Source organism: Amblyomma mixtum, chromosome 3, assembly GCF_055824585.1.
Source record: "Amblyomma mixtum isolate Tamu chromosome 3, ASM5582458v1, whole genome shotgun sequence".
NCBI lineage: Eukaryota > Metazoa > Arthropoda > Arachnida > Ixodida > Ixodidae > Amblyomma > Amblyomma mixtum.
The window spans coordinates 399,669,901-399,814,079 of record NC_143014.1 but is presented as its reverse complement, the minus strand read 5'-3'; the positions used below and the strand labels follow the sequence as shown (position 1 = coordinate 399,814,079).

At 45.9% G+C, this 144,179-nt stretch overlaps 1 protein-coding gene and 4 pseudogenes across 1 annotated transcript; 4 read left to right on the top strand and 1 right to left on the bottom strand.

The window, feature by feature from the left end:
• The first annotated feature begins 28,385 nt into the window (after positions 1-28,385).
• Positions 28,386-105,358, top strand: LOC149357340 (uncharacterized). Its single transcript, XM_089576567.1, has 10 exons — positions 28,386-28,508; positions 58,246-58,453; positions 66,574-66,680; positions 69,642-69,844; positions 74,943-75,114; positions 81,356-81,527; positions 82,160-82,260; positions 83,482-83,623; positions 100,978-101,247; positions 105,207-105,358. The coding sequence occupies exons 1-10, from the start codon at positions 28,386-28,388 to the stop codon at positions 105,356-105,358; spliced, it is 1,650 nt and encodes a 549-aa protein (XP_089432693.1).
• Positions 105,359-118,278: 12,920 nt separating this feature from the next.
• Positions 118,279-121,018, top strand: LOC149357339 (uncharacterized; annotated as a pseudogene).
• A 104-nt stretch (positions 121,019-121,122) lies between these two features.
• On the top strand, positions 121,123-121,695 carry LOC149357338 (uncharacterized; annotated as a pseudogene).
• A 2,355-nt stretch (positions 121,696-124,050) lies between these two features.
• LOC149357337 (uncharacterized) lies at positions 124,051-125,463 on the bottom strand (annotated as a pseudogene).
• A 437-nt stretch (positions 125,464-125,900) lies between these two features.
• On the top strand, positions 125,901-136,857 carry LOC149357336 (uncharacterized; annotated as a pseudogene).
• Positions 136,858-144,179: the final 7,322 nt, after the last annotated feature.

Here is a 144,179-nt window from a genome sequence, read left to right as displayed (position 1 = left end):
AAAGTATTGTGCCCATCCCCCCTTGATCCGATTGTTCTGCACAGACCGTGCTCGCCTGCCACTCCAAGCCGCTTCCTTCGCTGCGTTGGCCCCATCGTCCCCCATTCCCGATAGAGCTTAACTGCCTCGTTACGCGCGTTACTCATCTCCTGCTGACCCGGCACGTTGCACTTCAGCCACGTTGCTGCGTGTGACCTTTGGTTTGTCAGCCGAAGTGATTCAGGCTGGCATGTGTGTGGCTACACAGTACCCCCTCACTCCGCGCCAAGTCGCTGCATTGGACGCCACCCCTGTTCGCGACCCAGCAGCCATCGCCAAGCTCACCCTCTTACGACGGACATCTTCATGCGAACGATGGCCACCGATCGCAGTTCCGTCCAACGCACAACTTCGCGACCTTCTGAATTTTCTCGGATACTTTTTAAATAATAACATTGCGTTGAGCCAAGCTGTCGCGGTGGCGTGCAGCATCGACAGAGGGGATGCTTTTCCAATCTGCCTTCGCCCATGCCGTGTCTCCAATGCTGAGCGACAGGTTATCAGTGCCGATGCTACCGGAATGCTCCCTAAGTCCTCGGGCATCGCCAGTCTTCCTCGTGAAGAAAATGTACGGCATCTGGCTTTGTTGTGTCGCCTATCGTCGCCCGAACAAGGTCAATAAAAAGGACGTGTACCCCTTGCTGCAAATCGACGAAGCCTTTCATTATCTTTTTGTGGTGCGAAATTCTTATCAATAGATCTTCGTTTCGGCTACTGGCAAATTGCAGTGGATGACCACTCTTAGCAAAAAGAGGATGTGCAAAAACTGCATTTCGAAAATATTATATTGACTCGATTTTAATTTTGTGTTATTTTGTCCCTATGCTTAAGTACCGAAATTAATGCGGTTTAAGTATGCGAAATGTAAAACTTTGACGTTCTTACAGTTATGTCAAAAATACTTCTACCCGCTTCCTTTATTTCTGACATATTAAATATATACTAAATTCAGTTCGGCTTAAAAAAAGGGTGAAAGTGGGCTTTACCGCATGAGGATTTATGTTGTTTTACAGTAGAACGAATCACTGACACGGCGACGCCATAGTTTGGTTCAAGCCCCTCTTAGTCTTATAAGTATTACAGAGCCCCACCCGTAAAAAAAAACGTGTTCCCGTATTGGTGAAAAAGGTGAGGACGTCATAAGGTCACGTTTTCCGTCACCAAACCGGAAAAACGTCATCATGACGCAAGTGTCGACCTCAAGTGATGTAAGTAAACTGGAAGTGTGCGGGCACGCGCAATATCTGCCTTGCCTTATATACATCACGTGAGAGGACGCATCGCCTTGCACGGTGTGGCGTTTCTGGCGCAAGGACTGCGTGTCCCCAAATTGTCGCACAAGTACAGGACAGCTTGCGTTCGAATCTGCGTACGATCTAGAGCCGAACTGGTGGTCGCATCTTGTGTTAGGACTTGGTCAGGAGTCGAACTGTCAACCAACACATACATAGGTGCCTATGGGAGCCGGCCCTGCCAGTAGGGACCCTTTTCGTAGGCAAGTTCGGGCCCGGAGGTGCCCAACACCCACTTGTCGGTCTAATGGTATTGCTTCTCCGCACGTAATGTAATCAAGTAGTGGTTGTCTCCCTGTTAGAAATTATGATAAATGAAAGGAAAATGGAAACTTAAGTGTTTTCACTGTCTCCCGAAAAACGGTTTCCAGCACTAGATTGGTCTACAGGAGCTTGAAGTGCGCTGCAACTATATTTTCGAGGACTGCCCACTTGTTAAAACTAAAGGATGCATTGGAAGAATTAATTGAATATTTACGAACGTGCATTTTTAATTCATTGCGTACATGCTAAATCCGGGTGTGCAATTTTTCACGCAGTTGAAACGTGCTAGAAGTATGCTTTCAGGTGAGTTTTTTTTTTCAAAAATTTAAAGAATATATTTAGAATACCGAAAAAAAGATATCTGACGAGCTTATTTCCTAAATATTTTAGCTCATTCATGAATGCGAAGTACTTTTAAAGTACAATATAAATATCCCACCGTGTATTCAATATGTATTAACTTTCGCTATGGGCAGGAACGTGAGATAACCACCTTTGTGACACCTGACAGGCTTTACCAATCTAAGGTTATGCCCTTCGGCTTCTGGAGCACGCGCGCTACCCTGACACGTCGTTCATCTTGAGTATCTGGATGGATACATCGATGCTAAGATGAAGTTAATGTTAAAGGTTTTTGAGCGCGCACCTATTTATTTAAAAAGAGAACCTAGATGTGAAGAACAAATCGCATTAGAATTCCAGAAAAGGCCGTCGACCGTTTATAACTTCCTAATATCCCAGGAAATTTATAGCCAGCTCGTAAAAAGGGGAAATTTACGGGCAGGTGGAGCACATCCTGGGAAGTGATAAAAATTAGTCTGAAGATGAGACACCTGATCAAAACATAAATGCAGGGAATATACAAATAAAAAGCAAATTTAAACGACGAACAAATAGCGCTAATACTAGCAAGCGTCAGGAGGCAATAGAAAACTGTCTATGGAATACTGAGAATATAATCAGAACTGCTCAACCGTACGAAAAAAAAAATCAGTAAAAGTGGCAAACCGCAGTAAAGGAAAGAGGAAGACCGGAAGTTCGTGAAATAAGGAAATTAAGGAGGTCATCGAACAACGACGGGTGACTCGGAGAGAACATAGGCAAAGACACCCCCAACAATTCTGTACAAAAGCATTTTTGTGCGGAAAAAGTTTGAGTGCAATTTTTCATATACTGTAAGTTTTCACTATAACAATATATGTATCCGGAGATCTCCCGTCGGCAGGCTTGAATTTTTTTGCTGTTAAGGTTTTTTCAATTATAACAAGCTTTCCACATTGCTCTTCTATGGCAGCCTTAACTGTTCGATGCGAGTGATAGAAACACTAGAGAGAGAGAGAGATTTTGCTACATATCGGAAAAATGGACCGTTACCTTCAGTATTACCATAACAGTAACTTACAATTTTTCAATTTTCAAAATTTTTGTCCACGTGTTTTGGACATGAGGCGCAGCTTTCTCTAGGTGAAATGGGCATATAATGGGAAGCTTGTCAGAAAAAAAATTAAGTACTTATCAGAGTTCAAGATTAAATAAAGCACTCCATTGATCACTGGATCGCTGAAGTTCGCGTTGCAACAAAAAGTGGGCCAAGAAAATTTTCGAGCTATACAAGCTGTTTCAGTGAAATTGGCAGTGGTTTCACTCTGGTTAAATCTGGAGGATTGCGAAAGCAATGAGGAGAGAGATAGAGGCGATGGAGAGCGCGCGGCAACGGCGGCGGCCCCGGGACGCTAGCTATGCACCGCTATTGCGCATGCGCAACTGGCGAGCGCGGCGGCGGCACATCTGATTCCCCCGCGCAGCGACGGCGGCGACGCGCCAGCTGTGCGCCGTGTGACGTCACTGCTCCTCGCGCATGCGCAGTATGGCCTTTCCAGAGCTGCACAAGTAAGCTAAACTGGGGAGCTAGCGCTCGTGTCCTGTCTTCACCTTACCTGTGTCTTGTGTTTCGCGCTACGTTTTTCGAAGATGCCTTTCCAGAGCTCTGCGAAATGGCTCGAAGACTCGCGCAGTGTTGCTTTCACGACACAAAAAAAATAAAGCAGGATTCGATTCTAGGTACTGAGGGAAGCTGTTTATAAGGGTACGACACTGTGAAATGCGCTACAGACGAAGTACTTTTGTCCAAACGCTGGCAAGCATCCTGAGGCTTTCCCCTCCTTTGTTCACTTTGTGTTTAGTTATAACTAAGTCATTTAGGAGGGACGATGGGTTAATCTCCCTGAATGGAGAAGCAGCACGGGGCAGCATAGCTGAGAGGAGCTAAGAATTAAGCAATCTTCACTGGAGAAAGGAAAGAGTAAGTATTACTGAATGAACCACCGCAGGGATAGACGAAATTCCATTGAAGCTATATTAAGCTTGGTCCAAGGAGAAACGAAACATTGTTAAAAGGACTGGAAGCAGTCATAAGCAGGGTAGAAAGAATTTCACCTATAAATGAAAAGGAGATAGACGCAACATAAAATACTACAGACCGATTACGAAAGCTTCGGATACATACAGGCTGGCAACGCCGACAATGAAATTAAAAATAGAACAATGGGTTCAGATAATAATTGGTAGATATTATGGGAGATATGATAATGGGAGAGCTTCAGGAGGATTTTAAAAGTGGTCCGCGCTTAGATGACAGCTTGTTCGTGCTTACCCAATGTACCGAAATAGCTAGGGCCAAAAAAAAAGTTTTCTGGATATAAGCTTTTCTGGACATGAGCGGTGCGTATCACGACCTAAATCAGGAGCTACTGTGCAGCTTACTGAGTGATGAAGGTATCGGTCATGAGATAATAGAACTGCTGGAGGAAAAAGCCGAGCAAATAAAGTTGATATTGCTTACGAGGGGATAAGAAGTGCGGGAAAAGTTGAGGTACAGAAAGGACTAAGGCAGGGTTGTCCGTTATCACCACTGCCGTTCATGTATTATATGTTAAACATGGAAAGAAGGCAACAAGAATGTAATCTAGGTTATAATAATAAAATAAATAATTAAAATAATTATAAATAATAATAATAATAATAATAATAATAATAATAATAATAATAATAAATAATCTCTTGCGAAAATTGGACGAAATGATCGTATAGCAGAAGCCTCCAGGTTCAATCTGTGCGTACGATATAGTACTATTAGCTGCTAGCCAGCAATATTTAGGCTCTGGTTGATACTCGTGGAGAAAAAGGAGACGCTGTAGGCTTTATGGCCAATATTCCACTGATGAGGTGTCTGCAGTGCAAGGCCATAAGATACCCAAATCTGGAGCAACACGAATATCTCGGGGCGTAGATAAAAGACGGACAAATGCTCGAAGAGACTATTAGGGCGAAAGGACGAAGAGATGCCGCGATAAATAAGCATAGAGCATTGCGGTGCGTTCACTTGTATGAAGTACTGAGATGTATCTGGAAAACAAAAAGACTCAAGCTAGGACACTTAATTTTATTGTGTGTTGGCCAGGGATAACATTCACAGCTGTTGATGTCTTTGGTGGAAGTGATTGGTAAGGCTTGCGAGATCCAGGTTTCTCTTCCCAAGCTTGTCTCGTGCGCCACCTTCCACGGTTGGCAGATGGGGACTACACACAGGCGAACCTGGCGTCACTGCTTGTCTGGCGACGGGGAGAGAACATGGCGTTGAGTCTGACGCTGAATATGAAGCGAGCTTTTTTAATCTTTCAGTCCACATAGCACGCAGCGTGGCGCATGCTAAAGGAATTGGTGCGTCGCGAGCGGAGGCATGCCGTGCAGGCCTTCGAAGGCTGTCGAGTGGCTTAAGATGCAGTTACTAGAGGCAGCGCGCAGCATGGTGTGAGTTATGCTGGCAGACACAACACAGAGATACCGCAAATACGACTCCGTGCCGTGTTCATCCACGTGCACTGGATGTGCTACCAAACAAAAAAAAAGGAAACTTCTCCAAAATTAATTTTATCAAGTGTCATTGCACTCACAGGGCATCGTCTAAACACAGCCGGCTGTTCGTGTGTGCGCGCGTGGCTGTGTTTGTGTGTATGCGCGTTTACGATCCGAAGTGACATGTGGACATGTGGGCCGTAGTAGTGACGGGCTGTGGATGACTTTAGACCCACTCAGAAGTTCGGTAACGTGCTTTGATGTCGTACAAGGCACCGATGTTTTTGGATTTAGCCTCCATCGAAGTGCGGCTGCAACAGCTGGAATGAGCCAGGGCAGTCAGCCTCGTTAATTGGATCGACGACGATTGACATGTTTTGTTCTCGTGTTTCCAGGCGCTGTCCTGACACATACCTCTTTTAGGCCTAGAGTACCGCAGAACGTCGCAACTGCTGGCCTCCTTGAAGTCCACTTTGCTCACCTGGTAGACAACCAGTAAGTTCCATAAATGGCGCTTATTTATTTCATTAATCTTGTTTGGTTTCAGCTTCGACTAGGGGTGATAAATAAATTTGGTCATAGCAAGTATTAAATTACTGACCGCGCAGTGCTTACCCTTGAGGTAGCTCGGAAACAGCGATGTTTTTAAGCCTAGACAGTACTCAGAGATGCGGTGGTTTACGCCTGTAGCTGAGGCTATTTGCGACGTTATTCCCCTAGAACAAAATGCCGAGAAAGCACAGGAAGCTTTCTTGAATATCCTGAGACCAATTTATACTGCCTGTTTAATAAATACTGTGAAAAAAAAACACGGCGCAGCCGCAAGACTTACATTAGAAATAACCGTGAAACTAAAATAAAATTAAACAAAAAGGTGTATCATAAGTTTATCAAAAGAGATGAACTGAATGTTTTAAAGCCTGTAGAAACTGTAACGTAGATAACGGATATAACGACTGCACAAGTACAATAGTTCTCCATAAATCAACAATAAAATTCCAATAAGGAAAGGTGTCAGGCAGGGAGACACGATCTCGCCTATCCTATTCACCGCCTGTTTGCAGGAGTTATTCCTGGCCTGAAATGGGAACAGTTGAAAATAAGAGTTAACAGAGAATACCTAAGTAATCTGCGATTAGCTGATGACATTACCTTGCTAAGTCACTCAGAACCCGTACTGCAAAGCATAATGAATTAGTTAGACAAGCAGAGCAGAACGGTGGGCTAAAAATTAACACGCAGAAAACCGACGCAATATTCAACCGTGTAGAAAGAGAACAGCAGTTCGCGATTGATGGATAGGTGGCGGAAGTAGTAAGAGAATATGTCTACTTAGGGCAGGTAGTGACCGCTGATCCGGATCATGTGAGGGAAATAACTAGAAGAATGACAATGGGGTGGGGCGCATATGGCAGGTTCTCGCAGATCATGAATGGCAGTTTACCAATATCCCTCAAGAGAAAAGTATAACACAGCTGTATCTTACCGGCACACACCTATGGGGCAGGAACGTGGAGGCTAACAAAGAGGGTTCAGCTTAAGTTAAGAACAACGCAGCGAGCTATGGAAAGAAAAATGATAGGTGTAACGTTAAGAGATGAGAAGTGGGCGGAGTGGGTGAGGGAACAAACGCGTGTTAATGACATCCTAGTTGAAACCAAGAGAAAGAAGTGGGCTTGGGCAGGGCATATAATGTGAAGGCAAGATAACCGCTGGTCCTTAAAGGTGCACTGAAGAGGATTCTGAACTTGTCTTTTTGCCGCGGGAACTCGATCTACACGTTCCGAGCATTCTTAGAAACTGCGACTTATAGCCCTCTGTGGCCGATTTCCCTAATTAAATGGAATTAACGTCCGGCTCCCGCCTTTACTTTTTTTAATTCTCCGCGTACGGTGGGCGGAGTCGACCAACTCGTGAAGTGCCTTTCAGCCAGCTCCGTGGAGGCTTTGCTTTCACTTTATTTTGTTTTTTAGGTTTTCATGAATAAATGGTTTCATTCTCAGATAATATAGCCGCAAAATAAGCCCGCAGAAATAAAAATACGCGCGGACTATTTGCTACTACGGACTACTACGTATTACTCCGCCGATGGCAGAGCGGCAAGCCGCCATGGGACTGGATGAAAGGCGCTCACGCGTTGGTCAACTCCGCCCACCGTACGCGGGAGAATTAAAAAAAAAAAGGCGGGAGCCGGACGTTAATTCGATTTAATTACGGAAATCAGCCACACAGGGCAATAAAGCGAAGTTTCTAAGAAAGCTAGGAACGTGTAGATCGAGTTCCCGCGGCAAAAAGACAAGTTCAGATTCCTCTTCAGTGCACCTTTAAGGGTAACGGAGTGGATTCCAAGAAAAGGCAAGCGTAGCAGGGGGCGGTAGAAAGTTAGGTGGGCGGGTGAGATTAAGAAATTTGAGGGAATTCGGTGGCAGCAACTGGCGAAGGACAGGGTTAATGGCAGAGACTTGGGAGAGGCCTTTGCCCTGCAGTGGGCGTAGTCAGGCTGGTGGTGGTGATGATGATGATGAGAAACCGTGTAGATGAAGAACTAAAAAAGACCAGGAAAGAATCCATATCAGTGAGTTGGAATCAGCATTTGGCCACGCAGACATCATGTTCACGAACCTGAACGACTGAGTACCCTAAAAAAAGAAGATAAATTTGCTGCTCTATACTTAAGTGGAACATATTTAACAGACCTACAATTAGAGGTAAGCTTTATAAATTTTTTAAGAATGCTTGCAGTAATACGAATACAAAAACAACCTTAACCATGTTACTCATGTACACGATACTACGTGTTAGCCCAGTTGATGATCTCATGATAATGACCTTTCACAGAACGTAATAATATAGCGGTAGGCGACATAGATGGTTTAAAAATGAAGCCAACTGATTATGTAATTGACTTACTATTACCCTGCGTTTCATGTGTTATGAATCTTTGCGTCTCTGCTTTTGTGTTCCCACGTCGTATGCAAGTTGCGCGTGTGTCTGTGCTTTCTAAGAAAGGCTACAAGAATAATTTTCCTTGCTATAGGGAATATCAATTCCGCCAATATTTCTAAGTCACTAGAATAGGTTATTCTTAGATGATTAGTTTTCTTCGATAAAGAACCTGGAATTTTAACTGATACACAGTTTGATTTTCGAAAGTACTTGTGAATACAACTTAATTTACTAGAACAGAAATACATGCAGCTTGAAAAAAAAAACATGATAGTCATTGATATCCTCAAAGATTTGAGCAAAGCATGCGACATGATAAAACGTGATTTACTCATCCGTAAACGTGATTGTCATGGTGCACCTCGGTAAGCTGCATCGCTCTTGAAGTCATATCTGCAGCATCCCAAACTAGCGGTGTAAACGGTTTCCCCTCTGAAACACCATCCACCTCCAGCGGTGTTCCGCAAAGACGTATATACGTCCGTTTCTTTCAACATTTACATCGCCCATATTGCACCAATTGTGAAGATCATAACTTACACAGACTCGACGCAACAGATTACATTGATGTTTAAAATATTTAGTCAATCACACAGTATCACTATTGTAGCCCTGAACTGAAAAAAAGAGTGCCGGAGTGACGACAAACTTCGCCCTCACTCTCGCGCGGGTGCTTATTATGCTTTATAAATTTCTAGTGCGGCGTTCGGCTACTCTGCTGTTGACGGCCCCGACCAACGTTTTTAGAAGGGGCAGTTGGAAAACAGCGCTAGCGCACCCAGGGACTCTGGTCGCTTCATTGGGGAGTGAGGGGGTATTATGGCTCTATCTTCTTCTGCCCTCTGCGGGGATCACTGCTCAGAGCCAGGGTATGGGGGTGAGAGGGGAGGGAGGGGAGGGGGGGGGGCGTTTATGAACGGGGGCCCACGAACGGGGGGGGTCACTATGACACTGTACACTCTCACGAGAAGAAGCCAGTCGGCACTGTCAGTTCGCACAGAAAATGAAGTCCAATGGCACCCTTGTAACCAGTACGTGTGATGAAATCTGAGTGTTAACTATTATATGGCGCTGTTCAGTGGCGCTCGTGGTACTCATAATTCGGACCTACTAGCTAACTTCATATAACACTTTTGTCAGCTGACAACTGTGCTATTATCAATGACCGCGTCACGCCGGAAGAAAAAGAAGAAGCAAATGACCAATTACCTCTCCTCAACACACCTGGTCCTGATGGCACCTCATGCGAGTCTTATAAAGCTCTTAATTCTAAGCTGAGATGGTTTTCCTGCTCGGACTGCGCAACCTGTGGAAAGCGCGCATGTTGGACCGGCATGCTGAGCCTGTCGTCTCCTCCAGCACATGTTTCAGGCAGATGGTGCGCCAGATGAAAAAAAAAACGCAGACAGTGACTATCAACCGGACTGGTTCTCGTCATTGATCTCGTCTTTCCTTGCCACCGTTTTGAGTCAAGCTGTGTTAGGACGTGTGTTTTGGTTGTGTGGTGTTGTGTTTCTATTGAAGTTGCTCGGCTACTGGCTGATTAATTTGTAACGATGCATATAGGTCTTTCCTGCATATAAACATGCGTAATAAATGTCATGCTTCAAAGGAAAAAAAAACCTTCTTGGCGTATGCGTTGCGTGCCCGCATGACACAAAGAGGGCACGGCTTTGACCCGCAATGCCGCTGAACTTCTTTTCTTTTTATTGCGAAGCAATACTACTTTAGCTACCACCTCAGCCCGTCAAAACGCGAGGCGGTGGTAGGCACGGTTGACCTTCAGCATGACGTCTGGTGTGACGTCACACCATCTGTGTAAAAACGGGGGCGGGGCTCGAGCCGTCGCAGTGCGAGGCGGTAGGCACGGAGCGGCGGCCTAACTCCCTCTCCTCTCACCAGGGGCGCCGCGTTCGGAGTGACGTCACACCGTCTCTGCAAAAACGGGGCCCCATCTCACGCCGTCGCGATGCGAGGCGGTAGGCACGGAGCGGCGGCCTAACTCCCGCTCCTCTCACCAGGGGCGCCGCGTTCGGAGCGAGGTCATACTATCTGTGTAAAAACGGGGCCCCATCTCACGCCGTCGCTTTGCGAGGCGGTAGGCACGGAGCGGCGGCCTAACTCCCGCTCCTCTCACCAGGGCGCCGCGTTCGGAGTGACGTCACACCATTTCATTTCATTTTCATTTCTCTCTTTATTTCCTTTCCTTTCGAAAAGGTAGGAGCCGGGACTAAAAGCTGTAAAAACAGCTTGACAGGGGCCCCGGCCCCCTACATGGTGGCACTGCAGCGTGTCGGAAACAACATCACCATAACAAAGGAAAAATAAATACAGATACATATTACAGAGGCAATATAGTTCAAGAGCAACAAATAAATACAAATTCAACATTGCAAGGCAAACAACAGTTTGTAACGCTTCAAACACAGAAAAAAAAGAAAACAAAGAAAAAAATAGATGAAGTACAATGTTTTGGACATTCTGGACATAGTATGTAACGAATTGAAGCGACAGTAAATTTCTACAAGGGACATGGGTACAATAATTACAGCGCAGAAAATGTCTCACATTACAAGATCTAAGACAACTATAATAATTTGTGCCGACAGAACAGACTAATGGTATGTTTAGGTTCGTATGCTGGATCGAAATTCGACGACTCTAAACTATTGAGTAATGTGGGAGTAATATATTTCAAAGATTGCGTATGGTATGAGGTGCGAGGTGTAGGTACAAGCCATTTTTCCTTGTGCCTCGTAAGGCGAGGTCTGGCGTTTTCTTGTAGTTGGGCTAATGATATTAAAAAATTACTTTTTTCTTTCACAAAAGATTTATATATTAGCATTAACCTATAGTTATATAGGCAAAACACAGGGAGAACATTATATTTCTCAAAAAGGGGGGCCGAGTGGTGCAAAAAAGACACATTAGCGATATACCGAACTGCTTTTTTTTGAAGTAAGTGCAGTTTTTTTAAGTCAGTCATACCAGTCGTGCCCCAGACAATAATACAGTACTGAAGAAGAGATAATACTAGGGAATTATAGAGAATAATTTTAACCTTGGTAGGCAAAATTTCTCTCAGTCTCGCAATAACACCAACAGCACTGGATATTTTCGATTGAAGGTACTCAACGTGTTTGTTCCAAGTTAAATGCTTTGAGAAATGAACACCAAGTATTTTCACTGTATCGACTATTTGGATGCGATCTGTACCTAGACGTAGATTCAATGAAGTCAGCTGATGTTTTCCTTTTGGTGAATATAAAATTGCTTGTGTTTTAGACGGGTTTATCCTTAAACAGTTTGCGTTAACCCATTGGTGTAAATCGCCAAGCGCTTTATTCGACAGCAATTCAATGTCTGCTTCTGTCTTGCCCTTAACAAAAAGCGTCGTATCATCTGCGTACGAGACAAACTGAGCGCTGTCTGTGCATCGAACAATGTCATTGACATAGATGATGAATAACAGTGGCCCAAGTATGCTTCCTTGCGGGACTCCAGTTGATACAGCCAGCACGGAAGATTTACTGCCATTTATGTCAACGTACTGAGTTCTATTTCCAAGGTATGACTTAAGCAGTGTGTGAGCAATGCCGCGGACTCCGTATCTATGTAGCTTGGAAAGAAGGATGAAATGATTTACAAGATCAAACGCTTTCGTAAAGTCGATATAGATGCCTGCTATAATCTCTCTTTTGCTAAAAGCTTCTAAAATGATCTCTTTTTGTGCTACAAGGGCCGTCTCTGTTGATCGGTGCCGTCTGAAACCATGCTGAAAGTCAGAATACAAACTGTGTTGCGAAAAAAATGAAGAAATTCTTATGTGTAATATTTTTTCGATTCCCTTTGAGAAAATAGGTAATATGGAAATTGGACGGTAATTGCTTAGTGTACCTTTATCCCCATGTTTAAATATGGGTATTACACGAGCGACCTGCATTTCTTCAGGAAATATGCCTGTAGATAAAATTAGGTTATAAATATGAGTGATAACTGGACAGATTAGGTCAAGAACGTACTTTACCGGGATCACCTGCATGCCATTTGAGTCTTGAGCTTTACTGTTTTTTATAGCATTCATGGAAGAATAAACTTCTGAGCAGTTTGTGGGTGCAAGAAATAGTGACTGACTGCTGTACATTTCCGGCAGATACCGGTCAAAATTGTCCATACTATTATTACTACAAACCTTAATCTGATTAGATTGTTGAATGAAAAGAGTATTGAAAGCGTCGGCTAGTTCCTTGCCAGAAATGCACACTCCATGGTGCTGGAAATTATCAGGAAAAGCCTGAGCCATCAGCTGAGAGCAGGGGTTTCAGTTTTCGCCAGACTACATCTGACCGCAGAGTAGTCTCGTTCCAGAAAATGTTAAGAAAATAAAAATTCTTCGCTGCCTTTAACTTTGAGTTTAGGCTATTTCTATATGCCTTAAAAACAGAAAAATCATCGCCACTTTTGTTCTTTATGAATCGAGCATATAATGCATTCTTGCGTTTAATAATGCTCAACAATTCATGCGTAAGCCACGGCTTGCGCGCTTTCGATGGTTTTTTTACACGACACAAAGGAAAGTGGGCATCATATATGAATCTGAACACAGCTATGAAATTAGAGTATGCAACATCGCTACTTGTTGCTTTGTAAACGGTGTTCCAGTTTTCTTGACTAATCGCAAAACGGAAAGATTCAAGATTGGTGGGAGTGATGATCTGAACAAGATTGTTTTCTTTACATTTTTTTCTTTAAAAAAGGGGTGCCCCATCTCACGCCGTCGCGATGCGAGGCGATAGGCACGGAGCGGCGGCCTAACTGCCGCTCCTCTCACCAGGGGCGCCGCGCTAGGAGTGACTTCACACCATCTGTGTAAAAACGGGGGCCCGGCTCGAGCCGTCGCAGTGCGAGGCGGTAGGCACCGACTCAGATGCCGCCTCAAGCAAGCCAGACACTTCGGCAGAATGCAAAGAGGAAGCATCAGCGAGCTACGGAGACGGCAGAAGAACGAGAAGAACGACTTTCCAAGCGGCGTGCTCAATATGCAGCCCGACGAAAACGGTCAACGTCTTCGGTAGAAACAACGTCAGAACCTATCGTATTGCTTCGCAATTACCAGGCTTAACCAAGCTAAGCCACCACCAATTTTTTTAATGGATTTTCGCGCAGACACGCTTTGCTCACGCGCTCTGCCGACACGCTCTGATGATAGGTCCTGTACACGCCACTCATAAGACAAGAAATGCTTTCGCATTAAAAACGGTGATCCCGACGAAGAGGAGCGCGCATCGCAGTGTCCATAACACGGCGCTGTCGCGCAGCAGCAGAGCAAGCAGTAAGTAACGCGGCGCCAAACCATTGTGCTCCGGAGTGGTAAAAGCCGGTTTGACTTTAGATGCACGGATGTTTCGCATTTTTTTCTGCAGTGAAGAAGGAGTGGTTTGTTTTTACCTTGAGCTGCGGATTCGTCTGCACAATGTTTTTGAGCCCTAACGTATCTAATAGGGTATTACTTCTTGCTTTCTTGCTCCACGAACAGGCAAGCGCCTTTCAAAGGGTGATTTGGATTCCCATTCTCCGGTCTGATTGACTACCGAGAGAAGTCTCGACATATTTTGTGTTCCTTTGTTTGCTCTCCTTCGTTGCGACTGTCAGCAGCAGAGTAGCCGAACGCTTAGAAATCTATAAAGCTTGATAAGCACCGGTGCGAGAGCGAGGGCGAAATTTGTGCTTTCTCGGGGTACTCTTGCAGCGAGCTTGCTGCGCTACGCGGCGCGAGATAAGCAGCTCTGTGGTGCGGCCCCACAGCACTTCTGCCGCTGTAGCCGTGGTCCGTGCACTGTTATGGCAAAATCACTCACACGTTCAACAACACCTACCAAGAATCTTGCCCGTGCCATCTTGTGCCCACACATAGCAACAGCGACGCCATGTCAAGTTCAGCCGTCGCGGTAGCTCATTGGTTATGGCACTCGGCTGCTGACCGAAAAGACGCGGGTTCGATCCCGGCCGTGGCGATCGCGTTTGGATGAAGGCAGCTCGTGTGCTGTGTGATGTCAGTGGACGTTAAAGAACCCCAGATGGTTGAAATTTCCGGAGCCCTGCACTACGGCGTCCCTCATAGCCTGAGTTGCTTTGGGACGTTGAACCCCATAAACCAAGCCATGTTAAGTAAAAAAGCATACTGCATAGGTACCTCCAAATTTGACCCGGGCCATCACCGAAATTTTACCTGCACCGATTTGCACCGAAAGTGATACGCATTCATAATCTACCGTGCCCAAGACGATGGTGAACTCCATATTTGGCGTGGGCTATTTTCAAAATTTGACCCAGGCCAGCTCCAAAATTTCAATTTGGCCTATTTGTCCCAAAATTAATGTCCAGCCATAATTTACCCTTCTTAACACGATGGTGAGCTCCAAAATATGGGCCAGGCCTCTCCCAAAATTGCTCGTGACCGCCCCCGAAATTTGTCCTTAGCCGAATTGTCCCAGAAAACCAGTGCTTCCGCACTATAATCGGTTAATTAAGTTAAATGCCTGACAATTTTTGCTCACGCCTATACATAGTGTTGGCATATATAGTTATTATTGTAGCAAATTTCGGTGGGCTGCGATACCTTGCATGCCACTGATTTTTCAGTTTCCGATTGATCGAAAATTGTAAAAATGGTTTAGAAAAGCACAGAATTAGAGCGTACAGCCCACTCTGAAAAATTCAGCCAAATAATACACGCTTCACAGAGTGCCGAAGTGGATGAAAGATGAAAGAGCTAGTGGAAGAAAATTTTCCCGCTCCATTCCTGTATTTCAGTGAAAGAGCGCTTTTCAATTTGCTAAAACAACAGCGGGGTTTTTACAGAATGAAAGCGAAAAGTATATTTCTCATTAATTAGTTTGTTGAACCGGAGCACGTGTCGACAGCTCCTAAAACGACAGCCGCTTGGCAGCCTTGACAGATGTTTTCATAACACCATCTGCCGGGCTAGTTCGTTGTGATCCATATGTATCAGCAGCGCGAACACAAAACAGTAAAGGCGCGTCCACACTAGGCCGACGATCGGCCGATTTCGGTCTGGCGATGGTCGGCGGCAGCGATTTTCGTGCCGTCGGCGCGCCTGTCACACTGCGCAGACGCCGATCGAGCGCCGATCGTCGCCCGACGAGCGCATCGCCGTCGCGTCGGCGACATAGCAGCCGTCGGCCGACCCGCGTGTCACACTCTGCCGACAACAGCGCCGACCTCACGCCGACGTTGTCCTATCCCGACAGCTCGACGCTGCTGCTTCGTGCGCGCGGCCCGTCTGCTAGCTCTGTTGCTGAAGGCGTCGTGGAAATCGAACATATCTTTTATTATGGGACGAGTTGGCAGTAAAGCGATGTGAATAGTAGGCCTTTTATTGCAGCACAGGCGACTTCCGAAGCGCCGTCAGCTGCGGAGTCGATACGAAACCACCTAGGCCTAGCGACGACTAAGGCAGCCTGGGACCAGCGCACAGTTCGTCGCCCGGCGTTGCCGCAGGCGGTGTCGTTGCCGAAAGATCCACTTTTGCACAGGCACATTATCGTTGCTCTAATCTAGGATGCATCCTTTCTGGTTCACGGCTGTTTCGTATTTTCTTGTGCGAACGTGCAGTACATGTTTACGCCGAGCATGCCGGCCGGCCGGCCAGCCTGGATCCCGTCTGCCGGCGTCATAAAAACGAGCTGAAGAGTGTTCTTCACGTAAATATTAAACCCTGTGATAATAAATGTGAAAAATGTTTCATTTCTGAGGATCGCTGACCAATACTGAGCTGTTGGCAAAGGTAACGACTGTGATACGAGCAAACTTCTTCCCACAACCGCCTCGCAGCTGCCGCTGGCCTGACGTTCGGGTCCGGCTCGCCTTGCGCCCGCTCGCTTCGTTGCTGAAGACGTCGCGGAAATTTACCATACTATTATTTTATTGTGAGATGATGCTGTTGACAGTAAAGCGATGTGTAGAGTAAGCCTTTTTATTATAGCTCAGGCGACTTCCGAAGCGCCGGCCGCTGCGACTCCGATGCGAAAGAGGCTATAGGCCTAGCGACGACCACGGCAGCCAGGCAACAGCAGAGCTCGTCGCCCGGAGCGCCCGCGAGCGGTGCCGTTGCCGAAAGCTCGAAACATAAGCAGGCATGCTTTATCGCTGCTCGAGCAGTCTTTCTGACGACAAGGCGATCTTGCCTTTTCTTGTGACATTTGTACACCATCCCAAGCAGCGCACAGGCACTGCTGCACGGCGGCGAAGTGCGACACCGATTGTGGGCGGAGCTTGGGTACAGCGGCGCAGCGATGTTCACCGCTCCGTGTGTCCCTACTTGCAGTGGGGCGGCAGTTCGCAAGCGACGATCGGTGCTGCGCGTCGGCCAAGTAGTCATATGGCGTGATGAATGTTGCTGCGCGTGCATTATTTGTCTACATAATGATTGCACTTCGCGCTGTGAGCTCGGTACTCGCTTTTGGTCGGCGAATGTTTTCGCTCGGCCACCGATCTGCCCAAGACACGTCGGCCGACGGGTCTCGTCGGCATCTTTGGTCGGCGACGTTGTCACACTAGGACGACGCTTGAACGTTGGGGGCGTCGTCGTCGTCGTCGGTGCAGTGGGACTGGCTGGTCGGGGAAGGACCAGGTTGGCCGACGCGACCGCCGATCGTCGGCGTCGCCGTCGCGTCGGCATCGGGGTCTCGTCGGCCTAGTGTGAACGCGCCTTAAGGAGGAGAATATAGTACAGAGAGCTTAACTTCCAACTTTTATTTTAACAAAAACTGAACCCGCACTTATATACACACACCGGGTAAAAGCCCACCATGGGGAGAAATCAAGGCATCGTAAAGTGTGATTCTTTTTCTCTTTTGATGCCCTAGACATCGTGTGGGTCCCAGTTTGATCGCGCGCCTTGATTTCTCCCGCTGGTGGGCTTTTACCCGGTGTGTGTATGTAAGTGCGGGTACAGTTTTTGTTCAAATAAAAGTTGGAGTTCAGTGCTCTGTACTGTCTTCTTTTCCTGTTTTGTATTCGCGCTGCTGATACATATGGATGTTTTCATGACGTTCGGTGCCAGATCCGGGGCGCCCCTGTAACAGGTGCGTCGGAGCTTCACCACACAGCGCCTGGTACTATCGCTCACTTCTCCAGTCTCGTGACTTCGAATCTGTCGCATGCAGCTCTCTGACCTGCGCAGCGAAGCGGGATTCCGAGGTACTGAGCGGATCAAGGCTGTACCAACAGTGCGTTCCGCAGAGACTTACCGTGTGTGCCTCTGTCACACTTTTCCTGAAGAGACCAAGCTCCCAAAGGTATGAATCCGTGCGGTGCAGCCGCTACGACCGGCATCAACTCTTCGGAGCGCGATTTAGACTGTTCGTATAGTTAAAACTTGCCCTGTTTAGTGAAAATCCGTGTGTGTGTGTGTGTGTGTGTGTGTGTGTGTGTGTGTGTGTGTGTGTGTGTGTGTGTGTGTGTGTGTGTGTGTGTGTGTGTGTGTGTGTGTGTGTGTGTGTGTGTGCGTGCGCGCGCGCGTGCGCGAGCGTGCGAGCGTGCGTGTGTGCGTGCGCGCGTGTGTGCGTGCGCGCGTGTGTGCGTGCGGTGACGCGGTATGGTTCTCATAAAAGATGGCGCCCACGTGCAACCTGGAGTGGTCGCGCGAGTTTTCTCGGGAAGAGGAACCTCGATCGCGCAGAATCCTCCGGTGGCAGCGCCTGCCATCCCAGCGCAGATGCGCACCACTTGCAGGAGTGGTATGAGGAGTCTAAGGGATCTATGAATGTTATGTAAAGAAAGAACAGTTCTGCATATATATGCATTAGCCCATTACCTATCGCGTCATACACTTAAGGCGGATCAGCCCGCGTATCAGAAGGGGTGCGGCAGCGTCGCAGCGGCGGCTACGTACAGCCGTGCGGAGGTAGAATTGCAGCTGGGTTGGACGTGGTTCCATCACGCAGCAGCGCGCGGAGACTGCGCTCACAAAGTGAGCAAGCGAGCTTCGCCTTCTCACAGGTAAGCAGTCTTATGTCTCTGCCGACTTCTGCTTGGCTGTGATTACGAGACCAGTTTCGCATTCTTCCGAAGCTTACGCATACCATTGAGGAGATCGCGACTCGGATGTGCCGTTGTGCTGTCCGTGTTCTCAGGGAAGCGCGAGCAAGAAAGGATCGGCTTTGTGTTTGAGAAGAGAGACGGAGAGACGTGCACGTTATTTAATCACTTAGGGGCGGAAAAGCAAACGAACTGGGAACAGGTCTTGATTTCTCTGCCATAAGAATCGCTGGAAGTGCACGGGCCGCGGTTTTGAGCGCGCTGTACATACAGCTACCGTTCCGAGATTCCGAGCTGCATACTTCGTTCTTGTGTGGGCGGCTGCTTACCCGGTAAGGGGTAGGAAGGGCACAAACGTGATAAACCAAACTGGTTTAACTTTACTTTTTATGTATGTTCACTTCTCTGATAGAATTTGGTATGAAGGAATGGACAGGAACAAACATTTTCTGCAAATAAAATCATTATTTTTTTCTCGTTCCGTTTAAGCTGAAATGCGCTGCCTACATTTACGTGCGTCGAATGGCGCCGGGAGATACAGGTATGCATGTGTACTTTCGACATACTTCTCGTCTCTTGGCACAGATGATTTCAGACCGACGATTCATTTAGGGATGAAGATCATAGAGCAGCTGTTGCAAGACTACATGATGCAAGCCATGGAGGCAAGAACAGAGCCTGCATTTGTGCAACAGTTTTTTCTGCTGGCGTGCACAAATGGAGCGATATTTGAGCTTCTTCCGCTTTTTGCTTGGCTATGGTTTCCACTTCCCCGTGCAATTCACGCTGTTCAAAGCAGTGCGGGAAGCAATGCTTCAATTATTATTGCTCAATTCCAGTATGTCCAAATTCAGCCAGTATAGCTGGAGCAATGTGTGCACTCTCATACACGGATATAGATAGAAAAGTTTTTTATTACAACACAATATGAAGCGTCGAGGATGCCCTGACCCAGGGCCATTAGAGCAAACTGGTACATCAGCTGGTCCCAGGCTTGCCAAGTCCGCCATGTTTGAAGGGATGCATACCCAGCAATTGTGGACAAAAGCATTTTTCAGCGGGAAAAAGATTATGAACTGAAATTTTTCATATATTGTAAGATTTCACTCTGGCAATGATTATAGTTGGAGACCTCCCGTAGGCAGGCTTGCATTTTTTTGCTACTCTCAAAAAAGATCCCCGTTAGCTTCCTATCGCAGTTTTAATCGCTCGATGCGAGCGACGGAAAAACTTTAAAAGAAAGTTTTTGCTCCGCATGGGAATAACGGACCATTATCTTCAATATTTCTACAACAGTACATACAATATTCAAAATTTTTGTCCAAGAATACTGGATATGTGTGGCACCGGAGCGAGAGAAAAGGGACTGCGGGAAGGGAGTGTTCTAAATTAGCATAGTATTCAGTACAACAGGGGCATGCAGAGGAGTCCCGGATATAGTAGAAAAATAACGGGCAGCAGTAAGGCGTGTATTTCGGTGCATGCGTCGAATAATGCGCAGTTGCGTTGCTGATGAGAGATATCTCAGGTACATGAAGTGTACAAACAGTTCCTGTAATGTTTTCGCAGAGAATATTTATTTCCTTTTTGTTGTGGTGGACAGTAGTGTCCCACGTGTGTGAATAAGGCCAGGGAATCCCAGGCGCCAGATGTTGAAGCTCCGCATTGCCCAGGATTCTAGCATGAGCGGGATCCCGCGTTAATGTGAGTCTCGGAACGTAGTTTTGTTGAAAGCTTCTTCTAGATGATGCCGTCGCTGTACAAGAATCTCACATGTATGTGTTGTGCGTACGGCCTATATTGAACCGGTGTGTATGGGAAATCCTGGGCGGTTAAGGGGTGCTATGCAGAAGTCCTGGAGAGGTCCTGAATACTGGTGATTACTAGAGCGTTTTTAGGGTCGCTGTAAAAAGGGGATGAGTGTGATGATTGAGGGTGCCTGTCACTACCTGGCTGCCACTCGCCACTGAATAAGTAGGCACCTGGACGTTAGCTCTTGATGCGTCTGTGTAGATACTAACCGAATCAATAGGATAAGCATGACTGGCGAATTGAGCAGCGAGCACCTGCCTGTGCTGGTATCCGTTGCCACGGTTTTTAGATTACAGGCGATTCAGCGGTTATCGGGGAAAGAGGGGTAACCATAGGGAGATTAATGGGTTTGAAACCAACTTGTTGAAAAATCTAGAATCAAATCGCTTTACGGAGGATGTTTTGAGCACTTGCAGGAGATTTTCTCAAAGTGCATTAAGTTAAATTCCGCTCTCTGCAGAATAAATCGTTTCTTTTCTCCCTATAGCATTTTTTTCACCGTATTTTATGCCACTGCGCTTCCTTTCCCTTTAGTTTCGTTCTCTGCCATTGATAGGTGCATTCGGTGACGTAGGTTGGTTGCATGCAACGACATCAGGTTGGCTGCGGCAGAAACCCAGATGATGCAACTTACATAGCCTCTGATGCCACACTGGTGGACTGACGTCGAGCCAGACAAATGATGGGGCACAACGACTCGTCTCAATGCTTGACGATGTTTTTAGGCGCTTCTTCCGTCTCATCATGAGAGGGAAATAGCTAGAAGAATAAGAATGGGGTGGAGCACATTTGGCAGGTTCTCTCAGGTAATGAATGGCAATTTACCAATACACCTGTATCTTACCGATACTCACCTATGGGGCAGAAACATGGAGGCTAGCAAAGAGGGTTCTGCTTAAGTTAAGGACAACGCAGCGAGCTACGGAAAGGAAAATTATGGGTGTAACGTTAAGAGATCGGAAGCGGACGGAGTGGGCGAGAGAACAAACGCGGGTTAACAGCATCGTAGTCGAAACCAGGAGGAAGAAATGGGCTTGGGCAAGGCATGTAATGCAAAGGCAAGATTGAATTGAATTGTTTCTCCACTCGGCGTATTCGACCTAGTTGTCCTGATCGGAAAGCGTGGAGCCGGTTTTTCTGCTCTCTCGTTGACTGCCTTGCGTGGGAGCGGACGTCCCTTAGAGAAGCCATCAGGTCGCGAAGAGATGCAAAAAACATTTTTTTCCTCCTTTCTTATTTCTGCGCAGTTCCATTTCACCTGCCACGAGCAGATTGCTTAGCCACGGCGCCCGCCCGCATTGCTTCGCGCAGGATGTCTTCCTTCTCGACTGTCAGTATTCTAGGAAACCAGAAAAACGGTTACCTGCACTTTGCATTCCCCGCGGACAACACGACAATCTGCGAAACAAACAATGTCTGCTCAACATCCGTTGAAAGGACTACTCCCCGGCGAAAACAGGTCGTTTGTTTGGGATACTGTACATTTCTTGTTGATTTTGTGCGCTGCGCGCCGCGCTGTTGAAATTTAAGTAGCCTGATGTTTGCTGAGATTTCCCACGGTTTAATCGTAACACTTGAAGAGAACTTCATGCCCACTGTTATATCTTAAAATAGTTATCAATGTTAGTGACTCCAATGAACGAGGAGTGTTTTACTGATTGTTGATGGTTTTGCTTTACACGCTTTATAAAGGAGGGGCCTCATAGTTTTGAACTAAATTTTTAGGCATATTTTTCTTTCCGACCTCTCTGCTGCTTTGTAACGCGCCGTCGTATCGGTTAAACTTTTCACTGCATGCCGTAGATCATTGCTGTAACTCCCTATTTCAATTTTTCGTGCTTAACTGTGCGCTATTAGTTCTGTATTATGCATCCACCCACCCCCTGGCATAAAATGATCAAAGCGATTTGGAATGATTGTTGGGAAAGTCCGAGCACAGATCCGTTACAAATGAAGCTTCTCAAATACCTCAGATAACAAACAATAAGTGGGGATAGAAAACCATTGGTATACACACGCGAGTATCTACAATTCGATGTCAGCAAGCATACATTATTGCATTCACTTTGATGATAATCGTTGTGAAGTTTCTTGTCAGAGACTGTGCCTCTTGTAAAAACCTATACTTGTAGACGTTACCAAAGCTTTATTAAAGACCCTGTTTAGTGTGAGTGGCTATCACGAAAAAATGTTCTTTTTGTGGTAAAATGAAGTCTTTATTTCACATTCTGCTTCTGCTTAAGGTGTGAGCTTACGTCCGCCATGTTCTTGCTAATCACCAGTCAGGAAGAAACCTCGCGAAACTAGGCGCATTTTCTTCATAGATTGACCAAATGGAATTTTATAATGAGTCTCTTTATCCTCGATGCACGGTGATTCAAAACATTTCTAAAGTTATTGTCGCTCCTCGATTAATGTCTTCCGTCCGTTGCCAAAGAATGATGACGCCACAATTTTTTGCACAGCTTTGTTTTCCACTCCCAGTGCTTTAGTGTGCCTTAGAGTGATGCGGAAACGCCTTTCAGAGCGTGTCTGCTGGCTCGTAGCTTTGTTTTTGCCAACGATGTTCACCGCTAAACCTGATGTCACATTTTAAAAATCTATATAATATCTGCATAGAAACGTGTTCAAGAGAATAATTTGAAAAGATTAAACAAAAATTCCTGTCATTGAATCTCCTTTGTCCAGCTGGTGGGAGACCACCTGAGAACCTGAGAACTTAGGGGGAAAGCAGCGTAAGGGAGGAGATGGTCGCGAATTAAACGACCAGAGGACTTTAGTAATAGGGCCTGAACTCGCTCTATGCTGGCTGTATTTTGCCATGGAACTGCATAAGTGTACTGCGTGTGTAAAGAATAATTCATGCGTGAGCCGATTAGTGGCCATTTTTGGCGGTTAAGCATCGCCAGCCTGTCAGACCGATTGACGGCGATGCTCCCCGCAGTGCGGCGGGGAGCGCAAGCTGAGCGTCAACACTGCTTTTGCTTTCATCTAGGTTTTATTCGCACCAGGCGACGGCATTATCAGCCCTACTGTTACCACATCATCGCTAGCCTGACGTCACCGGATCCGGATGCTTCCGGAAGAAGACAATGGCGAAACGTCACCATGCGCATCACCAATCGCGACAGGCCACCCGGCTCAACTGTGCTTAAAAAGGAGTACCTGCTCGTCAACAGCTGTAGTACGGCGGAGAGCGCAAGCCGAGCGTGAACACTTCTTTTCCTTTCATCCAGGTGAGCCTATCTGCTAGTAGCTTTTAAGGCCGTTTTGCTCCGCCTGCCTGCAACCAGCTTAGTTAGAAATGGCAGATAGTGACTGCATCGCGTGCATGAAACCGTTTCCAACTGAGCCACTTCCTTAAGTGCCGTGAATGCGGAAATTGTTACCGCATAGGCAACAAATACTCTGGAATTTCTACGACGCCAGAAAACGAAGAGGCATTTTTGTGCTCTACCTGCACTAAAAGCAAATCGCGGCTTTCGCATGGGCACACAGGCAGTGGCTCTTAGGCGGAAGGATCAAAAAACGAAATACCTAAACCTTCTCTGAAGGACATTTAATGAAATTGATCCTTGTTTTGCATCGCCTCGATGCACTTCAGAAAAAAAAACAGGAAGAACAGTTAGCAAAGCTTACCGATACGAATGGAACACTGCAAAGTCAAAATAAAAAAAAATCCAGATAATGGAGTCCGCTCTTCAGCTGTACTCAAGTAAATACGACGAATGCCTATCTTCATGGAAAGTCAGGGACAGGAAATAAAACAACTACAGAAGAAGGCAAACAAGCTCGAAGAACAATTGTTCGAAAGAGATGAAAGGCTTGTTCGCCTAAAAATAGAAGCTGATCGACTTGAGAACTATTTGCGTAGGAATAACATGGAGATTCATGGCATAAAGTCCACTGAGTTTGAGAACATTGAAGTAATAGTTCAGTCAACTACCGAAAAGCTACAGCATCCTGTCCCTGGTAAAGAAGACATAGTGGCAACACAGGATAAAAGGAGGGTTAAACACTCCCTCTCTGATCCTTGTGTGGTTCGCAAGAAGAGAAACCACACATGAATGGATTGAGAAGTAAAGTGCACTAAAAGCGGAGGACATACACATCAATGAAAATTGAACACACAATACAAAAAGGCTTCTGTGGCAGACTAAGAAACGAGAGAAGGAAAACGAGTACCGCTATGAGTGGGTTCGTGGAGGGAAACTGTTCGTGAGGAAACTAACGGGTGCTTCTGCTATTCGAATCGAAAGTGAAGAAGATTTGAGCAAAATATCCTAAACGGCCAATATTGACTCATAAGCCTGAATAACTACGTTACCCCCCCCCCCCCCCCCCCAGAAGCAAGGCGCAAAGAATATATTTTCTGTTTTTAATCTGAACGCAAAAAGCATTCGTAACAGAATGCGTAATTACTCAATGAGTAATTACTCCCTTATTACAAATCTACTCCACCTTGGGGGATTCCCCTAAAAATATTTGGTCAACACTGTTCCCACTTCGAGTTATAGATCAATTCGCTCTCGCCCTACCATAAGCTTGCCGTCCCGGTTAGCTCAATTGGTAGAGCGACTGCTCCGGTGTGGCGGTGGTTCCGGGTTCGAACCCCGGACCAGGACGAATTTTTCTTTAACTACGAAGTTTCTGTGAAAGCTGTATAGCTTTCCTTTGTGGCCGTATGGCTGCGCTCGGGTGGACGTCAATGAGTAATTACTCCCTTATTAGAAGCAAAGAAGCTTGCTTCTTTCCTTAACGACCATCAATTCCAGTATGATGTTCTAGTGTTCACAGAAACTTCGTACACAGACCACAGTGAGGCACATGAATTTGAGAGCGACAGAAGCCGATCCTTGACAAGAAGGCATAAACGAGGGGGCGGTGTTTTTCTTTATGCCAAAAAAGGAGATGCCTATTACCAGATATCTGAATTATGTGCTATGAATGGGGGATGCAGAAATTCTAGCTATATCTTGTGACAATCGTGTCATTGTTGTAGTACATAGGCCACGATCGGGCTCATTGAGCAAATTCTACAGTCACCATGAACAGCTGTTTGATTAGATTTCTTTGAACAACTTGAAACCTATTACAGTAGGCTATATAAACATCAATATGTTAACTAACAACATGTCTACAAAAGAGTTGTGCGACATCATATGTAGCCATAGATTTGAAAACATAATAACATCTCCTACGAAGGTGACTGATCAAACGGAATGTCATATTGACATCTGTTTTTCTAACACTGCTCCAGGAAACAATTTCGCCAGCAGTTTGGCCGTTTGGTGTAAGCGATCATATGCCAATATTTTGCTTTCTCTCCCGCGACGACAAAAAGAACTAGTACGAATAAAGTATGCAGAACCTATCATGTGATGGATGATAACAGCTTAGCTTATTTTCGCCAGATAGCTCACAGCACAAACTGAATGAAGTTGTCAGAGAGGATGACCCAAGCAGATCGTTCGGTAGATTCAAGTCCATCCTGCAGAAAACCTACGGCGTGGCTTTTCCAAAATGTGACTGCAAGAAATTTTAAACGTCTATAAAATCATTCATTTCAAAAGAGATATACAAGCTAATGAAAAAAAATCGCCTTATTTCACAATTTATTCAAACAAAAAAAATTCAAGTCGTTCGAGAATTCAAAAAGATTAGAAATAAGTTAGTAGTGACATAAAGAAAGCACAAATGGAATATTACGAAAAGAAGTTTTCGACAGCTATTAGCCCTCGGGAGACATGGGAAGTATTCGGCAATCTGCTGGGTCAAAGAAAACAATATTCCGCCTACCTTCCGAATCGATGGAAAAATCTACGGTGGAACCGCGGTAGCAAACAAATTTAATGACCACTTTTTAAACGCTTGTTCTCCGATGCAAAGAAATAATGTATACGCTGACCCGGTAAGCTGTTTTAAGAACCACTACATAAATTCAATGTTTTTCAACCCTAGCAGAGAAAGCGAAGTAATCGATACAATTAAATTAATTCTTTTCGAAACAACAGTGCTCTTTGTGCTAATGGTATATCAATGAAGCCAATTAAATTGATTGCTGATATCACAGCTCGTCCATTAAATCGTATTATAAACCAAACATTGAACACAGGTCACTTCCCTGAAGAAATGAAGGTTGCTCGTGTCAGCGTCCTTCACAAAGTGGGCTATTATAACGACTTAAACAACTACAGACTAATTTCAGTTATATCAACGTTTGCCAGAGTAGCAGAGCACGCAATAATGAAGCGATTATACCAATATGTTGATCGAATAAGAATAATTACACTTTGGCCGTTCGGCTTTCAGAAAAACAAAACCACTTAATTTGCCTTAGTAGAAATCAAGAAAAAAATTGTCAAATAACATTGAAAATAAGCTTGTAACTGCTGGAACCTTCTTGAACTTGCGCAAAGTATTTGATTCGGTAGCGCATAATATAATGGTCCGAAAACTGAGCCACTGTGAAATCAGAGGAACCTCGTCAGGTCTGATAACAAGCTATCTCAGCAGCCGACACCAATACACTGTGCTAAATAGGATAAAATCATATAGTGGTACTATCTGAACAGGTGTTTCAGTAGGCTCGGTTTTAGGTCCCATCCTATTTCTGTTGTCCATAAATGGTATAGTTAATTTATGCAAGACTAATGACATTGTAATATATGCGGACGGCACGAATCTATTTTTTTTTTCTCGTTACACCATTCGTGAGATACAGGCAGTCGCAAATTTCTGGTTATCCGAGCTGTCTACCTGGCTCAATTCATATCAACTTCAGTTGAATGTTACCAAAACAAAATTTGTGCTTGTCAGAGCAAAAAACAAAGACCTCGAAGCTGACCTTGCGCTGTCATTTGAAGGTGATAATCTTGCTCGAGAACGCACAATGGAGTTCCTTGGTGTCATTTTTGAGGAACCCATGTTATGGACAGACCACACTGATTACATCTGCAACAAGATAGCTCGTTTCATTATTATTCTTACCAAATTTCGAACAATCCTTCCAGTCCGGGTAAAAATTCGCGTACACTACACTTTAGTTGATTCTCACTTGTACTACAGTTTACTCGTATCGGGTTTTATCACTGAAACAAAGAAAACAAAATTTTTACATCTGCAAAAAAGAACTTCCCGTGCTATTCAAAACATTCCAATTTCTGTAAGCGCTTCTGAATATTTTGTAAAACATAATCTGCTCATTGTTGATCTGCTGCACAGAAAGAAACTACCGATTCTGATCTTGAAGCTTGCAGAGACAAACAAACGCGAATTTGAGCAAACTTACCTGACTCATATCGGTTACAGTTTTCGGCATATCAAATATAACATCTGAAGAGCTCGAGCTAATAATGGATTTCAGAAATTGACATACCTCATACCGCACCTGCTTGTGACTTGCCCCGCTATCAAAAATTAATCACAAGAAAACCTCGCTCCAGAAATATTTAAAAAGCGTATCCGATATATATTTCTTTGTTTATGACAGAAAAATCAAAACACCATTGTGATGTTATTCCTTGTTTACAGAATACTGTTTCCTGATTTTTTGTCTGTTCCCACATCAGTGTGTTTGAAGTTTTGTGCTTTGTTTATCTGTTGTAAAATTACATGCTGTATTTGTAATCTGAAGTATGTTCTATATACAATTGTCGTTCATGCAATGCTAGAATGGCGAATTCTCGTTTTGTCCTCTCTTCCTGTACTAACCACAATGTATTCGCCCTAATGCATGCGATACAGTGTTTAGGTATGTTTGATTGTTCTGAGAGAGCAGGCCATTGTCAGGTGGAAACCCACCTTTTGCTTGCTTATCCTTGATTTACGCAATGTAAATCAGAAATATCGAAATAAAAATGTTTCTCCTGTACTTTGCGGGTGTGTGTAATAGTGAATTACATTGCTCGCAGGGCATGCTAGAGAACCCACTGTGGTGGTGGTGGTAAACATGTATTGACGTTTTTGGGCACCTCGCTGCCTCGTTATTTCATTTAGAGCTATTGTTGGTCGTAAGAGACCTTTTTCTGCGTAACTCACGGTTTCCATCAACATTTCTTGCAGAAGGCTTCGAGGTGGTTCTGTAACGAAACTCAAGAAACCGAGTTGGCCGTCATGTCCGTCATTATTGAAAATAATATCGTCAAGTCCTGTATACAAAGCTCCATCATTCCCGACGCCCATTTTGTGGCGTTCTTCGCAGAAGTCTGCAAGAAGCATGAAGATGAAACGGCGCTGGTAAGCTGAGAATTCTTTTCGTTTCAGAACTTTGTTCCCTTATGCAATAAGAGGGAATAATTTTGTATCTGGTTGTACAGTTGGTTGGTTGGCCATTTTATTTTAGGCCAACCAACCAACCGACCATTGTAGAAAAAGAATAATTCCTCCCTGCACCACGAACGCATGCTTGCAGATGATAAGCAAAAGCCCCCTAGAATAAAGTGCAAAGTTGTGCATCACGCACATTATAAAATTACGAAGCATAACGACATATCAACCAACTTAACCTGTCTGAAAGTTATACATCATCAGCGCCGACGCACTATATTTGAAGAAATGTAAGGTTTGACGACATCTCAAGAGCTCAGCGAGGTTCATGTCGAAAGGAAAAATTGGCAGTGCCTTAGCTCAGCTATGCCAGGATATACATAACAAGAGGTATGGTATATCTCTGGTTACTTGATTTGAAGAAAATAGCGCCAGAGCATGCAAACCACGAAAAGACAAGGACGAGACACAAAGCGCTAACTCGCAACTAATTTTACTGAAACCAGGCAGCGCCTTTATATGGCGAAGTTTCACTGAAAAAGAAGGAGGAGGGCAGGAAAGGTATAGATATCGAAGCGACCATCACAGCGAGCACACATGAGCAAGCGGTAACCAAAACAAAAACAAAAAAGCTAACAAAGATTATTTAAGGGCGGCATCTAAGAATTCGAACTCGGATGAAAAAAGTGAAACAGATGGGGTGCTGACACACCTACATGTATTGCCAAGTTCCCTTATGTGAAAAGCCTCCAGACGTTCACGTGCCTTCTTATCTGCGCTTTTGCCAAGAATCTTAGTCTGATTTGGCAAAAGCGCAGATAAGAAGGCACGTGAATGTCTGGAGGCTTTTCACATAAGGAAACTTGGCAATAGGTGTGTCAGCACCCCCCTCTGTTTCACTTTTTTCATCCGAGTTCGAATTCTTAGATGCCACCCTTAAATAATCTTTGTTAGCATTTTTGTTTTTGTTTTGGTTACCGCTTGCTCATGTGTGCTCGCTGTGATGGTCGCTTCGATATCTTTACCTTTCCTGCCCTCCTCCTTCTTTTTCAGTGAAACTTCGCCATATAAAGGCGCTGCCTGGTTTCAATAAAATTAGTTGTGAGTTAGCGCTTTGTGTCTCGTCCTTGTCTTTTCGTGGTTTGCATGCTCTGGCGCTATTTTCTTCAAATCAAGTATGCACCAACTCGCCCAAGAAGAAGTGTTAATCTCTGGTTACGTCTAGTTGTACTGCTTGTTGCCATGGCTACGTGTTAGACATTAAAGATAGGACATGTGGTGAAGGCGGCACGTGTTATTCAACTTTATTGAGTGCCAGAAAGACGGCCCCGTGATACGCAAAGTAACACGCGGCCGTCTCGATGGCCTTTCGGTCGGAGGCGAGCGGCGTCTGCAAGCGGCGCCGGCAGGTGTGACGTCACTAGGCGGCTCCTCTCGATCGGAGGTGAGCGACGCGGCGCGCGGCGCACCAGCTGCGCGGCTGTGACGTCACTCCCCTCCTCACGCGTGCGTACAAGTGGCGCCGAAGGCCCATAGCGAAACGGCGAGGCTGCGGGTAATGTAGCTCTCGCTACAAAAGAACGCCTACGTCCAACATTATTAAGAACAATCTTTGGTCGTCAACATTCATTTTCCGTTCGACTATACGAGGGTGTACCCAAAAGAAACCGGACTAAATTTTTGGGTCGGCAAAGCTTCTGTGGTACCGCGTTTTGCCACTAGGAGCGCATAGAACGAACATTCCAGAGTCAGTAAGCCGAGTGCCGTCGTTGAAGGAGGTCAGACTAGTTTAGGCAGATTTTTAGAGTGACGACTGTTTTGTGTGAATGTCGTTTTTGCAATGGCTGATTTTCGTGAACAGCGTGCGCCGGTGAAATTCTGAGTTTTGCTCGGAAAAAGTTGAATGGAAACTCTTGAAATATTAAGAAAGACGTACAAGGACGATGCTATGGGGACAACTCAAGTGTTCCTGAAACGAATCCTGAATCAAAGCAACAATCGTGCCAATGGAAAACTTCAAATTCACCTCGCCTCAAGAAAGCTCGTCAGGTGAAACCAAACCTCAAATTAATGCTGATTTGTTTTTTCGACGTGAGAGGAGTCGTCCATTGAGAATTTGTTCCGCAGGGTGGATGTTTTGAAAAGATTGGGCAACAGTGTGCGGTGGAAGCGGCCAGATTTGTGGCGGTCGGGTGACTGGTTTTTCCATCAGGGCAATGCCCCTGCTCACACAGCCCTGTCTCTACGACAATTTTGGACCAAAAATGGCATGACCCCTATTCCTCAACCCTCATACTCTCCCGACCTTGCCCCGTGCTACTTTCTTTGTTTCCTAGAATGAAAAAATAGGTGAATGGAAAGCGTTTCGCTGATGTTGCTGAAGTGAAGAAAAAAACGACGGAGGCACTGTCAAGCATCACAAAAGATGAATTTAAACAATGTTTTGAAAAATGGAATGAAAGATTCGACAAGCGTATCATTGCAAGTGGGGAATACTTTGAAGGAGATTGAAGGTCTGTGCTTAAAATGTGAACAAATAAGTTCAAACAAAAATAAGTCCGGTTTCTTTTGGGTACCCCCTCGTACAGGGTGTGTCACCTAAGATTTTGCACATTTTTTTTTTAAATAGGCTTTTTGAGTTAGAAGTGCGCTTTTTCGGCATAGCATTGTGAACGTGTAGTGCATTAGATTACACCCAAGACGCGCCACCTAGAAGGCTGGTTACCTAATAATAAATAGTTTAAATTTCAACTATTATTGTTAGGCACCTAAATAATAGAGAGACGTGTAGCCCATCGTAAGTAATATCCATCTCAGTGTTCAGACTTGACAAAAAGCTGTTTCCCTTGCGCTGCGGCCCAACAAATTTTGGCTACATCGCGGCAAAATATATGTGTTTTCGAGAAGCTTACAGGCAAAGCAACCTCCGCAGTGCACGTAACTCGTCGAAACAGCCAGAATTTGTTGGGCCACAGCTTCGAGGGTTACCATATTTTCGAAATTATGAAACTGATATTGATATTACTCAGAGAGGGCTACGGGCATCTCAGTAATTAAGGAGCCTAGCGGTAATAGTCAAAAAGATAACTATTCATTATTAGTTGACCAACATGCTACACAGCACGTCTTATCTGTATTCTGACATACTATACCGCAGACAGTGCTATGGCGAGAAAAGCGCTGTTCTAACTCAAAAAGCATAATTTCAGAAAAAGTGTGCAGTCTTAGGGGAAACACCTCGTATTTGAAGTGCTGAGAAGTATTATGAATTAACTAAGCGCCTGTATCGAGAGGAATGCCCAAGGTGCATTCACTTCGAGAGGTCGTGAACAAACCGCTAAATATGCGCTTTTGTTTTATGTAAAGTGATAAGATCACCAGTAAGTAATTCGCCAGCGCGTCAGCTTCCCTACGAGGACAAAACGGGAAGTCCGAGGATCAGCTTCATGCGAATTAAAGCCCTAGCATAAATGCAATCTTTTTAAGGACTTTATATAAATCTTGGAAAACAGTGTTCTCATCACGCCATGGGTAAATCCGGCATTTTTTCTACCTCCTCTGTATTTTGCTGAAGTTTTCACGGTGCGTTCACCGCTGTTTTCTGGTCCTTTGTATTGAGATACGCATAGCGGTGGTGTTTTCTTGCCGCACAAATCAATTTTAAAATCTTTCCGATTCGTGACCGCAGTCGAGGAGACTTCTACGCATAATCGGCGTGTGTGACGTCATGACTTATAGCCGTAGATATTCGCCGTGTGTTTGCGGAAGAACAAAATTCCGAGCTGGTTTTCGTTCATTTCAGATAAGCAATGACACAAGGCCTCACTTACAGTCGCCAGTTTAGCCAATCAACACTCACATTATATGTTTTGTGACAATATCCGTGTCGTCATAGTACGGTCTGCAGTGACATCATCGTTTGGTAGAAACCGAGTTTCAGTTTCAGCTTCGTGGTTTTTGATCTCTTTAAGTGCTTCTACTTGGTATTTCGAACAGCGATTTTTGGTACCGGAGTGAGGGCAATCTAAGGAATGTGACGTGATTATCAAATGAAAATATTCTAAAAACACTCGGAGTAGGCCTTTAACTAAGCTCTCAAGTCAAGCAGTTGAAGATACCTTCCAGAAAAAATTGAGTCAAGATTAAGAAGACTATACAGTGTTTTCCTTACCGTGTGGCAACAGTAAGATATTGTTCCCTTTGTTACCAAAATGAAAACATAGCGTATCACTTGCGTACAATTTTAGCGCTACAGAGTTAGAGCGAACATTCGGCGAAGATCTGGGGGGCACAATGAAATCCCTCATTGCTCTGCTGGGTCGTGACGTCATTTTGCGTATTGACGCCATTTCCTGCAGCGTATATTGTTGCATCGTTGCTCGAAGAACTACTGCCGTCAATGTGTAACATCGGTGACTGTGTGTGCAATTATATCGCTCGTCGAACATTAATAGAATGATAGAAGGTGGTTCCATGTCGCGTGTTCTCTCGCGCTCCGATATATCGCTTTTTCACGCTAGTCTTTCAGCGGGGCGCAAATACACCGCGGTCTAAGCCTGCCTAGAATATAAAAGGCCTCACAGTTTCCCTCGGTACATTTCGACTACGTCAAAGAGGTAGCCAAAGTTTCCGTCGGAGGCCCGGCATCGTGCCGAGCGTCAGAGCGCGAACAAATCGCTTGCCGCTCCGCGATTGTCGCGTCTTATCAGCCAACTCGAAAGGTTAGTAGCGAGGCGAATTTTAGCAGCGATCGCCGGAACAGCGATATGGTGAACCACTGCTGCATTATGCGGTGTCGCGCTGACTACCTCGACAGCCCGAAACTAGCGATTTTCTACTTTATGGGTGATTAGGGATGTCAAGAGAAGTGACTGAAGGCCATTCCTCGGTCTGTATACCTCCAAGTGGTCGAAGGTGAGTGCTAAGCGTTTACAGTCACCAATCGCATATCATCCGAAAGCGTGTAAGACAGCTGTTTGTCCTACCCGTGAAAATCTAGAAAGCAGTAATTTCTGAACAAGTTCTGTGCGCAGGGATATTTTTCCTTGTTCGTTAGCTGCAGTGTTTTTTCAGGTTCAGAACCACAATGTTTTAGAGCCGAGTGCTCTCCTAAATATTTTGTACTCTGGGATACCAATGTTTCATAACGTCAATAACTGAGATTGTTGGACCAGTTGGTGAAATATTTCAAGGAAAAATTCGGAAAATTTTCAAAAGGTACAGAGACAACACGTGTTTTCTTTATGGAGGTTTAAGGCCCCAAGGCAACTCACGCTATGAGGGAGGGTGTAGTGGAGTGCTCCGGATAATTTCGACCACCTCGGGTTCTTAAACGTGCACTGGCATCACACAGTACATGGGCCTCCAGCGTTTCGCCTCAATCGAAATGCGACTGCCGTGACCGGGATCGAACCCGCGTCTTTTCGTGTGAGCGGCTGAACACCATAAGCACTGAGCCACCGCTGTGGCTTAGACACCGCATGTGTCTTCTCCCTTGTCCTTTTCTATCTGAAACCTTAAAAAAAAACGAGTGTGACCTGTGCTGCGAGTCACGAAATACTATAATTTACCATCAATGGCTGTAACAATGAGGCAGTCTGCATTTAACAATTACATCATGATGTTTCCCAAAATAGGAAAGAGAAACAACGGTAGGAGAGGAACGCATATATTCCAACCCCGCCGCGATGGCTCAGTGGTTACGACGCTCGGCTGCTGGCCCGAAAGACGTGGGTTCGATCCCGGCCGCGGCGGCTGAATTTCGATGGAGGCGAAATTCTAGAGGCCCGTGTACTGTGCGATGTCAGTGCACGTTAAAGAACCCAGGTGGTCGAAATTTGCGGATCCCTTAACTACGGCTTCCCTCATAGCCTGAGTCGCTTTGGGACGTTAAACCCCAATAAACCAATAAACCAAGCCATGAATTCCAGTTCTTAAGGAATCAATCAAAGCAATCTCTGGGGCCCAGTGATCTCTGGGAAACCATTTTAGAACTCCTGATGTAGCTTAATTCACATCATGCGCTGCACATAAGAGAAAAGCCGCCTTTACGGGCGAAATAGTGTATCTTCATTTTCATATTACATTAGGAGTCGTTGCACAAAGCAGCTCAGAGAGCACTACAGTGCATATAAACAACGATATGCAGTGGCATAAAGGCATGCTTGTACAGCAGCGCACATTCTGTGCTGTACCTGTGAACCACAATTATTTCCCTTAGTGACATGAAATGCAGACAAGCCGTTTGATGCAAATCTATTAATGCACGCAATCTGCTAAGAAGTGAACCAGTGAATTGTTTTCATTTGATTTTGCTGCATTCGTATTGTTGTCTAACATCTATGATGATTCTAATGTATACTCTCATCATGAACCGATGTTCAAACGTGAATTAAATTTGCCTTCGCACATGAATCTTTGGATAATATTATTAGCTATTATAACTGCTGAATTAGGCTTCGTACACTAATGCAGGGTAGTTATCAGTTGTGATCCTGTGATGATTCAATACAGTTATTTTGTTTTTCTTTTTCCCATGTTACTGAATGCCTCATTACTCACTAATACTGTGAACTGACCATACTACACGAGGACCACAAGGTGGGGCAAGTGAGCAAAATTGAGGGGTCCATTAGTCGGCACAAAGGTTGTGCAGTTCCGTCAATTATTCCTGAATCCTCACCGTATAGTTCCAGACAATATTTAACACGGCAAGAGCCCGAAAAGAAAACATCCCGGAGAGGGCTGTAATTGAAAAAAAGTAGTTCAGACCTCATTGTAGATAACTGACAAAGGAAGTACATGACAGCGGCTAAATATGTCAGATAAACTTCTAGCCATACTACCACTCATGGACGTGTCAGTTCTGTTCCGAGCACAAGTGGCGACAGCACTCCAACGCTTCAGGACGCAGTAGTGATAAAACCAGTCCACACTGAGATATTGGAGCACAACCCCATCTAGGCTAATAACTTAATTGGTAAGCCCCATTCATGGAACACTTAGAAGTGTACTGTTGCAGTCAAGCATCATGAATGTGTACTATAATACGCATTCATATATGTACTATAGTACTCATATAGAAGTGCACTGTAGCAGATCATGTATGGCAGTTTACCAATATCCCTCAAGAGAAGAGTATACAACAGCTTTGCCTTACTGGTACTCCGCTTTGGGGCAGAAACGTGAAAGCAAACGAAAAGGGTTCAACTTAGGTTAAGGAGAGCGGAGCGAGCTTTGGAAAAGAAAACTGATAGGTGTCACTTAAGAGACAAGAAGACGGCAGAATGAGACAGGAATCAAAAACGTGTTAATGACATCCTATTCGAAATCAAGAGCAAAGAATGTGTTTGGACACGGCATGTAATGCGAAGGCAAGAAACAGATGTGCCTTAACGGTAACAGACTGAATTCCAAGGGAAGTGACGAGCAACAGGGGGCGGCAGAAAGTTAGGTGGGTGGATGATATTAAGAAATTCGCGGGGATACGGTGGCCGCAACTGGTAAAGGACAGGCTTAATTGGAGAGACATGGGAGAGGCCTTTGTCCTGTAATGGGCGTAGACAGGCTGATGAAGACGATGGTGATGACGATCAAGTTTACAGCGTGCGAGTATCCGAAAAAAACTAGTTCTGGACAGTGACGTAATCTAGTTGCATGAAATGCGCCCAGGGGCCTGCATGTCTACCCGCTGCTAAGAAAACCTGGCGGCTGGGTCACGAGACATAGCTGCAATAGACCTTTTTTCGAGAACATACGTCCCGTTAACTTTTCATCGCGATAGTACTTAAGTTGGCGCACATTCAGAGCGAGTTCAGCAGCGCCCCATATGGCCACTGACTGCAGCACTAACATGAGACTGCCATATGGCACTGTGTTTCTGCTTGAAGATCTTTGCAGTACCGAGGGCTTTTGAGGCAGCAAAGAAGCGCTTCTTTTAATTAAAATCCTCGAGTATTCAACCGACCTCTTGTATTTTCCTCCCTGCTGCCGACAGTTTCGCCCCATGCCCATAATTTTGGAAGAAGCGCTGGCACCACGCATGCAAATGAGAAATTGTGATACAATCTACATAATGTCCTCCGTGTGCGAAAACAGTTCTGCTGCACAGAAATATGGTGTATACTTTTTACAGTACATGAACAAACACGCTTTGCTAAGGAAAGAATGCGAGAGAAGTCTCACTAATGATAGACGAAATTATTATTTACGATTTCTACAAGTGTCGCGTTGGAAAATCACTTAACTTCACATATGGTGCTATGAAAGCACACTTTTTCACAATTCAGAGCTTGTTGTCAGCCAACAAAGACAGCCCATATCTAGCCGCCATACATACTGCTGCGGAACACAAGTTTTTAGTCCCCTCATTGCCAACCAGGAAAAGACTGGCCATAAAATTGTGCTGGCTCAGCGAAGAGAATTCAATCAATCGCAAACCACTGACACTTTTTAAGCACCGCAAAAAGTTTCACACCGTCTACCTACACCCTGCAGATGAATCACAACTATTATTTTTGTCATTGATCCTGCTCATCTCCTGAAATGCGTGTAAAAAAGCCTAGGTACCAAGAAAATGAGTGACCAGGCCGGCATATACTTTGCTTAACTCAAAAGAAATTTTACATGAACACTCTTAGACGTTCGTTGCTCTTACACCTTTATGCACAAGACCAGGAGAGCGTAATAAAATTTTCACAAGGACTAAGCTTTCTAACCAACTAACCTAGGAAAGAATAATGTTAAACCTGCCCTAAATGCCTTCAGCAGCTTTGTTGTCGAAACCACATGCCATGGAAAATAACTTCACTATACAAGTGGTACCGCCAAGCTCATCAACGTAATACTGGAGTGGTGAACCATCGATAATATCAGAATGCCTATGAAAACAAGCTGACCTAGAGACCAGCTGCAGGAGTCCACAGCGTCCATGGATTACTGAACTGTATTCCCTCTATGACACATTTAGGTGGCTGCACCGGTAGGGCACAATGAAGGTAAAAACAGGTACACTGACTTTAGGAGCCCCGCTCTCTCCGCCTCAGCTGCTAGGTTCTCATCGACTTTCGTCGGTACTGCTTTCAGGAGGTGCGCAGATCTTACGTACTCAATGGAAAATTTCAAAAACACAGCCTCAACGAGCAATTTCACAAATACAGCCAGCTATCTGATTCACGATACGAGGTTTTGAAACAAAATTTTTTGAATCATAAACGAAGCTCGAACTGCAGGATGCACAGTCACTTTTACCCGCAGAAGGAATAGACATATTTTCTGAGTCAGACGAAGCCGATAAATTCAATACTGAGGCCACTCATTTCGACGTATAACGCAAGAAACCATCACTACCAGCTAAAACCTATGTTTCCGGCTGGTATGCACTTGGAGCCCTCAGGCGTTTTTCATGTGATGCATGTCAAGATCGTCTAATGGTCGTCTATCCTGACAGAGTTCGACGAAAAGTACGCACTAGTTATCTAGTCGTGAAGCCGAGGAGAAGACGGTGGCCGTTCAACGAACGGTTAGTAAACGCAGTTTATAGCCATGTTGGTTGGTTGGTTTATGGGGTTTAACGTCCCAAAGCGACTAAGGCTATGAGAGACGCCGTAGCGGAGGGCTCCGGAAATTTCGACCACCTGGGGTTCTTTAACGTGCACTGACATCGCACAGTACACGGGCCTCTAGAATTTATCCTCCAAAGAAATGCAACCGCCGCGGCCGGGATCGAACCCGCGTCTTTCGGGCCAGCAGCCGAGCACCATAGCCACTGAGCCACCGCGGCGGCTTTTTTATAGCCATGTCTGTTTGTCTTCGGACACAAGTTAATCCAACGACCAAATTTGCAGCTGCTCGCCGAGCAAAATGCGTCACAAAATGAAAACGCGGCACTTTCATCGCAGTGATGTACGCTCCATTACACAACTTCGAAGCCTCCGATTACACACAGCGCTAGACGTATTTTACGAACCCACAGGTGCAGCACAGCAAGAAGCCGCAGCGATATACGCGGCGTCCCAGTTAACTTTAGCCATGGTTTAAAAATATATCGCGGCACTCTAAGACGACGCGACCCAACGCATGTTGCTGGATATTGTATAGAGTCACACTATGGAATCACACTACTCACACTATTTTTTGCATTGAGCTTAATGGCATAATTAGTCGAAATTAACTTCGCAAGCGCCGCCGCGGTGGCTCAGCGGTTATGGTGCTCGGCTGCTGACCCGAAAGACGCGGGTTCGATCCCGGCCGCGGCGGCTGGAATTTCTTTGGAGGAGAAATTCTAGAGGCCCGTGTACTGTGCGATGTCAGTGCACGTTAAAGAACCCCAGGTGGTCGAAATTTCCGGAGCCCTTCACTACGGCGTCTCTCATAGCCTCAGTCGCTTTGGGACGTTAAACCACATAAACCAAACCAAACCTAACTTCGCAAGCAGTGAAGACAGGCGAAAAATTCCGAAGATATACTTATAGAACGTTCCGCAAGACGTCCGGTTAAACAGTTGCTAACTTTCCATCTAAGACGCATTAGATTTTCGTCGCTCACTGCAGGTGCCCGCGAACTAGAAAAATACCACGCAACAGGTCCGTTTGCGCGCCGCGATTGCATTGCTCTCAAATGTTTCGCCCAAAAGCGAACAGGTCATTTAGCCACGTGTGCTGCCGCTTAAAAGATGACAGGACAGAGAGGAAGGAGCGCAAGCAATAAGGGCGCGTCTGCTTATCGGTGTCATAAAGCACTGCCAGGGGATAGACCGCAGTGTGAATCGCTCAGCCAGGTGCTGCATCGCCGCCCTGTCGCCTTTTAAATGGCAACACACCAGGCTAAATGATCTCTTTTTTCCTACGCGGAACTTTTAAGAGAACTGCAATCGCGGTGCGCATGTGGGCATGTCATGTATTTTTTTTATATTTCATGGGCATCTGCAGTGAGCGAAAAAAAGCCAATGCGTAATAGATGGAAAGCTAGAAACTGTTCAGTCGGACGTTTTGAGGACTGTTCAACGACGTTATCAATGGAATTTTGCGTCTATCTTAATTGCTTGAGAAGTTGGTTAATTATTCTCTACTAATTATTTCGACTATCTTAACTACTTGCGAAGTTGGTTAAGTATTCTCTACTAATTATGAAATTATTCACAATACAAAATTATTGCCACTTCCTGCATACAACACGCCGCAACATGCATTTGGTCGCATCGTCTTCCAGTGCCGCGGCGCATTCTTCAACCCTGGCTAAAGTTAGCTGGGATACTTTGTATACAGTACCACCCTCCTTCTATCTTGGTGGTGAACTTTTCAGCAGGGCGATCTATTCAGTAACGTTAGTAAAGACACGCAACATGTATAAGCCACGATGAACATCCGACGAGACGACGTACTACGCAGACAGCTGACGGTCATACACAGTCGAAAAATAGTAAGCACACCTCAGGGACTAAGCAAAGGCAACTCGACCGTTCACTTCTCTGTCCTTGCATTTAACTGTGTACACACTTCCAGTTTACAGGGATACGGTGGCCGCAACTGGCGAAGGACAGGGTTAATTGCAGAGACTTGGGAGAGGCCTTTACCCTGCCGTGGGCGCAGTCAGGCTGATGATGATGACACTTCACTGGCAATCATCTAGGCCTGATCAGTGACCCTCTCTGCCGGTAGTCTGTTTTGGTTCTGATGAGTCATAGCAGATGCTCTGAAAGGGTCGAGCACTTCCTTCTAGTCACTAACGTGGCAAGCGCTAACGTGAGAAATTTCGTTCGAGGATAACTGTCGACGCACAACATAACTGCACAAACGATGCACGCCGCATCTGCGTATGTTGCAGGGCTCTTGATTTTGCATGTTAGCTAGCCTGACGTCCTGTCTTGTTGTGTGTGTTAATGTAGTGTCTTGCTTTACAAGTTAACCATTTTTTTCAAACGCAACACACCGACATGGAACATAAGTGATTCCATTAAAAACCTTCTGCCACATATCTTAATGATTCCGAAAAGACGCTCAACTAACTAGAATCATAGCCATAACCATCGACTCACACACACACAACACTAATGACTTCGCTTGGCGGGAAGTAGACGTAACCCCCGTTTGCTTCGTTCATTGCTGTGTTGAAGTGCGCGCCGAAATTTCCGAATTAGTGGCCCCTAAAGATTCAGTGGACAACTATTTGTCAATGAGAACAAGCACACCTTCAAAGGGCAAGTCTTTCACAAAAAAAAGCACTGAATAAGAGAGCGTGTAGTCAAGAGTTCGACAGAATCCTGTCTGGCGGTGGTTAGAAGAAACACACACTCGCCAAAGACGGTTTTTAAAACATGACTTTCCGGGACCCTTACGTGCCTCTTGTTCACAATAAAAGATGGGCGGAATGGGCCGCTACTTATATGCGCACTTGACAACGCAGTGAGTGGTCGTAGTTATCCGTGAGATTACCCTTTTTTCTGCTGAAGCAGACCGGGACTGGAGCAGAGACGAGCTGCACGGTTATACAGAGCGGACGCGACGGAACGGTTGTGGCCAATGAGGGGGGCGAATTGAAAATCCATTTACTTCCCAGTGCGTGTGGGTTTCCGGAAAACGGTAGTGGCAAGACCATCGGGAGTGTGGAGTACAAGAACATCAAGCAAAACAATCCTTTCGGAGACTCTTCTTCCATTGTGAATTGAACTGTTGGCTGATAAGAATTTAAATGGTCCACAAACGGTTTGGGGTCCTTAGACTAGAAAGAGGGCAATGAAGAGCACAGCACTAGGAGTGGTCGCCACTCTGCTTCAAATTCTGTTTGGGCATATAATTCCTTCAGATGAACAATCATTCTGCTGAAGTAGTCTTTTGTAAAAAACACAAATTCACAATGTCTGGCCATCATGCGCGTTTTCCCGAGGCTGTGTAGTTCAGTCAGAAAGAACATGCCCAAAGGTTCACCAACAAATGGCAGCGCAGTGAGATACCGCACCGAATGCAGTGTCAAGTTAAATCTTTTCTTCCATGTCCGTTGCAAGACATCCCAAAAGTTTATGGTTCATGGGGGTTTAACGTCCCCAAGCGACTCAGGCTATGAGAGACGCCGTAGTGGAGGGCTCCGGAAATTTCGACCACCTGTGGTGCTTTAACGTGCACTGACATCGCACCGTACACGGGCCTCTAGAATTTCTCCTCCAAAGAAATTCAACCGCCGCGGCCGGGATCGAACCCGCGTCTTTCGGGTCAGCAGCCAAGCACCATAACCACTGAGCAAAAGAAGTTTTTTTTTCTTTCTTTAACTACGAAGTTTCTGAGAAAGCTGTATATCTTTCCTTTGTAGCCGTATGGCTGCGCTCGGGTGGATGCCAATGAGTAATTACTCCCTCATTACAAATCTACTCCACCTTGGGGGATTCCCCTAAACATTTGACCAACACAGTTCCCACTTCGAGTTATTGATCAATTCGCTCTCGTCCTACCATAAGCTTGCCGTCCTGGTTAGCTCAATTGGTAGAGCGACTGCTCCGGTGTAGCGGTGGTCCTGGGTTCGAACCCCGGACCAGGACGAATTTTTCTTTAACTACGAAGTTTCTGAGAAAGCTGTATAGCTTTCCTTTGTAGCCGTATGGGTGCGCTTGGGTGGGTGCCAATGAGTAATTACTTCCTTATTGCAAATTTACTCCACCTTGGGGGATTCCCCTAAACATTTGACCAAGCAGGTGTCGATGTTGTGCTTTCTGCACCTGATCGTCTCGCTGGTTTGTGCCGATCGGTTAATGAAGTAAAAGGAAATTTGGCTAAGTGCACAACTAAGCACCAGTTACGCATCGTCCCTTGTGATAACGGGGTTGTTTATAATATACCTCTGCCTTAGGAGGGCAGTACGTTGGACAGACGGGACGATGTATTAATAAAATGCTGAGCGAACACAGCTAAAAAGTCTCTAAAGTAATTTCCGGTCACCTTGGCATTCATTGCCAGGATTGTGAATAGGCAAAGAAAGAGAAGAAACAGTGCGTACCGCTATATCGTGAAACTACAGTCATTGCCGAAAACCGGGAAAAAACTTCAAGGGAAATTATCGAGGCCTACAACATAATGAAGCAGAGAGATGAATGTATCAGCACTCCTTCGCTAACACTACTGAAAAAAGAGCTGTCACTCCTGGGGGCTGATAATTTCTGCTGATTTCTAGCGTGCTTCTGTTGCTGCAGTCGCATCTATGGTTTTTTTGCACTTTGTATATCTTTCCACACTGCCGACATCTATGTATTTATACTTGCATGATCAGCAATAAACCCTCAGTTGTTAGTCAGCGCTGTGTCGTCCGCTCCCTTGTCTCTTCTGCTTCTCGTCGTTCGCGCTGTTTATTCAAGGTGATCGGAGAAATAAACAGGCCTGACATCACATGAAATGCGCCTTTTAAGGTGATCTGCGGAAACGTAAATCCGATCCAGACGTGAATGAGAGGCTCCTCTAAGATATGTGAAGGTAGATCACTATCCAGCATCAACTAAGCCTGCGCTTTCAGTGATAGCTGATAAAATACCAGGGCTCTTATCGGTGTTTTCGCTAGGCCCTCTGCGGTCGCGTCCGGTCACACACGCTGTTAAAGTCGCCTGTGAATACCACATACCGATCGCAGTCGAGACGAGCTGCCACACCCTGAAAGAAAACTTCTCGTTGCACCCTATTATTGGAAGCATATACATTCTGAACCTCCACGACTCGCCATGCAGTCGAAAGGCACAACATATCAGGCACGCTTCTGTGTTAACCTGATACATCAAATCAGAAACAGAGAGTCTCTTTTTGAAGAACCACCGATTGCGACACACATATATTGTACACATACAGACCCAAACTGTCAAAAGATGAGGCACGTCGCTGACAGTGACGCCATCTGCAAGAGTCAAGGCAGCGTCTCTAATCAAAGTGCGCATCCCTTTCATGTCTGAAATTCTCCAGCTCTACACTCCGATGAAAGAAACCTTTCCGCAAGCTCGAAGGGCGTCACGAATGTAAAAATCATCCAGATGCTGTGGGAGCTGAGGAAGCTTGAGCTTCACAGTGTTCGGTTCTCAGGGTATGACCAGATAATGATGACCTTTCACCTGTAACTCTCCGGAGCTCACGAGCTTACCTTTCACTCACGCTGCGTTACACGCTACCATCTACACGTGGAAAATCTGGAGCTGTCCGATGGAACTGACTTCACTAAGGTGTATGATACCACGTAAGGCATCTCGAAAGTCCTGGGTACGGTAGGGGCGGCCAGCAAGGCCAGCATGCAGGAAAACTGAGTTGAAAACCACCTTGCCAGCAGTCAGACGGGGCAGAACAGTACTGTAATTATTATTGGCGGAAGACGCCGAGACAGTACCTCTCCCTAGGCCCGATTAGCCTATTTCGGCGGAGAACATCAGAAGCGCGATCACGATGATGTCCTAAGCTTAATGGCACATACCCATGGCGGGGGACGCGACTGAACGGAATCCCGTCTTCGCCTTTCTTCCACTTAGCTATCGCCGCAGCCGATCACGCCTCGTGTCAAACTGACCCGCATTCTCGCGCTGTGCATTGCACATTGTCGTCTTCATCAACTTCCATCTGCGTCGCGAACAGATCAAATTAGCCTATCCTCAATCAGAGCTGAACTTGAGTCTAATATTGTCGCTAGACGTGCGGACGATCCAGCAATGAAAAGCCATGAGCCAATCAGGCTGAACACATGCTTTCAATTTCAACGACGCGAAGGACACGAACACAGGAAATACAGGGTGGCTAGAAAGAGCGCCTACCACCAACTGAGCTCGTTACGGAAAACACCATTTGTTTTAATATACCTGTACATTATCACAACCAGAATAACGTAACAAAAAAAAACAGAATCACTAGAGAGTGACCAATTATCAGGATTTACACATGCCCTGTGCTCGAGTCCTTCGGGCCGTTCAAATTTATAGCAAGAACCAACCAGCCCTACAGCAAGTACTCTCATATGCGTTCGCAAGTCTACTCGCTTTAACTACTCTAAAACCGTGCCATTGTTTTCCCTGCACACTTTCCTTTCATCACCGCACCACTGCCCGGGCCTTCCTCTCAAGTTAGCATTGATCAGTATCGCTAACCTTAACGGCCAATCAGCTTCTGTTTTGAGCCACTCTGTCATTCTCCTTGTTTCCTACGACACAGGCGATGTCGACGCCTATTTCTGAATGTGCAAAGTGATGTGCCACGTGGCTGCAGCCAAGAAAACTAGAAGCGTATTCCCAAATTCTTGATAGTAATTTATTTCGCCCGCTTCTTGGTCTTCTACTCCGTGCCATTACCCGGACCAGCAAGCGATCGTCCCAATCGAGAACTAGAAGAAGGGCGCTGACGATGCGAAGCACGTCATGGCGATGGGCGTAAATGAATGTTTGACCGGAGAAAGCAAGAAGGTCAAGTGCTTGCCGCCACGGTGGATGACGGGATGATAGGAAGAGCACTGGCCCACGAAGCTTCTGGGCCACAGGCCACCTGGAGCAGACGACCGATGCCCATAAACGCACCGAACGGCATGGGCAGGTGGGCTGTGTTCTAACGTGTAGGCGGCTTCTCGGGTCGGTGGGGTCATTGGTAGGTGCGTGGCGGCGTCGTCAGTTCATCATGTCTTCTGGTAGGGGCGGGGGACGGGGCTCTAATGAACAGCGAGGTCAATTCTGCGGGCTGGGGTACAGTCAGGCGGTGCAGACGCAGGATGCCGAAGCTCCAGGACCAAGAATGCGAAGATCTCACCAGCACCTCCACCAAATCTTACGTGGCAGCAAGCCGTTAAAATAGTTCAACATGACGGATGGTGGGGGCATGATTTAATGGCAGTGGTCTTAGTGCAACCGCTCCTGGCCGCGTCACTGCCAGCTTCGTCCTCTCCTAGTCCGCGCAATATGTTAGACAGGTTCAGTTTTGTGCAAGGTTTTTTCATTTTTATTCGTTTCTTTGCAGTTTCAGGACGAAAAAGTTTACTGAAAATGAAAAAAAAAAGTTTTGTGGAATACCGAATCATTGTCATCAACGTCATTCATTTCCACCAGAGATTTCCAGTCATACCAGTAATGTCTGTGCTATTCACGGAAGTATGTTGAAATGTACATTTGTGACTGAAGGATCCTTTTTTTTACTGCCTTTGTTACGTCCAGGGGCCGCATTGTGTACTATAAGCTGTCTCTTTTCCGTTGTCCATTTCGCGTTCATTCGTGCCTCTGTCAGTGGTGCCTCAGAAATACCGCGGCCTTCAAGCGTCGGTGGCAAGCGACCCGACAGCTAGGTGGTTGGCGACCGGAAATCACAAACTGGCTGGGTATCCAGCCAATGGCAGCCAGTGGTCAGATCGGGTCGCCTTGTGTTGACAGAGCTCCGCGATGTACCTCACCACTGGCGGCATATTGCATCCAATTTCAGTCAGTGGTAAGGTCCCGTCTCCAACCACCCAATGGCCGGCTCGCTTGCTAGAGACGCTTGGAACCCGCAGGTATATCTGAGTGACCAGTGATAGAGGACCGAATGGACGTGGAATGCATAACGGAAGATGGACAGCTTATGGAACATGGCCCCAGGACAAGTTATTAGGGCTGGACAATGATAGATTATGTCGGATGCCATTCTGCCCCACTTAAGATAAAAGTCACTATTGTGGTTTTATAACCTGCGGAAATTACTCCTGCATCAGTGTCGTAATTCTTTGTCTTTTTCGAGATGACACTACTAAAAACGTCACCAGAACCAAAAACAATCTATTTTCGGAAACATAACTATTATAAACCATTAGACTATCAAATTAGCAGCCGCGCCACACGAATCGGTCTGCTGTAGCCTGCATACGCTGTAATCTATGGGTGTTTTTTCAATTTTTTCAATTCAATTTATTCTCCAGTTATACACTGGAACGTTCTCCGGGCTAAAATGACCGACTGGGTCTTGACTGAGTCCCGGAGACGCTTACAGAGCAGCGACAGGCAGTACATACGGAGAAATATTATACAGTACAAAAATAAACAGACTATACACATATAAAAAGTACATACATATATACAAAGCACACAAAAGAGGACACTTATACAGAGTTATATAACTACAAAATGCGAGGAAGAAGGCAATTACAATTTACTAAAGTATTCGTGTAGCTTTTTACGCGAAAAGTTATTCATATCTTTATGGCGATTTAATATAACAGGTAGATTGTGTTTTATGGACTGCAATTTATAATTGGTGCGAAAATGAGGAACGAGCCAAGGGTCGGTGTTACGGGTAGCAACATTTTGTTCGTGGCGTGTCAACGTAGATACACGCTTAAAAAAGGATTGGAACTCTTTTGTGCTTTTGTGGAAAAGAGAAATGACTTCAACATGCTAGACTCATAAAAGTGATGAATTCGGATGATATTGTAGTCAGCAAAACTATTGGCGGTTGTCAAGCCAGGATCAATATTTGCTATGCGGCGAATAATTTTCTTTTGAAGGACACTGATTTTGTTTATGTTCGTTTGTGTTGTGGTAGCCCAAACTAGATTGCAATAGTTTATTTGAGAGAAAAAATAAGCCACAATATACTTAAAGCCTAGCTTTTACAGGAAGTAACATTCGACAGCGGGATAGCGCGCCAGCAACGACAGAAAGCTTCTTACAGATGTGACCGATATGACTGTTCGAGCTCAAATCGCTGTGAAACGTTACGCCTAGAATTTTGTGTTGTTCGACGAGTTCGATAGGTTGGCCTTGATATTGTAGTGCGCTGTTCATCTTAAAAATCTTATTTCGGGCGCGAAATAATATTGCTTTGGTTTTGGTAGCATTAACTTTAAGAAAATTAGACCGTGACCACAGGCATAGTTTACCTAGTATTTCATTACATTTTACAAGTATTGTGTTTGGGTCACTACCGGTAATTAGAAAGCTACTGTCGTCGGCATAAATGAAAAATTTAACTGTTTTGTCAATTTCCAATAAATCCTTAATGTACATGTTAAATAGAACTGGGCCCAATATACTTCCCTGCGGCACGCCGCAGACAATACGTAACAAGGAAGATTGTTGGCTGTCTAGGGATACGCATTGTCTTCTGTTACTCAGGTAGGACTCAAGCAGCATCAGCGGTCTCCACGAATGCCATATGATTGTAACTTGCCAAGAAGAATTTTATGGTTTAGGCAGTCGAAGGCCTTACTAAAATCAATGAAAACGCCTAGTGTAAATTGGTTGCTGTCAATGTTTTGTACAATTTCTTCTTTTATTTTCAATAACGCTGATTCTGTTGATCTACCCTTTCGAAATCCAAATTGCGCATCGCTAAGAATATGAAAATTTTCTATGAATTTAGTTATGCGGAAAACAATTATTTTTTCAAGTCCTTTTGAAAAGACGGGAAGCACTGAAATTGGCCGATAGTTAGACATTAGGTTTTTGTCGCCGCTTTTGTAAATTACCGATACTCTGGCTACTTTCATAGCGTCTGGAAATGTATGTGTTGCAATTGCCAAATTGAATATGTGGACAAGCACAGGAGTAATATACTCAAGGACATATTTGATTGGCTTGATTTGCAAGTTATCAAAGTCGAGAGCTCTACTGTTTCTAAGGTTCAGAAATGAACTGAAAACTTCAGATACATTTGTTGGTTCGAAGAAAATACTTCCCGAAGCAACGTTACTGATATTGACTGTGTTTTGGGGCACGTATGTGCAATTACTGATTGGCCCTGCTATATTTACAAAGTGAAGATTAAAATGGTCAGCAAGCTCTTTTCCAGATAAGTTTTCGTTGGCATGTAATATGAATTTCGGGGCTTGATCAATGTTTCCACGATTTAAGACCCTATTTAATATTTTCCAGATAGCAGTGGCGTGCTTTCTAGAAACATCGGCGAACAGTTGCTGGTAGTAGGTCATTTTCGCTTGTCGTAGTGTAGAATTTAACTTATTCCTAGTAGTCTCAAATTCTTTCAAGGCCATTTCTGACCTTGAGAGCAGAAATCTGTGGTAAAGACGGTTTTTGTTTCTGATCATGCAGATATGCTCGTGTGAAATCCAGGGTTTTCTATGCTTTTTCGATCGCTTACTAGATTTCAGAGGGAAATGCTTAGCGTAAAAACGTGCGAAGGCTTCAATAAATTTAGAATACGCTTTGTTGACATCACTCTCGCCGAGAACAGTAGACCAGTCATGTAAGCTTATCTCATATTTGAACGCTTCGAGTGCCGTATCAGACACAGGCTGGAAACAGAAGGCCTCATTATGAAATGCATTTTTCCCGGTGTTACTGGACTAGAACATAAAGATCGGACAGTGGTCGCTAATATCGAAAGTGATAGTGCCGGCGTCATAAATACTGGTTTCCATATTTGTAATGAGAAGATCAAGGGCAGATGAGCAACTGGCAGTAATTCTTGTGGGGCTCGTAATGGCGTTTGAAAAACCAGATGACTGCAGCGTAGTTACAAGATCATATGTTCTGTTATTGTCTTCAAGGATATTGATGTTAAAGTCACCAGCACAAATAATATGGAAGCTGTTTAGTGAAACATATTGCAGAAAAACATCGAAAAACTTCAAGAACTCGTTAATATTCCCATCAGGGGGCCGGTATAAAACAGATATCACTTCACCTCTGCTCCTCAAAGTCAGTATCTCATATTCATTCGTGATAAGGCTAAATTCTGGTATCACAGTGCACTGCGCACATTTTTTAGCATAAATTGCCGCACCACCACCTCTCCTATTTCCTCTATTTACGAAATAATGATTGTAACCATCAAGGAGGAGTGGATTACAGTTTTCTTGATACCACGTCTCTGATATCATTATGATATCAAAGCAAAATTGGAATTGACTTAGGAAGCATACTATCTGGTCGTGTTTGTTTGTAGCTGAGCGGGCGTTGAAATGCAAAACAGACTTATGCGAGGGGTCTTGAAGGTTAAGATGATTGGGAAAGGCAAATTCAGTGTACTTCATGGTGATGGCTTACACGCAGTAACAAATGACTTGCATATTTTGTAGATATCTGCATTATGCAGAATCTTAATGACAGGCGCACCTTTTCACTTCCTTGCAAAAATTTGGCCATTGTACACCCAAACTGACTTCCATTCATGTTCACGCTTCCTCTGTATTGCCGTTCATAGAAGTCGTTTCAGCGACGGACATAAATGTTCATTGACATAAAATGGCTCTTTTCTTTCAATGCCGATGTCTTCGTTTGTCAAACGCAGGCGTTTCGCATTTGTTAATGCAGCATCTCGCTTTGACCGGGATTTAAACTGAACTAAAATGTTGTGCTTATCAGGGTTCCGAGTGGGCACACGATGGCATGCCTCAATGTCACTTCCTGTGATTTCCTCACTTATGGCATGGCCAATTTGTGAAACAATGCTAACAACATTTACATCCTCAAGCTTTGTTACGCCCTGAATTTCGAGGTTCTTATTCCTGCTGTATTGTTCCATGTGGACAATGCGAGTTTCATGCTCTCGATGCCTGCTTTCCAGATCCAAGATCTTGGCCTCAAAGGCCTCGTTTTCAAGTACTACCTTCTGTTTTTCTGATCCTAGAGCTTTCACCTTAGTTTCCAGCTCGTTAATTGACGTATAAGCAAACTCCAAACTGTCTTTCATGTTGTTTATCTCGGTCTTCAGTCCCCGGATTTCAGCTCTGCAATCTCTTTCTAATGCTTCTTTGTAGGATTTCAGTTCTTGTTTGCATTCTTCCTTAAAGCGAGCAAATTCAGCCTTTAGTTCTTTTTCCATTTTCGCTAGATATTTCGTCATGCTCGGTACAAAAAAAAAGTGATCAAAATATAACACACTCAGTACAAAAAGTTGGCAGCAGCGACGACAGACTGATAACCAGAAATATACAAGATAAGTTATCAAGAATAGCCAACCTGCAGTGAAGAAGCAGGAAAGTGCTCAGCGTTGCGTAACTAAGCCACCCCTGCCGTCGCCGCTGCCAAGTGAACCGGTGGGACCATGGATGTCTCCATTTGTAGCTGCGAAGCTGTGACGTTTCCGCCTACAATGCCGTTGATAGGAATCGCTGACGGCCGCGCCGCCTGATGACTGTTGATATCGCACCAGGTCAGTTGCTTATGAGCACGTGCGAACAGCTCTACTGGTGGTGGGTCCGGCTTGCAGCTTCCAAGACAGGCTATCTGCAGTGAAGAAGAAGGAAAGTGCTCAGCGTTGCGTAACTAAGCCACCACTGCCGTCGCCGCTGCCAAGTTTCTCCACTAGCAGACCACAGCCTCCGTAATATATTATCCGATCCAAATCAGACACACACACAGTATTTTTTTGATGGTGACCGGCGCTGTCTTGAAATTGCATGTCAGGAAATTCTGCACGGATTAGTTTTTGACTGCAAGTGGTTTTCATCACGTTCCTGGATATGCGGCAGGCGAGCACACTAAGATATCTGCCGTAATAATTTATTCTGTAAAATGAGTGAAAGTGAAATGAGTGAAACTTTCGTTTAAGAAGACACAAAAGTGTTGGAAATGTGAATTTGAAGCCGTGGAGTGCAATATTCCAGGCTATTGCACTAATATGGACACTATAATAACCACCTGAATACTACCGTCACATCCGTGACTTCTCCGACACAGCAAGAAGGGCACAAAATCCTTTAGAAGACAAGGTTACACCCGTGCAGTGTCTCCCGAGTGAACGTAGGAGCTGGACGATCGAATAAGCGCAAGAATGCACGGATGAGCAAATGAACGAACGAACGAACACCGACCGAACGACTAACCGACCGAACGAACGAACAAGCGAAAAAGCGAACTGCCCCGCAAACGACCGAACGAAAGAATGGCCAAACGAAGAACCGAACAAATAAACGAACGGCCGAACTAACTAATGACCGAACGAAATAAAGCGCGAACGGCAGAGCAAATAAGCAAAGAATGAACTGCCGAACGAACGAACGAACGAACGAACGAACGAACGAACGAACGAACGAACGAACGAACGAACGAACGAACGAACGAACGAACGAACGAACGAACGAACGAACGAACGAACGAACGAACGAACGAACGAACGAACGAACGGACGGACGGACGGACGGACGGACGGACGGACGGACGGACGGACGGACGGACGGACGGACGGACGGACGGACGGACGGACGGACGGACGGACGGACGGACGGACGGACGGACGGACGGACGGACGGACGGACGGACGGACGGACGGACGGACGGACGGACGGACGGACGGACGGACGGACGGACGGACGGACGGACGGACGGACGGACGGACGGACGGACGGACGGACGGACGGACGGACGGACGGACGGACGGACGGACGGACGGACGGACGGACGGACGGACGGACGGACGGACGGACGGACGGACGGACGGACGGACGGACGGACGGACGGACGGACGGACGGACGGACGGACGGACGGACGGACGGACGGACGGACGGACGGACGGACGGACGGACGGACGGACGGACGGACGAACGAACGAACGAACGAACGAACGAACGAACGAACGAACGAACGAACGAACGAACGAACGAACGAACGAACGAACGAACGAACGAACGAACGAACGAACGAACGAACGAACGAACGAACGAACGAACGAACGAACGAACGAACGAACGAACGAACGAACGAACGAACGAACGAACGAACGAACGAACGAACGAACGAACGAACGAACGAACGAACGAACGAACGAACGAACGAACGAACGAACGAACGAACGAACGAACGAACGAACGAACGAACGAACGAACGAACGAACGAACGAACGAACGAACGAACGAACGAACGAACGAACGAACGAACGAACGAGCGAGCGAACGAACGAACGAACGAACGAACGAACGAACGAACGAACGAACGAACGAACGAACGAACGAAAGAAAGAAAGAAAGAAAGAAAGAAAGAGAGAAAGAACGAACGAACGAACGAACGAGCGAGCGAGCGAGCGAACGAGCGAGCAAACGAGCAAACGAGCGAACGAGCGAGCGAGCGAACGAACGAACGAACGAACGGCCTAACGAATGCTAGAACTAACAAGCGAATGACCTAACGAATGAGCAACGACCAGCCGAGCTAATGATCCACCGAACAGACGCCAGGGTTTCGCAATTAGAATCTTCCAATTCCAGGGTTTTGCAATTAGAATGTCTGCACTGAGGCAGTAATGTGCCGCAACAGATGGAAGACGCAAAACTTAATAAAATTGTTCTCTCACAAAGGCTGTTTAGGATTGGTGTGTATGCTTCACAGAACACATCACGGATTGATATAAGTATTCATTTATAAGCTTTAGATTTCCGTCGCTTGCATGGATCAAGACCAATCATTTTAATCACGTGGAGTTAGAAAAAAAGTAGAACAAATGCGCGTCTCAACTCAGACCTTTGAATGAAACACGGCAAAGAAACAACACTTTGCAAAACAGTTCGACACACGAAGGCTTTTCACTCACATAAGATGAGTGCCAAGCAGTGCTGCGCACCAAAACCGGTACGCCACCCGCAAAACACACTTCATCTTGGGTTAGACAGAAATGGTTCGTTATGCTAGCTAGTGCAAAGATATTGTCACAAAATTCGGCGTATTTTAGAAACAAACAAAGAAAAACCGCCGCGCACACGGCGTCTCGCGGCGCGAGCCCAACGGGAGAGAGGGAAAGACCCCGCCGAGCGCGTGCCTCTCCCTCCACCGCCACGGCGTTCGCCGAAAGAATGAGTCATCCACGCCGAAGATTCTCGAACATGCGAGTCGGTTCTACAGCTGAGGGGGGGAAAGGGCGTAGCCTTGCGTGCACTAAGACACGTCCCCCTCGCCCGTCGGCGTCGGCGCCACTCAAGAACACGCTCGAAACTTCGAGATGCGACTCCCGACCTCTGACCAATGGGGACGCGCAGCCGGTGAGAAGAGGAAAGGGAGACAGCACTGCCAATGCTGCGTGTATGTGCGCGCCTACTCGGGCGCGAACAACAAACAGACGGGAGAGCGAGAATATATTGTCACCCAGACTTCCCGCACTTTTAAGTGGGAAGCTCCCAGACACCCTTAGAGCATGTGGGGGTAGCGGTCTCGTACTCAAAGGAGATGCCCTCGACTGAGCGTGGCAAACTCAGCGGAGACCAGCCACCAAGTGACAAGAGGTTTTTGGGCGTTCGGTGCCCAGCTTTCGCTGGTCGCAAGCCAGAGAATGGGTCGGAGCCAAAGGTTCACAAAACAAAACAAGGTTTATATAGCAAAGAGACGATACAGAGGATTTCACAATCACTAGTACAGACACATACAAAGTGATTACCAGAACAATGCAACTCGTGCAAAGTTAAACTCGAGAGAGAATACAATACAGAGGCAATATTGCACCTAAAGTGCACTAACAAAAGAGAGAGAGGTAAACAAACAAAACACAATTTGTTCACCGGGCACTGCGGCAGACCGACGACCAGAGTTCCACGACGATGCCGTCCCGCAGACTGGCGACCGTTGCCTCGTTGGTCCGATGCTGGCCGAGTGGTGTTTTCCCGGGAGTCGAACGGGCGCGCTTCGATGAAGCTTAAACGGCGGTCCGGACTGACTGATGTTGTTGTTGTTGTTGTGACTGAGAGAAGGATGAAGAGGAAATTGCACGGGCCTGCTACTGGCTCTAGCCAAGCCACCACCGCTGCCACGTGCAGATAGAGGAGAGTTAAAAGATCAGAGGAAAGAGAAAAAGGAAAGAAAAGACGCGCGTCGCAGCAACAACTGCGTCCGCTGCTCAGAAAGAAGCGGCCGAAGCCGCGCTCGCCGAAGCGAGAACAGATACTCCTCGTGGCCACTGACTGATAGCTGTCAGCGTCCTTCTTGTATAGGCTCGCTCTCACGTCTGTTTGTTCTACGCGCCAAAGTAGGCGCGCACATACACGCAGCATTGGCAGTGCTGTCTCCCTTTCCTCTTCTCACCGGCCGCGCGTCCCCATTGGTCAGAGGTCGGTAGTCGCATCTCGAAGTTGCGAGCGTGTTCTTGAGTGGTGCCGACGCCGACGGGCGAGGGGGACGTGTTTTAGTGCACGCAAGGCTACGCCCTTCCCCCCCTCAGCTGTAGAACCGACTCGCATGTTCGAGAATCTTCGGCGTGGATGACTCATTCCTTCGGGGGAACGCCGTGGCGGTGGAGAGAGAGGCACGCGCTCGGCGGGGTCTTTCCCTCTCTCCCGTTGGGCTCGCGCCGCGAGACGCCGTGCGCGCGGCGGTTTTTCTTTGTTTGTTTCTAAAATACGCCGAATTTTGTGACACTGCCCCTTCCTTTAAGAATATTGTGTAACAATATTCACAAATCACAAAATTCGCGCGCACGTGCATGCGCTCACAAAGTCAGTGGCGAATGCCAAAATACATACATCAATACCGTGATGCTTTCACATACATAACACAGTACAATAGACCGATTGCACTCCAAAACACGCCGCAGTTCGGCGGTTCAATTCACGCACACATGCATGCGCTCACAACTTGAATGGCGAATGCCAAGATACATACATCAATGCAATGATGTTTCCACAGACTTAACTCAATGCAATGTTCACAATGCACATAAAAACACGCCGCGATTGGGCAGTACATTAACGCAAGGCTACAAACATGGAGCACGCAAATACAAGGCACACTTTCGCCTATACTTCCAAGTTCGGCCTACCCAGCGGGCTCGGAGAATTACTGTTTCCTTCAATCTTTCAGTCGCGCTTTTAATTCCCTTTCGGAAGCGGCTCCGGCTTTTCTTTCTGTCGCGGGTTGGACTCTTCTTCCGCCTCATTCTGAAGCTTTTCTTCCGAACGCGGTTTTGGCACCGCTTCCTACTCGCACTCCTGTCTGGTTCTGCGGCCAGTCTTCGAGCCCTTCTTCTTTTCCTCTGGCCAGCGCGTCTGTTGCGAGCAAATTTAACGCCAGTTCGCTTACGACTGCTGCGCTTCAGGTGTTTGCTCTCTTTTCCGTGTGCGCTCTTCTGTTTCCGTTTGCGCCTCCACACTGAGTCCTTGCTGTAGGCTGGGCTCGTTCCTCTGAGCTTCTTTCTGACTTCGCTGCGATGTTCGGGCAGCTCGCTTGCATTCGGCTCGGCTGTCTTCAGCTTAGTTTTCTTCCGATCCATTTTCTTCCTGAATTTTCTCCAGGGCTTCCGCTTCTCGGCTTCACCTACTTCGGAGGTTTCTGACTCATTTCTCTTTCTTTTTTCCTTCTTCCAAGCTCTTCTAGGGGTCAAGCCCGCTTCATTGTCAATTACGTCATCCGAGTTGTTCTCTCGCGATGAATCAATTGGTTCAGCTCCTTTTTGGTCTTTAAGGACTGCGCTATCTTCTTCCAAATCCTTTTTCTTCTTTTGGAGCCTTCCTTGTGAGGGGCATTCTGAGCATGGCTCATTAGCCGTTGATGACTCATTCTCCTCACTTTCACTCAGTGTTGCTTCCGCAGCTTTTTCTGATACTTTCCTGAGCACGTTAGTTTCAGTGCAGTGGTGCTCCATTCCTTGTACTGCACTGTCTCCTTCCTTCGAGGCACAAATTTCCTCGCCTTCCTCTTTGGGAAAGCCCTCCTCGCTGCTCGAGGGTTCACTCGGAACGGCTTCCGGGTCTTCTCTGAGTGCGCTCTCCTCAATTATTACAACGTCTGAGCTTTCGCTCTCAGTGCCATTAAACCACTCTTTCTCGTGGTCTTCACTGTCGGACTCCTCCATAGAGATCGGAACTGCTTCTTTGTCCTCAGGCGGCTGCTCTAGGGTTCCCTCTGACTGAAGCGTCAGGTTGGCCTTTACTTCAGTGTCTACTACCTCAGCAGTAGCCACACTTTCAATGTCGTGAGGAAGCGACACTCCGGTTTGTTCTTCACTCTCTGTGGTTTCAGTTGCAGGAACAGGCTGTTCCACAACCTCACTCTCTCTAGTGGAGCTAGTTACAACCTCTTCCGTGGTTGTCAACAAATTAGACTCGTTAGTCTTCCACCCGGCCTCTACGGGGTTAAGCTCCACAGGCTCCCTGACGTTCCTCAAACGCCGCATTTCAGCAAACTTCTTCTGAAGGATTGCCATCTCTCTTTCAAAAGCCCTTTCGGCCTCTTCCTCTCGCCTTTTCCGCTCTCTCTGTTCTTCTTCACGTTTCCTTTGCCTCTCTTTCTCTCTCTCTTCTCGAGCTCTCTCTCTTTCTTTCTCGGCTTCTTCCCGAGCCCTCTCTCTTTCTTTCTCGGCCTTCTCTCTTTCCTGGTCCACCCATTTACGCAGTTCGGCTCCGGTCATCCCCATCTGGAGACCGGCCTCTACTAGCTCCTTTAGCTCCTTAAAGCTCATATTTGGAGACCGAACTCTACATTCAAGACAATGAATACCTCTACACGGTGAACATCACTAACCGCTTCGGCGCGGCACCTCACAATATCGCTCTGCTGCTAACACTCGTTTACGATTCGGAAACTCCTTCTGACTCTTTCTCCGTTCTCTGTGCTTGCAACACCAAACGTCCTGTCGCGGACGCCAGAATATATTGTCACCCAGACTTCGCGCACTTTTAAGTGGGAAGCTCCCAGACACCCTCAGAGCATGTGGGGGTAGCGGTCTCGTACTCGAAGGAGATGCCCTCGACTCAGCGTGGCAAACTCAGCGGAGACCAGCCACCAAGTGACAAGAGGTTTTTGGGCGTTCGGTACCCAGCTTTCGCTGGTCGCAAGCCAGAGAATGGGTCGGAGCCAAAGGTTCACAAAACAAAACAAGGTTTATATAGCAAAGAGACGATACAGAGGATTTCACAATCACTAGTACAGACACATACAAAGTGATTACCAGAACAATGCAACTCGTGCAAAGTTAAACTCGAGAGAGAATACAATACAGAGGCAATATTGCACCTAAAGTGCACTAACACAAGAGAGAGAGGTAAACAAACAAAACACAATTTGTTCACCGGGCACTGCGGCAGTCCGACGACCAGAGTTCCACGACGATGCCGTCCCGCAGACTGGCGACCGTTGCCTCGTTGGTCCGATGCTGACCGAGTGGTGTTTTCCCGGGAGTCGAACGGGCGCGCTTCGACGAAGCTTAAACGGCGGTCCGGACTGACTGATAGCTGTCAGCGTCCTTCTTTTATAGGCTCGCTCTCACGTCTGTTTGTTCTACGCGCCAAAGTAGGCGCGCACATACACGCAGCATTGGCAGTGCTGTCTCCCTTTCCTCTTCTCACCGGCCGCGCGTCCCCATTGGTCAGAGGTCGGGAGTCGCATCTCGAAGTTTCGAGCGTGTTCTTGAGTGGCGCCGACGCCGACGGGCGAGGGGGACGTGTCTTAGTGCACGCAAGGCTACGCCCTTTCCCCCCCTCAGCTGTAGAACCGACTCGCATGTTCGAGAATCTTCGGCGTGGATGACTCATTCCTTCGGCGAACGCCGTGGCGGTGGAGATAGAGGCACGCGCTCGGCGGGGTCTTTCCCTCTCTCCCGTTGGGCTCGCGCCGCGAGACGCCGTGCGCGCGGCGGTTTTTCTTTGTTTGTTTCTAAAATACGCCGAATTTTGTGACAGATATTAAGCCGTCTAAACAAGGTAGTGATGTCGAGTTTACTTCATGGGCTTTGAACGGCAGCTGCATTTTCTACTTTGTGAGCGCCATTTTGTTGTAAATTTTTACTATAAAGAGATATGCCTCTGTCATCTGCCACTGCTTTCTTCTGAAGGGGCAGCTGATCGTGTCTTTGTTGTTCTGTTGATTCGCAGGTCGACGCCATCTCAAATACGCAGTACACCTTCGGCGAGTTGCTCGACGCCTCACGCCGGGTGGCCGCCGGGCTGCGGCAGCTGGGACTGAAGACGGGAGACGTGGTCGCATTTCACAGTGCCAACAGCTGTGAGGGGGTGGTTGTCCTTTGCGGTACGTTCTTCGCAGGAGGCACAGCAGCCCTCGTCAAGACTAACCTTACCAAAGGTCTGTGATAGGGTACACACCCTCAAGAGCTACTTGCTCAACTCACTGTGGTTACTCTCTTCGTTTTAAGCAGCCAAATAACCCAGACTTTGTGCTTCACCATCTTACCTTTCTTTGCACAAAAACCCTCTAACACCATCGCTTGTTTTACACGAAAGACATTTTTTGCGTCGTGGCTGCCACCTCAAGTCCACAGTTGATAGAGAACAAAGTGTGTAAAGAAAAATTGTGCAAAATCGAATCTTTTACATTTTGCCGTAAATATTTTATGAAAACTCAAAGCACGAAGGTATTGCGCCTCTGAATATAGCAGCCTCATACTAATTTTGCTCCTTTACATATGAAGCAAGAACACAAAACGAAGTAGAAATTCCCAGAACTTTCAGTTTTCTGGAGAAAAAGTTCCCCTTACAGTAGCCATTAGATCTATTTTCCTGCATTTTCCAGAATTCGAAAAATTGATAAAAATTCTTCGGACCGCGAAGGACTTCGATCTTTTACGAAGTAAAATTCTAAACTTGGACAGACCCTTCTGCCATGAACAGCACAGTGAGATGTCCTGATTAAAAAAATTACAAACAGTGCATTTCAAAGGAATATTCAATGGGATCGAATTAAGGAAGTTTAAGATTGAAACAGTTTTTGTTTTTCGGCTCGAAAATAATGTTCAAATTTTGGCGCCAACATCGAACCCCGGCGTTGCACAGAGCTTGCTACACAGCAGTAGAAGCTGCCCGTAGCGGCAGAGACATACAACGGGCTCTGGGTGCGCTTGGTTTCACGTCATGGCTGTCACAGTTGGCGCACAATGCGATGGGAGCACCACGGTAACGGTGAAGGCGTTCGGCCGTCCACACACCACCTGTGTGGAAGTGGAGGAAAAGACAGTAATAGGCGCGGTTAAAATTCAGGGGGCACTTTGGCTCTGTAAAGTGCCTCAAGGCGAAAGCTTTTCCTGGCGCACTGTTCGTTGTTTTTTTTCATATTGTATTCTTCTCATTTTTTGTTCCTTTTCTTATGTTTATTGTTTTTTAGTATTTCATTTTGCATATTTCTCATTTAGTTTTTACTCACGTTTCTTTCCTTTTTATTTCTCATATTTTATTTTTTGATTTCATTTTTTATATTTATTTCTTTTCTTATTGTTTTTAATCTCCCTTTACTTCATTTTATTGATATTTTTATTTCTTCTTTTACTTTTTCATTCCTTTTATTTTATTTATGAAACCCATGCATTCACTAGATACGCCTTTATTCATGCTCATACCTTGAGCCTTCTTGGCGGAGTGGTAGCGTCTCCGCTTCAAATGCCGAAGGCCCTGGTTCGGTTCCTAGCATCAACGCAGTTTCTTTTTTTTTAAGTAGTGACGAGTCTGCGGTGCCGGCTGCGGCCACCTGCGCCGTGCGTGACGTCACTTGGTTTCGCGCATGCGCAGAAGTGGCAAATCTGGGCTCCGGCTCACGCGAAGCGCGCTGTTGACTAGCCTAGTGAAGTTTTTCGCTTCAAAAACAATTCTTTCCATGTTTATAAGATCCGCCGTGGCTGCTCAGTGGTTAAGGCGCTCGTCTGCTGAGTCGGAGTACCTGGATAGCGGGGGAACGCAAAAGGCGCCCGTGTGCTGTGCGACGTCAGTGCGCGCCATAGATTCCCAAGTGGTCGAGGTTATTCCGGAGACCTCCACTACGGCACCTCTTTTTTCTTTCACTCCTTCTTTTATCGCTTCCCTAACAGCACGGTTCGGGTGTCCAACAAGATATGCGAGAGGTTTACCCCGTCATTTTCTTTTCTCAAAAATGAATTTCCGAAAGCAATTTTTTCTTGCATTCATTTAACTTTTGGCACGAGTTACGTCTTTTATGGCTGAAAACATCACGTTGCACTTAGTCTCTTGGCGAAACAAGTGAGTGTCCCACCGTGCTCAAGCATCATTGTCACCGTAGGCGCCACGGAAGCGAATAACACTGAAGCCGTTATGGAGGGGAACATGCAGTTGCTTCTCGACCGAGGAATCGGCATCGAAAGAGGCATCGCACATTTCCGCAAAGGACAATCCGAAGTACTGCTGACTAATTTCAGCGAAGAATACCGGCACGTTAACAGAGGAACGACGATTGCTTTCTTCAACGAAATATTCGACGTAAGAGAGTTCTTCGCCCTCTCCGACCCATCCGCAGAAGATTCGCCTGACCAAGAGAACTGGCCCACTTTCGACATAAACGCAGCCCTGCCCCGGAACAGACACGACCAGATCCGCAATCTCCTTCGAGGCTACAGCGAGTGCTTCTCGTCATCGCCGCAGGTCCGACAAACGCAGATTGCCCAGCATGGCATTATAACCGACCAGCACACCCGACCTCTCCGTCAAAGCCCTTACCGAGTGCCGCCGCGAGAACGACAAGCCATCCGTGACCAACTGGAAGAAATGATTCGCAACGACGTCATCCAAGCTTCAAAGAGACCCAAGGCAGCACCGGTTGTTCTAATGAGAAAGAAAGACGGCACACTTCGATTCTCCGCTGATTACCGCCGCTTTAACAACATCACAAAGAAGGACGTCTACCCCCTCATCCGCATCGACGACACACTAGAACCGGCTCTGCAACGCCAAGTATTTCTTATCGATGGACCTCAAGAGCTGCTACTGGCAAATTGAGGTCGATGAAAGAGATCGCGAGAAGACCGCGTTCATCACTCCAGATGGCCTCTTCGAGTTCAAGGTGATGCCATTTGGCCTCTGTTCCGCACCAGCGACATTTCAGCGAGTATGGATACAGCGCTGGCAGGCCTGAAGTGGCAGATTTGTCTGGTAAATTTAGATGATGTCATTGTCCTCGCCTCGAACTTTGAGGAGCACCTAAAAAGGCTTCGAACAGTACTAGACGCAATCAAATCGTCTGGCCTAACGTTGAAAGCAGAGAAGTGCCATTTTGCCTATCAAGAGCTGCTGTTTCTAGGACAATCGTTAGCAAGGAAGGAGTACGGCCAGACTCGCAGAAAACAGCTGCTATCGCAATGTTTCTGCCACCGGCCGGTAAGAAAGCGGTGCGCAAATTCCTCGGACTGTGCGCGTATCACCGACGATTTGTGAAGAACTTTTCGCGCATCGCCGAGCCACTGACCCAGCTGACAAAGGCAGACGTGCCATTTAAATGGGAAGCGCCTCAAGTGGAAGCCTTCAAGGAACTTCAGCGTCGTTTACAGTCTCCACCGATCCTCGCGCACTTCGTTGAAGAAGGATCGGACTTGAGCTGAAAAATAAAAGTTATCTCTCTCTCTCTCTGTCGATGAAAACGCCGAGAGTGAAATTCATATCGATGCAAGTAGTGTGGGCCTAGGCGCTGTCCTCGTTCAGAAAACTGACGGAGTAGAGAAGGTCATCGCATACGCTAGCCGTTCCCTGTCCGAAGCCGAGGCTAATTATTCGACAACCGAGAAGGAGTGCCTTGCCATCATCTGGCTACGTAAAAATTCCGCCCCTACCTGTGCGGGCGACCGTTCAAGGTGGTCAGCGATCACCACGCACTGTGCTGGCTTGCCAGTATGAAGGACCCCTCTGGCCGCCTCACTCGATGGAGCCTGCACTTGTATAGAGTTTGACGTCTACATCGTTTACAAGTGCGGACGCAAGCACTCTGACGCCGACTGCCTGTCACGAGCCCCTTTAGATGCACCGCCGCCGGACGACGATGAGGACGCCTTCCTGGGACCCATCAGCTCCAGCTATTTTGGACAACAGCAACGCTCGGACCACGACCTAAAAGGCCTCATCGAGTACTTGGAAGGCCAGGTTTGGAAGGAAGTAGTACTTGGAAAGAAGGCAAGGCAAGGATTATCTTCGTTCTGTTTACAGAATGATGACCTCATGAAGAAAAACTTTGCACAAAACAAAACAGCCTACCTCCTTGTTGTACGTGCAAGACTGCGCGGAGAAGTTCTTCAGGCTTCACACGACGAGCCGACAGCTGGACATCTCGGGTTTTTATCGCAGCCTCCGCCGCATTAAAGACAAATATTACTGGCCCCGACTGTCTGCAATGTCGCACAATACGAGAAAACCTCCCGAGATTGTCAGCGACGAAAGACTCCTCCAACCCGACTAGCAGAATATCTGAATCCCGTTGAACCCCCGTCAAGGCCCTTTCAAGAGATCGGCATGGACTTGCTTGGCCCTTTCCCGAAGTCAACACCTGTAAATAAGTGGATCATTATTGTATTATAGCGACTGACTAGCTCACCTGCTACGCCGCGGCAAAAGCCCTACCGAACGGAACAGCAGCAGAAGTCACCAAATTTTTCGGGGAGTGCATTCTTCTGCGACACGGTGCCCCCGATGTGCTCATCACGGACAGAGGAACAGCACTGACCGCGGAACTGACGCAAGCCATCCTGCGTTACAGCCAAACCAGCCACTGGAGGACAACTGCATACCATCCTCAGACAAACGGACTGACCGAGCGCCTCAACAAAACCATCGCCGATATGCTTGCCATGCATGTCGATACCGAACACAAGACCTGGGACGTTATCCTGCCTTACATCGTATTCGCATACAACACCGCAGTGCAGGAGACCACCCAGACGACGCCCTTTAGGCTCGTCCTTGGCAGGGAGGCCACGACCACGCTAGACGCCATGCTGCCCAATGTTATCGAAGAAGATAACGTCGACGTCACCGCCTACCTTCAACGCGCAGAAGAAGCCCGAAGACTTGCCAGATTACGGATCAAAGACCAGCAGCGGACCGACGCCAGACGCTACAACCTACGAAGACGCAACGCGGTACAGAAGCCAGGAGACCGAGTCCGGGTTTGGACGCCCATTCGCCGCCGCGGATTGAGTGAAGAACTTTTGCGCCGCTATTTCGGCCCGTACAAGGTTCTTCGTCGGCTAGGTGAACTGGACTATGAAGTCGTCCATGACGAAATGACTGCATCCCAGCGACGCCGCGTACGACCAGAAATTGTCCATGTCGTCCGTCTAAAGCCCTATTATGTGCGCTAAAGCACGTTGTGCTCACACCCTTCGTGTTTATTTTTACGCAATCCGTTTTAGTTGTTTGTGGCCGCATTATGTACTGAAGCATCGGGTCGATGATTCTTTTAGAAGGGAGCAATGCCGTGAATGTTTGTAGAGTTTGTTTGTTCATTCTTCAAAGCTGCCGGCACGCTGCTTTATCGCTTTATTTGTGATGGAAGACACACCTAGATTTATCTCGATTTATCGCATCCAGGCGGGGCCGATTCTACGTCGTTCCAGGGTGTTCCAGTAACTTTCCAAGGTTTATCTCGAACGTTCGCTATCAGCTTTAAAAAGAGCACGGCCGAGAGCTGCGAGCATTCTGGTCGACGACCGCCGAGCACGCGTGTTGCTGCGCCGCCGCCGAGTGATTCAGTTCTTTGTAGGCGCAAGTCAGCCCAAATAAAGAGTTCCGGTTCGAAGACATTCTCGCTGTTTTCCTGTTCGCCCGACTGCAGTGACCACTACGTGACAATATTTCTGTTTGATCACTTTCTAGATGATATTGGAAAATGGATGTAACGAATACTGTAAGAACAAATATTTTTCTACGAAATTATTTTTGTCATTCTTTGTGCATTTTTTTTTTGCTAATGAAAAGTCGCTTGATGCTGCTAAGTCCATGGTGGCATGCAAAAGATTTGTTTTTAGTGAAAAAGCCCTAATCCGGAGGTTCAAGGCCTAGCATAACCGTATCCTGCATTTGCACCTCCGGAGCATTGAAAAAAAATACGCAGAAAAGCGATCTTACGGTTCAGCGTTGCTAAGCACACAAATTAAGCAAAAGCAAGGTTTCTTTCAGGTGGATATCAGCGCCGCAAACCTCAAAGCCCGACTAAGTATCCCTGACCTAGGGGAACCAGTTATGCGGCTTTCCTTTCCTCACAATCAACGACGTCTCAACATTCCGCTGGTTTTAAGAAAAGGAAAGGCGCATATCTGTTCGTGCTGCAGATGGAAGTTGATGAAGACGACGCTCCGCAATCCACAGCGCGAGAGTGGGCTTAGTTTAAGACGATGCGTTTTAGGCTGCGGCGATAACCTCGTGGTCTCGCGCTGCGGCCTTGAAGTTCGACTCCCAGTAGTGGGTATTGGTGTGTTTTTTTTTCTGCCTGTTTTTTCTACGCTTCCGAGGTGCACATACATGGTACGATTTTGAAAGGCTCGGAACCTTTGGGTTAGTGTTTTCGCACTGAAAGAAGTCACATCAATATCCACGACTGGGAGCCGAAACCGCGACGGCGCGAACAAGACCGCTTGGCTACCGCAGCAGCCGAACACGCCGTACCCCACTATCGCGCTGTGCACTGCAGAGCGTCGTCTTCATCAACTTCCGTCTGCTCCGTCCCGCGGCACTGCTCGCTTATCGTCTTCTTCTACTCAGCAGAAATCCGTTATTTCGCGCAGATTGTAATGTAGTAAACTTTCACAGTAGTTTTTTTTACAAATTTCACATATGTAACCCCTTATATCTGCCGCCAACTGCGAACTTAAGATGGCGGCCGCGGCGTAAAAGAATTTTTCGACCAAAACAAGGTAGGAGAGTGCTTACCACAGTTACATAATTTACTGGGATATTCTTTAATTTGAGATGGCCGGGGGTGAAGTCTGGGTCAGTTGGTAAGCAATTACCCGGTTACGAAGTAAATTAAAGGATGCTTATCATTCATTTCAATATTATTCGAAGTGTCTGGAGCATTCCATCATTATATGCCATCTGTACCGTTAACCTCCACGCTATATGGCCTCTACTGCTACTACTAAAGCCGCTAATACTACTATACTGCTACTACTACTACGACTACTACCTGGCACTGCTACTACAGCCCCATACAAGCGAAATACAATGCATACTCGGTAATTGTAACTCTTGTATAGAACTGCCGTTTTGGTAAACATGAAGTCAAGCAAAATAATTCCCGTTATATAATCGCGCAAAAAATTGAAGAAAATTTTGTTCTCCTGTGGGTTTGAATTACCTAAAGTCAAATTTGGAGAAACTCTCGGATACTTTCTTTGACATACCAAGATAGTGGTTGCTTCACTTGTGGTTTGGTTTGGTTTATAGGGTTTAACGTCCCAAAGCGACTAAGGCTATGAGAGACGCCGTAGTGGAGGGCTCCGGAAATTTCGACCACCTGGGGTTCTTTAACGTGCACTGACATCGCACAGTACACGGGCCTCTAGAATTTCTCCTCTAAAGAAATTCAACCGCCGCGGCCGGGATCGAACCCGCGTCTTTCGGGTCAGCAGCCGAGCACCATAACCACTGAGCCACCGCGGCGGCTTGCTTCACTTGTGTAAAGGGTGCTTAAAGTTATGCTAACTCGATGTTGAAAAACAGGGGAGTAGTAAATGAAAGTTAGTATGCGAGTAGGCGGACAGAAAAGGAAATGTATTGACAGTCGCCAAAACCCTCAATACCTATACTGAAGTTAACCTTTCGGCACTTGATTTATTGCACGTGTTTATTTGGAAACAAAGTAGGGCGAGGCTTGAGAAGTAGCAATAATATTTTGTATAAATGGTATAATCAAATCTGCGGTAATAAAACTTGGAACAAAATGGCAATTGCATAAGCATTATGGATTAAAAAGAACCTGAAATTAAATATAACTTTTCATGTTTAGTTTTATTTCTCCAAAATTTGAATCATTTGCTCTGAATTACTCGAGACGAAGCGAGGAAGGCAACGGCACAGGTGGACTTCCCAGGTACAGGTGGCTCAAACATTATTTTGTAGAAATATGAGAATCAAGACTGGTCGAATGAAAGAAGTAACAAATCTGCAGAGATCTATTTAACTGCTTTCGGAGCAAAAAATTGGAATGTTTGATAAGGCAAAAATTTTTGGATCAGCTGAAAGAGGTATGAAGAAGGAAAGGAAGCTCCTCAGTAAAGGTCGGGCTTGTTATCGGGAGTGATACGGACATGAGGAAAAACCTTAATACCAATGTAAATGTGGTTCGCAGCAGCTGCGCACACTGGCGGTAAAGGATCGTTCACTGCTGTTCACACTCTCGCATCCAACGGCACTGGTGGTTTGGGCGAGTCGTCAGTTCTGATGTGGCACTGACATGGATATACGTTGTTTTTTTTTCAGGAGAAATTCATCATCAGTTTTCAGATCTCTATCCGAAGTTTGTCTTCTGCGATCAAGAAGGAATAGAAAAAATTAAGGAGATCTGCGAAGGCGTCCCATCGGTAGAGGTAAAAATGCATGCGTTTGTGGAGCATTCAGTATTCGATGTTTCTGCCTATAGCGGCGTAATTACTGTTTAGTTGGATAAACGCTTGTGTATGTGGAAGCCTTGCTGAGCTCATATGTTGAGTTTACTGATGCGAACTCAATGTGATATGGTTAGATCTTTCTAATCAAAAAATAAAGGCAGCCGGGTTTGCTTTTAGCAGCACAGCTTTGCTCGTTATGCATTCATATCATTCGAAATCTCTCAAAGGAGAAAGGAACGCTGGCACGCACCATTTCGGAGCTTAGGACTCCAAGGAATGCTAGTGAGCCCCCTTACACGGTTTAAAGCTCAACCCCTTTGGACCCTTCATATCTGGCAACGGCTCTAGACGCCCCTTGTCGTGAATTCAAAATATTTTTGCCTTGAAACACAACTCTGATATCATGTAATACTATCCGCAGGCCGGTTAAACAGCACGACAAGGTTTTACTTGATAAAATTCTGGCATTCTTTTCACTGCATGCATTTATGCCGGTTAAAATAATGTTGAGTTGTTTATTACTTCTAACCATCTAAACAAAGAAGGAGCACCTCCTTTCACTATCAGATCCTGTTCTTTATGGCCGAGTTCTATTATTTAACACAATGACGGAGAATAATCGACAAGCCTACACGACATAGAAAGATTATTATAATAAAAGCTTTAAACCTACAATTAAAATGCTGCGAGTACGAGATGAGCTAGCACCCAGTGACAAGCCCCGCAAATATACGCAAAGGTCGGGGATCGTTTCTGCAGGCTGATGTAACAGAACTGTTCCTTGGGAGAAAGAGTTTGGAACAGAGTGTGGTTTATCACATCGTTCTATTGGCTTTATCATTTTGTTTGATATGGCGAAAACGACTGCCTATCTGTAGATATGAAAGTCAGATATAACAGTCTGATTCATTATACGGACAGTCACCGTGTACGATTATATTTATTATGGCGCAATCTCATAACGCAGGTTCTGCGTATATACGTGAAGAATTTCCTGGCTCTTCAGCCAGCGTCCTTACTGCAAGACACTGAAATGTCTTAGTCCACATGAATCCTTTAATTTATTTTATTCTCTTGGCTCTGATTTTAAAGCAGTACAGGTGTCGTTAACTCTTTTTGCGTTTTCCACCAGCAAGCACATACCGGGTGCTTTTGTCAACGTGCGTACGTTATTTATTTAAAAAAGCTGTGAAAGATACAGGAGCACGCTCTTTTTATCTAGATTGTACGGTAAGGCGGCCATTATGTCTTTGGTAGTCCTTACTTTAAAGACGATAAGTTCATCATCATCCGCCCCACAACTCTGCAGAACAAGGACCTCTACCATGTCTCTCCAATTAACCCTGTTCTGTGCTAGTTGCGGCCTCTTTACACTCGCAAACTTCCCAATCTCATCCGCCCACCTTACTTTCTCCCGCCCCCTGCTGCGCTTGCCTTCTCTTAATTGGAATCGAATTCATTATCTTATTATTCGTTTTTATTAAAATATTTGCTTTTATTCCTATCGTTAGGGCGCAATATCATACTGAGGAAACAGAGACCTTCAACATCGTAGACATATGCAGTTTTTTTTTAACTTTTAAAGCTGCATTGCGGTTAAAGGTTTCGAACCTAGAGTTGTGCGAGCGAAAAAACAGGCGGACACCAGAAGCTGCGTGCGTCATGCGCCGGATGTACTAATTCCCCATTAAAAGTCGGGCGGACGCGTTGCACGGTCGAATCACCAACCTAAAACGGAGAAGCGACCTTCCGAGCGCCGTCACAAAAGGCAGACCTTAAATGAACGCGAAAGAGACGCAGCTATGCATCAAGAGCAAATTGCGGAGCTGACACAGAAATAAGACGACAAACGACAACTGGTGAGATGATAAACGAGACTAGCTGCCGTGATTCGGTTCTCCACTTTAATATTAGCAGGAACATAGTACAACCTAGGCGTACCATGCGTCTTCATGACTAGGCTGTTGCATGTTCCACGAACGCTACGTTGCACGAACGCTACGGTGCAGGGAAGTGTACTTCATAATTTAGAATTTTGACGCTCTTTCTGGCGACCCCAAAGGCCTCATTTGTCCAGTGGCGCAAAGAGGAAGGGCCCGTGCCAGCTTGTCGACCCGATGCTCAAGGGACGATGGTTCGTTTTCCGCCCGTCCAATGCATCCACACGCCGTGAAATGGGCCTATATTTTTGCCGTCACATGTCGCACGTGGCTTTTGGTGTCCGCCTCCTCTCAGCGCGTAATCCCACGTTCGATATATCGAACAATAATGTCGATTTAAAATTCTGAAAAATGGGTATGCCTACCTTACTGAAGGCCTCCAATTTTGCTATTTAATGGTGGGCCCTATATCTAAGAATTAAAAATAAGTTACTAGCAATTACGTAGTCATCGTTTAACTACCTACTGCCGCGGAGATAATGTATGCCTTGCCGTTGAAGCCAGCCGCACAGACTGCGTTATCGTACCTTTCACGGCATTTTGAAGAAAACTCGGTACAGACATGGAAAGAAAAAGAAGTGGCTTGGGTTCAACGTGGCTCGAGCGTAGTTATACGAGCGAAAGCTGTTAAGAATGGTGAGACACGGTTCGCCCACTGTCTGAAATCAAATGTCAAGGCCAAGTTAAAGGCAAGGGTCAAGGTCAGGAATTAAATGGTCATAGTCATATGGCGGCATGGTCATACCATGCCACCACGCAGTTAAGTTCGGTTTCACCATGTGAGGCATTGTAGGTCATTGTCTCATGCACGTCGAAATCGGAAGTTGTACCCCGAGGAGTGGAGCTCTCGGTTCATAAAGATACACCCTGTACATAAGTTTTTAATGGTAACTGGAAAATGAACACGCTGGAAATTCCGTTCCATTAAAGAGAGTTAACAAAAATGAGGTCTTCATCCATTCACAACGGTTTTCCTACACTGCTTTTTGTACCTTTGCAGGCTGTTATTCTTACCACAGGGAGCTATAAAGAGACGCTCACTCTGTCGAAACTAAAGGAATCTGCTGCCGGAAGTAATGCAGAACCTGTGGATCTGAAGCCAGATTCGGTGTTAGCTATAGCCTACTCAAGTGGCTCCACAGGGATTCCGAAAGGCGTACTGATCACCCACCGCAATATGATCGCCCAAGTGTTATTACTCAGGTGAGAACCTACTGCGGTTTTTTTTTTCGCCAGCACATCCACACTAATTCCTGGCAGTTGTGCTGAATCGCAGCACAAGGCGCCAATTAGACCTGTGGGCTTTAGTGTTATCCAAAAAAAAAAATCAAACACAAAACCGAAACAATAAAAAATTTCACCACCGCAGCTTTACTTTTGCTAAAGTAATACCAGCATTTCTTCAGCATATAAAACTAAAATCTCGAGGTAGACACCATGCAGATGATATTCAAATACATGGTGCCTTCTTTGGATCTTATTTTGTTCGCAACAAAAATCACAGTCCTTGATTTGCGTTTAATACGCTAGCCTTGGCCTCTTGGGTAGAGAAAGTATTCAAAGCGAACATGAAGTACGTTGTTTTCCAATCGCAAGACTGTGAACTAGTGTGCAGATTGCTATACACGTCAGAGAAAATTACACGGCATCGCACGAAGCCAATTCAGGTTTTCTGAACTGCTGAGTCTCGTCCGCTTGCCATCTCATTTGCAAGTCGAAGACGAGTACTGTGGGGCTTTAAAAATTTATCCGCGTAGCAGCCAGCGAAAGCTTCGACTAATCAACACTGCTTACAGACTTTCCTTATGTTTTAATAAAAACATGATGCACAGGCCTGACAAGTGGTATGGAAATCGGATTAGCTACCAAATCACACAAACAGACAACAGCTGGCCTCATCAATGTTGAGCGTGCGTGAAAAAACACTATACATCTAGACTAAATCTGAAGATAATTACGAAAATTAGCTATCGAAAATATGGACCCTTTGCCACCATCGAAAATTAACCTCGGAAGGCGGCACTACCACGCGTTATCAGCAACTATGCGGCGCTCATGTTCTGTAAAATTTCTTACAAAATTCGAACTAAGGGTACACTTAATTGTTGTGGTGAAGTCGTCTAGCAGACGTCTGACTGCGTCGACAACCTGGCGACGTCCTGCCCTGCTTGCCGCTTCGGACCAAAGACACTGTCCTCGCTGCATTCTTGGACGCCATTTCTCCCTCTAAATGGTCGCGTTCGCTGTTAGTTTCCGCATTCTAACACATGGACCAAGGCGTAAGAGGCAAATGCGCTCGTCCATCTGGTAATTTCGCCATTTTGAAGCTGATAAGTAGAGTGGAGAATTGGGCGAGTTGGTGCATATTTAGAAGAATAAAACCGGCGGAAAGGACGCAGACAGAGTACAGACACACAGGACGACGCTGGACAGTCAATTGACTTCATCTCAGTGCAGGTCACATATATATCCAGAGATTAAAAATCAGATATTCACATACATAACAGTTCTCATGAAAAAAAGGCAAAAAACAACACCAAGGAAAGACCCCCGTCATTCCACGGCGTTTTCGATAGTTATCTATGGATGCTCCAAAGAGCTCAAAAATCTTACTTTCCTGTCGAAGCTCACTCACGTGATACTAAGACAGGTATCTTCTTTTTTGATGATATGGTATTCCTCCAAAATATCACGCTCGCTCCTAGTTTTTGCATGCCCAAAAATGGTAGTGTCCTTAAGTGACGGAGAGAACTTCTGCTTAGGCGAATTCACCCTGTCATCTGAAGAGAGAGATTTTTCATCCTCTCGGAGCCGAGCATTAATAAAGCGGTGCGTTTGGCCGGCGTACCTTTTCTGGCAAGATAAGGCTATGCAATTCACGGCCTGCGTTGCACAGGTGACGTACTGCATTCGTGGTTGACTGTTGGCTTTAAATTTCCGTTCTTTTTCTGGCCAATTCTCCTGCACAAACTTGCCAGTTTTCGTGGGGCTGGAAACACGACGTCCACATCGTGTCTGCTCACCACCTACTTTATGTTGGGCGAAAGTGTACGCACGTAAAGCATGGCCGTACTTTCTTTTTCTCTCATTTTTATCTGCCGGCTGCGTTGGCTTCACTTTTACTTTTTTTAGGCGCTCCAGAGTGCCCCCCCCCCCCCCCCCCGATAACATGGAGAGGAAAATTGCCGTCTTTTATTCTTTTATTATTTCCTCTTGCTGCATAGAGCTATCTTACAATGTGAACACAGCTTTTCTGCATCCGCTACTTAGTGCAAGCAGCGGGCGCTCTGAAATCGCAAAATCTTGTTTATTTTTAGTAGGCGGTCATCCAGACAGGCGCATGCATGCACTTCGGCAACGTGTGAAGCGCTATGCTAGAACGTGGTTTTTCAAATTTTCTGCGCAGTGTGAAAAGCGAATATGTTTTTGGGTGATCTGAAATATAGCTGACAAGTACCACGTCTGCGTACCATAACCTCTCATTTCGCTTATTGAAGAATAAGGTTTACCAGCGTGGATCACTTTGCAAGCAGTACGTGAGCCGTCGGCGCGCAAGGTATTGCTTTCCGCCGAGAAAAACGTTCAACCTGCTGATGCGCGTTCAGCAGCATTGTGTGTACATCCCCTGCCACCTGCCGATAGCCGGCAGGGGGCAGACTGCAGATGGGAGCAACGTACCCTGATTCGTTTCCTTTTACAACCCGCTTCTCGAACGCAGAAACCCCAAGAACCACAACAAAGTCGATCGCAAGGGTGGTCTGCGATCATACTTACTGCATAGATAGTCAACAAACACGCGATAATCGACAACACTGTGATCTATTCGGTGAAAAATGCGCGTGCAATTTTTCACTCAGATGTGCTGTCGTATGAATACGTTAGACCGCGGTTGCTGCTCGCATGCATGATGTACACTTCCGTCAGAACAATGAGGAGCTTGTTCTGCAGTCTGCAGCTGCCCTCGATAACTGCACGTAGCTTCTTTCGCACCCGCGGAGCTTGCATCGAGATGCAGACGCACGCTATGCAGCGGAGAGCAGCCATCGAAAGAGTGAGGGCAGAGGCGTCCTGCATTTGCACGTCGCCGCCGTGAGCACTGGTCTACTGATTTTCCTTTCGCGGTTTCTGGCCGAGATTCCGGTCTTCCGAAGTGGCGCCTCTGATTGGTCGAGTTGCAAACATTTCACAGTGCACTTCATTTTTGGCAGTCACTTTGAATCTGGAAGGATTTCGGAAATTCCATCTGTGGTTTGCTCATCAACGCAGCTACTTTTCCGCGCAGAAAACATGTTGGTAGTGCTCCCGAGCCATAATCTATCCTTATTGTCTAGTTTGATATTTCCATTTAGTGTCCCTTGAAGATTGGCTCTACACTGCATCCCATACAAATTCCATTCTTCTAGACATCCGCGCCATCATTAAGTCAGTCATCGTCGTAGACACGTAGGTCGTAAGACGTTCTGAAAATCCACCCACATAGCGTCCGCATAAGCTCAGAACTTTAACCGCAACCGATCCTTCGATCAGGTCGTGCACCGCTTGAAGTTGCTGATTATGGGGCACCTGATAGTAAAGCTAGTGAATTTGTACGAAAACAGCTGATTTAGCCTCCTGAATTCCTTTCTTGAGCGCTACTGTCAAATCGTATGAAGTTTTAACTTCAAATGGATCAGAGGGTTCCAGGGAAGAAACTTGGTTTCTAGGAAATGTCCCACCACTTTCTGCCACGATTCCTGCTAAAGGATGGCAGTTCTAAGCGGACTAGCAATTTTGTGCGTTTTCGCTATGAGAAACATTAGCAGCTTGTCGCCTTTGCAAGAACTGACCGCCTTTCCAGGCTGCTATAGGTTTAGCTTGTGGAGAAACTTCATCACTTCTTTCACTATTGTATGTCTTGTCTTCGATTGAGTAAAATTCTTGTAAACAACTGCTAACTATTTTTCACTGAAGGCATCCTTGGGCATTACGATGAAGCTTCCTTCCTTATGGGACTGCAGAAGGGTCATATCTTCAGCCCGATACTGGTTGGCGATAGGGTTGAACACGTTCTTGCCCCGTCCCTTTTCTAGTGTTGTGAGCTGGGCCCGCAGTAGGCAGTCAACTCCCTCTGAAATATTTCTTGTCTTCTCCTGCGAAGGTGCTTTGTCTGCGATGTTGTGCACGGTGTCTATTAGCTGATGACATGCAACTGAAGGTTTTAGGCTATACTTCGGTTCTTTTCTGAGAATTTCGTCGTAGGCGCTAGACATCACTGTACCATACAAGTACATCACAGTGTTATTAGGGCCTGCAGGACTCTCTTCTTGGCAGCTGAGGGCGCACTTTGTTCTACAAACATTCGGTGACGTGTGTAGCGAATTGGCATTTTCCTTGTAAGCATTTGAAGATCTTGTGCCCACTATCACTTTGGGGGCAGCATAACAACAACCAGCCGCGCTCTCTGCAAGGATGGTTCGGGAGTAGCTGCCGTTTCCTTTACTGTATTTGTATATGACGTCATGTTCATACATTCGTCCCTTGGTGCTACGATAATCGTTATCTGCAAAAGCACGACACATCGTAATATAGTATCATCTCCTGGTTTAATTGCTAATATGGCCATTAGCTCATGCAGTTCGCTCAAAGCAGAAGCTCTGCAGGGTTTTTAATGCAGCTGTCGGTTTACAAAGCTAGGCCTCATGAAAGAACCGCATATATATGGCCACCTCTTCCCGAACAGTCACGTCGTCCGCCAAGGATAGCGCTACCAGATTATAAAGACTAGCCAGAGCTTAAATATACACACACGAAGCGTAACGCATTTTGTATGTGTCGCCGAACTGTATGCCGTTTTCTGCGCACTGGGGGTCCCAACGATACTTGTTAATCTTGCTGCAGTCAACATCTAATTCTGGTTATAAAGGCGGTGCAGCATTTTTTTACATTTGTAGTTTCTCCAATCTGGCATGCTTGAACTTTCTCAAAAACAAAAATATTCTCATACTTTACTAGAATGCTTCAGTTGTGCAAAATACTGCTAGCTTTACAAACGTGCAGCTACTGACTGCAGTTTATTAAACGAACTTAGTTTTTCGTCATTCGCATCTTCTTTTGTGAATAATTGCTAGTAGAAGTGACATTGAGATGAAGCGAAAATACCTAGATCTGTAAGGAGACACTTCAAACAAGCCCGGAATAAATGGTTTTGATTAAAGTTCATTTCGCTTTTGCTGCTGAAAAAGGTGTCCCGTTTCGTGCAGGAGTGCCGACGCAGCTTTCTCCTGTGTATTGAATCTGAATTACTTTGCGTATCTGCATGCAGTAATCTCCACGACTCAATTTTCCAAAAAGGAGACATATGCTTATGCTCCGCTTCCATTTGTTATGCTGGTGGCTTCTGGATAAACTTTGGCTTTCTCGGCAACGGCAATAAGGTCGTTCTTGTGAACACTCCGGCATTTGAGGTAATATTGCCAGCCATCGAAAAACACAGGGTAAGTTTGTTCTTTCCTTCTGTGGATCATTTTAAATTTTGTGGTCTTGCGAAGTGAACCACGCGCACATTTCATGTTGGACGTCCTGATGGGGAGGTGCTTGGAATGGAAGGCTAATTAGTCGTAGGGCTGTATTTATTTGTACAACATTGCCAGAACGGATCATCGTGCTTAGATCGGTCCAGTGCCTCAATTTACAGTTACCTGTTATCCAAGCGGCTCATATAACTTGTTTTGGGGAAAAAAATCATTTATACTGCGATGTTTTTGTCCGTGGAAAGTTTAGCACGTTTTACCATCACTGCAATAAGGTTTCCGGCAGTTGTATCCATAGCTTTATGAAAAAATTGGGCCGCCGATTACGTAGCACGATAACGTGAAATTTGAGCGCAGCTGTTGAGACATGTGAACGATTGACGACAGCAGGCGGGGCACGCAGTGTCAAAGGGGGCAGCGCTTGGCTTAGGCTTGCTCCTGAGCCCATTTCCAACATTCTTTGACAAAAATTTTGAAAATTGGAAAGCTGTAAGATGCTGGTAATAAATATTGAGGGTAACGGCCCATCCTTCCGATATGTAGTAAAATCTTTCTTTTATAGTGATTCCATCCCTCGCATCGAGCAATCAAGACTGCAACAGAAAACAGAAAAACGCTTTTAACAATAAAATGCAAGCCTGCCGAAGGGAGATCTGGGGATATATCGATTATTACAGTGAAATCCTAGAATATGTAAAAAATTGTACCCGCAAATTCTTTTCCGCTGCACAATTTTTTCGTCACAATTGCTGGGTGTGTCTCCTAGCCGGCATGTTTCGAAGCAGCCGCCGCAGACGGAGCACGGTAGCGCTCACCTCTACCCCCTCCATACCCTCCTTCTCCGCTTTCCTCCTCACGATTCCGCTGAACCCTCCTCCGACGCTTCCCTCCATACGCTCCCACCCTGCCACCCTCCTTCGCTTTACTCCCCGCGTTCTCTTCGCTATCGCCATGCTTTCCTCCTCGGCCGTGCTCCTCCTTCGCTCTGCCCGTTACATGTGTGACGACTGCGACGCGGACGCCGCCGACCACGCCGGCACTAATCCCAGGAACGGGCACTCAGGAGCTGCGCTCTAAAATGAACGGAATGAACTTGATGCCATGTCTAACGAGTTGTTTGAAAAGAAGCTAATGCTTGAGCTGTCTGTCTCCTGTTAGACAAACGGCTCTATAGTTTGTTCTTTAAAAGCAATTCTGAATACCTTGTAACTCTCTGTCGTGTACAGGTCCTCAGATGTGGCCCCTGTTTAAGTCGAGGAGAGCCTGTTTTAGAGCGTAGCTCTTTTAAGCACCCGTTCGTGGGATGAGCTCTGTCGTCGTCGGCGGCGTTGTAAGACGCGGAGCGAAGAGCCCAGCAGAGGATCGAAGTACGGCGATACCAAACAGAGGGCGATAAGGAAAACAAAGAAATGGGATACGGGGATAGCGGTAGGTTCTGGCCTCCTCCATCTGCGGTAGCGACGCGCGCCGCCCACCGGCGAAGCCGGGGACAAGCGCCGCTGGCGTTACGCTCTGCGTGTTCCGAGCGCGATCACCTATGGTTAAAATACCAGAAGAGCTCTGCTCAAATTCCACGTTATGGTCATTCCACGCTAAACGTCCCTAAGCGGCACCCCCCGCCCGTTCTCTAGGAAAAAAATTGAGCCAGTGGGAGGTTGTGTGAATAGAGCTGCAACGAAGCATTTTTCTAGAAAAAAACTTTTTATTTTGCTCACGTGAGCGCTCCTTGAAGTTTCCGGTAAGGGGCAAAAGTTAGTGTGAATAAAAAATTTTCTAACCAAATGTGAAGCAAGGTACAATGGTAAATTTAATTTTAGAATATTTGACTTGCGTTGTTTTTTTTTCTCTCTTAATTAATGAAGTCATGCAAGTATTTTTCGCGTTTTCTTCGTTCGGTGAAGAAGCAAAAGTGTGGGGTGACAGTAAATCCTTTGCATACATGGCATCAACCTTTCAGGCACAATAATTTCTCCCGTTTGCACTTGTCGCTGTTTTTACGCTAAAATAATTGAAAACTGTTGTACATGGCACTTTTAGAAAGTACTTCCGAAGTTCACGAAAACTTATTTTTGCGAAAAACTGACCCAAGCCTAAATAACGATAAAGGCTCTACAGATAAAAATTCCTGAGATGGCACATTATGCATGCCAACTTCGTTGCTTGTTTTGTTCTCTAAAAATTGCATTTCCGGTAACTTTTATTTCCTGGCGACAAAGTTTTTTTTTTTTCATGCCCGGAACCAGCCTCACTAGGAGGTACTGCCACACTGTGTCTTCACTGCAGAACAAGTACCAGCGTAGTCAGTATGAACTGCAACGCACAATGTGTGATAGGAGTTCAGTTCGCGAAGCAATGCTAGCCGAGCTGTGTTTGAAATTGTTGTAGTTCGCTGTCGATGTAAACACAAATAAAGTACACTAAATGCACCTGGATGTAGGGTGATCTTTGACATGCGGCATTGATATACCATTAAGAGGAAACCTCTGTTTGTTCTGATCGGATGCTTTGTAAGCTATATTGAGCCCCAATAGTACGAGTCGCCGACTATTATTCTGACACTATTATGCACTATGGCTCTTTCGAAGAAACTTTGCTTTGTCGCTTGGCACCAGTATCCTAAGCGACCTATTTTGTCAGCTCACAACATCTCATATTGGTGGCATGAAGTTGCCAAGCAGGCCAAGGCAAAATTGATGTCAGCGTCTTGCACTGCCAGTGTTTTTTGCCTAATTCTGTCCGACGCGGAGGCAGGACAATGAAAGGCACATTTCTTTTCTCGGGTTTATACATGAACAGAACCTAGGCTTGAACAGGCCCATGGACACTCATGGCAGGAAGGTTTAGCCTGTAAGCTGGAAATTTCTTGTCATTTATCCTATTTGCCTTGCGTTTTCAGATCTGCTCATGTTTAACTTTTAAATGTTGAATTTTTATTGTAAGAATACCTATAAGTATTTATGCCCGTTTATTTACATGACTTTCTGGAGTTTTGAGCATGACATGAGGGCTCCTCGAAGCGTTCAAAGCGTAGCTTGTCTGATATTGATTAACTATAGCACTCCTTTGACTGCGATTGCCATGACAAATCTAGAACCCAGTTTTTTTGTAATTTGGAATTTATCGCCTGGATTACTTTAATTTTCTTCACGTAATTTAACCCAGGCAAACAGCTCCTCTGGAGACTTAATGTGGTCATGATATGGCCTCTGCAAGCTCGCACTCGCTGCCGCATGTTTAAGTTTGCCGCTGACGTCCCATGCACTTTTCCGGTGTGTAGAGTCGAATAAATTTCAAACCATTATTCTCCTCCTTGTGGCAGTAGAAATTCCAGCAGTTATTTTTCTCCTTAATTCGGAATCATTCTCCTGCAGAGAATTAATCAGTTTTGTTTACTTGCTGCAGGTGTTGTCTGACTACCTCGAACACTCTTCTCTGCAATGTGTTTATGATAAACGTAGAAAAAGGTTTACAGGACCCCAACGGCACCGTTGCCTGCAGCCTTCTCTCTCTGTCCACTTATGACATGCAGAGACTGTTCTAAACTAAGCACGCGAAAGACTTCGGATGTGTGATATTATGCCATGCCGACGATAAACCATTGACGCAGCACGAAATGAGCACATCACGCTTTGAAAGAGAAATACTACGGTTGGTGCGGAGTGCCGATGAGCCATGTTCGTGTATACCAAATAGTTTCCTGATTTCGTCGATTACAAAACAACTAATCAGCGTTTTACACATTCTAGTCTCTGATACCACTCTGGTCCAGACGACTAAAAGGTTCAGGCGCTCTAAGAGCCACAGTTTCCCCCCTTTTTACACAACTCAAAAAACGCGGAAAACTCTTGCCTGGCTTCATTAATAAAATCAAATGAAAGAACAACAAAAATGAAGTATTTTACAATACGATTTGCCATTGTATCCTGTTTCACGTTTGATTTGGATATCTTTAACCGCAACCAAGATTTGCTTGTTCACGTAAACTTCAAAGAGCGCTCATGTGAGCGAACAATTTTTTTTAGAAAAATACTTCTTTAAACTCCAATCAGACAATCAGCAACTAGCCTGATTTTTTTTTCAAAAGAATCGGCGCTGATACCCTTTGGGCACCTGAGGCGTTTCGGGTGGAAGGACTCATTACCGAGTATAATATTAGTGCTATAAATTTTTTGTACCTTTGTCAAGAAGGTCTCTTCGAATTTCGGTTTGTTCGCGCTGCGTAAGTTAAAATTTTCTTCCTATTTTCCACCTTTTTCACGCAGCACACTAACAATTTGATTGGTTCGTATAAAGGCCAAAAATTTCTTGATTGCTCCGTGTAGTGTAAATCTCCTGTGCAGCCCAAGGTTTGCAGAATATCTTAAACGCCCAAGTTAATTGCGGCTCGTTCTTCGGCCAGAATTTATTCACGCTGATATTTACGTAAAGTGAAAGTGGTAAAAGCATAAGCACTGTGTATGAATTGAAAAGGTATGATTCGTTAATCGAGGAGTGTAAAAGGTTGTATGAGCCCCCAGCGCCTACGCCGCAGCCGTCAGCTGCAGCGCGGGCACTTCTTTAGAGACGCTCCACGTCCGTTTGTTCATGAGCTCTGAACTGAGTCGCTCTCAAACACTACCTGGGCGGCGCAGACACTGCCTCACGGTGGGGAACGCACGCGCGTTGTTCTCACGACGCGGCTTCAGAGCATTGAGGAGAGGGAATCCCATTGCTGCCGTTAACCCAGACGCCACGTGCGCGGAAAGTTTTGTAATCCTCGGCCTCAGGCTCGCAGTAGTTCCCGGACGTCGCTTGCCCGAAAATGCCAAGAATGGGTGCTAAAAGTGTGTAATGCCTAAAACGAACTCTTACCAAAACGCGTTAAAACTGGGAGAGAGGACATAAAATTAAGTCTAAGCTAGCCCCCTTCACCGTTTTTTTATATCAACGAATTTCTTAACAAAACTGCTTATTTTTTTTATTCGTGATTTCGATTATTATTGCAATAAAAAGCATGCATTCGATCTTTGAAAAACATTTGCAGAAAACACAAAGTCAAATCAGCATATTGAAGTTTATTACTCCTCACAATACAGAAAACCAACTTCCGGCGGGTAATGAGAGATAAAAATTAAAGAATGACCATCATCAGGCTAGCTTACAGTGAACGTCTTACCAGGAACTGCCAGAAAACGAAACAGGGGGTCGCGTTGGGATGCTACTGGCGTTGATCTTCATCTACTGACGCGCGCCCGCAAAGTTCGCTTCTGAGCGGTTTTCTTCTTCATCGGAAAAACTGCTCAGCATAATGTCATCACTGTCGTCCTCGCACCCAGAAACAATGTACACTTCGGTGTCTAAGTAACCATCGTCTGAAGAAGACGACGAAGAAAAGCGTCTTTTCCGCGAAGACGGGCCAGGAATCCACGCGTCGCCTCCGCCGGGTGCCATTTTTAAAACCCAGGTTGCCATACGAAAAAAACGTTTATGCGGTAGAAGAAAACGAAATAAACAGGTCAGTGCTGCCATCTGTCGACCAAAATGTCATCTAAGCCACACACCAGCGCTGATCGTCCGAAACGCTGAAGGGAAGAACCTATTCAGCGAGGACGAGCTACAGTCGTCCAAAACAGTTTGGGGACAGCTTGGCAGGGACGAGCGCAGCTCGTCCAAAACGGTTAAGGGGTTAAAGGGTCCAAAACGGATGAAAACTGAAGTACATGTTGTTTTTCGCGGCAAGGGAATAACGGGAAAAAATTTATTCGGAGTTTTCTACTGACACCTGCCCTGAACAAAACCTACCTTAGCATGCGGAAGTAAGAAAAAAAATTCAGAAGCATGACTTGCCGTACCGGGAACTTTGGAGGATTCTCTTCTTGCTTTGGGCCTATAACACTTCATTAACAATAACGGGGTTCCAGACTCCTTTCTTTTTTTATCAAATATTTTTGGGGGTGAAAGGAATTATGAGTTCAACACTCAATTAACTGGTATGAAGAAAAGTCTACACGTTAATAATAGTTGTCACCTCAATATTATTATACCTAATCCGCAAAGATGAATACCAGAGAAAGGAGGATACGAGTAGTAGGATACTAATTGAATCTAAACTTCATGCGAGCAGAGAACCTTTGAACTGTACAAAGGGCATATGCTCTAGAAAAAAGAAATAACTTCCTACAGGAAATAAAAACAGCTGTCTGCTTTCTAATTTCCTTTTAAACAGGCGACTAGTGCACTGCTCTTCCCAACATTCATGGTGAAGTTAAACCAGACCCAGCTTCTTTCCAAGTTCGACACGAGGAGTCTAACAAAAGTCATGGTTGCCGGCGGAACAGTGAGCGGTCATGTGCTGCAAAGCGTGTCCGAAAAGCTCGGGCTTAGAGGCACAATACAAGGTTCGTTCAAAGTAAGCTTTTGTAGCATGTGGCCAGTTTAGACCCTGTATATGAAGGCAAGAATTGATTGTACCCGCCAAGAAAGTTACTAGATTTGATGTAATTTATTGTATCTATGCAATCACCGTTATGACATTATACAATCGCACAGACTGCAATGGCAATAACTAGTATTATGCGAAAATTTTACATTTTACATGAAAAGACGCAATATTTATAAAGTTTAGAAAGTATTGACATTGTGACATTGCAGTTTTTTGTTTTAAAATGTTTCTCATTGCAGGCATGTGCTCGGGAAAACCTGTCTGAAAATCGGTCACAGATTTAGCTTAAGTGCACGTCGCGACGCCTGTAGCCCGCCATATGGCCATAGTGTCTTACATGTGTTCGTGTGTGCGCACGCGTGTGGGCGCGTGTGTGCGCGTGCAGTTCCCCCAACGGCACTCCTTCAGTCTGAATTCAGCCCCGAAAATTCACGCATCGCGAATTTGAAACAATATTTTGCAGTCATGTCCAACGTGGAGGCATTTCAACATTGAGCTAACTTTTCATTTGTTATCTGTAACTGGACTCGACTAGAACACTATTACCATGGGTGCCTTAGGTATTCCTAATTCTGATTATCCCTGCAGTCTACGGGATGTCAGAATTGGCGGGAGGCGTAACATTCTCCACACCAGGGAGTGGTGACTTCAAGAGCGTTGGACAGCCAGCACCCTTCGTTGAAGTAAAGGTGGGCATTTTCTGTAAACAAAGTGTTGCAGGTAAACGTATTTTAGTTGCCGTCACATGGAATTGTTTTGCGTACACGCATTTCACAACCACAGGGAAGAGTGTTCTTCCAATAGGGGGCAAAGATAAGCCTGGACGTAAGTAGCCTGCATCCCAGCGATGACGGTGGCGAAGATGTAATGGTGAACACAGTGGCGCTTTGATCCACCAAAACCGCTGCGAGTAGAAGCGCAAGTGCACAGAAGCAGATGCCCCACAAACGAGTGCGGCGGAAGACTTGTGATGTGGTAGAAACCAATTAAGCTCGAGCAGCTTGGAGGGCACAGTAAAATATCAATGCGAAGGAACGTAAAGTGATGACCGCCGCCGCGGTGGCTCAGTGGTTATGGCGCTCGGCTGCTGACCCGAAAGACGCAGGTTCGATCCCGGCCGCGGCGGTTGAATTTCTTTGGAGGAGAAATTCTTGAGGCCCGTGTGCTGTGCGATGTCAGTGCACGTTAAAGAACCCCAGGTGGTCGAAATTTCCGGAGCCCTCCACTACGGCGCCTCTCATAGCCTTAGTCGCTTCGGGACGTTAAACACCATAAACCAAACCAAACAAACCAGCAGTCTGGGAAGAAAACAGCAGTTAACGATTTGTAGCGAGGTATTTTAAGTTTTCTTTTTTTACTTTCTGAACAATAAGTGCTATTCTTTGCCCTAATCTTTTCATAGTTGAAAGGTCTTGGTGGTGCAGAACAGCGCGAAGACCCAGAAGTCTACATGAAACGCAAAGGACCGGCTGCATTGCGTAACCTTTTGGGTCACCGGTATTTTTGCGTGTGCACTCTTTTTGGGCAGTCAGATTTTCTGACCGCATTGAAATCGGTCTTTGTTTAAGAATTTTGGCCAAACCATGTAGAGAAAACAGTGTATAACATGCATCTAACCGCACTCTGAATATTCCAGTACTTCGTTTCACCCATCGTGGTGGTTTCGTGGCTACGGCCTTGGGCTGCTGGGCCAAAGATCGTGATATCGAATCCCAGCCGTAGCGGGCACATTTTGATAGAGGCAGAATACAAAAACGCCGTGCACTGTGCTTTCGTAGTGGGAACCCCAGGGAGGGAGGAGGGGGAGGCATTAATCTAGAGCCATCCCTCATGTCATCTCTTATAGCTCAATGCAGATTGAGGACGTTCAAAGGCACGTACCATACCATTCCACTTCTTCGATTGAACAGGTGGTTGACCCGAAGACCAGGCAATCCTTGGGACCATTCCAGCAGGGGGAGATGTGTATTAGAAGCCCTACTGGTTTCTTAGGATACCTCAGAACACCACAGGAGACTGCTGATGCGTACGAAGACGGCTTCATACGGAGCGGTGAGTGGGGCTTTTTTAATAAGCGTGTTTGGCCGATTCACACGATGTACCGTTGGCCTGCTGAATAGGCGTCACGTGCGGTCCCATTCCGGTTCGTCCGGTTCACTCCTGGCTAATAAAGTCGGTAAACTAACATGGACAATCACCGTGAGAATGTCTAATACGCTTAACGCCACTTCCAAAGCTCAAGGCAGGAAGAGCGGCCATAAGCGGATTAAACACGGACGCAGTCTTTCCGTCTGCGTGGGTAAGGCGCAAATCTCATGGAGCAGAAGTGAACGTCACGTGACGCCTTTTCCGTGAGCGAATGGTCAGTCGTGTGAATCGGCCTTCAGCAGCGCAAAAAGGTAGTGGGAAAAACTACTCCCAACACTACTTAGCAAAACGTTGAGTTGGGGCGCTATGCTGGAAGGCCCGAGTTTGCTGAAACTCGGAATCTTCCCGAGTTCTGGCGACGCCCTCAGATGAGTGAACTAATGGTAGCAAGACAAAATCCCACCCTCGTCACGCCTCCAGCTTCATTGGGTTATCTGGATATATTCCGTGCTTTATCATCGCATCGGCGCCACCTCATGGCCTTCTTGGGCGGTCTACAAAGAACGGGTCACGTGAGCCAACCGCCGGTGCACTTTTCATTTGTCTGTCGCTCCACCAAGTGCATTGCGTGTGCAATTCAACGAACGAGGTTTGTTGAATTTTATAATGCACTTATTACACCTTTATAAGCATTTTATAGTGTGCAAGATTTGGATTTAAAGCGCTTTAGAGTGATTCATACATTATTAAATTTTCCTTTGTACCGCGAGGGAACGCTACTAACGCTACATCATGTGCAACGCTAGGGCTAGCAACGCTGTGAAGGCTACGGAAGTAGTCCGCAAATAAAATAAAGAGCGGTGTATCGCTCTGCGCTGTTTTGTGGCCGTGTGGTCTAACGCGTCGCTCCGAAGGGTCGACAGGCAATGGCAGTGCGTGGGTTCGAATCCCGCATAGTTAAACTTTTTTTTCCCACATTTTTTTTTCATCGCAAGTTGAATTTCGCGTGACTTGGAGAAAACTCGTTTTGTTCAGAATCGCTTGAATATTATTCCGTGTTCTGAAAGGAACAGGATGCATCTGTTCATTTGATGCATACCGCATACACCATACACCATGCATACACTACCTCGATATGGCCTGTTTTCTCGTGTTAAGTGTTAAATTTTGAACATAGTATTGATTACCACAGTGACAGCAAATAGTACTGTCTCAAGAGTCAGCTTGGCTCGATTTCCCTGCTCTCCTAGAAGAGCAGAAGCTGCTCAGGCAGGATTTTCATGCAGCCAGGTACAAAGAGTTCCAAGCTGTAGGAGCGTCAAGTAAGAATGCAGAAAAAGTTGTACAACGCTAGGAAAAAATATTTCGAAAGAGCAAACAATAAATGAGACAGGACAATAAAGAATGCTGACCCCGCAGTGTTTGCGAGAAATGGTTTATTCTGGAAACAGCCAGTGGCATGGATCACAATGCACACAAATTAAAGGACACGTGCAGTGGATGTGCACCAACACACAATCAGTCAAGTGCTCCAAAACTAAAAAAAAACATGTGGAGCCATCGAACAACACTATTTGATAAAACGAAAACCTGACCAATGTACTAACAAAGACGTGACCCGAAACAAATTCACACTCAACTGAGCAAGAGCCAGCTTGAAATCATTGACACCTCCGAAAAATTAAGGACAAAACATACAGTACTGGCTACCTCAACACTGGCACTGCATAACATTTCAAAACGACCAGAGATTGACGGTAATGCAAGACAGCACCAAACCAGGAAATCCTTTTCAGGACATGAAGATCAGAAACCCATACATACCATTCCCAACCCTCACACACAAAATGAGGCCAATGCCTAGGGGTTTGTGAATGTTCGAACTTTTTGGACAGCACAATTGAATAAATTTCTGTTGAGTTAGTCGAACGAATCAAACAGTATATGTTCAAAATTATTTTAAACGAATCCAATTTACTCTCAAATTTTCATATACTTTCCGAATAATTCACACAACGCTTCATTAAGCTCCACCGTATTTTTCTGCAATTAAACTTACAAAAACTGCACACATTGACGACGTGTACCAGTATACGTATTATAATTAGAAAAGTACTATTTGCACTCCCTTACAAATTCTACTTCTCTACAGACACTATTAACATGACCACCTCAACACCTACACTACAAGTTACTGCCCAATACAATTTGATGCAACGAATTGCAATGATGCAATTATTTGATGGAAATGTTACAATTTCCTCGGTAGACTGATCGATACACACACCCACATATACAGATATTTCACATTTCCACACACACGCACAAAGGTGATCACAGCAAGCCGATGAGTCCTCTCTCTTTCGTCGGTAGCATATGTATTACACATCAATTCGAAGTCAGACAAGTTCCTCGATGCCACTCAAATCTTCATCACTGGAATCGGTGCACGACTCATCAGAGGAGGAGTTGCACGAGTCGGAAATGCTGAAGACAACCGGTTCAATTTCAGCGTCAACAATCATATCGCGTTGCCATGCTTCAGCCTCAACTTGCTTCACATGAACACAACAGTTATGCCAGTTTTCCTGGTTTACAGACGCCAGTGCTTCCGGCAGGAGCTTTTCCACTTCAGCCAAAGTGAAATATTTATTGCGACTTACGATTATGAATATTGCATAAGAATGCAATCTGCCAAGTGACACAAATGCTACCGTTTAAAAACCCATTAAAATGCATGAATGAAATAGCTGGAAAAATCCATGCACCTATTTCGTGCGCAAACATGAGGTAAAAAAAAATTATCTACACTGAGTGTAAAACTGCTCAGTTACTGATAAACGGAAGCGGTTTTTGAGGTTTAATACCCCAAAGTAACTCAAGCGAGGAGGCATGCCATGGTGAAGGGCTGCCAATAACTTCAACCATATGGGGTTCCTTAACATCCACTGACACTGCACAGTACACGGACCACTATCACTAATAAATGGGAGAACATTCCATTAACCGTGACATGCATGAAAGCAAAAACAGCATTCTTACAACCATTGTGTTCAATACATAATGTGCCTTCCTCGTGAAATAGTTGGCCTTCACCACGTCAGAGCTGGACTTCGAAGGGGCCTTTACGCCAATGTAGGTCCTGTCGACGCATCCCACGACGTCTGTGATGCCGCCGCGCAGAAGGAAACGCTCCTTAACATACGCACGCTCGGCCGCAGTCGTGGGGAAAGCAACACACCGCTTCTGCACAGCCGCGTCGATAAGCGCGTCGGAGACGTCCTTCACAGAGCGGCTCACAGTGCTTTGGTGGCGTCCAATAAAACGGTCTGCGCCGACGCTCCCCTGGAAGCTCCCGGTCGCGAACAACCGGAGGGCGCAGAGGACTTGCTGTTCGAAAGCGAATGAGGCCCGGTACGCACTCTCCGCAGGCGTGGGTCGCCGCCTAACTCTTTACACAACCATCGTACCGATGTTTTGGAGAGGCGAAAATGTCACTGGAATTCGTCGTCGGCTATGGCAGTAAACGGGTCCAGCCGGCCGTACTGACATTTTCCGTCAGAGGAAGCGATGACCCAGGCTGCTGCTGCTGCCGCCATGACAGTCCCGAGATGAATTCGGGGCACTTCACCGTTCACGAGTTTAGCTCCGAGTTCACCTGTCAATCAAAACCATTGGTCACGCCCCCGGCGTGCCGTACATAAATTATAGGCGTACGCGCTATGGGTGGGCCACTCCCAACATCCCTGCCGGCTACAGGTATGCTGCGCGGCTGTGCTGATTTCTGACCGACATCGATGATGTTGACCATCGAAATATAACAGGCAAAACAGACGTCATCGCTGATAAATCTAAGCACCTCTGCGAAGGACACGCAACGTGGCGAAAGCCGCCGATTTCTTCGCTCGCATACCAAGATTGCGCAACACTATAGCCTGTTGCAACCACGTAAGACACAGTACAACGCTGACGGCGCGTCACACCTGCTTGCAAGGCGTCAAACCCGGACCGCGATGACGAAACACATCCGGGATCGACAAACGGTCGCTGTTCTAGACCCAGTGCAATAAAGAGTTTGTAATTTCCAGCACGCAAGCACTGCGTACTTCACAACCGTAACACCTTTCTCTGTTATAAGTCCGATTCCATTATTACAAACAGGATCCCTCATCTGCCCGAACGATATTATTGCGATGTCACTGCGGTATACAACGGCGATCGACGTTAGTGACAAAACCAGTCCGCAAAACCTTGAAGTGCACGATGTAAACAAATACTACGCAGATACGCGCGCCACCGCCTTCAGAGCTTTTAGTCAGCGTCTGATGACATAAGATGAGTTGTGTCGCTGGGTAGCACGCTCTTCGCATCCGCAGCGCACTAAAGAGGCGTCACACACAACAGGCATACGTAATGAATCATTGAATACAGCCAAACAGCAATTTTTTTCTCACACCACATCACAGCCGCTCGCACGGCCAATTTCTACCGCTGAGGTTCGCCAAGAGCGTACTAAAAGCAATGGTTGGCCATAGGGGGGTGCGGCAGCGGCCGTAGCAGCGGAGAACTCCACCTGAGGTCACTGCAGAGAGCAGCAGTGACGCGGGGGGGTGCAATGCAGTCCAGTTTTTTGTTGTTGTGTATTATGCAAGCCAGAAGATGCATGACTTATATTTTGATATACGACACAATAAAATACATTATCGCAATGGCCGAAAAATAAGTCAGATTCAGCGTCTAGTAGTTGCCCAGTCTTTCCAGTCGAAGGCAGCGCTACCGGCGGCGTGTTAGTGCAGGAGCTCTCGTTTTCGGCGCGGCCGGTTGCCGCTCTAGTTCGTATGCAAGCCACGCTGCAAGCAATAGTCTCAGTATCGCCACTAGCGGCAGAAAGTGTCAAATCTTTGTTAATTTCCTAAAGCTATACTTTTCAACAACGCTTACTTGGATTCAGATTTTAAAATAAATTTGGAAATGAGCAAAATGTTCGTAATATTATCTGTTGCCTTTTAACGTATTCGAGAGAAGAGAAAGGGTTGATACAAGAGTGCACCTAGTGCGCACTGTTCGTCTTCGGAAATGGAGAGACAGATAGAGCCTGAAAGAGAAGACACGCCTTTGGCGCGCCCGAAAAGGCGTGTCGAACAGCTAGCGGTGAGTGTGCAGATAGATAGGAGAGAAGTCACGATTTCGCGATTGCTGACATGGCGCTGATAACTTCAGGTAGCGCTGCGGCCTGGTATTGCCCAGTGTATTTTGTTTGAAGTGTAAAACGGGCGCGCAGGGTGCGCTTGTATCGTCTTTAACTTTGATTTGATATTTATTTATTTACCACCACAATATACATGGTGACAGGGTGCCCATAGTAAAAGCGGCCTCTTGGACCGCTTGACTTGGCCATAGACACCCAGCTGCGAACTTTGGCAACAAAACGGTGGCACACTTTGAAACTAAATACAATATTGCAAAAAAAATCGCGACAGGTACTTCCCACAAGAAAAACAAAATGACAAACAAAGCAATGAAGAGTGCAATACAGTAAATTCGGTTCACAGATTCAATGCAGTATCTGTAAATAAAAAATATTCTAAAAGCTTTCTGTGTGAGGTGGTTTTTAGGTCAATGTCATTGACACAAAGAGCATTTAGTAGACGCGGTAATATGTTTTCAAGTGTTTGACAGCCATATGTTGTTCTGTATGTTTTAATGTGCCACTGATCGACGTTTCTTGTGTTGTGTACTTTATAGCTTACTACAATGTTGGAGAGTTCATGAAGGAAGGACGTGTGATTAATAATTTCGCGCTTCAGTGCGTGGCTGAGGCGAAAGGTGTACAATTTAGTTACCGGGAGTATTTTGTATTTATAAAAAAGTTCTTGTGTATGGAATGTTCTAGGAACATTTTCAATTATTCTGATAAAATTTTTCTGTAATACGAGTAGCTTATTGATGTTTTCTTGCGAAGTTTTTCCCCACACTAAATTACAGTAATTGAGGCGAGAACTAAAGAGTGAATGATATATGGCCAGCAATGCTCTTGTTGGCAGCAGTTGGCGATATCTGCAAATTAAACCAATAATTTGCGACAGTTTGCTGGAAATAAAATAGGCATGGTCATCCCAAGTCATTTTTTCATTAAATACAACGCCCAGTGTTTTAAATGTAGGTACTATGTCTACTTGAGCATTATTGAAGCAAATGTCTTTTACAAGTGTAACTTTCTTATTTTTTGCTCTAAAAATAACTGCTTTTGTTTTCGCGACATTTACCTGCAAACCATTTTTTTTTGTCCATTCATATAAATTTGAGAGGGTAGAATTCACTGTATCTATTAGAGTATCTACTTGAGTTCCTGAAAAAAATATACTGGTATCGTCAGCATATATTATGTATTTTGCAGGGGCGATTTGCACAATATCATTAATAAAAATATTAAAAAGAAAAGGACCCAGTATGCTTCCCTGGGGAACACCGCGGTGAAGTGATTCTATTTCTGATATATACCCATTATTACTGACAGCTTGTCTGCGATTACTCAAGTAAGAGTGTACAAGAGATCCTGCGTGACCTCGGAAACCGTAGCGGTCAAGTTTGCGGATTAGTAATGCATGATTCAACAAATCAAACGCTTTTGTAAAGTCTATGAAAATGCCGATGACTATTTTATTTTGATCAAGGTGTTTTAATATGTACTCTTTTTGAGCTAGTAATGCGTGCTCTGTAGAACGGTGCTTACGAAAGCCATACTGTGAGTCAGTTATTATATTTTGTTTCTCCTCGAACTTTGCGAAACGTTTGTGAATTAGCTTTTCAAGTGGTTTAGAAAATACTGGTAGCACAGAGATGGGCCTATAATTGCCGAAGTCATTTTTGTCGCCTTTTTTGTATATGACAGACACACGTGCAATCTGCATTTTAGATGGGAAGATAGCATTAGCAATGCACAAATTAAAAATATGTGTGAGGCATGGAAGCAGGACATCAAGGGCAAACTTGATGGGTTTTAGTTGCATCCCGTCAATGTCTATACTTGTGGTATTGTTCAGCTCCTGGAAAACATGCAGTACCTCACCTTCTTCAATAGCGTCGAGAAATATTGTTTCACTGCTCAAAGGGATGTTGCGAAGGTCGTTATGCACGTATGGCGGGATTGAAAGATTAACGAAATGCTGGTTGAATTTGTTTACTAACTGTTGTCCCGATATCTCAACCCCATTTTTCTTGATAACATTAATATCATAGCGAGTATTACTAAAAGCGAAAAGATTGCTTAATTTTTTCCACATTATCTCCGTCTTACCTCCTGCAGAACCAAACTGGTTAACGTAGTAAGCGTTTCTTGCTCGCTCAAGTTCTTTGTTCAGGCGGTTTCGGTATATTTTGAAAGTCTGCAGTTCATTGATCTCTTTTGATTTGATGAATTTGTGATAGAGTTTGTGCTTCTTATTAATTTTATTTTTCAGGTCAGGTGTGATCCATGGTTTACGGGTGTGATGACTGCGCTTTGTCGTTCTTACAGGAAAGCTTTCTTGGTAAACACTCTTGACGATGTCTAAAAAATGTTCGTACGCTTTGTTCGGGTCAGTCTCGTGAAGCACACTAGTCCAATCGACATTTGTCAACGTGCCTCTGAATTTAAGGAGGTTGTCGCTGTTTATAACTTGAAAACACTGCTTTGAATTCTTGAACTTATTTTTTCTGTGTTTTATACAGAGGAATATGGGCAAGTGGTCACTGAGATCAGAAATAATAATCCCAGCTTTGAGATTGTCAGTTTCAAAATTTGTGATGAACACATCTAGTAATGACGAGCAGGTAGGTGTAATTCGCGTTGGTGAATTAATTACATTGCAAAATCCGTTTACTTTTAACAAAAGGTCTAGATTTTTAGTGTGACTATCTGGCACTAATAAGTTAATATTTATATCACCACCAAACAGCAGCCTTAAACAGTTATCATTAGCATAAGAAAGCAATGATTCAAGAAAACTAAAGAAATTCGAAGTACAACCTTGAGGGGGCCGATAACAAACAACAAAAATCACATTTTCGACACGAGTGGACAAAATTTCATAATCACATGTAGAAATAGTGAACATGGGTAGTAACTCGGGTTGCCATGCCTTCTCAAACAAAACACACACACCGCCACCGCGGCCAAAGACACGATTTAAAAAGAAAGTCCGGTAGCTGTCTAACCGAGGGACGTCTATTTCACTCGTACACCAGGTTTCAGAAATCATAATGACATCAAAAGAATCATTGCAACATTGAAGTAAAGCTGATAGCTGCGATTCCTTGTTTCTTATTGACCGAGCATTAATATGGAGACATTTTAAGTGCTTTGAAAACGTTGAGCCGATATGGCCTCTAAACTCACCCGGAAGAATGTACGGGGTGGTAGAATGACGTACAGTACCAGCCATGCGATGGGAATACAACCTTAGGTTAGCCGATCGAGTTCAGACGCTTTAGTGATGTGAATGGCTGACATGCCATCAGACTTCCTTAGCAATACCTTGCCATTTGTGTGCCACACATACTTGTGATCGTGTGCTTTTGCCCAATCCTTGACAGTTTTCAAGAGTTCCCGATTTCTTCTAGTCAGGTTTTCGAGCGCATGCACTCCGTCGCCAGCAGCGATCAGTTTCTTTCGATTCATCCACCACATGTCCCTGACGCCTTGCCTAGCGAACCGGCAGATAACGCCCGGAACTTTATCGCGCCTTGCTGGCAAGCGATGGAGTGCATCTACATCTTGGTTACTAAGCAGTGGCACTTCAAGTTTTTCGGCGATAGCGTTCAGTTTGCCCAAAAGATCTTCGCTGTCCGTTTCCTGAATTCCATGAAATTCTAAGTTTGCTCGCCGATGTCGCCATTCCAGTTCATCGATCTGACTTTCAAGTGATTCCACACTTTTCTCTTTCGCCTCAAGTCTGTCCACTCTAATCCTGATTTCTTTTATTTCTCGTTCATTCTGTTCAGTGCGCCGAAGCAAGTCAGACATCTGATCAGACATGAACTGCACGGCATCCTCAATGCCATCGACTGTTTCTTTCAATGGCATTAAGATATTAAGTTTTTGATTGATTGCGTTGAGAATGAGCAATATATCCTGTTGTTCTTCTACGCTGTTGATTTCGGCTTTCTCAGTTCGTTGTGGGCGACTTTTCGATCCTCTACATTGCTGACACCTCCAAGCTTTGCGATATACATCGCCTTTTGATTTCAGAGTAGCCTCAGACACTCCGGCGCATTTACCCATGTGATACACAGTGCTACAAACTGTGCAAAGCACGCCATCATCAGACTCTGACACACTATCTTTACATTCAGGGCACAAAGAAGTTCCAGACATTGCGATAGTTTTGGCAGCAGCAGCAGCAGCAATTAAACAAAATCAGATTTGGTTCATGACAAAAGGCCACCAACCTGCAATAGTACAGACGACGGTTTAGCAGTGTGTTTCCGCGGCCACCGCTGCTGCCAAAATGCTGCTGTTGATCCCTTGAGGTGATCTTATATCCAGTGCTGGCGACGGCGTTGGCGCCACTGCCGCGGTGGGCGTGTTCCAGAGCAGATGACGGGGCGGCTTTCACAGTGTGAAGGGGGCGTGCGCAGAGACTTCTTCCCACGTGCGGCCGTTGCTTGCGTGCAGCAGGAGCTCTGCAATAGTACAGACGACGGTTTAGCAGTGTGTTTCCGCGGCCACCGCTGCTGCCAAAATGCTGCTGTTGATCCCTTGAGGTGATCTTATATCCAGTGCTGGCGACGGCGTTGGCGCCACTGCCGCGGTGGGCGTGTTCCAGAGCAGATGACGGGGCGGCTTTCACAGTGTGAAGGGGGCGTGCGCAGAGACTTCTTCCCACGTGCGGCCGTTGCTTGCGTGCAGCAGGAGCTCTGCAATAGTACAGACGACGGTTTAGCAGTGTGTTTCCGCGGCCACCGCTGCTGGCTTTATCTCTACATTTTATTGTCCGCTGCCTGCGCACGTTCCGCGCTATCTTCTTTCACTGACTGCCGTCATCGCAAACTCGGATGAAACTCGGGCGAGCGCCAAACTCGGGCCTTCCGGCATAGCGCCCTTGGGCTAGTTGGTATGGATTCATAACAAAACAGCGCAAAAGACAACGGATTAAAGAAAGCAGAACACAGGAGGAGCGCTACTACTTAGTGCCATACTCGACCAACTCTTGGGCTTCAGTATTTTACTTCGTAGCAAGAGTAAGGGAAGATTGTAAAAACTCGAATGGATCTCCGAGCTTGCGATAATGGACATTTAAGCTGAGGAAAACAACGCAGCTCGTGTGCAGCAACGGTAAGGACAAAAGAACTAGCGAGTAGGCAGCTGACGCGCTTTCACGCAACCGTTGCTATGAGGCAGTTTCTCCAGGGTGAATGGCGTCGGCACCGGTGCCCTGGTACCTCGTAACTGAAAGTTCTCACGTTCCTGTGCTTGTCAAAGACAATGTTTCACGGCTGGACTTCAGTCGTAAGCGACATGAGGGCTAGGGAGTTACTGTTCTCGAGGTAGCACCAGAGGAAGTCGAAGGGAGCACAGGAAAGGGTGCAAATTGAGGAGGAGAAGAAGGTGGGGCAATGCACTCCTCCCGCTCCATTTCTTTGAAAGACAGCACAAAGCCTGGCAGTAGTTTCCAAACTTTTATGGACAAAAATATCAGATTTAAAACACTGAGATTTGAACAACACGCTGCACTATCTCTGCCGAATCTCGTCACTGCATTATACCGTCTTGGCTTCCGAACATAAACTATTCTTTCATTTAGTCGCATAATGCTAGTCGGACACTGAAAGGTCTTGCCTTTTCCAATAAGAAAGTGATGCAGCTGCCGCATATATCTGGGCGGTCGCCACAGTTTCATTCAAAAGAAACATACTGGTGGTGTTTTACGGTTATTAGCAAACAACAAATACTATCTATTTGAAAAAAGTTTACATGTCGAAATTCTTACAAAACCGGGGAAAGAAATAAATTAATTCAAACTTTAAATTCTAACGGCATACCTCGTAGCCTGGGCCCCTTTGGGACGTTAAATCACATAAAGAAGAGCTAGACAACGTTGTAGTCTTCACGGCAAACTTCGACGAATACTTGCAGGTGCTTAAGTCAGTACTGGGAGCAATCAACTCTTTCAGACTTGCGCTAAAGCATGAAAAGTGCCGCTTCGCCTAGCAGAAGCTCCTGTTTCTCGGCTAAGTCATCTGCAAAGACAACGTTCACCCCGACCCAAAGAAGACAACCACTGTAGTCCAGTTCCGTCAGCCTGAAAGCGAAAAATCTGTCCGCAAGTTTCAAGGACTATGTGCGTATTACAGACGGCTTGTCAAGAACTCTCTTCACACACCGCCAAACCTCCCACCAAGTTGACAAAGACACACGTTCCAATCAAATAGGAAGCACCGCAAGCGGAAACCTTTAAGGAACTTAAGCGTCGTTTGCAGTCCCCTTGAATCCTTGGGCACTCTGAAAAAGACACCTAGACCAAAATTCGCGCTGACGCAAGCAGCGGCGTTCTAAGTGCCGTCTTCGTTCAGAAATACGACAGCGTGGAAATAGTCACCGCGTACGCAAGCCACTCCCTGTAAAATCTATGGCAAACTATCCGACCACCAAGGAGTATTTTGCCCACATCTGGGAGACATCAAAATTCTGCCCCTACCAGTACGGCCAATCATTCAAACTTGTCAGGGATCAACACGCACTGTGCTGGCTATAGCCAGTTTGAACGACTCCGCTTGCCCCCGCTCGGTGGAACCTGCGTCTCCAAGAATTTGATGTCACTATTGTGTACAAGTCTTGTCGGAAGCACTCCTACGCTTAGTGGCTGTCACGAGCCCCTGTCGACGCGCTACCAAAAAACGATGATGACAACGCCTTCTTGGAAGCGTTAAGCGCCAGCAATTTGCCATTACAGCAGCGCTCGCACTCTGAGCTACAAACCTTGTCTAGTACCTGGAAGGAAGAACCCCCTAGAGACCATGAGTGTTCAAGTGAAAATTGTCGTCCTGCTTACAGAACGGCGCTCTCGACATGAAAAAGTTATCCCCCAACATACCCGCTCACATTCTCGGCGTTCCAAGCAGGGGTCGAGGAGAAATTGTGCAGGCTTCGCCGAACAAACCTACAGCTCGGTACATCGGGCGTACGCGCACCTTTCGCCGCATTCATGACAAAGAATTGCTGGTGGTTTAGCATGGCTAAAAATGAAATATAGCATGAAGGCACAGTTTTCGTGCAGGTGGACACCACCGCCACGTACATCAAAGCGTGATTAAGGTTTCCATTGATACAGAGAGCAAGTTATGCTCGTTTCAACGTTATCAACTTAGATGCCAGTTTACCTTAGTGCGCCAGCGGCCTATGCTCCAGTGCCGCGTTTCTGTAGCAGTGTTGCCAACGCAGACTACTCTATATAGTGCCGTGTTTCAGCCACAACATTGTCCACGCCAACGCATGCAGCGCACATCTCACTGTCACTACCACCAAATAGCTCAAAGCGCGAATATTCGTTTGATAGTGGCATTAGTTGATGAAGAAGACGATGTGCGATGCACAGCGCGAGAGTGTGTTGCAGTTTATCACAAGGTGTTTTCGGCTGCGAAGTGGTGGTACGTAGTGGTGGCTGCAGCCCGGCGAACAGAAAAACAGCGAGCATGTCTTCGAAACGAAACAATTTATTCGGGCTGATTTTCGCCCGCAAAGAACTGAATCACTCGTCGGCGGCGTATAGCAACAAGCGTGCTCGACGGTCGTCGAACAGAACGCCCGCCGCGGTCGGCCTTGCTCTTTTTAAAGCTGAAAGCGAACATTCGAGATAAAGCTAGAACATTCTGGCGCTAAGTAGAAACGCCTCCGCCTGGATGCGATCAATCGACATAAGTCTAGGCGCGTCTTGCGTCACAAACGAAGCGATAAAGCGGCGTGTCGGCAGCCTTGAAGCATGAACAAAAAAAACACTACAAACAAACGCTGCAATGATTCGCGGCAATAGGCTGATGCTATCTCGCAGCGACCTGCGAAGCTGATCTATTCGCGCCGCCGCAGGTTCAAAACCTAGTCGTGGATATTTATTTCATTTATTTTATTACTTATTTTCACTTGACACTAACACATAAACAACGCAAGCGTATAAAATATCCCAATACCTTGCTCGCGGTTGACCCATTCGATTGCTGCTTTCAGACTAATACTACTCGTCAGGACTGTTTGCCGACGTCGCACCGTTCGTAAAAGGCTGTCGGGATTGTCAGCGACGGAAAACACCACCGCCGAAGCAAGCTTGCTCCTTACGTCAATACCGCCATCAACAAGGCCATTCCAGCTGATCGGCATGAACCTCCACAGCCCCTTCCCGACAACGGTGTTCGGACTAGTGCACTGCACGGGCTCGGGCCAGCCCGAAAGCCCGGGCTCGGCCCGGCCCGCGGGCCGGGTCGGGCCGGGACATTGTCTGTTTTGCCGGGCCTGGGCCGGGCCCGGGCCTGAAGTGGCGGGCCCGGGCCGGGCTCGGGCTTAAACGTGCGGACCCGAGTCGGGCTTGGGCCCGTACAGAAGCGGCTGGTGTCCAACTATTTATTCACTATTGCAGAGTGAAGTACACAACTGCGGCATTGGAGCAGAGACACGGAGGAGCTATGGGATATATACAGAGTCTGTTCTGAAAGTAGTAGGACTCATTTTTTTTAACAAACTTTACTCAAGAGAATAGTACAAACGATTAGACTTTTTCAAAGTAGCACCCTTTCGCACCTACACGCTGGTGTATATGAGTTTTCCAGTTTTCGTACGCCTCCAGGAACGCCTGGACCGGAATGCTGTTTAGCTCCCTCGTCCCCTGTTTAGCTCCCCTGTTTACCGCCTCTACCGATCCGTGACGTTTCCCCTTGAGCGTTCATTTTATTCTCGGGAATAGAAAAAAGTCTGGCAGGGCCAAGTCGGGACTGTAGGGGGCCTGAGGCAGCGTTGCCGCCTTGTGCTGGGCCAAAAATCTGGGTCCTAATTCACATGATGAAGAAGATCCTGGCAGATCGCTTTCCGGTTGGCTTTTGCTCCTCTGACAACACTCCCGGCACCAACTTCGCACACACTTTCCTCATGGCTAAGTTTTCTGTCACGATCTCAAAAACTTGGGTTTGAGGAATGCTCAAGTTATCAGCAATCATTCTGATACTTATCCTACAATCACTGTGCAGTAAATATTTCACTTGCTGCAAATATTCCTTGGTCTTGCCGGTCGAAGGGCGTCCGGAGTGGTCGTCGTCTTCCACTCTTTCCTGACCTTCACGGAACAGCTTGTGTCACTTAAAAAGCACCTGATCTACCCATGGCAGCGTCACCGTATGTCTCAATCATGTCGTGAGTCTCTTTCCCCATTTTATCAAGGTTTACACAAAATTTGATCGCGTATCGCTGATCCAGTAAATCCTCTATGATTCTGCGTGACGAGACGTTTCGACAGGGGCTCACAGTACAAGCGACCTGGTCTCTTCAATAGCCGAGAGCCCACTACTGATTTTCAACAGCATTCCCAATATCCCCCTTCAACGATCCTGCACGCGCAGATTGCCTCTCGTCCGCCCGTTCGCCCAGGAAAAAACCAGTACTACTACTTTCAGAACAGACCCTGTATAGTACGCGCTGAGAAAAAAAAAAACCTTTATTCATTGACTTATATATTTCTTTATTTCCACGCCGAGGTGGCTTAGTGGTCAAGTCTCTTGGTTACTGAGCCGGGGAACCATAGTTTACTCCTAGCCTCAGCGGCCGCGTTTCTCTTTAGGCGGCAAGCATGACAGCCATGTACTTTGTAGTATCATTGCTCGTTGAAAGGTGATCTAAATGATCCGGAGCTGTCTGCTTCGGTGTCTCAAACAGCCCGACTCCCCTTGGGCCCATACGCCCGAAAAACATAGCTTTTATTTTATAGCTATATTTTCTCACGTGAGAAAATTCACAAACTAAAGCGCGCTTGGTTTTCTTTTTGATCAGCTGACCGGAACGTCTCTTAAATAAAATAGCCACAAAAGTTATCGAGAGTTTGTAAAAACATCTCATAACCACATCTATCACTCCTCTCTTCTTCAGTATGGTTGTCATGACGTGTTTTTCCCTGAAGTTATCACGTGGTTCGCGCGTTATCTTCTGCTCCACCAGTAAGAGTAAAATTCAACCGGTCTTAATTGGCCATTGATCATTCGTCATCTCAAAACATACCTATATACTATTATATGCATTCGGGAAGAAAATATTATTTTAGGAAGCTTATAGTCTTCAAAACACACACCGGGAAATGCTCAAGCCTTTTAGCTTTTCAGTTCTGCTGAAAGGCGACCAGTTCGGCTGTGAGTTCAACCTGTGAGATCGCGTTCACTAAAAAAATGTCATCCCGCTGCTTGCTAGGCAGCTTTAATGTTTATACTTCCGGGCGGCAAAATATAACTGATTAAAACCATGGGGGAATGCTATTACGTGCGAATGCAGCCCTTTTTGCTTGGCTCTGGGAACTTCCGAGTTTGTCTTTGCGCACCTACACGAGATCACTGCCCAAAAGACGGGCCAAAAGAACTTTCTGCGAGCCAAATTGTGATTTCAGAGCCTTTGTCGGCCAGTTTCTTATCGGTCTAGTAGCAGTATACTTGCTCAGAGTGAGCAATATACCTCAAGCGTTACTGTGAAACGGGCCGGGCCGGGCCCGGGCTGGGCCTCACTCCGGGATTCACGGGCCGGGCCGGGCTCGCTAGAGCGATAATTTAGCGGGCCTGGGCCGGGCCCGGGCTTGAAGCCACGGGCCTGGGCCGGGCTCGGGCTTCAGGTCTCGGGCCCGGGCCGGGCTTGGGCCTCAGATTGAGGCCCATGCAGTGCTCTAGTTCGGACACAAATGAATAATTGCAAACGTACAGCAGCAGAAGCCGCGAACTATTTCGTAAAATACATCCTGCTGCGACACAGTGCTCCCGAACTATACATCACGGAAAGAGGATCAGAGTTCACGGCTGAGGTGAAGGGCCTTCCTGCTCTACAGTCGGACAAGCTACTGGAGGACAGGTGGGCACCATCCGCAAACACCCTCACGGAGCGCTTAATACCATCACAGACGTGCTTGTCATGTATGTCGATGCGAAACACATGACCTTGGATGTCGTCCTTCCTTACGTCGCCTTCGCCGACAAAAAAACCTCCCTCATGTAATGCCCCCCATACCAGGGGCCTTTGAGGTATCAAATAAAAAAAAACCTGTGTAGCAAACCGTTCAATTGACATCTTTTCAGCTTGTTCACGGCAGGGAGGCAGCCAGCACGCTCAGCGTCATGCTCCCAAACGTGACAGAGGAAGGCAGAGCCGACGTCGCCGCCTACCTTCAGCGTGCAGAAGCCCTCCAGCTTTTCAGGCTACGGATCGATCAAAGACCAGCAGTGCACCGGCTCCCGAAGCTACAACCTACGAGGACGCGACGCAGATTGCAAACCAGGTGATGGGCGTCGGCAGCAATCCGACGTCGAGGACTTAGTAAAAAATCCTGCCTATCGTTCCGCTGGAGAGGGCTTCCCAGCGGGCGTAAGCTTCGCTCCGTACAAACGCTGTCCGGCCCAGCGACGTGCACATGCGCAGCGGCGTCTGCGCTCGTCCGCTCCTCTCCGCTGGCCGTAAAAACGCTCAGCTAAAACTGGCTATTGTCACTGCGTAATTTACTGCAGCGACTACCTTATTCCAGTTAAGGTCTTGTCCAGTTGAGCATACATCGGCAACCCTGAAGCGGTACCGCACAACTCAATCATGAGGGAAATAAAAAAAATAGTAGTAAGCCGAATGGCGCACCGAAAAATATGGATACTTCGTAAATGTCAAAGAAAATGGTTTAGGTGCAGCTGCACAGACTTGCCTTGCCGACACCGGCCCACATAATACTGAGTGCATAGCTATGCAGCTAAGACAGTGTGCCATGAAAACAAACCATCGACGGCAACGTACCGGATTCGTGCAAATATTTACTCAGTATAACTTCTTAGTCGAATCCCCCCGGAGATCTTTGTCATCTCCATTGCCATCATCATGGATCGCAAAGGTAGGCTTAAGACAGGTGATCCTTGGTATCTTCGAAACGCAATACAAACGAAACATTTATCAAAGCAAAGAAACGCTGAAAAGGAGTGCGCGGTACTGCACTTAAGCGCCGTTCATTATTCCCTGTACACAACACTCAAGGTGAGGACGAACACTAGATGGGTACTTAATTTAACCGAAAAATGTATGCCACCTCGCACCCTCTGAACAACCCTATCGCGACGCTTTCCCACCCCAGGCGACACCGGCTACTACTCTCCCGACGGCCGTATCTTCGTGTGTGGCCGGCAGAAGGAGCTCATCAAGTGCATGGACGAGCAGGTGGCGCCCGCCGAACTGGAGGAGCTGCTGGTCCCCGACCCGGAGGTGCGCCACGCGGTCGTCGTTGGGGTACCGCACCCGCACTTCGGGGAGGCCGCCCTGGCGTACGTTGTACCCAGGCGACGCTTCCAGCCGGGAAGCCTCGAAGAGCAGGAGGAGGCCCGCAGGCTGCAGGAACTCGTGGCCGGTGAGGACGCTTACCCATTGTCGGTCCCACTGTGAGACGTACTTTGGGGACAGTTCAAACGTGAGCGGAAAAAAAAGGTTTTCTTTTACAGATTCTAAACAAAGAGTACGGTTTGTTGAAAAAAACTGGAAACGAGATATGCCATTTTCTGTGCTCTGCAACCCTTTCATGTCTTTTTCTGTTCGTGGTGAGTGGCCCAGGCTGTTCACCCCTATTTCAGTTCTGCGCAAAAGTTGTAGAAAGTCTATAATCATGCCCGGAACTCTGGTGTATCGAATGTTCTCTCTGCTCTTGCGACATCTGAGCAGCAAAACGTCCCGATTGGCTCGTTACTATGTTATGTGCACAGTCCAGCGCTGCACGAAATCGCCACACGAGGGCGCACACTTCGTTTTCTTACGAGCCATTCAACCATCTTGCTCCCTTCGCGGTAGTGCTAATAGTTGTTGTGAGCCTTTACTGTACCTTTATGCTAAGCTTTTTTTCTCACAAGCTCTGCGTTCCACAAAACATTTGTTCTTTTACACTTCTGGAGAAGCATTTAGCTCCGCGTTGCTCACCGTGGGTTCCCTTGACAGCCTGAACATTTAGTGCTGAAGCATCAAAAAGTCACAATCTCTGCCTGCCTCACAAGAGATTAGCGCAAGCTGCAGCAGCCCTTCTTAAAGGAAAGCCCTTACAGAGGTCTTCGATTGTTGCGCTATCATTTTTTGACGTATAGCCGTATGGAATATACCTGTGTACGTCACTACGAGTACGCCATCTTTTTCCGTTAGCTGCGCAAAAACATCCCCCAGCGGAGCGAAGTAAATGGCGAGCAAAAATTCTCCTTCTGGGAAGCGCAGTCATTTCTGGCAGTCTTGGCTTACCTGAATTATTAGAGAGTTTTAGTATTGCGTGATAGCGTACTTAGCGGAAATGGGGGTGCAGAGGGCGCATGCGCAGAACGCTAATGGGAAAATAGCGTTAGCGTGCAGACGCAATTTTCAGAAGTTAGCGCTGCGCCAGTTCCGACTTTTGCGCTCCTAGCTTCAAAACATGGCTGCGTCCTTCCAAACGAGAGGCGCCCGCTTCAGCCTAATAAGCAGTCACTGCGGTTCTGCTCGGTACGCTTACCAGTAACTGCTGCTGTTCTTGCTTTTCGCTTTGACTAACCTTGCTTTGACGACAAAGTGCAAGCTGTACTTCAGGCTAGTTTTTGAGATATACTCTAGATTCTGGCTGGCGCTCCTGGGCATACAGGGCCCTCACGCTGTATTGCAACTGTCTGTAACTGCTCGGAACGTAACACAACCGCCCGGAACGTTACACAACCGCCCGGAACGTAACACAACCACGCGGAACGTAACCGAAATCGGTTTCACCCTTGTTCATGATGTTTTATGCGTAAATATTTTAATGCGGGGATGTATATTAAAATCAGAAAACGTTTTGAGCGCTGGACGTCTTGGGTGGAAAATATCCTTTCTCGAACAGTTTCTGCATTGCACTGCCTTCACAAGATGGCGCCAGTGCGTTTACCCTTGTCATTTCGCATAATGTTAATGGCCTAAAAATTGACCACTTGCGGAAAAGCTTCTGCGCATGAGCGGTGAAGGCGCAGCCAGTGTCGTCCATGGGCGATTTAGTTTTGGTTTGAAAATATGAGCCGGCCGTGTATTCCTGCGCTGCAGTGAGGCGACTGATGTGAGCTGTAACTGCCACGGAACTGTCATGTAACTGCAACGTGTTTATGTCTAAACAAACCACCCATTTTTAAACACTAAGACTAGTATGTAATAAAGGTCGCGACGAGATACAGGGCCCAAAAGACGAAGCCGTTGATGGGGTCAGTTAGGCGTGCATCCAGCGCGTTTTGAAACAAGTGTTCCGGCTATATTTCGCGCTTGCTGCCAAGTGCACACAGCTCGGTCGTTCCAGAATAGTTTTGTCATCGAAGTACGCTCGTATTCGGCGAAAAACGAGTGATATATGCTAGTAAGATCATTCCCCATAAATGCTACAATGTCATGCTGTCCTCTGTGAACAGCGAGAGCACGGCAGAGTGCAACCTCGCACATATCCGCATATTCTAACGCTCCTGCGGCCTGTTAGCCCGCAAAGCAACGCTATGCCGTATGAACACAAGCCGGCATTGAGATAGTACAACAGGGCGTTCACTAATCAGTTAAGTGTGCCCGGCGGGAAAAGGTGTTGTATGAAGTTAGCAGAAACTATTGCCCTATCAAGAAAGCGGGAACAAAAACGTCTGTGCGCATTAAGAAAGTGCATCCAATTTTACTGTTACATTCGCCCGCGCATAAGCGGACAATCATGCACAAGTTGATTTGGTCATTGAGCGTTCTGTTGAGGTAGCAGAGTGCAGACATTGCCACACGGGGTCCTTGTTCAGGCCACAACGCGAAAATTCCTTCCCTCCACCCCGTTTCTGAAAACGGAAATGGAGACGCCCCTCCTGTACCATCCTGTTTCGTTAGTAAGCGCACGTTTCCGGCAAAGAAACAACACTGAAAAACAAAACAAGCGCACGTGAACTGCTGAACGCTGCCTTGCAAATGTTTGCTCGAGAACCCCTTTCCGAAAAATATTTCCGGCGGAGCGTAACTTTCGAACGACAGGTGGCGCTGACTTTTCCGCAAATCGTCGCTTGGGTGATTTGGTAGCGGAAATAAACATTACTGCAGTATTTGGCTGCAAAAGACTGAAATGTAATATTTTGGCAAATTAGCAGCAGTTTCTTTCGTTTTAAGAGAACATTTCGCCTCGATGGCCTCGATGTGAAGTAGAGAGCGTTTAACATTTTAGGAATGCTATACTAAAACCCTCTCTGGGGATAAGATACTTGTGGCACGCTAACGTAATTTTCCTTAGGTCCGCAATCCCGCTAACACTATACTAAAACTCTCCATGTTGAGGTAGAAAAATACCACAATTTGATTAGCATCTCGTTTGCCAAAGTTTATATGCCGCTTCCACCTAAAGCGTATGAGCAGAAAAATACGCCTAAGTCTCTCATCCTCTCTTTTTCCTCCCACATCACACAACCCTAACTTGGACCTTGTAACCTTGTAATTGCTTGCTGTGTCATCTGCTGCGGTGACTGTCTTTTGCCATCTACACAAACATCAGCGCGTACATGTCACTGGACATGAGAAAACCTAAACAATGTACGGATGTGTTTAGTAATTCCTCTTCACCATGTGGGCCGTAAATTACAGAATTTACTTAAGATAGCTTTTTTTCTGTCCTGATCAAAGTGAGTCACTAATGTTGAAAAAAATTATCACCTGTCTTTCCTCTGACACTGAATGCATGAAGAAAATCCTTACGTGTGGGCTGTCGCACGAACACACCGTCAAATCCTCCATTTTGAGATTCCCATTATTCATAAATATAAATAACATAGATCTCAGTGGCATATATTCTAAACAACTTTTTCACAGCTCATATTAGCTTACTTTTGCCTGGCTCAGAGAAGTCGCATCAAGTTAACAACCGCTTTTTCCCTAACTCATGCCTGTAATTGCTTCTGGTCACTTTGTTTCCTACCGAACTTCGTTACAAAATGAATTGTGGCTTTCAAAAGGTGCAAATATATGCAGGGTTTCTTCATGGGAAATAGTGTTATCCCCTTCCAAATTGCTGTTCCGAAAACTAGTAAGCACAAAAGTCAACGCCAACAACGTTCTGCATGCAAGTGACTATATCTCGAGATCCCAGGATAAACAAAAAAAAAACAATTTTGTTTGCTTATTTTGCCTGCAAGCCATTCCAGAAACACAGTATGTTCGGGTTTCCTAGCAGTACTCGGTTTAAAGCACGTGCGACTCGTTGAGCTCGCTGTTCATGGTTTGGAGCTCGTGATCTCTCGGTGATCCTGGGTGCAAAAGTGCACTTGCTTCATGAAACTCTCATTTCATCCTCCCTTGCGCCTTCACTCGATATTTCTATCCTTTCAGCCAATCTCGCTTACCACAAACACCTGCACGGCGGAGTGGAGTTCCTGGACGCCATCCCCCACACGCAAAGCGGAAAAGACCTGCGCAGTGAACTGAAGCAGGCCTACATTCACAAGCACGTGTCTGTGATGGACCAAGATAACGAAGCCTAAATCAACTTTTTTAAAGCCTCAAACACAGTAATTAGAGGAAGTTGCGATCTCTGCCAAGAGCTGCAAACACTGCGGCTAACTTCAAGTTCGTCACTGTGTTCCAATCACAATGGATGCATTATGTTACCACATGCACCATGCTAGTAAGGAGCAGCTCAAGTACTTTTGTACATGGAATAAATTTTGAGCTCCAATATTTTGCGTTACGAGCACATCATCTACAGTTACATTAGAACAGAATGTACGTTTTTTTTTCAAAACTGAAAAGATGGCATGACTTGCTTCTCATTCGTGTAGCAACGCACGTACGGTTTACACAACTCTCAATAGGTCTTCGAAAGTGAAGACAAGGGTTCGCCTTACTTTACTGAGTTTGTGAACTTGAGGGCTGACATAAGTGCTCCAATATACGAACCTGAAGCAAAACATCCATCCGATCACTTTTGACCAAGACAGTACATTAATCTGCAAAGGCGCTCTACTAAACTCACACTGAATGTGCACAAGTGTGAGTTTCGGTGCTCGTCTGGTCTTGCTCGTGCCTGCCGTCTCTTACCCTTTCGTGCCACGTTAACTTCAAACATGAACCAACTGGTCCTTCAAAAAACACTTCTGCACAAAGCCAGTTTTCGACTTTCCACATGTTTAATATTTCTACCAGTGAATCTTCGGCTCCCTTTCATCCTCCTTATTTATCTACCTATACATCTAATGATCCTGCCTGTTCTGCAAGTTCTATTTATCCCAACCTACACCAGGAAGCTTTCTCACAGAGATAATGGCGTGAGGGGAAATTTATTGTGTAAAATTTGTAAAAAGTGTGCGTAAATTGAGTAAAAAGTAAACAATTTTATGAACAGCCGATTGCTACCTTCACTTGCGCGACAGGCGAACCACCAAGCCCTGACATCCTCATATCAGGACATATAAAGAATCATGACAGGCCGCCATTGGAAACTGAACCTGGCAGCGTTTAACACTAGAACCTTATCCAGTAAGGCTAGCCTAACAGCGCTGTTCGGGGGACTAGTAGGCGCCAGTAAATGGGATGTCAAAGGGCTTAACGAGGTTAATAGGGCAGATGAGGCGTACACATTACCAAGGAGAGGACGTGTACTCATCTATCCTGGATTAGCTACCAGAAAAACAATTCTGGGATTCCTCATCAATCAGGATATGGTTGGCAATATAGAGGAGTTCCATAGTATTAACTAGCAGGTGGCAGCTATCGCAATTAGGCTTAATATGAGGTACAAGCTGAAGGCGGTGCAGGCCGCCGCGGTGGCTCAGTGGTTATGGTGCTCGACTGCTGACCCAAAAGACGCGGGTTCGATCCCGGCCGCGGCGGCTAGAATTTCTTTGGAGGAGAAATTCTAGAGGCCCGTGCACTGTGCGATGTCAGTGCACGTTAAAGAACCCCAGGTGGTCGAAATTTCCGGAGCCCTCCACTACGACGTCTCTCATAGCCTTAGTCGCTTTGGGACGTTAAACCCCATAAACCAAACCAAACCAAGGCGGTGCAGGCGTACGGGCCTTCCTTCAACCATGATGACCAGATCGTTGAAAGATTCTATGAAGACATGGAATCGGAAACGACCAAAGTAAAATCACAGTGCACTGTACTGATAGGTGACTTGAATGCGTGGATAGGCAAGAAACAGGCTGGACACCAGGCGGTAGGCGACTATGGCGTAGGCTCCAGGAATTGCAGGGGGGAGTTATTAGTTGATTTCGCGGACAGAAATAATTTACGTGTTATGAATACCTTCCGAAAACGTGAGAGCAGAAACGTGAGAGCAGGAAGTGGACGTAGAAGAGCCCCAATGGTGAGACTAAAAATGAAATATACTTCATACTGTGCGCTCACCCTGGTATCGTGCAGAATGTGGGGGTCTTCGAAAAGGTGTGTTGTAGCGACCCCAAATAACGCTGAGGCCACCAAATTCATTATACTTGAAAAGGGAGCGGAAGAAACTAGAGAAGTGGCAGCCCATTAAAGAGTTAGCGGTTATAGGGAAAGTATAGGAATTAATGATATCGCTACAGAACAGATATTCGGCTTTAACTGTGAAAGACGGTCCTAATGTTCAAGCAATGAACGATAATCTCACAGCTATCATTACCGAGGGAGCAGTATATGTAGGTCGTAGGATGGTTCGACAGGATACCCGCCAGCTACCCAAGGAGACGAAAAATGTGATTAATAAATGCTTCAGCATGAAAGCGTCTCACCCTACAGAGATAGTAAAACTGCCAGAGCGATCAAAGTTAATATATTAGCACAACATAACCGACATAATAAAATTAATATTGAGAGAATCGAGCCTAGACATAGGAAAAAACCAAATGTATGCGTTCAAAGTTAAAAAGCGCAATGTCATTATCAATATAGATAAGATAGTTAAAGTATCCGTAGAATTCTCAACAAATCTATACAGCAGTCAATGTATTGTGAAGCCCACGGCAGAAGCCCACGGCAATGGGACATCCCGCCAATAAAGAAAGAGGAAGTAAAGAAAGCCTTCGGAGCAATCCACAAGGTGAAAGCAGCTGGTGCGGATCAGGTAACAGCTGACCTCTGAAGGATGAAGGGGAAGTTGTGCTAGAAAAACTAGCCACACTGTTGCCTTGTGATCTCGGGCGTACCGGTAGCTAAGAAAAACGCCAACATGAACTTAAATCACAGAAAGGAGACGCGAAGGACTGGAAAAATCACAGACCGATCAGCTTACGGTCCGTTGCCTGTAGGTATTTACTAAGGTAATCGCTTACAGACTCAGGACAACCTTTAACTTCGATCAACCAAATGATCAGGCAGCCTTTCGTAAAGGATACTCGACAATAGACCATATTCACACTATTAATCAGGTGATAGTGAAATGAGCAGAATATTGTGACGTGACGGCCAGCCGAAGAATGAGGCGCAATGAACCGTGAACAAGAGATGATTTAATGGCCGCTGGAATAGCGCGAGTGCTCCGTCCCGCGCCACGGCCAGCTTCGTCGTCTTGGTCACACTACCCGGGGCCACCGAGCGATCGTCCCGATCGGTGACAAACAGACGCGCGAAATGGTAATGAGCTTCAGAGGATGGTGGGACGGAAAGGAGAAAGTGGTGAGGTGCTGGCCGCCGCGATGAAGGAGAGGGCTGAATGATTCCTGGTCCGTGAAGCTTCCGGGCCGTATGTCACCAGGAGCCAACGGCCGAGGCCCCAGGACGCGCCGAACGGCATGGGCAGGGGAACGGTGTCGTCACGTGTGTGCAACGCCTCGGGTCGGTGGGATCTTTAGGTCGGGTCCGTGCGTCAGGTTCAGTTCATCGTGTCGAGTGGTCTGGGCGATGGACGGGGCGGGGGAAACATGGCGAGATTGGTTCGGGTCTGGACGGCTGGGGAAGAGCCGGACGACGCAGGCCAAGAAATCACGGCCGACGACCACGGCTGACGCTTGCGCCGGAGCTCCAGGACCAGGATGGGGATGAACTCCGCTCCTCACCCCAAATGTTACGTGATGGCCAGCCGAAGAATGAGGCATGGTGAACCATGAACAAGAGATGATTTAATGGCCGCTGGAATAGCGCGAGCGCTCCGTCCCGCGCCACTTCCAGCTTCGTCGTCTTCGTCACAATATAACCCACGAAGAGGGGGCGGCAGTTGCATAGACGATTGCTTCCCGAAAGAACTCATGTGTGGTTACGGACACAGACTGCATGTAGGGACTATCCTAGAGGGAGGATTGGTAAACACGCAAGAAGAATACTGAGAAGTAAAAAACACAAAGACTTTGAGTTCATATTCATATCGATGCCACGACACTCAGCGGATGTTGGAAGCGAAGGCGCTAACGACGCTGCACGCGCGCTATTACCCTAGGTCACGCAGCATTCGCAGGAACATAATTATTCAGAGCCGTTTTGAATCTACAATGAATTACTCCAACATCTGAGATTAACAAAGAAAGTATATGCCGAACCGGACAAAAATCTAAACAAATAGCAAGGGGTCATCCTAAGGGAATTGTAATCGAATACTACATCTTATGGCATCCTGTACATCTTGTCGTGTGACATCTTCCTCATCTTTTTCATCCAGAACGCTCATAACGAAAAAATGAAACCTTCGACCCATATTAATAAAGGAGCCTTTCTAAAGTGATTTAGTTTTTGTTCTTCGTGGCTGTCTTGAACAAAAGGCTTCAATAGTATTCTTTGTGTATACGTATATGAGGATACCAGGACCGGAAGTGTTAAATGCACCAGGACCCTTAAGTTCGTCTCCCGGCGGTTATAGTGCATCTGTCATACCCACGCTTGATAGACTACCTAATTCGTAAATCCCCAAAATATAAACAGCAAAAAAAATTTGCTAAAAGCGTGACGAAAATCTGCTGTCATTCTTCACAGCCCCATGACTCTGGAAAATCTATATAGCTATTTGTATTTTTAAAAAAGCCGATTCTATGGCTATTTCAGGGTACGTTGATCTTTGACCTACATTAAAAGGCGCATTTAATGCTAAAAAAGTACTTTAGCTATTTTTCCACTTAAGGTAAATACACAGAAAAACGACTGCGTGGATACCGTTCTGAAGCGAATGGTGGTGTAGCCTTGCCTCTAGGATCCGCATCCAAGAAACTGGGTCGACGCATCGCATTTTACTTTCTAAATCGGCCGGAGATGACGAAACCTGTACTCTTCCTTTTTTCGTCCTTTTATAGCTTTTAAAAAGTCCTGTTTAAACGAAAGTAGCGTCGGTGTCGTTAGTATGCCGTAATCTATGGGCACATACCGACTTCAGTTTGTTCTCACTGTCCGTTTAACGCACTCCCGTCCCTAAAGCTGTTTGAATCAACCCCCTCACCACAAGACAATCACTGCCCAGGTTTTTTTCTTCTATGACACTATCGGAGAGATATGGGGAAGCTGTCGGCAGCTTAACTGAGGCAACTTGTTTTCTCTGTACTGGTTCCTATTAGAATATTCTGACCCGTCTAGCAAGATAACGGCTGCAGTAGATCATGTTGTCCATGAGTTCCCTTTCTTTTGTATCAGTCGTTATGCGTGAAAACATGCCTGTATAACCTTCTTTGAAGGCATTTCTTAAACTGCATGAGTGGTTTCTGCCCGCATGGACGTGGATGGCTGAAAAGGACATCCTTGTACCGTTGTTTATTAAATGCCTTCTCTGGAGAAAGCAGGAGAGGCTGTTAAAAAATAAAAACGAATTGACGCCTTGTCTCGAGCTAACGCCAACGCGCATGGGCTCGAGCAGTCGGTTTCCAGGTGGAGGAGGAGGAGAAAAAGCTTTTATTCAACCAATGGTAAGTGGTCACCATCCTCTTCGGGCTCTGTCCTTACTCCTGGACCCGCCGCCGCGGTGGCTCAGTGGCTATGGTGCTCGGCTGCTGGCCCGAAAGACGCGGGTTCGATCCCGGCCGCGGCGGCTGAATTTCTTTGGAGGAGAAATTCGAGGCCCGTGTACTGTGCGATGTCAGTGCACGTTAAAGAACCCCAGGTGGTCGAAATTTCCGGAGCCCTCCACTACGGCGTCCCTCATAGCCTTAGTTGCTTTGGGACGTTAAACCCCATAAACCAACCAACCTTACTCCTGGACTCCATTGGCTGTGGGTGTCCTGCATGCCCGCTCGATCAGCCGTTGCTGGTCTTTTGGATCGGTTCTAGACAGAACAGGCTTACAAGAGGAGGAAGTGGGGTGGAGGATGCTGATCGGTTCCCCTGTGGGTCGGGGCATTCCCATAGTGAGTAGAAGAGTGTGAGTGTAGGGCTAGTGCATGTTGGAAGCATCGATCATAGTGTGTGGGGAAGTGTTTGTGGTAGATGGTTCGAAAAGTGTGTGTCTGCAGATAACGCCAGGCTATGGCGTGCACTCTGCTGAGAGATCTGTGTGTGTATGCGTATGTGCGTGTGGGGGGGGGGGGATTTGTAAATCCCCGGCCAGCCAGATGTCCTGTCCTCTCTCTCTGGTGCCCACCAGATGAAGTCTCCGGCAAGCGCATGGGTGCGTTTGTTGCCAGGAGGGAAGCGTGGTCTGTGTCCAGACGATTCTGAGATGAAGTATGTGCGCGGAACATTGCTGGAGCATGTGTCCCACCTTTTTTCATAATAGGCCGTGTGTGAGTCGGTTATGACGATTCGGAATTCGAGGTCCTCATTCGCCAGGTGGACAGAGATGCAGCGGGTACCAGGTGATATAGGCGCCTCTTCTGTCCTGCTCGAGTGCGTGTATTTTGATCATGAGATTTGCTTGCCGCCAGTCCAATTCGTGGATGCAATGCTCATAGCTTACGGTTTGCCTGGGCAGCTTACGTCGTTCGTGTAAAGGATATATGGATCTTCCTCAAAATTTCGCTCGAGCACTTCAAATCGGGCTTACCTCTTTCGCGCATTGTGTTCGGGGGGCATTTTTCTTTGTATCAAGGAGCAGCAAAGGCCCGAAAGCTGGTTTAATTTCTGTCTTTCCTTTGCAATACACCACTTGTACATTTCAGATTCTTGGGGCGAGGTTTTCTCTTTAGATGCTTTCAAGCGTATCTCGAAAAACATTTCACTCTTGATCCAAATAAAATATTGCTCTTTCTGATGAAAATCAAGATGGTGTTCATATAGCACATTATTTCTGTTACGTTTCATTCAGCATGAAAAAGCCGAAATGCAGTTTGCCATTCTGATGATGAAGCGAGAGATACAGACGAATATTTTGGTGTATTATTCTGCCAAACTATAGGGCTTCTGAAGACTCAGTTTAGGATTTGTAATAACGATATACCGTACTTGTTACATTTATTGAACAGAAGGTGGTCCCATAGGTTGGGCTAACAGGCGGACCTCCTGTTAGTAAACACATAAAAAATCCCCTAATCATTTCGCAACTAGTACAATGCAAAAATATTAGCCAAAGAAAGGATAGTAAGGAATATAAAAAAATTGTGCAACAATGAAACACATGATTGCTATATCGCCGGCTTGGCATGCCGGGGCACCAGTGGGCAGGTCGTGAGCCCGATAACCGATATTTCTCCCCGAGGCCATATAAGGCTTGAGCGGGTCTCGATTAATATTGGACTGCGCCGCCTTGCTAGGTATATTTCTCCCTCTACTTCAATAACACTAAAGTAGAGTAGTATTATACAAATGATGGGGTCGAAATATAAAGTACAAAATACAAGTAATATTTGTAAAGCAATTAAGAGCCGGTACATATAAAAAAAGAAAAAAAAAGAAATAGGACAAGGGTTATAACTTACACAACGTTCACAGTCATGTGTTACGAGATATCAGATAAGCTTTATTTTCCATCAGTGATGGGGAGAGACGAACTAAAAGCTGCAACCGCAGCTTGACTGGTCCTCTCCCCCGTACATGAAAACGACAGGTAGCACCTGAAAGCATAACTTATGCAAGAAAAGCATTAAAACACAAACTAGTTGACGTGGTAGGTGTACGGTGCTGACAGTGAAAATACATGGAAATCAAACCTCATGCGCTGTGGTGGAATGCACATTTACACAATCATAAAAACTGAACCACTATGAAATTCTCGCACATCTGAAATTGCAGCCCAATTGCATTCGAACACTGTCCGAAATATAAATACATCACACATGAGATGACAATGAAAAATCAGTTTATGAATTATACGAGAATAATACTGATAATCACAGATAATCACTGAGGGCTAATCACAGACAACACGCAAAAAGCAAAAAATTATTGTTAGTAATCGTTATATTGTAAGGTATTCGAGAAGTGTACTTTTAGGGCATGGCAGATTGCTGATAATGTGCGACATCATAATGGCTCGTTATAAGTTCTGGACTGATATTTCTGAGAACATGGCCGTTTATGTGTTTGAAAAGTCAGTCATGCGTACCTTATAGTGCAAGTGCAATTGAGAAAGTGACAAATTTTAAGCAGTTGCATTCATCACAGTCACCTGTAAACTGGTTCACTGTTACGATTCGATGTGTCTGCATTTTGTTTTATTCAAATAAAGGACAGAAACCAACAACTCACGGTCGAGCAGTTAAGGCGATGGAGGAGAAATTTCTTGTCGTCTCCCAGAGTAGGTTGCATCCCTGCCATACAGCGTTTTTCTTCTCTTTCGGAAGGTCGCAAAAAAAAAAAAAAAACAGGTCATATTTATTGCATCAAGGACAGCTGCAAGGTCATTTAAGTTAAACGCAAGTAGTTTACAGGATCTTGCGCTGTATGTTACACCATTACGTTTTCCAAACTTTGCGTAGACGCAGAGGTAACAGGAGCTACTTGCGATTTTCACGACCCAGAGGGGATGCGTTAGTTGATTCAATATGGCGGCGTAAGGCAGGACTCACTCCATGGTCATCCTAAGTAGTATCATGCTTGTTTTTCGACGGTGACAACCTTGTGTTGCCCAAATAGCCTTTTCTCCACGGTGTAAAAGAATAAACAAGCCAGAAGGAATAATCACTGTCTGGAGTTTGAATACGGCCGGCGTAAAAGTGGAGCGGTAGACGGTCGACGCGCTTTGAAGAGATTTTAAATAAACGACATCGATGATGAAGGCGCTTGTACAACGGGTCAATGACAAAACCAAAATATCAGGTAAGCAACAACTACAGTTTCTCCATTTGTCAAAATTCGTCGCAGAGAAGAAGCTAAAAAACTTTTCCAGCCACTGCCTGTGAAGTTTCAACTGATAAAGCCGCTCCTTTCTACATTTTCTCGTGCTCATAAATTATAACAATGTGCTACTTTAAAATGAATATATTCGCTTTAAGAGGATTGACGGCTGAGCTAGTTGGCTTTCAGACATACTAAATGATTTTGAGCGCAACGGGGACACAACTGTCTTGTCGTCTTTCTTGTGTTGTGTCCCCGTTGCGCTAAAAATCATTTAGAATATATTCGCGTATACACAAGAGGAACGAGAAGAATGATGTCGCCTTTCCCGGGCACTCTTATCCCCGAGAAATAAACAGCGCCTTGTGCACCCAGTTGATAATAAACGGATTTAAGGCATATAATGAATGTAGGGCCTCTTAGATGCAATTATTTTCGTTCGACTGCATTCTGTTCTTGTCATTTACCTGCCTGACTGACTGATCACAGTGACAGTGAGAGCATGGGGCAATAGCGAAGCGCAACAATAAATCAGAATGAAATGGACTTCGAATCAGATCATACTGTCAGCTAAGCCCTTCTCCCGCCAATAAAAACGCACTATGCATGGATGCCGTGAAAGGCGTCCAGAGACGCTCAAGCATAAGACGGCTCGCACTTGAAATGCGCTCCTTAGCCAGGTGTGTTCAACTGTGTTTGTTGACAAATAATCTCTGATATAGCATAGGCCGTTTACATAGGCCGTTCTAGAATACTCTGTAAACTGAAGAGCACCCGTTTATGAGCAAATGGCACGTCGCGTAGCGCACTCAGAAAAGGGTGGTTCGATACTTCTCACGACAGGAGCACCTCACCTACTCCTGTGTTTGAAGAAGTATTATGGGGGTGCTAGGAGCTAAGTGTTACCATGCTCTAGACAACAGCTTATTTTGGAACAAATGCCCTGGTCACAAAGGAGTGCGCATGGAAATTAATAGAAGTATTTTCTACTCGTTTGCAGCAGACTTTGTAATACATTTCAGGAGCATGTGCTTCTTCTCTTTAAGTAGTTTTTACAGAATTATTTTTTGCAGAAACTGATATTTTTCTTGCCGTGATGCTGTGTTTTTCTGGGACATACTTCAGCAGTCTCTTAAAAAAGACATTGAGATCATGCACTTCACTATATAACATTGTTGTCTGCGATGAAATACTCTGTATTCCGTGCGAGCCCTTCGTGTTCTTAGGACCGCTTAGCGTATGGAAAACCCGCATGATGAATGAACACCCAGAACCATCGCGTTCAACGAGGACACTGTTCAGAGAACAGTGCTCTTTAACGCAGGTAGAATATGCTGCGCAAGTTCAACCTCCTGACTGGTTCCGGAATTTTGATGTGCGAGCTGAGTAAGGTAGTCATGGTGGCGTGATGCCTTATGCAGAATTCGCTGAATTCAACGAGACCAAACAAGGCATGAGGAGGGTCAGAGAAGTTCCTAATATTCCATGCAACAACGTTAAAAAGAAGCTAGAGGTGGTCGAGTACCCTAAGTCATCTCTAAACGGGGCTTCGCTGTTGCGCCAGCACTGGCACGAATATAACTCGGAGTATGCATACTCTTTTAGTTGTTGTTTTTGCTGCGTTCGCAGTATAGCTTCCTTTCCCAAAAGTAACCGCGCGCTGTGTGTGTGTGTATGCGGGTGGACGGGGTGATCATGCGTGCGTGCGTTCGCGCGTGCGTGCGTGCGTGCGTGCCGCAGCCTTCCCCCTTGATGAAAACTCCGGTGGTCGCACATCCGGGCACTACCCGGCAGAAATGAATCTTCAACAACCTGCACCTGTCCCGCACTTCCCCATCATCCACCTGTACCCGATGTAGCCGAGGTGGATTGTTGTGAATGCTCAACGTATGCCGTCGCCCATGCGTTGTACGAAAAAACGCCGACAAACATAAGCCTGTCATCTCAGACGACAAGAACCGGAAGTATGAAGGCGGGAAGAAGATACAAGCCGCCAGACAGAGAATTCAAGATCCAGCAGTCCGAGAACAGCGTGATGAAGGCGCCCGCTAGCGACTGGCATCATTTTTTTATAAGCAGAACAATTCAGCGAATAGGCGTCAAGGAATGATTTTGATATCAGTTAGATTTCATTGCAGCAGCCTCTTTCTGGGCTTACTGACTATCGCATGCAAGCAAGGACATGAATTTCGGCATGTCCCATTTGTGTAATCGGTAAATTCCTTTCCCACATCTCGATCGCTTGCAGCAGCCCGCCTTTCCTTGATTTTCTCCGTCCCCTGCAAAAAAGAATATTCGGATTATAAAAACAGAAGCTGCACCAACTTATCAATCCATCATTTAGTAATAATAGTGGTAATACCTTGGGCTTGATGTGTCGACTAGTGACGGGGGCTATATGATGGATAGTGTAGTGGAGGACTCCAGATTAACGTAGACCAGCTAGGGTTTTAGAGCGAGAGCTCCACTACGGAATGTTTCGCTAAGGTCACCGGGTGTTGCGCTTTGACCTTCAGCAGGAGGAACCCGGAGGTACGGCTGTGAAGTGAGACCACGTCACAGCGGCTGCAGCTGCAGCCGCCACGCCGCTGCTGCGACCGCGGTGCGCCGACTGTCGCTTCGCCACGTGTGGTCATGTGATTATGCACATAACTCGGCGTTCGCTCAAGGAGGCGACGCCGCTCTCGCATGTAGTTTCGCCATGGATAAAAGCGTGGCTGAAAGTGCACCTGAAACGCCTGCGAGGCGTTTCACGCGCCGAACCCAGCGGAGACAAGTGGAGACAACAGCCTTAGCTCTAACTAGGTTTAAAAGAGTCAAACCACTGCCAAATTTTCTCAACGTACGACAGCGCAAGCGCGCTTTCGAATTTTGCCTCCATCGAAATGCGGACCTCGAGGCCACGGTCGAACCCGCAACCTTGGAATCAGCAGTTGAGCTCCAGACCACTGAGGCATTTTTTTTTTCCTTTTTGCGCCACTGACCCATCGTGAGGGGTTTTAAATAGTACCTGCTGTCTGAGACAACGAACGCCTACAAAATAGTGCGTTATCGACTGCGGTGGCTCAGCGTTTAGGGCGGTCGGCTATTCATTCGGTGTGCCCGGGTTCGAACCCGGCTGTGTTTCGATGGAGGCGGAACGCAAAAAGCGCTCGTGTGCTGTGCGAGTTCACAACACGTCGAAGATCTTCACTTGGTCCAAATTATTCCTCAGCCCTCAACTACGGCACCTGTTTCTTTCCTTTCACTCCCACCTTCCTGCCTTCCCTTACGGCGCGGTTTAGGTGTCCATCGAGATATGTGATACTGTTACTGCGTCATTTCCTTTCCTCAAAAACAACCACCGCAACGTTGTTGAGTCACTGTGCTTAAGTTTAACGTATTTGTGATAAATGGCGCAAAGAAAGGGAAGGTATTCTCAACTCCGGCTTAAAGGGCTATACACAACTATTTTTATTGCACGTTTTCGTCTCTCAAATGATGCCCCAGATATTAGTACACATGAATCATCGTGTGGTATTCTCCTACGGCGGCAGAATAATTTAGAAAAGAATTTATTCTCGCCTTCTGTTCTGGTTCCATTAACCGAATGAAGGCTGTGACGTGCATTTGAACTTTAGGTCACGTGAGGCGCGGAAAAACTGATACAAACGCTGATACTCACTACTGCACACAGACCAGCCTGCTTCAAGAGCTAGAATTAAAACAAACGACGTATAAGCAGTTATAGTTAATTTTTTTGTGCCCCCCGTAAACTAAATCTACACGTCACAGCCATCGTTCCGTTGATGAAAGTAAACCAGCGTTAAAAAGAATTTCAAATATTAATTATTTATTGGTCGCAGGCGAATACCATGGGGTTGCTCTATGTATACCGATGTCGAAAGCGCTGTTTTAAGGTAGAAAACACGCTAGGAAAAAATTGGTTTTATAGTCCGTTATTGAGTTAGAGCAGAGCTAACAGTGTGATTAGAACCATACGCAAACAAGTAAAAGGGGAGGAGTACTAACTCAAAATTTACGCATTGTACCACATTGTACGGCGCATTTTACCTGACGTACAATGCGCCACGCCATCCCCTAGTGGATCTGCGCAAAGCATGATGGGAAAACGGAGCGGTCGCCTCCGGTGTCGGCTGCTGTCAAACGTGTTCATGTGTTGCGCCGCGCGGTTTTCAGGCGTTGTGCGTCTTCTCATGCGCGTTGTTGGTGTCTGTTAGCAAAATGTTGCAGCGGACTGCCGTGGTGGTTATCTGTTAGTCTATCTGAAATTCTATGGTCACTTTTTTAGACATTCGACATGTCGGAAAATGAGAAGCGCGGTGACGGTCAAACGTGCTGCGTGCCCGGCTGTAGTAACAACACGAGAAACGACAACAACATTTCATTCCACGTATTCCCCAAGGACAAGAAGCTGAAGCTAGAATGGGTGCGCAGGATAAATCGGAGGGGTTCGCAAGGGCGATTCGCCCTGTGGAAGCCTTAGAAACAGCACAAAACATGTGGTGCGCATTTTAACACTAGCGGACGCAAAAGATACATGGTCTGTTCTGAAAGTAGTAGGACTCATTTTTTTAAACAAAATTTATTCAAGAGAGTAGTACAAACGATTACCCTTCCGCACCTACACGCTGCTGCCAATGAGTTTTACAGTTTTCGTACGCCTCCAGGAACGCCTGGACCGGAACGCTGTTTAGCTCCCTCGTCACGGCCTGTTTAACCACCTCTACCGATCCGTGATGTTTCCCCTCGAGCTTCGATTTTATTCGCGGGAATAGAAAAAATTCTGGCGAGGCCAAGTCGAGGCTGTAGGGGGGCTGAGGCAGCGTTGCCGCCTTGTGCTGGGCAAAAAATCGGGGTCGTCATTCAGATGATGAAGAAGATCCTACCGGTTGGCCTTTTCCTCCTGTCACAACACTCCCGGCATCAACTTCGCTCACGCTTTCGTCATGGATAAGTTTTCTGTCACGATCTCAAAAACTTGGGTTTAAGGAATGCTCACGTCATCAGTAATCATTCTGATACTCATTCTACGATCACTGTTAAGTAAATGTTTCTCTCGCTACACATTTTCGTTGGTCTTGCTGGTCGAAGGGCGTCTAAAGCGGTCGTCTTCCTCCACTCTTTCCTTACCTTCTCGGAAAAGCTTATGCCACTCAAAAAACACCTGATCTACCCATGAAAGCGTCACCGTAGGCTTCCTTAATCATGTTGTGAGTCTCTTTCCCCGTTTTACCAAGATTTACTCAAAATTTGATCGCGTATCGCTGATCCAGTAAACGCTCGACGATTCTGCGTGACGAGACGCTTCGACAGGGGTTCACAGTACAAGCGACCTCCTCTATTCAACGGCCGAGAGCCGACTGCCGATTTTCCCCAGCATTCCCAATATCCCCCTTCAACGATCCTGCACGCGCAGACCACCTCTCGTCCGCCCGTTCACCCAGGAAAAAAACCAGTCCTACTTCTTTCAGAACAGACCCTGTACATGGATCGTCTGTCCACGATCTTTCTACACCGAGTGTATGCGGAACGGACCCCTGCTATGATTATGGGTAAGGCTATCGCTTTGAGAAGAGACGGTTTTCTGCTGCTAATGCTTCATTATGTTCGCCAGGCTCAGGGAAACGACGCCGTACCAAGCGCGTCGTGGCGATGTCGCTGGAGGCCGATATCCGAGACGAACTCTGCATCTGCGGCACGGTTGAAGCGGAATCTCAGCAATGTAAGAGCCTTTTTTCTTTCGCATTTAAGCTTAGTGTGCTTTGAATGCGGAAAGCGATCCAGACGCTGTGCTTTGTTTTCTTTCGCCGGAAGGAAGGGAGCGGATTTATGGGTCGGAAAGTTGACGTATTTATTGATTCTTGAAACAGCGTAAAAGGCACAAGCGGAAAGGGAGACACACACAAATAGCATTCGGTCGGCATAGAAGCGGAGTGCTTTTTATCATTGTCTTTTTGTTTTCATTCGTTTCGCCGTGAGGAGCACAGGTAATCACGTTTTTTTTTTTCGGGGCGAGCGAGTGTGGCAGTAGGCTGTCTCACTGAGTGATTGTGCAGTTATACGTCTCTCGATGAGTTGGCTCTGCTACAGCTGTTACAAACAAGTTCATTTGCCAGGGAATGTTATTCCGCTCATTCAGCCTAGTTAAATTAAGGCACTGTCTCGCTGCTGCAGCCGCGCTATAATAAAGTATATTAAAATTATTTATCTTTGCAGAAAACGTCTCAACCACATCACTGATATTACTTCCAGCTGCTTCTCTGTCAAGCATCCATTCTCACTAACCAGCGGCTAACCTTGGAGTCAAATGTTGTGTATATGTACAGCAAGAGCTATTGAAAAATGCAACTAAAATGGAATTGATTGAGGAATTGCAGATCAGAGCTCAAAGAAGCATTGTGTTTTGTACCTGCTGTTAAGTACTCCCCTATTACTTGTTGGTATAATTTTATTTTACATGTTTACTTTTGCTACGAATAATGTCATATAAATCTGGCTTCATTTTTCCTACCCAACCTTATTATCATATAAAAACTTTTAGCAAAATGCAGCCCACCATATTTCCTTTAAATTGCTTCGTTTCATACTACGACCATACGTATTCCGTGGGACCAGCAGTTGAGGCAGCACATCGTTCTCAAGCAAGGGCTGCAGATCTTGTAACTACGTGTCAGCAATTACAGCAAGAAAATGAAAAGCTGAGACAGAATACCAGTTCTCTTGAAGAAGAAATAGCAAAGCTGCGTTCTTTGCTGCACAAGTAAAAGACTGAAAGTGCTAGGGACAGGCAGATCACCAAGCAAGGCTCTCATATTGAAGACATGGTCAAGGATGAGAAGCAGCTCAGGTTTTATACTGGCTTCTCCTCACTGAAGCGCTTTGAATGCTTCGTTGCATTTATCAGTTCCAAGCACAGAACAACGAAATCGCCAGCTGGCCGACGACCATTGCTTTGTGTGAGAGAGCAACTCATTATTTGTTTGTGCAGGTTAATAGTGGGTCTTCTAGAGCAGGACATAGCATACATTTTGCCATAAGCACATCATTGGTAAGCAGCACATTCTCCTACTTGGTAGACTTCCTCAGGAATGTGCTAGTTCAGATCCCAATGTGGCCATCACGTGAACCTGTGTCATCAAACATGCCGCAGTCTTTCAGGGCTCTTTATCCTTCAAGCCGTGTTATACTGGACTGTACAGAACTTTTTATTGAGACCCCCATCTGAGTACACTGTGCACAAGGACACCTTGAATGCCTACAAAAGCCACAATACAGCAAAAGGCCTGCTAGGGATAACACCCAATGGATTTATCTCCTTTGTCTCTGAGCTGTCTCCTGGCAGAATATCAAAGAGATTACAAGAAAAAGTGGATTATACCATCTCCTTGAACCTGGAGATAGCGTGATGGCAGACAGAGGGTTTCTGATCAGTGATGATCTTATTGAAATTGGTGTTAACTTAAATGTGCCACCCATGCTGAATGGAAAGCAGCAGTTGTTAGTCGCTGGAGAGACCAAAACACGGGAGATTGCTAATCTGAGAGTACACATTGAATGCGTCATCAGAGAAGTAAAGAAGTTTCGCATACCGAAGAGCACTTTCCCCAATGTTTTGGCTCATAAATTGAACAAATTGTGGAAGATTTGCTGTTATCTAAACAATTTCACTAATGCGCCTTTTCTTAACAGAGCGCAAAGTACTCCATCTACTTAAGACAGTAACACAAGTTTTGCTGCGCAGTGGTTAAGTCACACTATTCAGAATATGTCCAGAACGTTTAGTGCATTTGATGAATACCACAGTCGACATCCGATAACTTACACTGACAGACCAAACGGTTTCATTTTTGTTCTCCTACAGTTTCATATATATGTGGAGTTTAACATCATGGGGCCTTTGTAATAAAACTGACCGGACCAAACTGTGCGTTTATAAAGTATTTTGAAAATAGTGATTGCTCACTATATTGTAAAAGTCATATGCTGTCCACAAGCAAAATGCACATTTTTCAGAATGAAATCTGGTTGACACTGTCCGCACCCATGATGCCTTTCACACATTTGTTACCATTTCTTAAGCTCCTAATCTTATTTTGTATTTTACTTGTGATTTAATTGAACAGAAGCATAGCCAAATAAAGATCCCATTTTTCTGTTTATTTGCTGTATAAGCCTGTGAAATTTGAAAAAATAGTATCACATCGATATGAATTTAATCAATTTCAAGGAATAAGGATGGCCTATTTGTATGTCGACAGTCTGGTCATCAAGGCAACAAAAGTTAACTGGTGATGCTGTTTCAAACAAGTTCATAGACAGTCACGTAATAAGTTTGACCATCACTTGGTTTTCATGAACACAGAAACTTCCTGATTATTGAGAATCGTACCCAAAATGTGTACCAGAAGAGGATGCCTGCAAGCAGCAAATAAAAAATTCGGCTCTGAGAGGCTCGCCAAAGCCGTCCATTTCACTTTATTACACATCAATACTACATTTAAAGAATAAAAAGTATTCAAATGGAGGAGAAAAACAAGGCATGATATTTTACAGAAAACATGTGTCAGTTTGCATGTTCTACTACAAGGCAAAGTACACATGCCAACAAACAGGTACAGAAGTGTAGTATTTGTTACAAAGTTTTAATTCTCAACATACCATTGCAAAGAGCAAGGAATCTGAACACTGTATATAAATAACACATTGCATGAATACTGCTGATATTTGGTAAAATTTGAGCGCCTATTACAGCTCTAAAATGACTAAAAAAACAAAACTGCCCCCTAGCTATCTCAACCAGCACACTTTATTGTGCAAGTGGTTCCGTACACTACTGAAACAATATGCACGGAATATTAAAATGGAGCGCAAGTGGGTCCAGGTTATGGGCACTGCAGTGAAGTAATTGTTAACACTAAGTTGAACAAGGAATGTGAGCACTGAAAATAACTGCTACATTGAGCACGTAATTTGATGAAAGCTGTATATTTCTCACAGCTCTAAAATGACTAGCAAAGAAAATTGCACGCTATTTTGTGCGTCATAAAAACATGTACTGCAGTGCAACACTTGTTCCCAACAGTAGACTGGAAAGAGCAAGGGGTCTGAACACTTAATATAAATGATGCATTGCATGAATATTGTCAATATTTGGTAACAGCTTTGATCCTATTACAGCTCTGAAATGACTAAAAAAGCAAATTGCCCCCTAAAGTGCTTTCGTACTTTACTGAAACAATACGCACAAAATATTAAAATGAAGCACAAGGAGGTAGAAGTGAAGGACATTGCAATGAAATAATTCTTGACACTATGTGTTGGACACAAATAAGAAATCTGAGCAGTGAAAAGCACTGGTACATTGAGCACATAATTCGATGAAAGTTGTATGTTTATCACAGCTCTAGAATGATTAGCAAAAAGAAATTTCACTTTTTGTGTACATTGTTATAGAAGTGTTTCTGTACTGCACTGAAAAAAATATACAATAAAAACACAGTATGGTACAAGTGGAGAACTTTACAATGAAAAAATTGTCAAAAACAGACTTCGTAAATGAATGATACATGCAAAAGTGTCAACGTTACTATGTTACCTCTGCGTGACAAAAAACAAAATGCACGTACAACTCTTGGCTTATTCAAATGATGATTACTGCAAAAATACAGTCACTTCGCTGTTTACATGGTTTAATCAGAAGAAGAATCGAAATTCACAGACCTTTCAATAAAAACTGCTCACCACCACAGCGAAACAGCCACTGTGCACATGCATTACAGAATAACTATGACCTCCTTGTGTTAAAACACTCCTACTGTGCGATGTGAACACAAAATAAAGGAACCATAGTTAGCCAGAATTAATCTCGAGCCCTTTACTACGCTGTCCCTCAGAGCCAATATTCCCACTTTAGGACCATTAAACCCGACTGTTTACAATTTTCTTCCCATGTGTTCGAACAGGCCGAGAAGTACATATTGTGGGAACGAGGAGTTATTGGGTTAATGAAAACAAAGGCTTCACTGTGTGCACTTTGTGATGATTTCAGACTGGAAGAGCTTGGCACAGCTTAGTCTGTGTAAAACTGCAGGAGTGGGGGCATCATTTTTTTTGGTACAGAGCAAACCATCAAACTGAATTCTCTGGATTGTACATTCAACGCCATTATCGACCAAAAAGTCGCACCAGGAAAGTCCCGTCAGCGCCATTTGTCCTTGTATCTGATAATAGTACTTGTGCGAGTTACGGAGCAATCCATCTTTCAGGTATGATGCGGTTTTAAAGGCATCGCTGAGAAGTTCTCCTCTGTCTCAAGCAGCTGAAAGGGTCTTCCAGAAGGCCAAAATTGTCACCATATTTCACCACTCTGTCGGGTGTGGCACCAAGTACTGCTACACCAGGGTTGACGCACAGACCGCAATGGTACACTTCAATCGACACGCCCTTCTCAACATACCGCTGCACAGCACTTTCCTCATTAAGCAAACCGTCCCTCATATATTTGGTTTACAAAGTACTGTACCCTAACACTCGTGTCAAAAACTTTTCATCTGCCGGCTTCTGGCGGCTAACAATGTCGCCAAAGTTGGACGCAGTCAGGCGCTTTGCTCTTTCAAAGGACCATGTTGCAGAGCTGCTCTGATCTCTTGTGCCTTCTTCAAGTGTCCAGGCCTCTTCGAGCGTGACAGTGTAGTCTTCAAAATCGTAGCCTGCTGGCACATTCTCGCTCCAAAGCAACTTGGTGGGGAGTCTAAGTGTTAGCTTTGCTGACACTGCATCCTGATGAATGACTGGCAAGGGCACTGGAAGGAAAGAGTTATTCCGCAAAGTATCACGCAGCATAGGACTCATGTCTTCCTCGCGCAGTCTTTTATACAGTCCTCGTATGTCTTCTTCAGTTAACTGAATGCGTGCATTTTCTCTTGCACGCTTGCTTTGTTTTGCCTTGTTGGGCACAAGCTTCACAGTTATAATCCAAAAACTTTAACTTGTGCACATTTCCACGCCTTGTCCCAGTCGCCCAGGCTCTTGGCTTTCCAGTACTAGAAACAGTGTCCTGAATATAGGCCTGTCCAGAGCGCTTCATGTCCAGGACAAACCACAATAGGGCTGCCATATGTTTGCAGACTCCTGATGCTCCTGCATAGCAGTGGCAACAACCTAACCTCACGAGCCCGTCGGATGAAATTGCTGCAGCCACCTTGTACCGTCTCGACACAGAAAATGATGCCTCAACAGTGGCCTTCAGGTACACCTCCCCACCAGCTTCGCAGAGCAGTGCCTCATGAACCTTCTGAGCCTTGAACATCCTATAGCTGGCAACACAATTCTTGGAAGCAGATCGAGCCCTCTCGTGCTGCAAAATTGAGTCCTCTGAAAAGCTTCTGTGGAGGCCTCTCAGTTCCTTGGTCCATGGTCCTTTAAGGGGACTCAGGGAAAGCGACTGAACTTTTTCCACGGCTTGCAGTGGTGCCTGGAACATAGATAAATCAATAGGTGATACTTTTAGATGTAAGCATGTGATATATGTAGAATTGCATATGAAGATTTTTGCAACTAAATCGAGTCACTGATGAGCAACAAGAATACCTCGTGTGCTGACATTGCCAAAGCTCTACAATAGGAGGCAGTGATATGTGTACTCCAGACAATCAGTGAAGAAATCCTACGTGCTGCTGAAAACTTGCTAGGCTAACACAAAATTTCGTCAGTAGTTCACTTGCTTTCAATGCTTCTGCGCATGCAAAGAAACATTTTCTTTCACTACTCTGCAGACAACAAGCGCGAAGAAAACTATCTGTACCCAGTGAACCACGGATATCCGTGGAATATCCGAGAAAGGTCCGAATCTCCAGTGCCGAGAAGGGATGTACATAGGGCATACCGATGGACATCCAATTGCGGATATCAGCACCGGAGATGCAGCGTAGGTCCGAAGGACGTACATAATCAGATAACGGGAGGATATCCAGCAGCGGATATCTGTGGGATGGCCGTGTAATTTCTTAAGGAATATTGTGATGCAACATGTTCCCTGTAGATCAAAAACTTCATGCAGCAAAATAGCACCCGCCGCAGTGGCTAAGGCACTCATCTACTGAGCCAGAGTGCCCTGGTCCGAAGCGGGCCGCGGCAGCCGCCTTTCGATGGAGGCGAAACACAAAAGGCGCCCGTGTGCTGTGCGATGTCAGCGCGCATTAAGGACTTCCAGGTGGTCGAAATTATTCTGGAGACCTCCACTACTGGTACCTCTTTCTCAATACATAAAACTACGCAGGACACAGCACGCTCGTCCTGTCTGCATCTTTTCTGTTTCCTGTCTCCTGCGTAGTTTTATGACTTCAGAATGCCTTGCCAACTAGCCTGTCATCACACACTTCTAGAATTCACCTCTTTCTCCTTTCACTTCTTTCTCTTATAGCATAGCTCAGGTAACCACTGAGATATACGAGACAGATACTGCGCCATTTCCTTTCCTCAAAAACCAACTTAAAATATCTGAAGCAGGTGTTATTTTTGCAAGCATATTACTCTGCTTGACATGAACCAGTCTTGAGCCACTTTGAGAGTTGTATGATTTTGACATAAAATTGCAGTTCATCAATATCTTTTGTCTCCACCTACCAGCTAGTTTCCAAAAACATCCAACATTTTTATTGCACATTGTGCAGGGAAGACTTTATACTGGCAGTAAAACAGGGTTTGGGCCATCATGGGTGTTCCCATATCCTGATGAAAGAATGAATCAAATATGTACAAAAACTTATTTATTAGATGCACAGGACCCCTTGTGTCACTGTCACTTGGTTCAAATTAAGTACAAGAAGAATAAACGACTATTGACACCATATTTTAGTCTCACATTTTCTTATTCCAAATGCTGCGTTAGACATTAGAACACATGGATCACCACATGGTATTCACCTACAACCACTAAATAATTTATAACAGAATTTCTCCTCTCATGCTGTTTCACTTTCACCAACTGAATGATGTCTGTGACACGTAGTTCACACTTAGGTCACGTGAAGTGCGAAAAAAAAACTTCCCATGTAAATGCTGATACATAGTTTCAATTCACTAGATACTTAGTCCAGCTTGCTCCATCAGATGAAATGACAAGCAATGCACCACACGTTACACTGCCATTTTTTTGCACTTCACGTGACCTAAGTGTGAATTACATGTCATAGGTGTCATTCAGTTGGTGAAACTGAAACAGCATGAGAGGAAAAATTCAGTTATAAATTATTTAGTGGTCGTAGGTGAATACCATGTGTGATGCATGTATTCTAATATCTAATGCAGTATTTGGAATAAGAAAATATGTCACTAAAATCAGGTGTAAATAGTCGTTAAAATTATAGCAGTCGATTACTTCTTGCGGCACACCGCTCCTTCGCTCGGCGCAGCCACTCGTTAATGGCAGTGTCAACGTCGTCGTGCGTGACCTCCCTGTTGTAATGAGTCCTCCTGACGGCATCTGAAAGCCTAATGCATAGATTGGATGGCCAGGTGTACAACAGATGTTCAGAGCCAGACCCACAAGTAAATACTGCGCATGTAGGTATCCTTAGTGGTATTCTTGTATACCTCAAGCTTGGCATCACTTTTGAATCATAACAATTTTGGCTGTAAAAATGTATATATACTCACCAGAGATCACTTCTCGAAGTTTCAGAGCGTCAAACCGCTCTTTGCCCTTACGGCCATGCATTGAGAACTGCGCTGCAGTACTGTAATCCATCATATGTCCCAGCATTCCCTTTACAGCTAAAGGAACTGTCTTAGTGCCGAAGCACTTCAGGTCGGAGATCTGGAAGAGAGCATCTAGTGCTTGGCTAACACACTTGATGGTTCAGAAAATACATAGGCAGGTGGTCTATAAGTGCAGCTGCATGCAAAACTGAAAGGTGTACACAAAACCAATAGACCCGCACTCTTAACTGACACTTTACCTGCAGTGCTACCTGTAATAATAGAGGATGTTTTTGCGCAACCGTCACATAATTCTTAGTGCATGCATTAATGAATGTATCATTGCAACGCCTCCACTAGTAATTAGTAATGCATAGATGCAACATTAATAATGTAGTTGCAGAGTTGGCAATCTCAACTCCTTTCAACTTGTAATGGCTTTGAGCACCTGCTTGAGCACACATCATAAACCAATGCAGAGTCGAAGGAAAGGTGTGATCAATAAAAAAAAACTATCTTTAATGGCTATTTCTGGTAAAGCAAAGTGTAGCTAATGCAAGTGTGAACAAGCCTTAATGTATCAAATTCACAAAACAGACACTTGCTATAGTCAAAAGCAGTCAGTTACCAAGGCACATCTCATAGCAGGCGTTAGGCCTTCATCAAAGGCCTTCACCGCCTCTACTGAGTCGAGCGGCTGCTTCAGCACCGTTTCAGTAGTATCTTGCTCCTGACTCGCCAGTCCAGCTTGCCTTATTGCCGAAATGGCTTCCAGGGTTTCAGCCTGGGTATGCCTGATTATGGTGAAATTCGTTAGGACTCGTCGTTGAAAGTCTGCAAGTACAAGGAAACAGGTTAAAATGCCAAAATTTCCTGCATCAAGCAACAGAACTCACTAGCAAACCCAAGGCTTCTCACGCAGCATTCTGCACCACCTGTAAGGAAAAGGAATGACAGTAATCTAAAAGTCTGAAAACTTGAACATATGTAGTTACTGAGCAACAGCGAAAAATAGTTTACAGCAGTTTATGCCATTTTCCACAGCCGGTTCCAGGTTCACAGGTTGTGCTGGCACTGGATGGAACATGGAGCACTGCATAAGGAGACAAAACAGTTAGCAATGCAGACAATGGATAGATAACTGTGGATCGCCCATTCGGTTTTTAACTTTGGATAAAAGACTGGGGCAGCACCATCCTACCTAAATGCACGTCTGGCATTGAGAAAATTGGATTTTGAAGTGCGTCATGTTCCTCCTGCCTTGTGATTCAAATTTCTAGTGGTATAAAGGCCAAGAAACTCTGGGACTGTATCACAGACTGAGAGTGCATGGCAATGTAGCTTGGCATCAGTAATGTAAACATGCAAGAAACTATCTTAGCATCACTGCAGTTTGCTTGTGAAAACAGCCAATGGCACCAATGACTATATTAGTTCCTGGGCTTTTGTGGGTTAAGAAAGCTCGGTTTTGAGTTACAGTTGTCTTGGACATGGTAATGTATCAGTATACAGGCCGACTTCAATTCTTCCTTGGTATCTCGTTAGAGCTGGACATGCTACTGCCTCAAAGCTGCCCCCATATTTGTGTGAAAACAAGCCACAGCTGATAAAACTAGAATGCAAATAAAAATTAAAACAAAAGGTACATAATATAAAAAATCGTACGATTAAACAGTTTATACTTGCCCCGAGCTGAGGGACCTGCCACTTCTTCACCACAGGTCACATTGTTCTCTGGGTATAAACGCACAATAAATTAAAAACAAATCAAACAACAAAGAAATAAAAACAAATTGCAGTTTAAAGACGATTACCAGTGACTTCTTCAAAGACAGCCAGTGCCTTTGTCCTTTCCAGCTGAGCACAGAGAAATAAATGCAGCTTGTAAAATGAAAGTACCAAGAAAGCCACACTTCGGCTAGCTACTCATGATTATCACCCTTGTAAGCATGCACAGATCAGCAGCACATGACTATGCAGTGATTTCAGCATTCACATACTTGAAACGTTGGGATGAACACAGAAGTATCTCTAGAAAAATGAAACTGGGGAAATCAGGCATACTGAGGTGCATGGCTTTTTTTTGCGTGTGAAACCTCTTAATGCCAGTCAGCGTTCGAAGTCAGTGCTATGCAACGATGTGGATCACCTAGCTGACCGCGCGAGTTTGTAAACGAACGAAATATACGGCAAACGCGCACAAACTGTAAATATTGAAAACGAAACGTACACGTGCTCCTAGGGTCTGACAGCCCCAGGGGTGCGACTGGAAAGTCGTTGCAGTTTGAACTCGAGTCCGAATCGCTCCGGAGCCGGTGCGGCCGCACAATACACCTGCGCTTCGGAGTTCGGGCCTCGTCCGCAGACAAATCTGACGTGAACCGCGCAAGGACCAGTTTTTTCCTCCCTTCGCCATATGTTCCTGGAAATGAAAGACAAGCTTGAGCTCTGATGTATTTTCGAACAAAACGATAGATGCTTACGGAATATTGCTTTCACGCAAGCAGAATATTCAAGGAAGTCCGGGGTAGGCGGTTGTCCGCGCCGCACCAATTTTGTGGCTTTATCACTAGCCATATCTGGCCACAAACAATTATCGCCATCCACCCAAGTGCATGGGACAAGTACGACTTCTTGAGACTCTCTGAACTCAACAATTGCGTACATGTCTGAAACAAAAACAAAGGTTTCAGCAAAGGAAGCCTTACTTTGGGATCTGAACTGAGATCTCCAGGGCAGTAAATTGTGAGGCGACACTTACCGGCCTGTTGCAATGACGCTACGAGCCAAAAGAGCTGCGCGGGCCTGAATCGCGTACTGCAACACTGGTCGGCAACACCACGTCTTACCACTACCACCAAACACGTGCGAAATATGCGGGCCAGCAGGCCATCCCTTAGCGAAAAAGAGGATGTGCTAAAAATGCATTTCAAACGTATTGTATTAATTTCATATTTATTTCGCATTTTTTTGTCCCTATGCTTAAACTGCAATACGAATGCTTTCTAAGTATACTAGGAATAATATTTTAAACGTTCTTAAAAATACGTGAAAAGTACATTTTTGCCCGCTTAGCATATTTATAATGCATTAAAAATATAATAAAAATATACATTAGAGATATACTAAAAATATACATTTAATACATTAAAAATATGTTTACTCGGGCTTGAAAGAAAGTCTACTGGGCGGCTCCATGGAATGGCACGGGTTAATTCTTCAACTGGAGAACAAATCGTACACGGGTATTTATCATTAATCAACAGGAGTCTGATATTATAAGGTCACGTGATTGAATGGGAACGGCAGATACACACACACCGCATACCAAGACGACAGCGACACGGCAAACAACAAATCCTACGACAAGCGCTATACTTGGCTTGCCGTATATATACCCAGCGAAAGCGACGCACTATTTTGCGCGGTGAGGCCTTTTTTTGCGCAAATACTGTGGGCTGCCAAATTATCGCAGAAGTATCCTACTGCTCGCGTTCGAATCTGGGGTTAATTGAGAACGGAATTGCTAGTTGAAACTTGCGTCAGGCACAGGTCAGGGGTCGAACTGTCAACCAACAGATACATGGGTGTGTAAGGGAGCCGGTCTGCCCTGCCAGACGGGGTCCTTTCCGCTGGCTTATTCGGACCCAGAAGTACCCAAGGCGCTTTTGCTGGTATAATGCTATCACGTTCTCACACGGAAATGTTCGAATGACATTGAGTGGAATGACCTTCGAGAATAGGAATGACATTCGGACTCGACGGACTGCCGCGGTGCTGCACGACACTTTCGAAACGCATTCGAAAGTCTCAGCTCGTTTTCAGTGTACAGCGACGACGACGACGGCGGTCACACTAGTCCGACAACGACAGTACATATCACGCTGAACAACAGCATGTAATTATAGTGAAATATCTAGCTTACTATAATATGATTCTAGAGGGACACGTTTTTCAGGCCAACGACACCGACGAATCCGGTCGGCGGACGGTCAGCCTTATCGGCGGCTGAGCGAGAGCACGGTGATGAGGCGGCGGTGTGTATATGCTCGCGCTTCTAAATGAGCGAAACGAACGGCTATATTTCACGTGTGCACACCTGAACACTCACCAGCGATAAGCGCTTACCAAATCAATTTCAGTCGACGACGGCTCTGTTCCCTTCCGCGACGACTAGGCCCAGCGAGTTCGCAGGGTTCGATCTGTGATTTCGGCGGTTGTGAAGAGCGAATCACAAGCTTTAGCGAATGCAAATAGTCACCAGGTGTAGTTTTGGCAACAGTGACCTGAAATCAACTATTGGTTACATCGCAGGGCACGCGTACGATGAACGGGAATCGCCGGTGTGACCCAGACTGCCGAGCCGTGCTTTACGGCCAGCAGCAGTCGTCGCCGTCGCTAGCTTGTGGATAACAGTCGCCAGACATACTTCTGGATAAAGTAGTTTAAAAAAAAGTACTGGTCACGTCGGAGAAAGCCGGGACAAGAAGCGAGAACCGCCAGTCCTGCGCGATGCCAACAACCCGGCTTTCTCAGGCGTGCGATCGCATCATCGCTTCCCACACATTGTCGCACTGCGTAAACAAGCACGAGTACAACCAGTAAAAAAAGAAAACAGATTGTTTAATAGAACGAAAGCGCAGATTGCGTTTTATGTTATGTAAACAAGCGATGTAAACAACAGTATGAGTGCAGTCGTCCTCATCGGCGCACTCCCGGGGAAATTTCATGCTGACGCGGTTAATATTCATTGGTGTAATATTATCTTCAAGCACTCCCTTAGACAGAACACGTGTAGCATCGTTAGATGACATTCGGTTGGAAGGCATTCGAAGCGCCCGTGTAGCAGGGGTTATAAGTGGTGATCACCTTCCTGCTAGAAGTTACCATAAACGAAAGGATGACAAGAAAGTGAAAGTTTTCACTCTTCGCTGAAACGTCATTTCGAACCCTAGATTGTTCCACGGTAGCTTGAAGTGTAATGCAAATATGTTTACGCGGACAACCCATTTGTTAGAATTTAAATATACTTCAGACGGATTAATTGCGTATTTACGAAAGTACACTTTAAATAGATGGCCAGCACCAAAATGCGGTCCCGAAACTCGATTTTGAGCATTAGATTGTTCAACGACAGCTTGTAGTGCGCTGCAAACATGCTAATGCGGACTGCCAATTTGCTAGAATTTCAGTGTTATTTGGACGAATTAATTGCGTATTTACGGAAGTACACTTCAAATACATTGACGACACGCAAATGCCATTTCCCGAAACGCGATTTCGAGCACTCGACTGTTCAACGGCAGCTAGAAGTGTGCAAAGACGTTTAAAAGGACTGCCCGTTTGTTAGAATTGAAGTATATTTCGGATGAATTAATTTCATATTTACGAAAGTTCACTTTTAATACAATGACAAGATGCTAACACTGCATACATCTACGTTTACAAGGGCTGCCCGTTTTTTAGAATTGAAGTATACTTTCGATGAATTAATTTCATATTTCCGAAAATACACTTTTAATACACTGACAAGATGCTAAAACTGCATACATATTTTTTCACGTATTGGAAAAGTGCTCGAAGTATGCTTTAAGTGAGGTATTTTTGGCACATTTTAAAAATATATTTCGAATACCAAGCATGAAATTTCAGGAACGTATTTCCTACATATTTTTAGTGCATTCATGAATACAAAATATGTTTAAAATACAATTTAAATAGCCCACCGTATATTCCAAACGTATTAGTTTTTGCTAAGGGATGTGCTTCCACTCTTTGTTTAGTGGATTGTCTCTACTGAAGCAGCCCCTAGAGGCACTTTACAATGCAGTGGAACAACTACCGAAACATTTAACATGTAACTATTAAATTTTTTGTTACGCTAAACTATTTTCGGAAAAATAAGAAATTATTTGCATTGTCGTAATAACAATGCGAAAAAAACGCGTTGTTTCTTTCTAGCGTGCTTTTTAGGCTGGCAACGTTTACTGACACCGGTAGAATTTAGCTTATGATGTAGTAGCGGTAGTAGTTACCACGCGCCACCGTAGCCATCGCTGTGCCGTTGTGTGTGGTCGGGCGGCCGTGGACTCGTGCGATTTTTGCTTTGGTGGACCATAGTGCTTCGGACCACACTTCACGCATTTCGGGCAGCTGCGGACGGCACCTTGCTCACGTCTGCAGTTCAGCTCATTGCTTTTCGCGATTCGCTTGAGTGGTCGCGTCGGCATGCCTAAAATAAAGGAGAAGCCCTATACTCTGACAAAAGCCTCGCTCGAAGCAAAGGCGATCTTCGAGAACTTTGGATGATATAGCTGCCAAAGCACAGTTCCTGCGCTATCAACAGCGTCGGCGCCTGCCGCTTTTTGCGGCAGTGCAACTGGCAGATCGGGCACATTGTATGACAGCCTGGACCAACAAGTGGCTGCTGACAACACAAGTGACTCCAACACAGCAGCAACACTGCAGTTGGGTCTCGCAGAAGCGGTTCAGTCCGTTTCTTTAGGCGTGGAAGAGGCACAGAGGAGCTCTGCTTGCAGCTCCGCTCCAAGTTGCGGGACGTTTTCCGAGAACCCGCCCAACGTTTGCCCCAACACAAAGCCAGCCGTCAAGTCGGGCAGTTTGGCTGCGGCATTGCGGGCTTGGACCCTCAAAGAAAATATATCGCAGTCGGCTCTAAGCTCACTCCTCAAGATTCTTAAGGCGCATCCTTCAGACACATCGTATCTGCCAAGCGACGCTCGTACTTTCCTCCGAACGCCGCGCGAGACAACGCATGTTGCGGCGCTGACCTCGATGCCGCCTGGCGAATACTGCCATTTCGGTCTTGAGTAACAACTGGGAAACGCGCTGTCGCAAAGACCTCCTGAAGGTTGGTGTGTTTCTCTGTCCTTCAATGTGGATGGGCTTCCTATCTCAAAAAGTTCTAGGTTGCAACTATGGGTCATACAGTGCATGGTTGTAGGTGCATGGTTTCTTTTTCTCATTTTCATCAATGACTTACCTTTGTCCTTAATTAACACAAGATGTATACTTAACGCGGATGATACGACATTATTCACTCAGGATAGCAATTTCACAAGCCTAATAAACAAATTAAACATGGACTTACAGAATATTGTTTTATGGTGTGAAAATAACTTACTACAACTTAATCCTACAAAAACCACTTTCATGATATTCCGCTCTCATCAAAAGCATGTCATCCTGAGCCCAGCCATTTATCTGGGACATCATATTATCACTGCCTCCGAATCCGTTACATTTCTCGGCATCACGCTTGACTGTAATCTAAAATTTCATCTACACACGAAATCTATCAGTAAAAAAATTTCATTTGGAATAAGGGTGTTAATAAAAACTAGACTTTTCATTCAACGCCATGTTCTCTTATCCCTGTACTATGCTTTCATTAACAGTCACCTTAATTATTGCCTATCATCATGGGGTAATACCTATTCATGCCATATGTCATGTATTTCTCATCTTCAAAATCAAGCGCTTCGAATTTTATCTTTCAGCCCATACACAGCCACTGCTTCACCTCTTTACTGTGACCTAAACATTCTGCCATTGAAATGCCTCCTTAATCTTAGGTTAGGTCTTCTAATCTACTGCGCTCGCAATAATAACAATCAACTTCTCTTTTTTTCCGCATCTTTCCTTTCTAATAGCAATAACACTAGATTATCTGAACAAAACAATATGCTTCTACCAAAAGTGAACACAAATTATGGAAAACAAACTGCTTTTTTCTCCGCCATCAAAACCTGGAATTCATTACCACTAGCAATCAAATCCGCACATTCGCAGCCCGCTTTCTACACTTTACTAAAAAAACATCTCCTATCAACCCATTCAGCTTCATGCCATGCTTAAGGTTGCCTTCATCTTATTTTCTGTTCCCCACTCTGACAGCAAACGGTCATATTGTTAATCATCTGGAACCTCTTTTTCCTTTCTTTTTTTTCTTTCTTCGCCTGTGTTTTATATCTGCATTTATTCAATGCCCATTGTTATCGGATGTCTTTTTGTGTTCTTTCTATTGCTCTTATGTTTTGCTATTTTATGCCTTTTTGTTAAATTATGCCCGCTAACTATTGTATAACTTATTCATTGCCGCAAATTACACTAATAGGTTTTAACTTGATTGTATACTTTTATTCCCGCTCCTCTGCCAAGCTTATGTACTTTCCTTATGTATTCCTGATGGGAGGTCCCCCAGACAGTTTTCACTTTGGGACCTCCTACTGTACTAACTTTTTTATGAAACTTACAACTCATTTGTATTTCGTTTTAATAAACCTTCAAACCTTCTCGCAGAGCTGCACCTTTTGTTGTAGGCGTATTTTCTGGGACGTCAAAGCCGGAGTCGGCTAATGAGTTCATGACTCCGTTCGTGACGGAACTGAAGCAGCTGACTTCATCCGGTATCAACTTCAGAGGCCAAACTTTTAAGGTTTTGTTAAAGAATTTTATCTGCGATGCACCAGCGCGGTCTTTTAGCTACTGTATAAAAGGCCACATGGGGTATTCCGGATGCCCAAAATGCTGTGTTGAAGGCACCTATGTGAGCAATAGAGTCGTGTTCCCTTCAAAGAGCTCTAGACTCCGAACTGACGACTCTTTCAGGCGCCAGACCGACCCAGACCACCACCATGACGTGGCAGTGCTTACATCCCTCCCGGTGGATTGCATCAAAAGTGCACCCCTAGACTACATGCACTTACTGTGTCTTGGTGTGATGAAGAAGCTGATACTCTTATGGTTGGGTGTGCCGCTGAGTGTACGCCTTGGGCCTGCAGAGCGCAGGAAGTTATCTGATATGAACATTTTGTTAGCTCCACATGTGCCTAGTGAGTTTGTGCGCAAACCAAGAAGCATTGCAGAGTTTGAACGACGGAAGGCAACTGAATTCGGACTTTTTTTACTCTACAGAGGTCCCTTAGTGCTGAAGTCTGTCCTTCCTTCTGCTCTCTACTCTAACTTCCTCACCTTGCACTGTGGTTCATTTCTTCTTGCCAGCCCAACATTGTGCCATAAATACGTCGAGTATGCAGAATCGCTTCTGCAGCACTTTGTGAAGCTGTTTCCAAAGCTATATGGAGATAACCACATGTCGTACAATGTTCACTTCTTCTACACATTGCAGATGATGTGCGCAACCAAGGGCCACTAGATTCATTTAGCTTGGTTGGTTGGTTTATAGGGTTTAACGTCCCAAAGCGACTAAGGCTATGAGAGACGCCGTAGTGGAGGGCTCTGGAAATTTCGACCACCTGGGTTTCTTTAACGTGCACTGACATCGCACAGTACACGGGCCTCTAGAATTTCTCCTCCAAAGAAATTGAACCCCCGCGGCCGGGATCGAACCCACGTCTTTCGGGTCAGAAGCCGAGCACCATAACCGCTGAGCCACCGCGGCGGCAGATTCATTTAGCGCTTTTCCCTTTGAGAGCAACATGCAATTTTTAAAGCGTCTCCTTAAAAGACATGGTGCTCCACTTACTCAGCTCTACAACCGCTTAAAGGAGCGGGAGGACATGGAACCTGTGGAAAGGTTATTTTCATCAGAGGTACTACTAGAAAGGCAGCACACAGATATTCCTCTACCTTCTGGTTGTTCTCCTCCATCGTACAAGTGTGCTAAATTTCCCAATTTCAAGCTTGTAGCAGGTACAGCCGACAACTGCTGTATGGTAGAGGATTCCGTGATTCTTGCAGAGAGTTTTGCACACTTCACTTCAACTCTAGCTCCATGCATAATTGGCCGAGAGTTGATGATGAAGGAGAACCTTTACAGTAAACCATTCCTGTTTGCCCAGATTGGTGTTTTTGTTGTTTCTTGGCCATCTGGTTTGAAGTGCTGGCCAGTAGCTGGTGTCCCTAAGCTCCTCAGGCTTCCATTCTCTGACAAGTCAATTGTTGTGCCACAGCTGCACACATACTAGCTTCCCCTGCAGTAAGGCACAAGCTTGTGTATTTGAAATGAGATTTGGCTAATGGTTTATATTGTTTAGCGTCCCAAAACAACTCGGGCTATGAAGGACACCGAAGTGGGAGGCTCCGGGTAATTTCGACGTCCTGGGTTACTTTAACCAGCGCCAACATCACAAAGCACACGGGCCTCTAGCATTTTACCTCCATCAAAATGCGACCACTGCAGCCGGGATCAAACCCACGTCTCTCGGGTCAGTAGCTGAGCGCCATAACCACCACGGCGGCTCACAACGGATGCGGAGCAACAAGAAAGAAAATTTGTTTTCAAAGGCGGCTTCACTGGGCACCCCAACCACACCATGAGGGAAGAAGGTGGAAATGAAAGAAGCAAGCAAGAGGCTGAAACGAAGGGCACAGGATTACTATCGGCTACATGGGCATATGTAACGTGTATGTACTGACATCGTACCATTCTCAAGACAAGCTGTTCTTGCTGTGACAGTGTACTTACACTCTCGGCTATATAGTGGGGTCTAGAAACGCTGCTACATCTATTTCTGCCGTGACAGTGTGATCACAGTCTTGTCTGCAGTAGAGGCTCTTACAAATGCTGCAACCTCTTACACCAGTCCTCGTAGCATACAGGTAAGTAAAACTGGCAAATTACACTAAAAGTGTGCCCTACTGCAGTTCTCATCTCACATACTGCTATTCTTCTAGCCCTTAGGTCTGTACGGGACCAACATTCTTGCTGCATACTGACATTCTTTGCAACACCTAAGCTAGTGTTCAGTGGTAAGCTGTGGTTGTGCGGCTAAAGTTACCCACTCTCACTGCCAGTCATCTTGTTTCTTCAGGATTGCTGTGTGGGTGCGACCAGCCTGAATTGGACTGCTGCATAGAACCTATTTAGGGAGCAGCAACCTCTACGTGAGTTCACACTGTTTTCAGAATTGCCAACACCTCTCGAGCAGTTCTCCTCTCACATACTGCTATTTTTCTAGCCCTTAGATCTGGACGGGACCAACATTCTTGCTGCATACTGACATTCTTTGCTACACCGAAGCTAGTGTTCAATGGTAAGCTGTGGTTGTGCGGCAAAAGTTACCTACTCTCACTGCCTGTCATCTTGTTTCCTCAGGATTGCTGTGTGGGTGCGACCAGCCTGAATTGGACTGCTGCATAGAACCTATTTAGGGAGCAGCAACCTCTATGTAAGTTCACACTATTTTTAGAATTTCCAAACCCACTCCAGCAGTCATCTCAGTACTGCTATTTTTATAGCCCTTAGATTTGGACGGGACCAACATTCTTGCTGCATACTGACATTCTTTGCTACACCGAAGCTAGTGTTCAGTGGTAAGCTGTGGTTGTGCGAAAAAAGTTACCCACTCTCACTGCCGGTCATCTTGTTTTCTCAGGATTTCTGTGTGGGTGCAACTAGCCTGCTTTAGCCACTGCATAGTAATTTTAACTTCGAAGCGGTAACCTCTATGCGAGTTCACACTCTTTCAGAATTGCCAACGCCACTCGAGCAGTCATCTCACGTACTGCTATTTTTATACCCCTTAGATCTGGACGGGACCAACATTCTTGCTGCATACTGACATTCTTTGCTACGCCGAAGCTAGTGTTCAGTGGTAAGCTGTGGGTGTGCGGCAAAAGTTACTCACTCCCACTGCCTGTCATCTTGTTTCCTCAGGATTGCTGTGGGGGTGCGACTAGCTCGTTTTAGCCACTGCGTAGTATTTTAACTTCGGAGCGGCAACCTCTATGCGAGTTCACACTTTTTCAGAATTGCCAACACCACTCCAGCTGTCATCTCACATACTGCTATTTTTCTAGCCCCTAGCTCTGTACGGAACCAACACTCATGCTGCATTCTAACGCTCTTTGCTACACCACAGTGTTGAATGGTAAAGTCACCTCTCACTACCCATGAACATGTTTGTTTGGAGTTCTTAGTAGACATCTCTAACCTACTGAAAATTGCTGGGCACTGTAGAGATATTGCATAGAAGTGAACATGGTTTGTCAAATTTGCTTGCTTTAATGATATATTAAGAATTTACTTGGTGTGCATTGTTTTCTGCAGACAACCGTCCGCAGTTTGGCTACAAATTCATGGTCCGTGCAGTATCCTTCCTGCTATGTAAACCTCTGTATGGCCAGCTTGAAGAATTTCGCATGCTGTCTGAAGACATCATTTATGTCATTAATAAAATCATGTTGAATTTCACACGCTTTTCCATTTTGGTCGTTGATTGCTCTCCAGATTCATGCATATGATATACAGCGAGGCTTATGTCCGATTTCGGACACTCTGTAGGCTTTTGATAAGCCCATGGGCCTTGCGACATGTACTAATTGGTGGTTATAGTTCTGGCTTGCTTCATGGTGGCGTAGAAGGCACTACCTGCGAATATCCTCAAAAGGTCCGCCGGTGTATATCCAATACGGATATCTGTCGGCAGTCTAAATAATTATATTTGTACCTCCGTCGGAGGTCCGAGCGAGAGCCGTAGGACGTTGGCGTATCTCCTACGGATATCCATTTATCCAATGAAGGATATACTTCGGACATCTGATGAATGTACACTGGTTGATTGGGTACATTTACAGAACGAACAGTTTAACAATTTAATATTGTTTTTCGTAATGAAAGCAACTTTTAAAGTTGTTGCAAAGCTGACCAGTCTGAACATTTTCATATAAAATTGATTTCTGCGCTCGTTCTCGGTTTGAAAGTCGACATGGTACTCGGCTTACGATAGCGTTTCACGAGCCACCCCTTCGATAGTCACATTTCTGATTTGTCAAGCATCGAACTTATAATCGCAGCGCGGTAACGCGAACATGGACAGAAGCCCACCGAGTATTTGCCTGTTCCGAAACTGTCCAGCCAACCTGCCCAACTTTCCCCTTTCATCGTACATAACATTCAAGTGAACGCGATCTTATGCAACATCACATCACACGCCCAAACGGTGGCTGAAGCGTTGGCGGCGAAAGAACTTCTCCCTCCTCTCTCCACGGACACTTAATCACGTCGAAAAGGCATACTATTCCATTCCGAATAAATGGCAGTAACGTTGCACGCATATTCCGTTGCTGATGAAGTTGAAACGACGATCAGCGCAAACCAAGCTGCCTGATGACTTGTCAACAGGAGCAAAAAAGAAAAGGACACCTGCAAGCTATAACACGCCTCAAACGAAAAGGGCATGCAAACCCATTTTGGGCAGCGGGGCCGCAGCGGTACGCGGAGCGATGCGCACATGAGCGGCGAGGGCTCTACCTAAACATGTATTGGGCGAACGCCGGTCTTAGCGTCTACTTACCGTGCTCGGCTGGTGATCCATGGCCGCGGAACGCAACATCTAACTGTGTCATGCGATGCAAAATAACAGCAGATACAAGAGAAAGACCAAGAAACAGCAATGGCGACGAGATAACAGAGAAAGGCTTTCCGGTCATGGAGGAAAAAAAACTGAGGAGGAAGCATGACGTCACGCGGCCAGCGTTCGCAAGCCGAGTGTTTTGAAGTTGTTTTCTCCGTCAGTTTTTCGCTCTCCGAGCCGGTCCTTTATGTTTTGATTCTGGTATGTTTTATTGCGCGCGTATGCGCGACCCGCGGCGCGGGCGTCTACAGCAAGGAAGTTGATCTACAGTTAGTCTGCCGCGCTAATCGGCGCATGCGCGCGCGCAGCGGGGCTAGACTTTACCGCACGCTATCACGTGGTGCGATCACGGGGGGACACACTCTCTTTTTTTTTGCTATATCTTTAATTGTTAAGACGAGGCTTCAAGGTTGTCGCCGGACGCTCCCTCCTCAGTTTTTTTTTCCTCCATGTTTCTGGTGGTCAGGCGCAGTCAGACAGGCGGACGAAAACATGGGAGCGCGGCGCCCCGGGCGCCGCGGCGCTCCGTTTTCTCAGAGTGCTTTGCGCGGCCGCCTGGTGGCGCGGCAAGGGCGCGGCGGAATTTGTGAAAAGGTGCAACACTTGGTGCCATTTGCGCACTTTCCAGCGCAGACATCATGGAGGAAGGAAAGAACTTTTCCTTCCTCCATGGCAGACAGCTTCTCATGGGTAAACCTACGCGCTGGGCTTTTTGTCTGAAAAAAAAAAGGATGCCTGGTTGCAAACAAAGTGAGGCTGATGCGTGTCCCGAACCGGTTCGGAACGGTTCTTTTGAATCGTTCCGGTCCGGGTTCAGTTCCAATATGGCGACAAAAATATGGGTTCGGTTGGTTCCTGTTCCAGGTGAAAATTCGGGTTCGGTTCCTGTTTCGGCTTTAGGTTCGGTTTCGGTTCGAAACCCTGAGCAACGCGCTCGTTTTTCGCCCCTGCCAGCCCGCGGGCTTCTTGCGCATGATCTTGGGGCTGCGAGAACGGCTGCGAGTAAGGCAGCAGACGACAGACGCCCGGAAAGTGAAGCGCCACGCTGGAAGCCATATTGAGTTAGACTCTGTGTGCATTCTGAGTACTTTTCTTGTTTTTGGAGGACGATATCGTGAGTTAAACCTTCAAATCAGCTCCATAGCTTCTCTCTGAGCCATCGCAGGACTTTTTGTTCCTGCATCTTCGTTATATTTTTTTTTAAATCCACTACACACGGACGCTCGTTCGGAGCTCCGAGCGCGTATTGTTTGCTCGTGTCGCCAAGAGGTTCTTGTTCGCTTGTTTTGTGACATACTGTCTACACGCTTACCTGAAAGCATCGCAGGAGAACCACTCGTAGTCTGGACCAGCTAGCGCTTGGTGCAAACGTTTCTGAGAAAGCTTTCTTCTGTCTGCCTACCCAATCCGCAACGAGCAGTAGCAGCGAGTATATCCCAGAAGCTGAGTTCTGTAATGCACCTACGCTAAGCTGACAGTATGGTCTTCAAATCGACTCAGTGATGGTGATCGAATGCACGGCGTTGCTTCTGCGTCATGATGGCCATGGCTTGCGTCGTCTGCTAGCAGATGACAGCTTTCTGGTACGATAACCGAGAGGGAGCTCGGCTCTGGCGTCGAGTCCGCAAGCAGCCTATGGCAAGTAGGTCATGGGACCATGACGCTGTTTCCTGTCAGAGCGGAAGCCGAGACCTGTCAGCAAGTAGTCCAGTACTGTAAAATTGAATATACCCACTCACTGATCTGTCGTGCGCCATGAAAGGAGACCGGCCGTGCTCAATATAGAAGCCGTACAGACAAGAAAATTCAGTATTCCGATCCAGGAGCCCTCGCGTGGTACAAGGCCGGTCAGCAGAGAGAGAATATAGCGAGGAAAGCCGAGCGAGCATCGGAGGCTCCCGAAGAGCGAGAATGACTCGCTAAGCGGCGACGCCAAACTGCAGAGCGAAAGAAGCGACGCATTGCCGCTGAGATACAACCAATGGAAGAAGACAGTCAAACAGAGGGTGGAAAAGTGAAGGTGCGGCGCATCACTGTTTCGCTATGTGTATCCTGGCCTAGCAGAGCTAAGACACTGCCAATTTTTTTCTTCTAAGATATTCGACCAGCAACAAACTTTTGATGCAAGCCTAGGCTAATCATCGAGCTTCACATTATTGCGGTCGAATTTGTTCTAAACTTGAGCAAGCGTTTCCTCCTTAAGGATTGCGTCCGGATTGTCACCATTATCGATCCGTCGTCGTCATCGCATTTCCAGAATGCCTTTATTTCGCAGCTTTTATTTCAAAGCACCCCGCCCCGCCCCCCAGTTAAATTTGCATATCGCAGCGCTGCAGCAAGTATCTAAGAGTTGTCCGTCCACGTTCACGCACTGTCACGTTTTGAAAGTACTTTTTTCCTCGCTCAGGTATAAAGTGGAACGGCCTTCCATTTAAACTTGTTATCATGACCTGCTGCTCATCACAGTTCATTGAAAATGCAAAAAAAATGTTATTGCGAATACGTTTTTTTATTCTTGCCACCCCTTATGTAATACCCCTTCTTCGGGCCTTGAAGCCAGTAAAATGAAAATGAAACGATACTATGAGCGGGGATAGAATTTAGGTTGTTTCTTTTTTCTACCTCGCAATGGCCACCTGCAATTTCGGGAATGTTATCTTCTTTTTCTGAAAAAACTCTGCTGTCCCATTCTGCCCTCCTTTGCAAGGACGATTATTTGCGGATAAGGGAGGACACATGCAATGTAATTTTATTCTCCTACGTAGGAAGCCGTCTGCCATAGATACCAACGAGAGGACGAGACAGGAACTTGAAAAGAAAGTTTTTCCAAGCCAGAGTACACCCTATCTAAAACCAAATATGGTGTAACTCAGGGTAGCTACACGCATTTCGTTAACCCTAGCCGCCGGGCAGAAACAGGAAAGATCAGAAAGGGAGGAAGAAGATAGGAAAGTGAAGAATGGAGAGGAGTGCCTGGAAAAGCCAACAACCGAATTTCCCTGCTGAGGTCAGCCTGGAGATGCAGGCCTGCGAGAAGCAGGGCCCAAGTGGCATGTTGCTTCCGCCAAGAGGCCTTGCAATCGGCATCGATTCATCCGCCAGGATCCTCTTTTTCCCGGGTACAGCCAAACACCACGCACAGCTAGACGTGCGCGGGCCG

Bases quoted from the DNA above. Each gene is read 5' to 3' on its own strand.
- LOC149357340 (XM_089576567.1), top strand. From the start codon at position 28,386: ATGTCCGTCATTATTGAAAATAATATCGTCAAGTCCTGTATACAAAGC. The intron at 58,454-66,573 runs GTCTGTGATAGG...TTTTTTTTTCAG, and splicing joins CAAGACTAACCTTACCAAAG to GAGAAATTCATCATCAGTTT. The intron at 83,624-100,977 runs GTGAGTGGGGCT...TTCCCACCCCAG, and splicing joins AGACGGCTTCATACGGAGCG to GCGACACCGGCTACTACTCT.